The 143,734-nt window shown below is 51.1% G+C and overlaps 2 protein-coding genes and 1 non-coding gene across 3 annotated transcripts in view; 2 read left to right on the forward strand and 1 right to left on the reverse strand.

Moving 5' to 3' along the window:
- Positions 1-558: 558 nt before the first annotated feature.
- GALNT9 (polypeptide N-acetylgalactosaminyltransferase 9) lies at positions 559-120,292 on the reverse strand. Its single transcript, XM_043902160.1, has 11 exons — positions 119,577-120,292; positions 86,900-87,080; positions 68,340-68,506; positions 65,935-66,109; positions 61,294-61,491; positions 47,596-47,713; positions 12,320-12,505; positions 10,266-10,403; positions 8,679-8,774; positions 2,605-2,772; positions 559-1,455 (listed from the first exon to the last, which is right to left on the reverse strand). The coding sequence occupies exons 1-11, from the start codon at positions 119,815-119,817 to the stop codon at positions 1,309-1,311; spliced, it is 1,815 nt and encodes a 604-aa protein (XP_043758095.1). The 5' UTR covers positions 119,818-120,292; the 3' UTR covers positions 559-1,308.
- TRNAE-CUC lies at positions 26,303-26,374 on the forward strand. The gene has a single exon. It is a non-coding gene; the product is annotated as a tRNA-Glu (tRNA).
- A 23,079-nt stretch (positions 120,293-143,371) lies between the features above and the next one.
- Positions 143,372-143,734, forward strand: part of LOC122694024 (60S acidic ribosomal protein P0-like) — a 1,131-nt gene continuing 768 nt past the window's right edge. The window contains exon 1 of the mRNA XM_043902161.1: positions 143,372-143,734. This exon is cut by the window's right edge and continues 768 nt beyond it. Coding sequence (XP_043758096.1) covers positions 143,451-143,734 — 284 coding nt within the window. The 5' untranslated portion in view covers positions 143,372-143,450.

A 143,734-nucleotide genomic window follows, 5' to 3' on the forward strand; every position in this document is an offset into this window, starting at 1 on the left:
AGAAGCCAGCACACCACAACTAGAGAGTAACCCTTGCTTGCTGCAACTAGAGAAAAGCCCATGTAGCAATGAAGACCCAGCATGGCCAAAAATAAATGAGTAAATAAAAACAAAAGAAAATGGGGAGAAACTAGGAAGTTACTGATGGTGCCCACAACTTCCATCCCCAGGAGACCCTCTGTGTGGGAGGAGACAGTTGGTTGGCTTTCAGCAGCTTGGCATCTCATCTGCTGTTCATTTCCACGGCTGGGTGAGCCAAGCCTGCCCTGGGGCCCCTCACCAATGCATAGCTGAAGACTTTCATCATTGGGAAGGAGGGAGCAGCTAGGATTGGACTGTTGCTTGGCACTGGGCCTGATGGGGGAAAGAAACAGCCAGAACTTTTTGTCCAGCTTCCCTCCCAGTGTCCTGCAGTTCTAAATGCAATCGTGAAGCATCCTCTTGCCCAAGAGAGCCTCTTGGAGGCCCTAGGAGAGCCCTGGTGGGGGGTGTGCTGCTTCTCAGCTCCAGCCTTGGAATGTGAAAGCCATGGACAATACATGAACAGAGGGGTGTGGCCATGTACCAATAAAACTTTATTTATAAAAATAGGCAAGGGGCCTTGGGTTATCGTTTGCTGACCCCTGCCTTAGACTAACACGAGAAGGCGCCTGGCCCTGGGTTAGCAGCTAGAACAGGGGTCCCTCCCCGGACTGCCAACAAGCTCCTGTGGACGAGACGTCAGGTCTGTATGTTTAATCACTCTTTCCTGGACCAAAGCAGTCACAGCCGCCTCCTCACCCGGCGCTGCCCTTGGGGTTGTCTTTGATGTCACCGCAGCTGCTGCTGTCCCGCTCCCCTCACCAGCCAGGGTTTAGGTGGAGATACTCACAGGGGCAGCCCCACCCAGGGCTGGAGACATCGGGAGCTCAGAGTTCACAGGGGGCTATTTCTGCCTGGGGGATGGACAGGGGCTCAGCACATGCAGAAGTGGCTGCGGGTGGCTGGACAGGAATACCGTAGAAAAGGCACGTGATTTGGAGCTGGAGTTGGCTGTCAGCTGATGCGCTCAGGCAGAGCCGCCAGCTGAGGGGGGTCCGCGCTCCTGGAGGAGAGGCTGGTCCCGGCATCAGCCTCCAGAGCATAGGGAGGTCCCTGGGTCCCAGGTGACAGGGCCCGCCAGCAGCCATGGAGAAGTCAGTACCCAAGGTGGTGCAGGCCCGAGCAAGGCCCTCTGGGTTCGAGTGGTGGATTGAGTGGGGGGGCCCCACACCTGCCCCAGGTCCTTGGAGTCTTCACTGGGGTGAGGAGGCAGGGTGAGGCTGGGGGTCAGTGCCGCCCTGGCTTGATCCAGTTTCTGATGGTCCATTTCTGTCCTGAGCACCTCTGCACCACCAGGCGGAGCCCGAAGTTGGCATCCTTGGACATCTCCACCTCCAGGCACCGGCCCGTGTCTCTGCTCACAATGGGGCCGCCCTGCGAGGGAGAGAGACCCAGCGAGCCCATGGGTCCCATCCCAAGAGCTTCCCAGGAGTGGGGTGATGCCAAGGCCACCTGAGGGTCTGGGTCCTGCCTCTCCCCAGCCCTCTGTCTCCCATCCCTCTGTCCCCACTGACCATCTGCTCTCCAACACTGCCTCCCAACAGCCACCTCCCTTCTCCTGGGGTCCCAGGAATGACCAAGACAATGGACTACAGGGGCCTTGAGATGGGCATTCCCCCCAATATGCCTCCCTGACCCCTGGCAGGTCCGATCTGCCCATTGGTCACCTCTGCAGGCCCTCTGATCCTTTGAACATCAAGGGCTCTGGCCCAAACCTGAGGATCCCAGGCTCATATCCTGTTCTCTTTCCTCCAGACAGGTCCTTCCCATGCACTCTGGACCTCACTGTCCTGGCCCCAAACCCAGCCTCCTGGGGACTCTGATCTCGTTGACTCTACGTGACAAGGTGACAGCTCGTTCCTGCTGTACCTGGGAGCCCCCAGACAGCACTGTGCACACATCTGTCCCAGGGTCTCCTGCTTGGGAGGAGTTGGGTCAATCTCAACAAATCTCTGGGGCTTCCCAGGTAGCAGTAGTGGTAACAAACCCGCCTGCCAATGCAAGAGATGTAAGAGAAGCAGAAGCAGGTTGGATCCCTGGGTTGGGAAGATCCCCTGGAGGAGGGCAAGGCAACCCACTCCAGTATTCTTGCCTGAAGAATCCCATGGACAGGGGAGCCTGGCAGGCTACATAGACCATGGGGTCACAAAGAGTTGATAGCACTGAAGCAACTTAGCATGCATGTCCACAACAAATCTCTGGGCAAATCCAGCGTGGTCCCACTCAATCAGCAGCAGGGGCAGTCAGACCCCACCCCTTCTGTCTAAACCCTTCCCCCACCCCCAGGAGGCTGGAGGAGTCGGCAGTGTGGGGCAGCGAGGCCCTGAGGAGGCAGCCAGGGCGCTGGGACCAGCCCAGCCCTTCCTTGACCTTGACTGCGAGCAGATCCCCTAACGTCTGTGGAGGCGGTTCATGTGGGAACAGCTGATCCAGCGCCCCTGGGCCTTGAAGTTCGGCCCCCGCTGCCCTCAGCTTCCCCCACGGGCTGGCCCAGAGACCCCGGGGTCCCAGCAGCCCTCTGACCTGGGTGAAGTCCCACAGCCGCTGCGCGGGCCGGGCCACATCCTCGCACTTCTTCAGGGCGGGCGTGCGGCCCCTGCCGTCATCCACCAGGCACTTGGAGTCAGGCAGGAAGGCGGTGGAGCCCAGGGGGCCCAGCTGCAGCAGGCCCTCGGCGCTGTACCGCACCAGCTGAGGAGAGACCATTAGAGCGGGGTGCGTGGGCACAGGGTGACCGTGCGCAGCGCTGGGCCTGAGGCCCTGAAGGGGGTGGGCGGGGCGGGGCGTTGTGGGCGGGGCCAGCCCAGTCACCAGGGCCAACCTTCCTGGGGAAGGACTGGCCCTCCAAGGAGATCGCTTAGCCCTGGCATGCAGAGGAGGCTGTATCTGGTGGACCCAAGCCCCCAGCCCTATTCCTTCTGCAAATCTCCCCAGGAGGACCGCCTCCGACCCCTTCCCCTGAGCTCCGCGCAGACCCCACCCTCCGGGGAACCGGAGCCTCAGCCACCCGTCTCCCTCTGAACCAGAAGCAGCCCCAAGTTTACGATCCCAGGTTACGTTATTTGCCAAATACCAGGTAAGCAACATCTGTGCTCTAATGAGGAAACCAGTGCTCCAGATTCCTCTGCGCCTGGGCTGTGTGGCTTTGGACAAGTCACGTCACCTCTCTGTGCCTCGGTTTCCTGATTTGTGAGCAGATAATGCCAGTGCCTGCCTGGCGGGGCTGCCGTGAGGACCCTAGGGCACCGCACGCAGAGCTCGCTGAGCACACAGGGGTCACTGTGCTTCTCGCCTTTCTCCTGTTTGCTTTCGGATAAGAGCGCGCGCGCACATACACACACAAACACACTGCTGTGTTTTCCAGTACAATCTGATAGAACACCACCTTCCCTGCACCTTCACTTGGCCCTGCGACGCTGACACCCCCGTCAAGCGTGGGGCCCACATTTTCTACCGAGTACTCCTGCGGGGGATGGAGGGGGGCGTGTGAACATCGCAGAAATCCTGCCACCGACTCTGGGGCAAGGTGTCAAGACTCAGGACACCTCCCGCATCTCCTTGTACCCTGCTGATGGGATGGCTGCTCTGCAGTGAGGAGCCTGGGGCAGCCTGGCCGGGTGGGGGTGGAGGCTACGTGGGGAGGGCCAGAGACCCCAGAGCAGCCAGCTGACGGCAGCTCAGAGGGTACCCCGCCAGCCTGCCGGGTGGCCTGGGTGATGCTGTGCAGATGACGGGCCCTGCTGCAGATTTATGAGCAAAGTGGTCCTTTCAGGTCATTTTGCCTGGGGACAGGTGATCACGGATATGCTCATGCCCCTTCTCTGTTAACTTTCTGACTCTGAGGAGGGTTGAATCTGGGACCTGCAGCCCGTGAACTCCTGCAGCATGAGCTCCAGGTGGGCTGCCTGTGGCTTCAGCCTTGCAGGTAAGGACTCAGTGGAGCCGGGCATGGTCAGTGCGCAGGAGGGCCAGCAGGGTGGGTGAAGCACAGGGATGGTGGCCCATCCCTGTGCCCATGGAGGACTGGACAGCCGGAGGGTCTAGTCAGAAGGCTGCACTGCACCAAGGAGGAGTCTCCGCTCCTGTGCCTCTGGCCAGCGGCTCCCCGGCCTGCCTCAGACACCCAGCCGGGGTGGGGGTGGGGCAAACCAGGCTGAGAAGGGCATGGGCTACTGTAGGCCATCGCTGCTGGCTTGTGGGGAAGCCACATACTTTTTAGAGATGCATCCTCAGGAAGCATCGACTCTGGGATATCACCCTCAGATTCCTTGGGCTCTCCAGAGCTGGTGGGTCACAATGTCCCAGTGGAAGGGATGGGGGAGAGGACTTCAATAATCCAGGCTTGCGTGTGAATGGGCCAGTCATTGAGCACTGGCAGGGAGTGGGTTAAGTGATGTTTATCAAACTGCCAGTCAGGCAAGAATTAGGCACCTACTGTGTGCTCAATATGGTGCTGGGTATAATGTGACTGAAGTTGCCGGACAGGAGTCCAAAAGCTCAGAGTCCAGTCCAGGACAACGAAAGTGTCACAGGCACTTGTCTTGGTCCACAGAGGGTGGAAGGCAACTTACAAAAACAAACAACAACAAAAAACAAACCCTGCAATGTAATAAAACAAAGTACTGAAGAAATAAAGTCAAAGGGAAAATGGGGAGCAGAAAAATATGTTATTCCAGGAAGCAGCATAGTAAACAGACTGTGTGAAAATGGGCAGGTAATTAGCTGCTAAACGAGGAGACTCAGAAGAGAAGAGGGGCTTCCCAGGTAGCTCAGTGCATGAGACACAGGAGACGTGGATTTGATTCCTGGGTCAGGAAGATCCCCTAGAGGAGGAACTAGCAGCCCACTCCAGTATTCTGGCCTGGAAAATCTCATGGACAGAGGAGCCTGGTGGGCTACAGTCCATAGGACTGCAAAGAATCAGACAAAACTGAGTGACTGAGCATGCACCTGATGTTTGCAGAGGTGAAAGGATTCAATGTCTGCAATGTGCTTTAAAATGACTCAGAAAAAAGTAGATGATGCAAACACAGCCCAATCTGAACACCGTCGCATCGGACCAGGGGTGGAAAACCGTGTCTGTGAAGGGCAGGGAAAAAGCAAGCGTGCTCTGTGGACACTGTCACATGTCCTTTCTCTTCTTTTCCCTCCATAAACCTTTAAAAAGCTAAAAACCATTCTTTGACTGGCAGGCTGCTGTTTGCTGATCCCATGAGTGTGTGGTTGGTCATCTTAAGACTTTTCTACTTTTCTGGATGTTTGAAAATTATCAGAATAAAACCTGACAAGTTAAAGGAAAGTCCTCTAAACAACCCCGAGGCTATCTATCGAGTCCAGCCCGGGAGGGGTCCCGTGCCTATGTGGAGGTGGACGCACTTGCCCTGTGTCCTTCTCAGGCACATTGGTCAAACCAGCACGGTGGACAGAAGACAGAGGGCTGGGCCCTACCATGAAGGGTCCATGCATTCATCTGTGTCCACTAGCTGAAGACTGTTGACTAACCATCTACAGGTGTGAAGATTTGGGTCCAAGACTGGATTTCTTTATGGCCATTGTTAGAGGCTGTATATTGTCATCCTGCTTATTTAACTTATAGGCAGAGTACATCATGCAAAATGCTGGGCTGGGTGAAGCACAAGCTGGAATCAAGGTTTCCAGGAGAAATACCAACAACCTCAGATATGCAGATGACACCACCTTTATGGCAGAAAACAAAAAGGAACTAAAGAGCCTCTTGATGGAAGTGAAAGAGGAGAATGAAAAAGCTGGCTTAAACTCAACATTCAAAAAACGAAGATCATGGCATTCAGTCCCATCACTTCACAGCAAATAGATGGGGAAAGAATGGAAACAGTGACAGACTGTTTTTTTTCTTGGGTTCCAAAATCACTTCAGATGGTGACTGCAGCCATGAAATTAAAGGACACTTGCTCCGTGGAAGAAAAGCTATGACAAACCCAGATAGCATATTGAAAAGCAGAGACAGGGACTTCCCTGATGGTCCAGTGGCTAAGACTCTGAGCTCCCAATGCAGGGGGCCTGGGTTCGATCCCTGGTCAGGGAACTAGATCCCACATGTCTCATCTAAGACCTGATGCAGCCAAATAAATACATATTAGAAACAAAAAGAAAATTAGAGACCCTACTTTGCTGACAAAGGTCCATCTAGTCAAAGCTATGGTTTTTCCAGTAGTCATGTATGGATGTGAGAGTTGGACCATAAGAAAGACTGAGTGCTGAAGGATTGATGCTTTTGAACTGTGGTGTTGGAGAAGACTCTTGATAGTCCTTTGGACTACAAGGAGATTAAACCAATCCTAAAGGAGATCAATCCTGAATATTCATTAGAAGGACTGATGCTGAAGCTGAAGCTCCAATACTTTGGCCACCTGATGCAAAGAGCTGGCTCATTAGAAAAGATCCTGATGCTGGGAAACATTGAAGGCAGGAAGAGAAGGGGACGACAAAGGACAAGATGGTTGGATGGTATCATCAACTCACTGGACATGAGTTTGAGCAAGCTGTGGGAAATGGTGAAGGACAGGGATGCCTGGCATGCTGCAATCCATGGGGTCGAAGAGTTGCACACGACTGAGTGACTGAACAATTGTCATAGTCTGAACTGTGCCCACCCCCCCTGCAAAGTCATGTTGAAGTCCTAACCCCCCAGTACCTGTGGATATGACCTCATTTGGAAACATGGTCATTACCGAAGCACTCTAGGGAAGATGAGGTCACACTGGGCTTGTTGTTGTGGGTTAGTTGCTAGGTGTTGTCAGACTCTTTTCACCCCCGTGTATTTTATCCCATCAGGCTCCTCTGTCCATGGGATTTCCCAGACAAGAATACTGGACTGGGTTGCCATTTCCTTCTCCAGGGGATCTTCCTGACCCAGGGATCGAACCTGGGTCTGCTGCATTGGCAGGTGGATTCTTTACCACTGAGCCACCTGGGAAGCCCCATACTGGGTTAAGGTGGCTCTAATCCAACATGACTGGTGTCCTGATAAGGAGAGAAGACAGAGACATGGGAGAAAGGAAGGGGAAGATGAAGATACAGGCCATATAACCCATGTGCCGATGAAGGCAGAGACTGGAGGGAAGTGGCCACAAGAAAAGAACTCCAAGGGCCACCAGAGGCAGAAGGGAATGTCCCTAGAGCCTCAGGAGGGAGCACAATACTGCTCATACCGGAATTTCAGATTTCTGGTCTTCAGAGCTGAGAGAATAATGAACATTTGTCATTTAAGCAAGTGCCCAGTTGGCTGTACTTCATCGCGGTGGCCCCAGGACACTAACACAGCTGGGGACTAGGGTTTGGGGGCATAGCTTGTCCCCCTTAATATTTCAACAGCCTCCATGGAGACCAAACAGACTGAAGTTGTTTGCAAAGAAGAAATCACTGTGGGTGTGTCTGGCTTGGCTATGGACACAGGTCCATCAGATGTTTCCGTGGGGCTCGGCCACGTGGGCTGGCCTCCCCTGTCCACCTGCCTCCACCTTCACTGTTTCCAGCAGCAGCGAGGCCCCTTCTGCTGGCTGCCCCAGGGTCCCTGTGTGGAGAGGGCTTCCCCAGGGAATTGAGCGGGGTCGCTGGAACACCCACACCTCACCCAGCCACGCGAGTCCCTGCCCCAAACACCTCGAGGCCAGCCCTGCACTGCTTCTCTCCACAGCAGGGCTCAGTGGGAAATGACCACGTCTGCCTGTCACCTTGTGTTGCTTCCCCTCGAGGGAGCAGACAAACAGAGCCTGTCCAAAGACACCCTACAAAACATGGCCCCTCACTTAGGATCTATGCCGGCCAAAGGACTCCCCTCCCATGTCTGATGGGCCCAGCAAAGTGGATTTCTTCCTGGAGGCCTCATTAGCATCTTGATGTCATCAGGGGTCCTGGGAGGAGGTGGCAGGGTGGGAGGGAGAAGGTGTGCTCTGTCATTATAGGCTCAGGGGTCCCTCCCATCCACAACGCACCCCTGGGCAGCTGTGTGGACATGTCAGCATCCATGGATGTCCTAGAGCACAGATTCAGAGAGCTTGGAGGGGCCAAGTGTCATTTTGGGGGTTAATTTTAAAGAAGACACAACACCCATTGAGAAAAAGCATTTCTCCTACAAGCTGTCCTATACCCCTGAATCCACTGATTCCACCAGCCTGGAGTCTGCATACCTGCACCCACCAACTTCACTGGCCTGGGTTCTGGACACTGGCATGGATGTTTTTAAAGCCCTCCAGGTGACTCTGAGCTGCAGCATGGTTTGGCAGGTGTTCAGCGATAAGAACTGGTGGTTGATGTGATACTGCCTGGGTTTTGTCTACCCTGTGGCCACCCTCATCTTCCACTTCAGTCCACACAGCAGCCTGAGAAGTAGGTACCATGATCATCCCATCTGATGGATGGGGATACTGAGGCACAGATGTTAGGTGATTTGCCCAAGGTCCGTTTGGCACCAAAGCTCTTGCTCTTAATTTATCTGGGGCCTGAACTCAGCCACTGTGGCGTCAGGACGCCCCAGCCAGCCTGACCCCGCTCCCTGGGTGCCACCTCTGGCTGTGGTCTGGGCTGTGGTCCCTGAGAGACATCACCATCCTCCCTACCTGGGAGGACATCCCGTGGCAGGGATACAGGATGGCGCGGTCATCGTCCTCTGCTCCTTGGTCTAAGCAGTAGCCGCTGGCTTTGCTGTTTCTCACCTACGAACAGAAGCCAAAGGAGAAGCCCCATCACAAGGACCCCTAAGGCCAAAGCAAGCTAGAAGGGCTTTACTCACCTGTACCTTGCCCAGGGCCAGCGGTCTCAGGAAGGGGTAGTCCTCCCAGGATGAGAGGGGAAAGGAAGGGGAGGGGGAGGGGAGGATGGCGCTCTGGCCAGTGGGCTGGCTGAGGAAGACTAGCTGGCTCCTGTGAATGGCCTCCCCGAGTTCAGGCCTTTGGCTGTATGACTGCAGCTCCTCCTGTTAATAGCGGTGGGGTTGGGTGGGGGTTGTTGCTATTCCCATGGTCCCCTTCTGGGCCTGCCTAGAGGCTTGTGTGGCTGATAGATGCAAGAGATACCTGTGTGCAGCTCTGAGCCTCGGGATTCCTGCAGCTCCCACTCTGCCCAACCCTGACTCCACCCTGACAGCAAGCCGGGCCCTGCTGGGGTGACAGACAGGGGAGAGGAGGCCTGTCCCCCAGCACAGACCAGAGCAAGGACACAGTGCTCTTCCTGGCTTTAAGGAGAGGTGGGTATGGCCATGCGTGTGGGGGCTGGGGCAGACAGGAGGGTCTTCCCACAGCTGGTGCCTCTCCTGGTGTGTCTCTGAGTCCTTCCATCATGCTCTCAACATGCAGGCACTGGTGGCACACGAGCAAGGTGGTGCATGTGACCACCTCCACCTACAGGCCTTTGCACGTGTGTGCTCATGTTCACATGTTATTTTGTCTCAGCAACAAGCATTTGTAATGCGCCGGGCATTCGATGGATGGGGTCAGTGTACAGAGGGGAAAATGTATGGGGTAGCTTTTTGTGTGCATGTATGTGAGCAAAACTGTGTGCAAATGTGTACTTTTGTGTCTGTGTACACTTACACATGTGTGCTTGCTTAGTCGCTCAGTCATGTCCGACTCTTTGCGACCCCATGGACTATAGTCCACCAGGCTCCTCTGTCCATGGGGGTTCTCCAGGCAAGAATACTGGAGTGGGTTGCCAAATCTTCCTCCAGGGGATCTTCCCAACCCAGGGATCGAACCCAGATCTCCCACATTGTGGACAGATTCTTTACCATCTGAGTCACCAGGGAAGCCCAGGAATATTGGTATGGGTAGCCTATCTCTTCTCCAGGGAATTTTCCCAACCCAGGAATCACACTAGGGTCTCCTGCATTGCAGGTGAATTCTTTACCAGCTGAGCTACCAGGGAAGCCTGCAGACTCACACATGTATATGCATTTGCATGGATCCACGCATGTGCATGTGGGCACGTATAAACACATGTATGCGGCACATGTACACACACACACGTGTCTCCAAATCTACTTTGTGATCCGCGGTGGCAGGCATGCATGTGTGTCCAAGCAGCTCTTACACTGGCGTGTGAGTGTGCCTGTGCGCTCTGCCGGCTGCTGTCCATGGACGTTCACACAGGGACAGGCCAGGGAGCTGGGAGGCGGGGTGCGGGGTGCCAGCCATCCGTGGAGGCGGTACCTCTCCGTACGTGAGGGTGTCGTTGTATGTCCTCATCTCCGGGTACACGTTGTCCAGGTACCACTTGAAGCTGCGGCACTTCAGCCTCTGGCGCAGGGCCAGCCGCTCGGACACGTCCCCGAAGTCCACGCCCGGGTTCTACGAGACCGGAAGTGAGGCAGGGCAGACGCTGGGGTGTACGGAGCCCCGACAACCCAGGCCACTACCCAGGGTGGGGGAGCTGAGGGACCCACAGGCACCCCTCCAGGAGTGTCCCTGCCCTCAGGCTTCCTTGTCTGGGACCCTCCTGTCCTCCCAGGACCCTGCAAGGTCCAGGGCAGCAGGGCTGATGGCAAAGGCCTGGTGTCTCTGGCCTGTTTGCAGAAGGTCCCGCTGGAGACCAGCCTGGCCTTCAGTCGGCCACTGGCGGCGTGTGTGGGCCTGGCTTGCTTGTCATGCCCTGCACACTCACCTGGGAGGTAACTTAGAACATCCTGAGTACTCCTGTTTACTGGGGCTGGGCCAGGAGGTCTGTGTTACAGGATGATTTATGGGGGTTACTGTGGGCATTAGCTTGACCTCTGCAGGGACCTGAGACCAAGTCTGGGCACACGGAGATCAGCCACGTGCACATGAGCCCCATAAACTCCAGACACTGAGACTCAGGTGACCTTCCCTGGTTGGTGACACCCTACATGCCCTGCTGCTGGGAGAATTCAGCACTGTCTGTTCTTTCATCATAACAAACCCCAATCCCCAAGTGACAGCTCTCCTGAGTTCTGAGTCCTTGTAGCCAAACACTGAAGCTCAGGGTGGTCCCGGAGGCCCTGGCGTTCAGTGAAAGGTGGAGGATGTGGATGGGTCGGAGGAAGCCCCCTCCCTAAGCCCAGGTCCCAGAGGCGTTGATGCCAGCTAAGGACTGCCCTCAGGCATGGAGAGAAGGGCACACTCTGGCTGGACTTGGGTGCGAGCGGCCCTGGGAGATATCACCAGATGCTGGGCTATGATCTGACTCAATTCAGAAGATTCCAGTGAAGCTGTTTAAAATACCAGGACATTTTGCACATAATGAAGATAATTGTTGCTTCTTAACTTTTTTGTTATACATACGAAGCTCTATCTTTTGACAGCTAAAAATCCACACATACACATGTGAGCCTATATGTGTGTGTGGATCCTAAAAGAAGATCCAGCTCTTTCTGTGGGTGGATGTGAAAAAAAAAAAAAAACTGTTCCCAGGACAAGTCTACCCCCAGAGACTCAAATCCTCCTGTGTCCAAGGAAGCAGCTGTGTGTGAAGCCTGGGTCTGCAGTTGGACTGCAGAATCAGTTGGGGGCTTGGGGGACAAGGAGAGCCTGTCCTCAGCACACACACGCCCATGTATATACATGCATGCACATGATGCACACACACATGTATGCCCAAGCCCCCTTCTCAGGCTGCCCTGCCCCCCAGGCACTGGTTAGGACCCTCTGGCTCACACCCAGTTCCTGCTTCTGGCCAGCAGCAGCATGCAGACCCCTGGCGTGGGCCTCCTGCCTCCACTCCCCGCAGGGTGGGTAGATCCGGCTGCAGACACCACACATGAGACAAGCCGCCATCCCCAGGCCCTGAGACCCTCGTGACAGGGTCCTGTGGAGGACCGAGTTACATGCCTACTCTGCTACTCATCAGCTGGGCACACTCTTGTGTGCAAGGCATGGGGTCATCATATCACTGTGGACTCCTGCAGAACTGACATGAGAGGCTTCCGCAGGGCGAGGGGGATGCTTGTGTGTCCCAGGAGGGGCTGTGGTCACCCTGGGGGAGCTCTCTCCTCAGTGCCACCTCTGCAGCCTCTCAGGGGCTCGTAACTTCTAGTGAAGGAGCTCTTGTGGTGGTGGAGGGGTCTGCCAACGAGTGTCACAGCTGTTGGAAACAGGCTCTCCTTGCTGAAGGAAATGATGTTTCTGAGATGGAGCTGTCCAGGAGGCCCCACACTGCGTGGATGGGCTGCGCCCTTGGATGACTCTGAGGCTGTCCCCATGTGTTGCCCCCATCCCCGGCCCCTCCCCGCCCAGCTTGGCCAGCTTACGGTCATGGGGATATTCCAGGCCATGTACACGTGGGACTTGAAGCCATCCATCCACACCTCGGCCGCTCGCAGGGCATTGCGCTTGGCGTAGTAGTCGATGTCATTGTTGTAGGGCTTCTTGGTGCGCTCGATGTGGGCCACACGGGAGCAGGGCAGCACCTCCATGCTGCCGCCGCACTGCCACACCTGCGGGGCACCCGAGGGCCCTGGGTAGTGGCCCCGCCCCTCCCGACAGCCACCGGGGGCCGAGGCCACCAGCCCTCCCTCCCTGCCTCCCCTGCCCACGGTCCCCAGGACAGGTCTTCCCTCCCAAGCGTGAGGAGGCCTGGCCACCTGGGCTATTCCAGGGGAAGAGGCCAACCAGAAGCTAAGGCCTTGGGCTAAGTTCACCAAAGCCTGGGCGCAGGCCTCTCCTTCTGGATTTCCCACCAAATCTCATTTCTTTTGCACATTCCTTGATCTAAACAATGGAAGGATTTTTCCTGACACCCTGACACTTCATTATTATCCCTATCCTGTGGCCCCCGCCCCCACTCAGCATTTGCTCCGGGCCCGGAGTCTGGCCCGAGAGGCTTACCTCCCACCAGCAGCTGCCTCCACCACCTCTGAGCTGGAACAACCAACCTACAGTCTAATTTTAAAAGAGCAGCTTCCTGTGCAAACGCCACCCAAACCACTCCAGATAACTTCAATCCAAGGGTGCACTTGCTACGCAAACATGGCTTCAAGCACCCCAGACACAATCTCAGTCTAAAGAAAAGTCTAAGGAAACAACTGCTTCCTCTGCAAATAGGGTTCCCTAAAGTCCCTCACTGATGCAACCTGCATCATGATCTCCTTTTATGCCTGCTTACTTCTTGCACTGCTTCACCTCAACAAAACTCAGCCTTACTAGACATGGGCTGTATTAGTCTATTCCATTCTATCCCATCCTGCCTGTGATGGTTAATTTTTTTTGGAATTTTTTATTTTGTATTGGGGTACAGATGATTAACAATGTTGTGATAGTTTCCGGTGAACCGCAAAGGGACTCAGCCATATATATATACAGTACTGGGGCTTCCCAGGGGGCCCTAATGGTAAAGAACCCACATGCCAATGTAGGAGAGGTAAGGGACATGGGTTCGACCCCAGCCCAGGGATCCATTTCCGATACAGGGATCCATTCTCCCCCAAACCCCGCTCCCGTGTGATGGTTAACTTTATGTGCTGTGGGGTGCCCGGATATTTGGTTCAACATTACTTTGGGTGTGTCCAGGAGCATGTCTCCAGGTGAGATGAACACTTAGGTGGGTGGGCTGAGTAAAGCAGATTGCCCTCCTCAGTGTGGGTGGGTCCCAACCAATCAGTTGAAGGCCTGAGTGTACAAAAAGGCTGAGAGAGGCACAATTATTTTTCTCTGCCTAACGGTCATCAAGCTGGGATGCTGGTCTTCTCCTGCCTTCAGCCTTGAGTTGGAAACATACCCTTGGCTCTCCTGGGCCTCCAGCTTGCCAGCTCTGGGTCTTGTGCCTCTCAGCCTCCATCACTGTGTGGGCCAAGTCCTTGTCTCTGGAGAACCCAGACTATTATCCTACCATATCACATCCCACCCCATCCCACTGAAAAATGCTAGTACCATCCACTAGGTTGATGTCACCATGAACAAATCAGTCTGAACAACTTGGCCCAAGCTCTCTTCAATCAGATTGTTACCCCTAGGCCTCTTCTAATTTAGACATTTTGGAGGTGCCAGGCACGTGCTCAGCACCTTACTCACTTCATCTCACTCACCCCCACCATTACCCAGGAAGGACGGGTACCATGGGCAACATTCTCCCCACTGTACAGAAGAAGATACTGAGGGTCAGAGAGGTTAAGCCAGTCACACAAGATCACGGGATATGACCAGGCCTGATTGATCCAGAACCTCTTAATGTCTATGTTGTGCTGCCCACACCTCCCACACACAGACACTGTCTCCTGGAAACTGTCATCTTTTATAGTTGAAATGTAACATCAACTCACAAACATTTGTCCAGTCAGCCAAAGACCTAAGAGTTGTTGTTTCTGATCACAGTGAAGATGGGTTTTAATTCACTTCCTGTTGCCCAGTTATTAGACATTTAAATCTTCCTCCTTCCTTTTTCAATAGTTCCTTCACTATTCAAAACAATGCTGCAATCTACATTAAAATTGCTTTCTTGGGACAAACCTTCACCATAACTTGGCAGGCATGGGTGCTTTAAGCTAAAGTCTTGATGACAAGTACAATAGGGTGTCTCTCAGCCTTGAGCATGGATTTCACTCTGTGGGTTCCTCTGGCCTCTTGTTTGGCCTTCTTCAGCCTAGAAATTCTTCCTTATGCCCAGTTTAAGTGGCACCAGCTTCCTCAAAGCCTATTTCTCCCTCACAGCGACTGTGAAGAGTGGCTGTGACGCATCGGGGCTCCAGCCTAAGCATCCAGAGCCCACCTCAGGGGCCCCTATGGAGAGGCATGGAAAGTTGACCCTGACACCAGTTAGAGGCCGCCCATGTTTCCTGGGACCACCATAAACAAGGACCACAGACCAGGTTTAAACAACAGACACTTACTCCCCCACAGCTCCAGGGGCCCTGCTCCCTCGGGGGCTCCAGTGGAGGACCCCACCTGCCTCTATCAGCTTCTGGTGGCCCCGTGCCTTCCACCACACGGCCTCCTTCTCTGTGGGTCTGTGTCTTGCCTTCTCCTCTCCTCTTTCTGGTAAGGACACCAGCTGTCAAATTTACAGTGGTTTGGTTTAGTTGCTAAGTCGTGTCCAACTCTTGCAACCCCATGGACTGTAGCTCACCATGCTGCTCTGTCCATGGGATTTCCCAGGCAAGAATACTGGAGTGGGTTGTCATTTCCTTTTCCAGGGGATCTTCCCAACCCAGGGATCAAACCTGGGTCACCTGCACTGCAGACAGATTCTTTACCAACTGAGCCACTGGGAAAGCCCTGTTGTGCTGTATGGTGCTAAGTCACTTCAGTCATGTCCAACTCTGAGATCCTATGGACTGTAGCCCAACAGGCTCCAGGAAGCCCTCTACACCCTAAATCCAGGAGGATCCTGTCTCAAGACCCCTCACAGATTCTTGGAGGATGTATCATTGGGGTTGCCACTCACCTACCATAGTTGCCAAGCTCCCATTTCAGCAAAGAAGACAGCCTAGCCCTATTCCTCCTGTGTTCCCACTCTGCCTCCAGACAGAGGAAGAAGGCAGGAAAATCTCAGTGGACAGTCGATGGCCCCTTCTCACATCACCCACAGCCAGGATAACAAATCATGTCTGAGCAAGTCAGACATCCTGGGTCAGGGAGGCTGCCTGCTCCTCGTGGCTCACTGAGCCTGTGCCCAGCACCAGCTCCCCTGGCCCAGCTCACAGCTGCTTGGGACCGCCGCTCTGCACCCTGCAGAGGGCAGAGGGCAGAGGGCAGCATCTGCCTCCCTTGCTGGGTGGTGAGAACCCTGTGTGCTCTGTGTCAGAGATGCTGGCTGAGGTTTATGCCTGCATTGTCTTGCTTCCACATCACTGGAGGAGGGACTGCTGCCCATCCTGGCCTGACCCTGGGGAGCTGCAGGGGGCAGGTGGGGGGCACTGTGGAAGCTTTGAAAGGCCAGGCCCGTGTGCCACTCCCACCCCTTCGGCTCACTGTGCTATGCTTAGTCAATCAGTCATGTCCGACTCTTTGGGACCCTATGGACTGTAGCCTGCCAGGCTCCTCTGTCCATGGGGATTCTCCAGGCAAGAACACTGGAGTGGGTTGCCATGCCCTCCTCCAGGGGATCTTCCCAACCCAGAGATTGAACCCAGGTCTCCTGCATTACAGGCAGATTCTTTATTGTCTGAGCCATCAGGGAAGCCCAAGAATCTTGGAGTGGGTAGCCTATCCCTTCTCCAGGAAAACTTCAGGACCTAGGAATTGAACCGGGGTCTCCTGCATTGCAGCTGGATTCTTTACCAGCTGAGCTACCCGGGAAGCCCGGCCGTGACTTTGATTCACACATCTCTATCAAATTCCAGCAAGAGGCCCAGCTGCCCGCCAGCCTGGGAATGCAGGTAGACACTTGGTGAGCCAGGAACCTTCCCGGAGGCCAAACATGGAAACAAACAAAAGAAGCTCTGCAGACCTGCAGGGCAAGCATCTGTCCATCTTCTGTGGCCACCTTCACCGGATGTTTTCTGAGGGGCCTCCCTGCTGTCCATCATCCCTGCCCAGTCTCCACCTCAGGCTAGAGGTTCTTCAAAACCCATGTCCAGCCATCCAGTCCTCTGACCCTCCCAGGACTCACCACCCCTCACCCCTGCTCTCCCTCTGCTCATCTCAGACCCCGCCCCACAATCTGCCACGGCCTCTGCACTGGCTGCTGCCTCCATCAGGAACGCCCTCCCCCCTCCCCGGATCTCGGCCTGCCTGGCTGCCTCTCCAGCCTCAACTCCTCAGATGTCACCTCCTCCGCAATTCCCCCCTGAGCACCCCATTTAAAGCTGCAGCCTCTCTGGCCTCATTCCCCTGACCAGCTTTATTTACCTCTGTGACTTCTGTCCCCTTCTCACATGGGACACCATTGGCCTGCTGATTTCATTTTGTCTGTCTGCCCACTACAACATAAGCCTCGTCAGTGGGGTTTTCCATTGCTGTGTTCCCAGCTGATAAAGCTGGACCAGGAGAGAACAGTGAGGTGAAGAGAAACCGCAACAATGCCACGTGGGATGGGTGGGGGATTAACCTGTCTTCAGTGCAGATGAAAATGAGAACTGAGGCTCAGAGGTGTTAAGAAGTACATCCAGCGTCACATAGCTAGTTCGTGGTAGGGCAGGGACTCAGAACTGTTGCACGAAGCCCCTGAAGTTGCTCTTCACCCGGGGCTGTGGACAGCGTCACGGGGCTGATCCACACGATCTAAGTGTTCTGGTCACACCCACTCTGTGTCACAACCGTTAATTATTAATATCTCAACCAAGGTGGTTAACTGCCACCCAAACAGAATAGCAGACATGAGGCAGAGGGCCAGGGGCCAGACCTGCAAGCAGCAGCTTGAGGGGAGGCTCAGGGCACCTGCCCACCCCACCCGAGGGACCCCCCTGCCTGCAGGGACCCCTGTCCCTCAGTCAGCAGGTCTCCTCAGCTCCTGGAGCCTCAGGGCTGGAATTCCAGAGCTGCAGCTTTCACACATAAGCCCTTCTCCTTAAAAAGTCTGGAAATAATGGTCTGCCAGCAGGGATGCCAATGAAAGCTTATTTATCCTCCAGCCCCAGCACAAGCCTGACCTGTGCCCCAGTAGAAGCCAAGGGGCTGGGATGGTGCCCTGGTGACTGGGCTGAGTGTGGCCTGGGGACGGCAGGGTGGGTGACAGCGTCTGGTGCCTTCCCTCTAAGGGTGCTCATCATGAATCAAGTTGCCATTTCTCGTGGTTTCTTGTCCATCTTCCTCCTGCACCACAATGATCACAACAACATTCTTGGAGAGACCTGCTATCAAAAAGCCAGTGCTTCCCGCAGTTGAGTGGAAAAGGAAAACAGTGCCGGCCGCTTGGCCTTGGCGTTCATCCATGTGGCGGTGGGAGGCTATGGGTCTATACATCATTTTTATGGAGACGTTTCTCTGGACTCTGAGTTCATTTCCTTAACCGCACAGCCTCCCTGCAGCCAAGAGCGTGGCACGCGGCCCCTTGCCAGCCCCCTTCTCTGTGAGCCAGTCTGTCTTCAGGGCGCTGAGCCTGGGCTGGGGAACACGGATGGGGTTGGGGGCCTGCAAGTGCTGCCAAAACAGGGGCACCCCAATCTGCTCCATAGTAGGAGCTCCTGGGGGAGCTAAAAGTCCTGTGGTCTGGGCTTCACCCCTGGCGACCACATCAGAACTGATGATCAGATGGTCGACTCCCTGGGGACTGGAGTCTGCACTCAGGCAGAAGGCCGTGCTGTCTCTGGGCCTCCTGGGAGGTGGAGGGAGCGAGCCCCGCGATTCTGTTTGGATAAAGCTGAACACAGGTGTCCCTGCTGTTGCAACCAGGGTTTCCAACTGGGACCCCCCAAGAGAGGCGATGAAGTGACAAGGCCTGCAGGTTCAGCCCTGCAGTGAGACCTGCTCACACACCCAACTCATAGTTACCGCTGGGATAGCTCGCCCTGTGGACATGCAGTGTTCTGTGGAGCTACCCCCGCCCCATGGCAGGGACACTCAGGAGGGTCGCCTGGGGGCCTGCTGGGGCCTCTGCTCTCTCCTGGCAGCAGTGGAGTCCGAGGGTCCAGTGTCCCGGCCACTGGAACAGAAGGCAGGTCTGTGCTGACACATCAGGCCCAGAGCAGAGACCCAGCAAGTCTCAGGTCCTTCAGAGCTGGCGGCCCAGTCAACAGGCTCAGCTGATTTTCACAGACGCAGCCCCGGTCGCCTCCCAGGATGGAGGAGGAGGCAAGGTCCAGACGCCTGCTCCCCTCTGACTCAGGGTTGATCCCCAAGGCCTCAGGGGCCCCAGGGTGGAAGCTGGAGAGAGGCCAAGGGTACTGCAGCTCCTCACTCCTGGGAGTGGTCTGGGAGCCGGTCAGCAGTGCGGACAGTCAGGCCCAGCTGGCCCTCCCTGATCAGAACTGAAGTGCCTTTGGGAGACCTGGCGGGAGGTGCCACTGTAATGGCCAAGCTCCTTTTTATGCATCCAATCTCCCCACAGGTGGTCAATGACTGTCCAAACAGATGCTGGCCATAAAACACCAGTCTGGGAACACAGGCACAGTCTGAGCCATGAGTGCCTCCCCAAATGTCTGTCCATGCTTCTTGCACTTTCAGAGGACCTGGGGACACCACCCCCTTCAGTATTATTCAAAAAGATTACCCCAAAGGGCATTGGAAAAGAGGGCGTTGACGCCTATGCCCAAATGCACGTCCATGACCTGTAACAGCTGGCTCACTCGGAGATGGCTGGTGTGGCTGCATGGACTCGAGAGGCCAGAGGGGAGCTCTGCAGAAGGTCAGGGCTGAAGAGGGGAGAGGAGGGCTGGCCTGTGTATTAACTGTCTTTTTATTTTAAATTTTAATTTTTATTGGAGTGTAGTTTACCTCCAGTGCTGTGTTAGTTTCCAGTGTATAGCACATGGATCCATTTATACATATACATGTATCGATTCTTTGTCCCTTCTCTTTACTCTGATGCTTTGACATCTGGGGCCTTGCCAACTTGGAAGGACTGCTTCTCCCAGGTTCCCAATTCCAGGGGGCTGTAAACCGTTCACGTGAGCGCCCCATCATGTGCAAACCAACCAGCCAGAGCTCCACTCCAACCCCCTCTTTGGGCTCTCTTGCCCAGGGTGATGCCAGTCCCAGGCCCCAGAGCCCTGGAGTGATGCCACCAGCCACTGCTGGGCTCCCCCACCACCCCCAGCCTTCCCTGGGAACCCCAGTAAAGGCTCTGACGCCGGTGTACCCCACCCTCTGCCTCCTGACCTCCCCGTGGCCCCTCCTCCTGGGAGCTGGCAGTAAACCCCTCCTGTCAGTGGCCATCATCTCCAGACCCGCTGGCCTCTCCATAAGTGAATAATGAAACAGCTGGCCAGGGATGGCAGCCACCTAGGGGCTGGGACAGCAGGTGACAAGGGGTCTTAGACCCCAATTCCCTCTTAGATTTCATCTTGCAGAGCAGGGTACACCTCACTCCATGCAGGCCCATTCCTATTATTATCCTATGACTGCGTTGGAGGAGGATTTTAGCTGCTGGGCAAACTTGGAATATCCTGCTTTGAGAGTTCAGAAGCTGCCAACTTTCACGTGAGGGCCTCTGAGAGCTTTCTGCTGGTCCCAGCGTCCTCATGACCTCTCTCTGGTCCAGTCTGTTTGAAGCCCACTTGGAGGAAACTATACAGAAACGCTGGCTCATGGAGGTGCAGACCCCAGACACAGTGGCCCCTCCCCAGCCACTTGGACAGAAGTCATCAGTTTCACCAGTGACCTGCTCAGGACCCTCGTCTTTCTCAAATGATCTGCAGGTGACACTTGGGAGGCTTTCGGTGACACAAACAGTGCTTCGCATCCCAAGCTGCAGCTGTATCACCCTCCTGCAGGCGGCATCAATTATGAAATTATGTGCCTGGAGATGACTTCTAGCTGGCATCTGAGCCACGGCCTACCCCAGGACTCTGCTCTGAGTCCAGGTGGGAAGGGTTTTCTGAGTGTGGCCCTACCCTCCTGGTGATGCTGTTTCACAAGTTCATCCACCAGAGACATCCTCCCCCGTTTCCCAGGGAGCTCAGGTCCTCTGGGGTCTCTGAGGGGTCACACAGAGGGTGACACAGCCCAGTTCACCCCGATGGCCCCAGCTGGCCATTTAGTCTCTGAGGCCCAAGACCCGAGGATGATGAGAATGACCCTTTTCAGTATCAGGATTGACTGATCACTTTAATCAGCAACTGGATTTCACTGGATCCGGGCAAGAGTGCACATCTGGTTGCTGTCTGTGTGCACAGAAGTTTGGGGTTTTTTTGGGGGGGGTGTGACAGAATGTGGTCCACTGGAGAAGGGAATGGCAAACCACTTCAGTATTCTTGCCTTGAGAACCCCATGAACAGTATGAAAAGGCGAAAAGATAGGACACTGAAAGATGAACTCCCTAGGTTAGTAGGTGCCCAATATGCTACTGGAGATCAGTGGAGAAATAACTCCAGAAAGAATGAAGGGATAGAGCCAAAGCAAAAACAACACCCAGTTGTGAATATGACTGGTGATAAAAGCAGGGTTCAATGCTATAAAGAGCAATATTGCATAGGAACCTGGAATGTTAGGTCCATGAATCAAGGCAAATTGGAAGTGGTCAAACAGGAGATGGTAAGAGTGAACATCGACATTCTAGGAATCAGTGAACTAAGATGGACTGGAATGGGTGAATTTAACTCAGATGACCATTTTATCTACTACTATGGGCAGGAATCCCTTAGAAGAAATGGAGTAGCCATCATAGTCAACAAAAGAGTCCAAAATGCAATACTTGGATACAATCTCAAAAGTGACAGAATGATCTCTGTTCATTTCCAAGGCAAACCATTCAATATCACGGTAATCCAAGTCTATGCCCTGACCAGTAACACTGAAGAAGCTGAAGTTGAATGGTTCTATGAAGACCTGCAAGACCTTCTAGAACTAACACCCAAAAAAGATGTCCTTTTCATTATCGGGGACTGGAATGCAAAAGTAGGAAGTCAAGAAACACCTGGAGTAACCGGCAAATTTGGCCTTGGAGTACAGAACAAAGCAGGGCAAAGGCTAATAGAGTTCTGCCAAGAGAATGCATTGGTCATAGCAAACACCCTTTTCCAACAACACAAGAGAAGGCTCTACACATGGATATCACCCGATGATCGATGCCAAAATCAGACTGATTATATTCTTTGCAGCCAAAGATGGAGAAGCTCTATACAGTCAGTAAAAACAAGACGAGGAGTTGACTGTGGCTCATATCATGAACTCCTTATTGCCAAATACAGACTGAAATTTAAGAAAGTGGAGAAAACCACTAGACCATTCAGGTATGACCTAAATCAAATCCCTTATGACTATACAGTGGAAGTGAGAAATAGATTTAAGGGACTATATCTGATAGACAGAGTGCCTGATGAACTATGGATGGAGGTTCATGACATTGTACAGGAGACAGGAATCAAGACGATCCCCAAGAAAAAGAAATTCAAAATGGCAAAATGGCTGTCTGAGGAGGCCTTACAAATAGCTGTGAAAAGAAGGGAAGTGAAAAGCAAAGGAGCAAAGGAAAGATATACCCATTTGAATGCAGAGTTCCAAAGAATAGCAAGGAGAGATAAGAAAGCCTTCCTCAGTGATCAATGCAAAGAAATAGAGGAAAACAACAGAATGGGAAAGACTAGAGATCTCTTCAAGAAAATTAGAAATACCAAGGGAACATTTCATGCAAAGATGGGCTCAATAAAGCACAGAAATGGTATGACCCTAACAGAAGCAGAAGATATTAAGAAGAGGTGGCAAGAATACAAAAAAGAACTGTACAAAAAAGATCTCATGACCCAGATAATCACGAAGGTGTGATCACTCACCTAGAGCCAGACATCCTGGAATGTGAAGTCAAGTGGGCCTTAGGAAGCATCACTATGGACAAAGCTAGTGGAGGTGATGGAATTCCAGTTGAGCTATTTCAAATCCTGAAAGATGATGCTGTGAAAGTGCTGCACTCAATATGCTAGAAAATTTGGAAAACTCAGCAGTGGCCACAGGACTGGAAAAGGTCAGTTTTCATTCCAATCCCAAAGAAAGGCAATGACAAAGAATGCTCTAACTACCGCACAACTGCACTCATCTCACACACTAGTAAAGTAGTGCTTAAAATTCTCCAAGCCAGGCTTAAGCAATACGTGAACTGTGAACTTCCAGATGTTCAAGCTGGTTTTAGAAAAGGCAGAGGAATCAGAGGTCAAATTGCCAACATCCACTGGATCATCGAAAAAGCAAGAGAGTTCCAGAAAAACATCTATTTCTGCTTTATTGACTATGCCAAAGCCTTTGACTGTGTGGATCACAATAAACTGTGAAAAATTCTGAAAGAGATGGGCATACCAGACCACCTGACCTGCCTCTTGAGAAACCTGTATGCAGGTCAGGAAGCAACAGTTAGAACTGGACATGGAACAACAGACTGGTTCCAAATAGGAAAAGGAGTATGTCAAGGCTGTATATTGTCACCCTGTTTATTTAACGTATATGCAGAGTACATCATGAGAAACGCTGGGTTGGAGGAAGCAAAGCTGGAATCAAGATTGCTGGGAGAAATATCAATAACCTCAGATATGCAGATGACACCACCCTTATGGCAGAAAGTGAAGCGCCTCCTGATGAAAGTGAAAGAGGAGAGTGAAAAAGTTGGCTTAAAGCTCAACATTCAGAAAACTAAGATCATGGCATCTGGTCCCACCACTTCATGGGAAATAGATGGGGAAACAGTGGAAACAGTGGCTGACTTTATTTTTCTGGGCTCCAAAATCACTGCAGATGGTGATTCAGCCATGAAATTAAAAGACGCTTACTCCTTGGAAGGAAAGTTATGACCAACCTAGACGGCATATTAAAAAGCAGAGACATTACTTCGCCAACAAAGGTCCATCTAGTCAAGGCTATGGTTTTTCCAGTAGTCATGTATGGATGTGAGAGTTGGACTATAAAGAAAGCTGAGCACCGAAGAATTGATGCTTTTGAAGTGTGGTGTTGGAGAAGACTCTTGAGAGTCCCTTGGACTGCAAGGAGATCCAACCAGTCCATCCTAAAGGAGATCAGTCCTGGGTGTTCATTGGAAGGACTGATGCTGAAGCTGAAACTCCAATACTTTGGCCACCTGATGCGAAGAGCTGACTCATTGGAAAAGACCCTGATGCTGGGAAAGATTGAGGGCAGGAGGAGAAGGGGAGGACAGAGGATGAGATGGTTGGATGGCAGCACCGACTCAATGGACATGGGTTTGAGTGGACTCCGGGAGTTGGTGATGGACAGGGAGGCCTGGCGTGCTGCGGTTCACGGGGTCGCAAAGAGCGACTGAGCGACTGAACTGAACTGAACTGGGGTAGGGCGCGCTTCTTCAAGCAGCCACTCGGACCGAACGAGGGGCACCTCCCTGCGACTCCGCGCCCTCCCGGTGTCTGTGGATGGAGAGGGAGAGCGGGTGTGGAAGGTGGCGTTGGAGGACTCAGGGTTCAGACTGAAGCCGGGGAGCACGCAGCCGCCTCGCCCCAGCGCCCCATCCCGGGAGCCGAGGGGCGGTGGTGGGGGAAACCACACCCAACAGGGCTGGGCGGTGCCAGGCTCCGGGGAAGGGAGGCGGGGCTATGCGGCCCTGCAGCCGGCAGAGGAGAGGGGGAGGGAGGAAAGGAAGGGGGGAGGATAGAGGAGATTGGGGAGGGGGGATAGAGGAGACGGGGGAAGGGAGGGGGGAGGAAGAGAGAAAGGGGAGGGGATAAGGAGGGGGGAGGTTACGGGGAGAGGAGGAAAGAGACGGGAGAGAAACAAAAGGGAGCGGGACCATCCGGCTGGAGTGCTCTGCTGCTGCTGCTGCTGCTAAGTCGCTTCAGCCGCGCTCGGCCGGGTGGGAAAGAAGGGGCAGCCGCTGAGTGAAGGCTGGAGGAGCAAATGAGAAGCCCCTGGAGGCCCACCTCCGCGCATCTCTTCCGAGGTGGCAGCTGTGCCGGAGCGGGGGCGGGGCCGGCGTTTCCAGGCTCCTCCCGGGAGGGCTTGTCCGCGTGGCCTGTTTATTGCTTGGATCCACACCAGAGGCACCGCAGCAGGGTGACAGGCAGGGTGGGGCAGCCAGAGGTGGGGTGTGGGAGCCCGCCTGGCGTCTTGTCACCGTCCCACCCTGCGGCCCTGAGCGGCATGTTCTCTGGCAGAGCGAGGCTCCTGGCAGATGTCGGTGGGTCCCCAGGCCTGTAGCACGGGCTCCTGGCTTCCCTCCGATGTGTCCCGGGCCGTCACTGGCCATCTCCCTCCTGAGAGCCATGCGCCCTTGTCATCACTCTGGGAAGCGGCTCCACAGTCTGTGGGGGAAATGCTTTCCTTTTGGACCTAAGAGCAGGGAACTCATTGGCAGGGCCGGAGAGAGCCCGAGGGGTGGAAACTGAAGCTTTACTGAGTGTTGTTCTGAGGTTAAAGCTGGCTTTGTCCAGGCCAGCTATGAGGAGCGTCTTCCTGGGTTTCTCAGCTTGTCTTCCTCAGAGTAGCCTGCGCTTATACATGGTGAGGAAAACTTGGGCCTAATTTAGTTTATTTTTGATTCCAAGGTTTACATATGATGAACTGTGTATGTTTCCTTCTGGATGTTGGAATCCACTAAGCATGATAATAGTTGATTTTCACCATGAAAATACTGCGGATGGGACTTTGCCTGGCAAGCTATGGTCAACATCTACTCACATTAGCTTCTTTCTCTCTCTCTCTTTTTTTGCCTTTGTAAAATCCATGGATCCAAAACCAATCAAACTGTCCATCCATCCACCCATTTACTCATTAATAAACCCATTCATCTACCCATCCACCACTTATTGAACGCCTAGCCACCATCCACTCATCTATGCATCCATCTAGCCATCCGTCGAACCATCCATCCATCCATCTGTCTATCCATCCACTCACCCACTCATCCATCCATCCATATATTCATTCATGCATTCATCTGTATTCGTTCTTAAATCAACATGACTCTAGGCACTGTGCAAAGGTGTATTAAGAACAAATTGAGAGGCAAAGCAAGTTCAGTGTTCCTAGCCCAGACCTCTAGGGAAAAGTTTGGCTATAACATAGGCTGAGGCTAAAAGGAACCTAGATATCCTGCCTCACACTGTCTCACCTGGTACACACCCAAAAGGTACCAGCCATCGTCTTCCTTTTGGCAGTACAGAATTCCTCCCTTTAACAAAAAAAACTGGGCTTCAGATCCACTCTGGAAAAAAACGTGTGCATGATTTTTTTCAGAGATTTCACATCTGAACCTAATTTTTTAAAATGATTTACAATCTGTTCAACTGCCCGCTGCCCCGCCTCCACGCACACTCTGCCCAGGCCCAATTATTTCAGGAAATAATTCCTAGAGTGCAGCCAAGGAAATGCCTCCCTCTTGTCACACAAACTACTCACGCTGCAGGACCGATTCATCTCCAGGGGCAGAATTTGACTGGATTTAGCTTTGGAAAAGCAAGTTGCAGCTCCCTGGACTCAGTTGGGCTCAATTCGTAAATTTTTGACAAGAAAACATCTCTTCCTGGACTATCTCAGGCCGTATATATACACACACAAATATGCTATAAAAAACAGCTGTTTCAGTGTTCTGTTCTTATGCCAGATGCACATAAACTTTTGAGCTGAGTTTTCATTCCAAATTCCTCCCACTTGTTTCACTGAACACTTTGAACATCTCAAACAAAAGAAAAGAAAAAACTAGTTTCTTTCCTTCTAAACAAGTGGTTTTCAAAGTGTGATCCTGGAGGAATTCCCTGGTGGTCCAGTGGTTATGACTTAGCATTCTCACTGCCAGGGCCCAGGTTCAATCCCTGGTTGGGGAAGGCAGCCAAAAAAAAAAAGTGTGGTCCTTGAACCACAAGCATCAGCATCACCCCGCACTCCTTAGAAATGCAGATTCTCAGGTTGGACTTAAGACCTGCTGAATCAGAAGCTCTGCGAGTGGGGCTTCCCTGGTGGCACAGTGGTAAAGAATTCACCTGCCAATGCAGGGACATGGGTTTGATCCCTTATCTGGGAAGATCCCATAAGCCTTGGAGCAACTAAGCCCATGCACTACAACTATTGAGCCTGTGCTCTAGAGCCTGTGAGCCACAACTACTGAGCCCATGTGCTGCAACTACTGAAAACCCACAAGTCCTAAAGCCTGTGCTCTGCAACAAGAGAAGCCACCACAATGAGAAGCCTGCATACCACAACTAGAGAGGAGTCCCTGCTTGCTGAAACTAGAGAAAGTCCAGTGCAGCAATGAAGATCAACACAGTCAATAAATAAATAAAATTATTTTAAAAAGGAGAAACTCTGCAAGTGTTTTAACAAGCCCTTTGGGGAGTTCAGAGGTTTGCTGGAGTTTGAGAAAAGATGTGCTAAATGCTGAGTCTTCTCACCCCTCCCTTATCCCTTCTCATTAGTACTCCGAGCACTTGGCACAATCGTCTATTTCAGTAGCTCTGTCTCTTGAACACTAACTGAAGGTGGGACCACATCTTCTTGACTTTTCTCTCCTCAAACATAAGTGAGGCTGTACTTTTTAGGTCATGATTCCCAAGCCCACTGTAGCTGGAAGAAATGACAAAGGAGATATTTAGTTAATATGGGGCTTCCCAGGTGGCTTGGTAGTAAAGAATCTGCCTGTAATGCAGGAGACACAGGTTTGATACCTGGGTTGGGAAGATCCCCTGGAGAAAGAAATGGCAACCCACTCCAGTATTCTTCCCTAGGAAATCCCGTGGACAGAGGCGCCTGGCAGGGGTCCTAGACCATGGGGTTGCAAAAGAGTCAAACATGACTTAGCGACTAAACAACAGAAAGTTAGTATCATGAATATGGAAATCTTTCCTACCTGCCCCCCCCAAAACATATAAGAATGATAGGCAAAATGATTTTAAAAGTTAAAAGTACATATTAGAAAACAAGATGAAATTCCCCTTAGCTCAGAAAAAGCAAAAACATGATGGTGTAGTGAGGCTGAAGCTCTAAGGCACAGTCATCTAAGCCTTATGAGGAGACAGGGGCTGAATGAGTAGCCAGGATCCTTGCAGGAAACCAGGGCTGAGACTAGGCTCCCTGATTATGAGTAGAAGCTCAAATCAGCTCTGATTGCTCCCTGGTTTTCAGCCATAAACAATCAACTGAGAGAGGAAGCAAAGGTGTACATAACACCTGGAATCAGGCTGGTTCTCTGAATAAGAAATGAAACAGGAGACCTCAGGGTGAAAACTAGAGTTCAATAAAAAGAAAAAAGAAAAGCTAAGCCACTAAATTCTGATCTGGGGAGTGCTTGGACAAGATAACCTGAAACTTCCAAGAACGAGTGAGTGTGATGTGAAAATACAACTCCCGTGAAAGATGAGCTGTCAAAAAATTTCAAGGCACACAAGGAAATCCAACTCTAAGAGAGTCATCAACAAATCCAAAGATGGGCAAATTTAAACCGAAGGAAAGAGAGAGAAAAGAGTGACTAAAAAGATCTTAAGTAGACTATTAAGATTTTCAGAGATGAAGGAATGAGGGGAAAGCATTCATCAATAAAGAACAAGAGATTAGGAATCAAAACAGGCAGTTATACAAAGGGAGAAGGCCAAATCAACAAAATTAGAAATGAAAATGGAGAGATCACAACAAACAACACTGAAATACAAAGGATCATAAGAGACTACTACCAGCAGCTCTATGCCAATAAAATGGACAACTTAGAAGAAATGGACAAATTCTTAGAAAAGTATAACTTTCCAAAACTGAACCAGGAAGAAATAGAAGATCTTAACAGACCCATCACAAGCACATAAATCGAAACTGTAATCAGAAATCTTCCAGCAAACAAAAGCCCAGGACCAGATGGCTTCACAGCTGAATTCTACCAAAACTTTAGAGAAGAGCTAACACCTATCTTACTCAAACTCTTCCAGAAAATTGCAGAAGGCAAACTTCCAAACTCATTCTATGAGGCCACCATCACCCTAAACCAAAACCAGACAAAGATGCCACGAAAAAGAAAACTACAGGCCAATATCACTGATGAACATAGATGCAAAAATCCTTAACAAAATTCTAGCAAACAGAATCCAACAACATATTAAAAAGATCATACATCATGACCAAGTGGGCTTTATCCCAGGAATGCAAGGATTCTTTAATATCCACAAATCAATGTAATACACCACATTAACAAATTGAAAGATAAAAACCATATGATTATCTCAATAGATGCAGAAAAAGCCTTTGACAAAATTCAACATCCATTTATGATAAAAACTCTCCAGAAAGCAGGAATAGAAGGAACATACCTCAACATAATAAAAGCTATATATTACAAACCCACAGCAAACATTATCCTCAATGGTGAAAAATTGAAAGCATTTCCCTTAAAGTCAGGAACAAGAAAAGGGTGCCCACTCTCACCACTACTATTTAACATAGTTTTGGAAATGTTGGCCACAGCAATCAGAGCAGAAAAAGAAATAAAAGGAATCCAGATAGGAAAAGAAGAAGTAAAACTCTCACTGTTTGCAGAAGACATGATCCTCTACATAGAAAACCCTAAAGACTCTACCAGAAAATTACTAAAGCTAATCAATGAATACAGTAATGTTGCAGGATATAAAATTAACACACAGAAATCCCTTGCACTCCTATTCACTAACAATGAGAAAACAGAAAGAGAAATTAAGGAAACAATACCATTCACCATTGCAACAAAAAGAATAAAATACTTAGGAGCATATCTACCTAAAGAAACAAAAGACCTATACATAGAAAACTATAAAACACTGATGAAAGAAATCAAAGAGGATACAAATAGATGGAGAAGTATACTGTGTTCATGGATTGGAAGAATCAATATTGTGAAAATGACTATACTACCCAAAGCAATCTATAGATTCAATGCAATCCCTATCAAGCTACCAATGGTATTTTTCACAAAAACAGAACAAACAATTTCACAATTTGTATGGAAATACAAAAAATCTCAAATAACCAAAGCAATCTTGAGAAAGAAGAATGGAACTGGAGGAATCAACCTGCCTGACTTCAGGCTCTACTACAAAGCCACAGTCATCAAGACAGTATGGTACTGGCACAAAGACAGAAATATAGATCAATGGAACAGAATAGAAAGCCCAGAGATAAATCCACGTACCTATGGACAACTTATCTTCGACAAAAGAGGCAAGGATATACAATGGAAAAATGACAACCTCTTTAACAAGTGGTGCTGGGAAAACCGGTCAACCACTTATAAAAGAATGAAACTAGAACACTTTCTAACATCATACACAAAATGGATTAAAGATCTTAATTTAAGACCAGAAACTATAAAACTCCTAGAGGAGAACATAGACAAAACACTCTCCGACATAAATCACAGCAGGATCCTCTATGACCCACCTCCCAGAATATTGGAAATAAAAGCAAAAATAAACAAATGGGACCTAATGAAACTTAAAAGCTTTTGCACAACAAAGGAAACTATAAGTAAGGTGAAAAGACAGCCCTCAGATTGGGAGAAAATAATAGCAAATGAAGCAACAGACAAAGGATTAATCTCAAAAATACACAAGCAACTCCTGCAGCTCAATTCCAGAAAAATAAATGACCCAATCAAAAAATGGGCCAAAGAACTAAACAGACATTTCTCCAAAGAAGACATGTAGATGGCTAACATACACATGAAAAGATGCTCACCACCACTCATTATCAGAGAAATGCAAATCAAAATCACAATGAGGTACCATTACACGCCAGTCAGGATGGCTGCTATCCAAAAGTCTACAAGCAATAAATGCCAGAGAGGGTGTGGAGAAAAGGGAACCCTCTTACACTGTTAGTAGGAATGAAACTAGTACAGCCACTATGGAGAACAGTGTGGAGATTCCTTAAAAAACTGGAAATAGAACTGCCATATGACCCAGAAATCCCACTCCTGGGCATACACACCGAGGAAACCAGATCTGAAAGAGACACGTACACCCCAATGTTCATCGCAGCACTGTTTATAATAGCCAGGACATGGAAGCAACCTAGATGCCCATCAGCAGATGAATGGATAAGGAAGCTATGGTACATATACACCATGGAATATTACTCAGCCATTAAAAAGAATTCCTTTGAATCAGTTCTAATGAGATGGATGAAACTGGAGCCCATTATACAGAGTGAAGTAAGCCAGAAAGATAAAGCCCAATACAGTATACTAATGCATATATATGGAATTTTAAAAGATGGTAATGATAACCCTATATGCAGGACAGAAAAAGAGACACAGATGTATAGAACAGACTTTTGGACTCTGTGGGAGAAGGCGAGGGTGGGATGTTCTGAGAGAATAGCATTGAAACAAGTATACTATCAAGGGTGAAACAGATCACCAGCCCAGGTTGGATGCATGAGACAAGTGCTCAGAGCTGGTGCACTGGGAAGACCCAGAGGGATGGGATGGGGAGAGAGGCGGGAGGAGGAATCAGGATGGGGAACACATGTAAATCCATGGCTGATTCATGTCAATGTATGGCAAAAACCACTACAATATTGTAAAGTAATTAGCCTCCAACTAATAAAAATAAAGTTAAAAAAAAAAAAAAAACAGAAACAGGCTGTTATAGAAAAGAACAACCAGATATGAAAAGCACTAATGGAAGATGTCATAAAGCATATTAATTGAAATAAAAATCCAAAGCTAAAGAGGTGGCTTAAATAGTCACCTGGACATGGCTAAAGGTAGAATTTATTTATTGGAATATGGAGCTGAGGAAATTACCCAGAACACAAGGCAGGATGAGGAGGATATAGCAAAGTGGTTGAGATCTGAGGAGATCTGGAGGGTTGATGAGCAGCCCCACCAGGTATCCAACAGGACTTCCAGATCAGGTGAGGCCACATAAAAGAACCCAAGCACTTTCTAGATCTGTAAGCTAAGCCTCAGGTTGATCACCTAAACCAGGACTCAAGAAGAATACAAGGCAAAGGGTCACAGAACACAAGGGATTCAGGGCCCAGGACTATCTTCCCATCCATTCCTGTGTGATACTAAACTCAACTGATGTACAGGTGGACCAGAGTTTGATAAAATGTTTCTAAAGTTCATACAAAAGAGGAAAAACAAGAGAGCAGCCAGAAAGATTCTAAAATAAAAATGAGGTTACATGGACTTCCCTGGTGGTACAGTGGATAAGCTGACCCACTGGAAAAGACCCTGATGTTGGGAAAGATTGAAGGCAGAAGGAGAAGAGGGTGACAGAGGATGCGATGGTTGGATGGCATCAATGGATTCAATAGACCTGAACTTGGACAAACTCCAGGAGATGGTGAAGGATAGGGAGGCCTGGTGTGCTGCAGTCCATGGGGATCTCAGAGTCAGATATGACTTGGTAACTGAACACACACACAGTGGATAAGAATCCATCTGACAATGCAGGGAACATGGGTTCGATCCCTGGTCTGGAAAGATCCCACATGCCTCAGAACAACTTAGCTCACGTGCCACAACTACTGTGCCTGCGATCTATAGCCTGCGAGCCACAACTGTTGAGCCCACATGCTACAACTACCGAAGCCCAGACACCCTAAAGCCTGTGCTCCACAACAAGAGAGTAGCCCCTGCTCTCTGCAACTAGAGAAAGCCTGCGTGCAGCTATGAAAACCCAGCACAACCAAAAATAATAATAAAATAAATAAAAATAATGAGGATGCATTCAACTGCTAGACATCAGCATATTTTATAAAGCAGCAGGCTAAGAATAGAAAGTTTAAAATAGATATAAACACTTCTAGAAGCACTTAGAATATATAAAGAGCACCTTTCCCATCAGTGGGAAGGGGTGGACTATTTAATGGATAATATGAAAAGAGTTAGTCTACCATTTAAAAACGATATAAAGGCAGATCACAACCTTACTTATATAATGAACATATTCCAAATGGATTAAAGCTTTTAATGTAAAAAAGGAACTATAAAGTGTCAGAAGGAGATGTGGTTAAATAGTCTTTCAAATAGGCCTTTCTAAGAAGGAGAGCAAATTCATGTCATTAAAAAAAGTAGATATTTACATTCAAAAATTATCTATATAAAAAGTCAACATCATAAAATTAAGAACAAGGAAAGCATTTGTCTCACACAATAAAGCATCAATATCCCTACTGTATAAAGTGCTCTTAAAATCTACCACAAGATGCCACAAGAAAATATTAGCAAAGAAAGAAAAACATATGGTCAACAAATGTCCAAAAATGTTTAAGCTCATTAGTAATTGAAGAAATGCAAGTTAACCAACAAAACATTCCCTGTGTGTCTTTCATATGTGAAAAAAGGACGATTATATTTAATGAGAGAAGAGGGCAGTAGAGGATGAAACAGTGAGACAGCATCACCACCTCAGTGGACAGAAATTTGAGCAAACTCCGGGAGACAGTGAAGGACAGAGAAGCCTGGCGTGCTGCAGTCTATTGGGTCACAAAGAGTCAGACATGACTTAGCGACTGAACAACAACAAGTATTTAATCGAGGCTCCAGTATCCTTGCCTGGAGAATCAGGTGGACAGAGGAGCCTCAGGAACTTATGGACTTACTATGGTCCACAGAGTCACAAAGAGTCGGCCATGACTGAAGTGACTTAGCACACACACACATGTGTGTTATATGCCCAGGAAACTATCTCATCATGTACCATTTGAGAACACACACATACCACCTCTGGAGGAGGAAATGGTAGCCAAATCCAGTGTTGTTGCCTGGAAAATTCTTTGACAGAGGAGCCTGGTGTGCTGTGGTCCATGGGGTGGCAAAGAGTCAGACGGGACTGAGCGCTCACACACATGCTCACACCACCTACACACCACAAATCACACACATACATCCCACACACACAACCCACATACACAGACACACACCACTCAGCCCTACACATCACAGACATGTAGATATACAGACACATGCCTCACACCACACATCACACACACCCCACACAGACATAGACCCCCATACACCACACATAGACATGTATACACACATGCATAGAGGAGGATTTGGCAAATGGTATCAAAGACCATAAAAACATGTGTTTCAGGTGACCTAGCAATTCTACTTCTAGAAATTTTATCCCGAGGAGATACTGAGAGCTGAAGAAAGATCCAGACAAGAGAACACGATTTCAGGGCTGCGTGGGCTGTAGGGGCTGCCCGGTCATGGAGCCCCACTATCAAGTAACTGCTACAGCAGGTGAACAAAGGACATGCATGGCATCAGGCTTTCAAGAAATGTACACAAAGAAAACAAGCAAGCATGTGCACATCATGTGTACGTGTACCTGTGCACAAGGGGAGACCGTTTAGACACACACAAGGGACCTCTAGGAAGATGTCCACTCCAGCAAAGGCAGAGACAGAATCCTGGATGACGTAATTTTGTTCCCATTAGCTGACCTTGAGTTTTTCTAATGAAAGTCGCTCTCATACAGGGAAGAAAATAGTATTGCAGAAATGCTTGCGCAAACAATGAGCACTATCCCATGCCGGTTACCTTTCATTTAATCCCCAGATGGCCCCAGGAGTCACGTTCTGTGTGCCCCTGGGGGACGAATGTGGGAACCGAGGTTCAGAGGTGGCCCAGGTGCCTAACAGGCAGAGATTGCCTCCAAATGCAAGCCTCAAGGGCCCTTTTGAAGACCCCATGTCGTCCAGGGTTTTCTCCCAGGACATTCAGTGGGTCGAGACTTTCCCTCCCCTGCTTGCATTCATCCTCACCTAGCAGGCAGATAGACCCACTCGTGACTAGAATAAGCCCTTCCTGAAGCAGAACTGCAATGGGCCTTCACAGTCTGTTCACCGCCCTCACTGAGGAAGATCAGGGACCAGCCCCCCACCACCCCCGCCTCGGTGTCTTCCTCCACCAGTAACCAGGCCACTTCCCTGCTCTGGGTCCACTCCTGGAGAACAGGTAAACCACCCCCGGCCCCAGATGGTGTAGCGCTAAGGCAGCCCCTCAAAGGGTTGGAGTTGAAGGTGCAGCAATTACCCTCAGTGCCTCAAGGTTTGCCTGTAACACTGTGGGGGAGGCAGTGACTGGGAACATTTTAAAATAAAGACACAAACGATTTCCAATTTCTGCGCTGCAGAGCTTTCCTGAGCAGGCGCTCCCCGTTTGATTCTGTCCTGACCTTTATTAAACCTAATGGACGCAACGGATTCATTTCCACCTAATTGGCTCTAGGACTTTCCTCATTAGGGGCTGAGCAGTTGGCAGTTTTACAATCACAGAAATGTAAATTGGCCCCGAGACCACAGAATTACTCCTCTAATTGGACTGAATCGATCAGAAGGGCTGTGTGGCCACCTGTGTTAATGGCGGATCAGAAAGTGTGGCTGCCAGGCCTGTCTGAGTGGGAGCCAGGGGTCCTGGGAAGGCCGGAGGAGTACACGGCCCGGGGCCACTCAGGGTGTCAGCCGGGGGGGGGCACACTCCTGCCGCAGGGCCTTTGCACTTGAGGTTTTCTCCTCCTCCGGGGAACACTTCCCTATCGTTGCATAACTTCTTCCCCTCCTCCTTCACATCTGCTAAGATGTCACCATCTCAGTACCCCCTTCCCCGATCATCCCATTTAAAATGACAGCCTCCATGATCCCAGGTATCATTACACTGGGAATGAAGCGACTGGACGCGTGTGCCCTGCTGAATCCCCAGCACCTAGGACGGTGGTCGACACTCTATTCCTCAACAGGAGATTGTTCAGCCAATGAACACCTCGCCTCCCTTTGATGCCCCGGAACCCAGCACTTAGAACGGATGATTCATCTTTTATTCTGTAAGTAAACCAAACACTGAAGGCCGGTCGCATGCAGCAGTGAATGGGACCCAACCCAGCGAACATCGACTTACATCCCAACCAGTGAGGGAGGGGAGGAGAGCCGCAGTAAAACGTAAGCTAATAAACGAGATGAGACAGTGATGGATAGATCCACGTAGCGCCAAAGAGTGAAAAGACAAGGATTAGCTTTGGGGGGCGAAGTGGGGCGGGGCGGGGCAATCAGGCGGGGTGGGGCTCTTTGCGCTGAGTAAGGGAAGGCTCCGGCTCGAACCAGGGAAGGTGGAGGCCCGAAGGTGGTGCGGATAGTAAGAGGGTGGGCACTGGGACACAGGGAGCGGGATGGGGAGCGTCACACACCGTGGGAGGAAGTTTGGGATCCTCAGGGTGATGATGAAAGAGCGCCCTCTCTTGGCTTCTGTGTAGCGTGAACAAGAAGGGTGCAGACTGGGGAGGAGCCCAACTCCAGGTGGGCTTGATACCGACCTAGGTCCTCGGACTCTTTAATCATCAGACATTGATAAGAGGCCAGATGAGAAATTCAGGCAAGGCTTTGTTAGGACTCGCGCTGAGGCACCAGGGAGTGAGAACCAATGATCCGTGCCCTTGCTGCTCCTATAGATAGGGTGAGGGTGGGGGTGGATTGGTGGGTGGGGCTGGAGGGATGGCTTAGGTGGTCTGCCCACCCCCAAGGTGATGCTATGTGCAGGGATCGTGGGCAGGACACTGCTTTTGCTGCCTCAGAAATGGCAGTTGGTTTGTGGCCTTTTTGTATCTTACTGTTCATAATTTGACCCGAACTAAGCATGAGAGTTGGACTGTGAAGAAGGCTGAACGCCGAAAAATTGATGCTTTTGAACTACGGTGTTGGAGAAGACTCTTGAGAGTCCCTTGGACTGCAAGGGGATCCAACCAGTCCATCCTAAAGGAGATCAGTCCTGGGTGTTCATTGGAAGGACTGATGTTGAAGCTGAAACTCCCAATACTTTGGCCATCTGATGCGAAGAGTTAACTCGTTGGAAAAGACCCTGATGCTGGGAGGGATTGGGGGCAGGAGGAGAAGGGGTCGACAGAGGATGAGATGGCTGGATGGCATCACCGACTGGATGGGCATGGGTTTGGGTAGACTCTGGGAGTTGGTGATAGACAGGGAGGCCTGGTGTGCTGTGATTCATGGGGTCACAAAGAGTCGGACGCGACTGAGCGACTGAACTGAACTGAACTGAAGCATGGGTGCAGTTATTTTTAGTTCCTTATAGTTTCTTTGTATGCTATGGTTCAGGTGCAGCATCTCAGGCCCCAGGCTTTCTCAAAATCACACTTTTGGATGAGTGGATTGAAGCAGAGGGAGGAAAGTGCCCAAGGTCACACCTAGGGAAGGTGGTGGGGGGGTGTGTGTGTGTGTGAAAAGCCTCAACCTGTTGAACAAGCAAAGAGGAGACCATGACATTGGGAGTTAAAGAAGAGTGCAAAATCCCTGGACTCTCTTACTGTCCTGAGTCCCTCTTCTGAGCCTCGGATCTGGTCTGGCTTGTGTGTGCTTCCACCACTCCTGTCTGCCTTTTCTGTTGGTACATGGATGCTGGGGCCTGGGGCCACCACGTGTGAGGAAGTCCAGCTATGGCAAGGCCACAGGGAGGCACTGTCGCCTACGGCCCCAGCTGAACTCTAAGACGGGCAGCATCTACCTCAGATGCCGTGTCCTGCTGGGCTTTTGGATGAATGCAGCCTGGCCACCTTCTGACAGCACACAGGTGAGAAATCATAAGCTGAGCCCTTCCCAAACTCCTGACCCACCAAACTGTGAGCAAAATAAGAGGGTAATTTTAAGCCTCTGAAAGCTGAGCACCAAACAATTGATGCCTTTGAACTGTGGTGTTGGAGAAGACCCTTGAGAGTCCCTTGGACTGCAAGGAGATCCAACCAGTCCATCCTAAAGGAGATCAGTCCTGGGTGTTCACTGGAAGGACTGATATTGAAGCTGAAACTCCAATACTTTGGCCATCTGATGTGAAGAGCTGACTTATTTGAAAAGACCCTGATGCTGGGAAAGATTGAGGGCAGGAGGAGAAGGGGACGACAGAGGATGAGATGGTTGGATAGCATCACCAACTCAATGGACGTGAGTTTGGGTGGACTCCAGGAGTTGGTAATGGACAGGGAGGCCTGGCATGCTGCGGTTCATGGGGTCGCAGAGTCGGACACAACTGAGCAACTGAACTGAACTGAAATTGTGGACTGTTTGTTACACAGCAAGAGTAACTGACACATAGACTAGCTGTAGCTGGGGGCACATGTCTGTGTGTCCTATGTTCATTTCAAAAGGTCGACAGGCATAGAAAGAGCTTCGTTAGTGTGTGCCTGCCTATCCTTGTTTTCTCCTGGGGGAGCCCTGCTAGCTCATCCAACTGTTCACACCCTTCACCCCAGGGCCTTGCCACACAGCTGAACACCCACGGTGCTAGATGGGACGCATTACAGCCCAGGAGGTTGCAAGCAAATGCCTCTTTGACCCACAGCCTCTAAATATCGGCTCAATGGGTAACATATGGGGCCAGCTGGGTTCCCTCGTTTGGAGGTCAAGTTCAGCCTCCCTGGGCTCTGATGGTCTGATGTCAGCGGGATCTCACAGATGAATTAGCCAAGACCAGGGTGGAGGCATCAAGGTGGGCCCTGGGTGAGGGGAGGAGCTGGTGTCCAGTGGGAGGGGCCCTGGATCCACTCAAATGGGAGATGGAATCTAGAATTCATCTGAGACTTTTCCACTTGAAATAATCAAGTTAAAAGAGAGAGGGGGCACTTTAGGGTGGCAGATAATTTATGTATCAATGTGGGAGAGGGTGGTCCAGTGCTTACTTTTGACAAAGCCCCTGAGCTGCAGACCTGAGCTGGCGGGGGTGGCGGAGGGGAGAGAAAATACAGGAACCAGCCGCTTTCCCTGACCTGACTCCCATGCTGGCATCCCTCAGGGTGGATTCTCGGTCCAGCCTCCTTCCTGAGCTTCGGGCCCACCTTCCATTCACTTCCTGCCCCTCTTCATGCCTTCTACCGAGGCCCCCATCTTCCAGGGACGTGGCTTTTCTGGGAGGTGGATGCCCAGGGCTGGGAGGCACCCTCCACCAGAACAGAAACTGCTCTAGTCATTTCAAACACGGGGTGCAAGACTGGAGGGGTCACCGATGAGCCAGGCTGTGAGGAAGACAATGCTCAGGAGGCAGCCAGCCACCAGCAAGAATCGAGGTGTATGGGGGATGGCATGCACAGGGCACAGGCCTCTCCCCAGAAGCCTCTGGAAGCACCGAGGGCCTATCGGGGCAGGAACTGGAGCCCCAAGTAAGGGGGAGGCATGCGCAGCCCGGCCCTACCAGAGCCTCTCCGGGAGCTGGGCGTGCAGCCTACAGGGGACCCAGCGGGCACAGCCTCCAGACTGGGGACTAAGAGGACAGAGGGGCCCACCTCGCCCCCTAGTGGCGGTGTGTGGAACTGCTCTAGTGCTTCGGGTCAGCGATGGCCATGGGGACACATTGCTGTGTGATGTTCAACAGCGGCTCCACGGAGAATGGCACTCAGGGAAGGTCACTTGAAATGAGTCTTATCTCTGCCCTAAACGGGGCGGGGGGGCACGCCTGTTCATTCTGACCCCCCCCCCCCAAGGCCTGGGCTTGCCCTTTACTCCTCTGCAGCCTGCTGTGGTCCATGGGCTGCTGGGTTTGTAGGGAGACCCCACCCTAAAACTCAGGACTGGGCAGGAGCCCCCCAGGCCAGTGACAGACAGTAGAACTGCTGCCCTCAGGCCCACGGGTATCCTGCCGCTGTCTGTTAACAGCACAGGGCAGCCTGCAAACCACAGGGTGGGCATCGCTCAGGCCTCTCGCTGGCCCTCCCCACCCCCAGGCCCCGCCTGCTGTGAGGACAGCCTGCTCCTCCTGGACCGGGGTGAGTCACTGTCCTGGGGTCCTTGATCCCAGCCACCAGCCTCGCCCCTGGAGGTCCTGCCTCTCTTTCATGTCGCTGCCTGATTTTTTCTTTCTTCTTCTTGCTATTTATAATTTACTTTATCTTGCTGGGATTTTTCTGTTTCCTGGCAAGCTACCTTAAATCTGGTCAATAATAAAACTTTATAAAAATAGAACTACCATATGATCTAGCAATCCCACTCCTGGGCATATATCTGGACAAAACTATAATTCAAAAAGATACATGCATCCCTGTGTTCATAGCAGCACTATTCATAATAGCCAAGACATGGAAACAACCGAAATATCCGTTGACAGATGAATGGATAAAGAAGATGTGGCATATATATACAATGGAATATTACTCAGCCATAAAAAGAATGAAGTAATGCCATTTGTAACAACATGGATGGAACTGAAGGTTATTATACTAAATGAAGTAAATCAGAAAAAGATAAATACCATATAACAGCACTTATATGTGGAACCTGGCATCCCAGGTGGCTCAATGGTAAAGAATTTGCCTGCCTATGCAGGAGATTCAAGAGACTCCGGTTCGATCCCTGGGTTGGGAAGCTCCCTTGGCAAAGGAAGTGGCAACCCACTCCTGTATTCTTGCCTGGAGAATCCCGTGGACAGAGAAGCCTGGTGGGCTACAGTCCATGGGGTTGCAAAGAATCAGACACGACTGAGCACAAACACACATATGTGGAATCTAAAATACAATAAAATGAACATATCTACAAAGCAGAAACAGACTCATAGACATAGAGAACAGGCTTGTGGTTGCCAACGGGGGTGGAGGGAGGAAGAAGGATGGGTTGGGAGTTTGGGATTAGCAGAAGCAAACTATTAAATACAGAGTGGATAAATAAAAATGTTCTATTGTAGAGCACAAAGAACTATATTCAATGTCTTGGGATAAAGCATAATGGAAAAAATATAAAAAAGAATATATCTAACTAAAAAATATTAAAAAATATATATGCATACATGCACACATCTGGACACTTAATATACACAAGTATGTGTGATTTACGTAAAGTAATATTTTATGGTAGCTCAGCTGGGAAAGAATCCACCTGCAATGCAGGAGACCCCGGTTCAATTCCTGGGTCAGGAAGATCCCCTGAAGAAGGGATAGGCCACCCACTCCAGTATTCATGGGTTTCCCTAGTGGCTCAGATGGTAAAAAATCTGCCTGCAATGCAGGAGACCTGGGTTCGATCCCAGGGAAGATCCCCTGAAGAAGGGAATGGCAAGCCACTCCAATATTCTTGTCTGGAGAATCCCATGGACAGAGGAGCTTGGCAGGCTACAGTCCACGGGGTTGCAAAGAGTCAGACACAACTGAAGCGACTTAGTACGCACTCATGAGTCACCAAGGAAGCCCAGGAGGAGGGTACAGACAGATTTTAATCAGAGGGTCTTAAATTTCTTGTGGGCTTTCCTGGTGGCTCAGATGGTAAAGAAATCTGCCTGCAACACAGGAGACCTGGGTTTGATCCCCGGGTTGGGAAGATCCCCTGGAGGAGGGCTTGGCAACCCACTACAGTATTCTTGCCTGGAGAATCCCCATGGATAGAGGAGCCCGGTGGGCTACAGTCCATGGGGTCGCAAAGAGTCAGACACGACTGAGTGACTAAGCACAGAAGAAGCACAGCATACCATGTTACTTTACATAAATGGTAGAAGAATCCACCTGCCAGTGGTAAGAATCTGCCTGCTAATGCAGGAGATGCAGGTTCGGTCCCTGGGTGGGGAAGATCCCCTGGAGAAGGAAATGGCAATCCACTCCAGTATTCTTGCCTGGGAAATCCCATGGACAGAGGAGCCTGGAGGGCTACAGTCCATGGGGTTGCAAAAGAGTTGGTCACAACTTAGCAACTAAACAACAACAAAAACAAATATTGTATATGTATGTCTAGCTCTGTCAGCTAGGTTTGTATCTGCATACCAGGTTATCTATATTTGTATTCAGATCTATATCTGAATGGGATGGAATAACTACACCCATATCTAGAGCTACATCCTTATTTACATGCGAGTCCACACTCACCTCCACACCAAATCCATACCTACACCTACACTTGCCTCAACTCAGTTAGTGAACTGGCCCCTGGTGTCCCACCCGCAGCGCCAACCCCAGCACCTCCCCCACAGTGAGGAGGACCTGCCCAGGGCAGAGCCCAGAGCCCCGTTTACAAAGTGGAGACCCAGGTCAGGGGCACTGGGGACCTACCTGTGGTCAAAGCACCAGAGACAGACAAAGCCTGGTGCTGCTCCCCTTTTGCTGGATTCCCCTTCTTCAATATCTCCGAAGCTTCCTACCTTCCTGCAAAGATAACCCCTGGCCTCCCCATCCCTTGTCACTGTAACCACCTGCTAGGAGCCACCCACTTGAACATCGTCCTGGCCCTCCCCTGCTGTCTAATGGCCAAACCTGCAGTGGTCACTGTGTGTTCACGAAGCATGGTGGGTGCAGGGGAGTGTCCACACCTGGACCCCCCTCCTGCCTCACCAGCCAGGACCGGGGGACTCCCCCGCTCTGCCCTCCCCCTGAGCCTGTCAGCACCCGGTGTGCCCCACACAGCCTCAGCTGTCCCCCAGGAGTGCTGGACAGCTACCCCACTTCCAGGAGCCCCCCTACTGTGGGAGGCACACTATCCGTGGTGTGCATGGGCACTGCTGGTGTTATGTGCGGGTCATTCCACTGCCTGTCCCCTCTGTCTCCCCAGCCCTGTGCCCTCTCTTCCCAGCAGGGTGTCTGGTGCCCACGGTTAGGTACCCCGGCCTCCAGCTCCTGCCTCTCCTCAGGAGATGTCCCTCCACCTCCCTGTGGAAGCTCACCTCCTTTCCCGTTCTCTAGGAGGATATTCCCACCAGTCTTCCTGGTGCTCCATGCACCACCAGACATGGAGACGTGCCCGTTTCTCCATCGCCCTCTCCCAGGTGCCTACCTGGCAGCACCCAGGGCAGTACCTTCCCCACCCCCCTTGTCCAGTTCTCATTTGGAAAGTTCAGGGGTCTTAGATAGACCCCACCCCTACCTTACCCACTACACGGCCTGCTTCTTAGATTCAGGTGATGGCGTCCAGCCTGACTTCTCTCCCTGCGGTTGCAGGATACAGTTGTCGCCCTCATCCGGCCCCCAGACACCTGGTGCCTGCTCGCCTGGACCAGATCCACCCTGTTTCTCCCTCCCCTGTCGGCTCGCCCAGGCTGGCTTCTGCCTGACCCTGCACTGCCCCTGACTTGAGCCACTGCAAAGCCCCCCTGTGGTCCCTGCCCTCAAATTCCTCCTCCTGCCTCTCATGGCCCACAATCCCTGGATGGTCCCACCTGACTTGGCAGGCAAGCCAATCCCAACTGCCCTTCCAGGTGGGTCCCTTCCTGCCCTCAGCTGCCAGCTGAGTTTGGTTTCAAGGAGCCAGGAAGTGAAAGGTCGTGGGGGTGCTTCTCCTCTGCCCAGCCCCGCATGCATGCCTTGCGTCTCCAGTGGTGGTTCATCCTTGTTGGGAGGGGATCCCTCTGCCCAGGTGCCTGTCCACTGAGCATCATGTTCCCCCCACCCAGTTTGAGTGTCAAGGGCAGCAGCCAGGCTCCCGCATCCCCCAGGACCACTGTAGCTTCCTCGGGACTCTGACCTTGCTCCCTGAGCTAACATCATCTAACTCCAGGACGGATTAGAATCCAACGTAGAGAAGGAGGAATAGACCAAATACAGAGAACTGTCGCTACCTGTCAGGTTCAAGAATCATTTGAAAAGGTTTGATCTTTAATGCTGAAAAGTCAGCATATTGAAGACTACCAGATTAACCCTGTGATTCCATTTTAACATGTATAATTGAGGGTTGATTCTAAATTTGTGGTTTAAAATTGGACCTTGTCAGAGAATTTAAAACATTTGCAAACAATCCTGAAAGGCTTCAGAGAATTTGAGATGTGGTATAAGTTTGATATACCAGACACAGGAGAATTTTGTAAGCACTTAGGGGAGCTTCTGCAGTGACATCAGGCCTTCAAAGTGCTTAAAGAGAAAAGAAAATATGCCACATTTGTAAGTGTCATTTTAAAAGGTTCAAGGGAATTTAACTAGGCAGAAATGGAACTGATCATTGCTTAATAGTGTTTAATCTATTCAATCTGAGTTAATCAAACATTAATCAAAGAAAAGGGGAAGCTGAGTGATCTTTTTTTATATTTATAACCATAATAATATGATCTCTAGGTTTCACTTTAAAACCTTAAAACAGACAGGTTTGGAAAAGTGTAACTTCAATAAACTCTTTACAAATTTTAAAACATAAGTCTTAAATAATCTTTTCTGTAAATAAAGTCTCCACAGACAAATAAACACCTAAATGAAACTCCAGAAACAAAACATAAAAGCCCAAGGACCCCAAATCAATCAGATCAGCCCCACCTCAGCACAGCCTGGCCACAGGAGACCCCAAGTCCTGGCCCCTGGCCCCTTCCCCTCTGTCCATATTTATGAAGTAAGCTCAGTAATGCTCCAGGCCCTGTGCAAAGCAAGCAGCATGCGAGCCTGGCTGGTTCACGGCCCCCAGAATGGCAGCTGGGGGGGTGGGCAGCTGGTTTTCAAAGTGGGTTCCAGTGGAGTCAGTGGCCCCTGGGAATTTGTTGGAAATGAAGATTCCTGGGCTCCACCCTGGCATACTGAATCCACATGTCTGGGATGGGGCTCAGTGATCTATTTGGAAGGAGCCTCTAGGGGATTCTGATGCTGCTGGCGTCTGAGAACCAGGCTGAGGGACCTGCTCCATCCTCGTGGTGGGTCTCCCAGCCCCTCCGCTCTGCCTGCAAACCTGCTCTGCTTGGCACTCTGAGTGGTGGAGCGGCTGTCAGCATCCTGGGGCCTCGGTGAGACCGGCTGGGACCTGGGACCCTTTGCTGCAGTGCTTGTGCCTGGACAAAGGTCTGCTCAGGCAACAAAACACAAAGAAACTCTAAGGGACTAAAAATAACTGTGAGTATGCCCAGTTGGGGCAAATTCTGGACAAAAGATACAAAAAGACTAAAACCCAACTGCCACTTCTGAAGAGCCAGGAGCAAAAGCAGGGTACTGTGCTTGGCCCCCCTGCACACAGCATCACCTACGGGGTGGACAGACCACCTAAGCCACCCCTCCATCCTGAACCTTTGGACACACCCCTACCCTCACCGCATATAGGGAGCCAGCTCAGCTCACTCCACCTCGGGGAGCAGGCTAGGGAAACCGTTGCTGTTTTCACTGCCTTCTGTAGCCACAGAAGCCCCAACAAAGCTTTGCCTAAATTTTTTGTTTAGCCACTGATTAATTTTTATTGATTAGGGAGGCAGAGAACCCTGGTCAGATCATCAGGATGCAGCATCACAGCTAATGATGAATCTTATCCCAAATTATGTCCTAAAAATTGGAAGTCAGTGCCCATGCTGGCTTCCTCTTATTTAAATCAGAAACAGCTCTGAACCTCAGGCTTGGTTGCTGGTGGGTGAGAGACTCATGGCCGGCCCATCCACTGCTGCAGTTGGTCAGTTCACTAGCTGTCCCCAAATCCTGAGTCTTGGCCTCTTTGAAGAGGGGCAGGAGGGCACTGGAGTGAGGTCAGAGGTGGCAGTGTGGGTTTACATGCCTGTCAGGCTCTGGCTCTCCTGCCCCTGGCAGCCTTGCTCCCACACAGCCGGAGCCCGTGGGCCAACTGTCACTTACAGGCCGTGGGAGCCCTGCTTCACAGTTTGGATCCATGACCAAGCTCATTCAGCTTCCCCTAAGAGAGGGCATCACCAACTGGGGTCATCCATAGCTCTCCAAGTTACTCTGCCCTTGGATGGGGCAACCCTGATAATTAAGAATAGTTGGAGGATTCTTGGGCAAGTGTGACCAGAGGGGACTTCCCTGGTGGTCCAGTGGTTAAGACTCCATGCTTCCACTGAAGGGGGCATGGGTTTGATCCCTGATCAGGGAACTAAAATCCCACATACCTTGGAGCAGCTAAGTCTGTGTACCACAACTAGAGAGCCCGTATGCCGCCAACGACTGAGCCTACGTGCTACAACTACTGAAACCCATGAGCCCTAGAGCCAGTGCTCCACACCAAGAGTAGCCACTGCAATAAGAAGCCTGCATACTGCAACTAGAGAGTAGCCCCCACTCACTGCAACTACAGATAGCCCACTCACAGCAACAAAGACCAAGCACAGCCGAAAATAAATAAAAAAATTTAAAAAGAAGTTGTTGGCATCTTGCCCACTATTCTGTCCTCGTTGACCAGTCACTGCATCAGGAGCAGGGAGCTCCTGGTATCTCCCAGATACCAGGAGCTGGGAGAGGCAGGAGGGATCCTCCCCAGCAACCCCCAGCCATGCTGGGTCTTCGGACTGGTCTGTGGGTTTAAGCCTCCCAGTGATGGTGCTCTGTCAAGGCTAATAGATCCTGTGTCAAAAATGTTTTGATTTGGGAGCTCCAGTGTTGCCACTGGGTAGAGACAGCTAACCACTGGTTAGGTAGCCTTGAGCTAGTGTGAGCCTGCTTTCCAGCCCTGGCTACACCTGGCTAAGTTGCTTCCCCATCCTGGGCCTCTGTGCCCTCTGGGTGGAGCAGGGTCACTGGACTGCAGTTGCAACAGGAAAGGAAGGAGTATTAGCAGGAGTGAGGCAAGGACGTGGTGACCCATGATCAGGGGCTGAGGGTTCAAACCCACAGTCTCCTGGAAGCAGGGCCCTGTGGCAGCCCAGGTCCACAGTCTTTGAAAGCCCCGCCCGTCCCTCTTCGGATGGGCTGTGTCGTGTACTGCCAATCATGCTGTGACCATCCCACTGAGCTGAGAATGGAGCCCAGAGTACCAGCCTTCGACTGGGCATTGGCTCAGAACCCAATCCCATTTTATCCTAGGAGCACACTGAACCAAGGAGGTGAAAGACCTGCACGCTGAAAACTGCAAGACAGCAATGAAAGAAATTGAAGAAGACACTAATAAATGGAAAAGTATTCTTGCTCATGGATGGGAAAAGTGTTACTAAAATAACCATACTACTATCTATCTATAGATTCAGTGCATCCCTATCAAAATGCCAATGATATTTTCCCTCAGAAATAGAACAAACAAATAATTCCTATAATTTCTGTAGAATCACAAAAGACTCCAAAACAATCTTGAGAAAGAAGAACAAAGCTGGAGGCATCACATGCCTTGATTTCAAACTATATTACAAGGCTACGATAATCAAAATATACGGCATTGGCATAAAAACAGACACATGGATCAATGGGACAGAAGAGAGAGCCCAGAAATAAACCCAGGCACACATTGCCAGTAAATTTATGACCAAGGAGCCAAGAACATATAACAGGGAAAAGACAGTCTCCTCAATAAATTGTGCTGGGCAGTCCAGGGAAGACTGGGCAGCTATACACAAAACAGTAAGCTGGACCACTATCTTACCTGTGCACAAAAGTTAACTCAAAATGAACTAAAGATTTGAGCATAAGACCTGGGACCATAACATTCCTAGAAGGCACAGAAGTAGAGGACCGTCTTGTGGACACAGCAGGGGAAGGAGGGAGTGGGACGAATGGGGAGAGTAGCCTTGATACATACTACCATGTGTGACATAGATAGCCAGTGAGAAGTTACTGTATAGTGCAAGGAGCTCAGCTCAGTGCTCTGTGATGACCTAGGGGGTGAATTGGCAGGGAGGGAGGTCCAAGAGGGAGGAGATATATGGCGGATTCGCACTGTTGTATGGCAGAAACCAACACAACATTCTAAAGCAATTATCCTCCAATGAAAAGACAAAAATAAAGTGAACTCAAAAAGAAAATAATTAGAAGAAAACATCTTGTCTGGAGCCTTCTCAACACACTGGCCCCCAGGAGAAGCCATGGGGGCTTCCGTGGCCCACAATGCCCATGTGCACTCTGCCTTTCACCTCCACCAAGACAAGCCCACGATCTTCCCGGGTCTCCTCGCCACTGATGCACAAACTCCCCATGCGCAGGACCAGCTCTTAGTTTCCAAGCTCCCCACAAGCCCCGACTTCAGTGTAAAGCAACAGAATGAATGGCTTGAGAAATAAAGTAAGATCTGAAATACAGTCTCTTATTAGCACATTCATAATGCTTCCCAGTCCCCTTGCCACCGAGGTTTCTTACATTGACCTAAGTTTGGGGGCTTTACCTCCTCCTGACCCGTAACAAGCAGCTCACAGACCAGCCAGGCACAACTTTCGACAGGTCTGCTCAGCAAACCATCCCGTGAGTGGCCCCGGCGGCTGCGCAGAGACACTTACCCTCATGCCTAGCTCTATGTTCTCCCCGCCGTACACCTCCATGCCCGGGTCCAGCAGACCAATGTCCCCGAAGTACTCCCGGTCCACAACGAAGGAGCAGCCGATCATGGCCGGGGTCCTGGGGAGGAACAGACAGGGAGTGAGCGGGTCATCAGTGTGTGGCCCGGACCCCGGCAGCCTGGGAGGGCCTGCCACCCTCTTTCCAAGTCCTCACACATCATCCCTGAGCTCCTTCTCTTCCCCTGGTCACTGTGCCCAGGGCTTGCCTCAGGCTTGTCTTCGCACCCATCAGAGATGACCAGCATTCAATTCAGGCAACTTAGTGTAGATTTTAAAAATTTAAAAATCTGATTACCCAGTGAGTTATTTAGTTGCCCTGATCATAAATTCCCAAGCTTCAGTCACTTACCTACCTCCTTCATTATTTTATCTGTGTACCAGGAATCAGGGCCACAATTGGCAGTCACACAGGTTGTGCACTGCTCAACTCTATGAAATCCCCTCAATATCAGGCTCCCTCTGGATGACAGACCTTGAAGCTGTACAGTGTACAACCTCTGCAGTACAGACTTCCAGCTGTACTATATTCCTGTAATAATTCTATTTACATCTACACATTTTAAAAATGTCAGTAAATCTTGCCTTGCCCCAAGCAATTGTATCAGTAAAATCATGTGTCAACGAGCTAGTTATATTTTCTTCTAAGATGTATTAGCAATATATCAGTGTTAAGACCTCCACTGGACATATGGAGCAGTGGTGATCAAAGCAGGTTGTGATGAGACAGAGTGGCAGAGAAAAGTGGGCGGTGTCACTGTGAATGGACCTGCACACTTGCTGACTCATTCATTCATTCCTGATACATTCACATCATAAACGCAGGGTATACCGAGAACCTGTTAGTTGGAGAAGAAAAAGAAAACATGAAGGAAAAATATCTTTCCAGCAATAGGCTCAATCTCTGTTTTGTAAGAAAGCAGGACCTTCCAAGCTTTTTTTGTTTTTTTAATTTATTTACTTTTATTTTTGTCTGTACTGCATCTTCATTGCTGCACAGGCTTTTTCTCTAGTTGCAGAGAGCGGGGGCCACTCTCTAGTTGCAGCGTGTGGGCTTCTCACTGGGACGGCTTCCCTTGTTGCCGAACACAGGCTGTAGGATGCGCACACTTCAGTAGTTGCGGCTCCCGGCCCAGGCTCAGTAGCTGTGCAGGCTTAGTTGCTCCGAGGAATGTGGGATTTTCCCGGATCAGGGATTGAACCCACGTCTCCTGCATTTACAGGCAGATTTGTTACCACTGAGTCACCAGGGAAATCCCCTTCCAAGCTTTGGATGGAAGAATTTGCTTCAAAACAAAGACAACCACCTTGTCGGCTAAGGGCTCAGTTTCTTCCAAGCTCTTAGAGGACTGGCAAAGTCTCCCCATTGTCCCCGAAGGCCCCCCAAGACCCCCGAAAGACTGCGGACTGAGGCTGCCCTCTCCTCTGCTTCCATTGTGCTCACCCACTGCTCTCACAGGTATGAAATCTCTCTTAGTGAAAACAACACAAAAAGTTGTTCTTAATCACAGCTTAAAAGAAGCATTTCTGCTCCCAGTGACTGGGACATCAGAAGCAAGTGCCCGTGAGTTGTCCAAGAATAACAGAGGCATTAAAAGGCAATTATCCTTTTATTTGTGTAAAGATCCAATTTGTTCTGTCATGACATTTGGGCCTCAAATCTAACAGTAACGAAATTTTAATGTCACCTGTGACGTGTAGCAAGCATTTAACTGATTAAGTTATAGTTCACCAACGACGACAGCTATTTCTCTCATTTTCTTAACGACAACACAAAAATCTCAGGGTGATCTCTGATGAATGGAACTGCCAAGTCCCTGCCAAGTCTATTACAGCTGTAACGATTTTTTTATTATTGCTCCGAGTTCCAAAATAAACTTAACCTCACAAGGCGACGGTAGCAGAGTCAGCTGGCTCTGAATTTATTTGCATGAGAACTTCTTGCTGTGATTACAGAAAACAGTAAAGGCCAAGGGTTCTCAGGTTAGGCGGAGGAGGAGCCTTGTCGCCCTGGGGCGCTGGGCGACAGCTCAGCCCAGCATCTGGGCTGATGTGCTGCATGCCCGGATACAGCCTCTCTACGAGGGTGTTCCTCTGGGCTCCTGCCTTGCAGAGGCCACAGACATGCAGACACATAGGTGCACAGACACACACACCACACACACATGCGTGGACACGCATACATGCACAACAGACACAGGCACACATGGATACATGGACACATGGAGACACACATGCAACACACATACCCCATGGGGACAGACACACACACACAATAAATAGATGTACAGATACACAGACACACATAATACACACACATAGTCCCACAGATGTACTCACAAACACATACACACCCAAACGCACACAGATACATGCAGACACACATAACATGCACGCACACACTACACAGAGAAACACACATGTGCACACACATAAACACAGATACACACCTGCAGCAAACACACAGAGATACATACAGCACATGCACACACAGAGATAGACACAGACACATATCTAGGCATTCACACATAGACACACATCCCCAGGTCCATGAAGCCTCAGAGTTCTAGATGAATAGGAGCTGATAAAATGAAGGTCACAAACGGGCTCTTCTGCTTTTGGGAGAGTAACAAGGGATAAGAGAGGCACCTGCTCTCGATGTCTTAAGGAAGACCACAGGCTCACAGGCAGGGCACTGCCAGGTGACCACAGGGGAAGACAGCCGACTGGGTGTAGGGGCCACATGCACTGGTGACAGGTGGTGGAGAGACTGGTGTGGATTGGCTCAGCCTTCCTGGAGGAGTCTGAAGCTATGACTAGAGAGCCAGCAATACTTGTGCAGTGATGCAATGCTGACCCAGCTCCCTGCACACCAGCTGTGTGACCTCGGGCAAGCTGCTCAGCTTCTCTGTGCTCTGCGTCCCCACCAGTAACACGAGAGGCAGAATTGTGCCTCCTCCGAAGGCGGCTGTGCAGATGAAAACTGTATGGAGGAGGGTCTGGAGCCTGGGGACCATTTACTGTTGCTATTTTATCCCCTAACTCCATGGCTGGCATTTATCCCAGGAGGCTGATCCCAAAGCTATTTGCACAAAGCGGTGCACTGCAGCGTGATTTACAGTGGCAAAAGGGAAATCAACGTAGAGTCCATCAGTGTGGATGGTCGAATGAGTTTCGAGCCGTTCTTTCAATGGATTGTTACCTACCCAGCAGGCGAGGTGCTTATCAAGACCACCCAGCGCCATAAGAAGTGATACTTGGGAGAGGGTAAGCAACAAGTCAGCAAGGAAAATGTCACCAACCTACCACTGTGACCAGAGAAGCAATTATGGGTGACTGTGCCTGTATGCACAGGCTTCCCCTGTGGCTCAGTGGTAAAGAATCCGTCTGCCACGCAGGAGGCGCAGGAGATGCAGTTTCAATCCCTGGGTTGGGAAGATCCCCTGAGTAGGAAACGGCAACCCACTCCAGTATTCTTGCCTGGAGACTCCCATGGACAGAGGAGCCTGGTGGGCTACAGTCCATGGGGTCACAAAGAGCCAGACATGCCTGAAGCGACTGAGCATGCATGCATGCACGCACACCTATAATGCATGCATGGATCTATGTGTGGTCTTGTGTGTGTGTGTCTGTGTGTGTGGATCTATGTGTGGTCTTATGTGTGTGTGTCTGTGTGTGGATCTATGTGTGGCCTTATGTGTGTGTGTGTGTGTGCAGGTCTATGTGTGGTCTTGTGTGTGTGTCTGTGTGTCTGTGTGTGGATCTATGTGTGGTCTTGTGCATGTGTGTGTCTCTGTGTGTGGATCTATGTGTGTTTTTTTGTGTGTCTGAGCATGTACACGTGTCTGTGCTTGCATTTGTATCTTCATACATCTCTGTGCATGAGTGTGCATCTGTGTGTGAGTACAGGTGTGACTCAGACCCTCATTTCATGTTCCTCTGCTTGTGGAGGGGGGCAGGTGCTGGGTGTGGGCCCCTCCGCTGACCCCAAAACATCCCCTCTTTTCCTCTGGGTTCATCTGGCCCCACGGGAAGCTGGCTTACACCCACGGTCCCTCTGTGTCCACCAGACACACTGGCGTGAATCTGGACTGCCCTGGGGATAGGGGTGCAAACCCACACGTGGGCCCTGTGGCCCCGAGAAGATGCAAGCCAGGTGAGCTGAGGGGCTGCAGCTGCTCTCCTGGAGGCGGGGGGCCCACATAGTGCAGCCAGTGCCCCATACCTGCGCTCTGCTAGCAGCTCAGAGCCACACGGAGACAAACACGCCACTGGTCATGGGTCCCATTTTGACCTCATTCAGAATTCAGGAAACAGCTCCATTTCAATGATACAGTTTACGTAGGCAGCCACCTTCAGCACACAGGACCCCTGGGGTCACGAGGGCCTGCCAGCCCCTCACTGCCCTCTCTTTCTCCATGTGTCAAGGCTGAGATACTTTTCCGCAGAAATCCAGGCCTTCTTTTGACCCTTTTCTTCCTTGAGCTTCCAGGATAATGACTGGCAGGGAAATTTCCTTAGGTAAATCTTCACACACCAGCCTTTCCCAGGCCAACTTCCTCAGAGCAGGTGTGGAAGCTGTGTCCTTCAGGAGAAGGGCATCGGCCCCTCTCCCAGGTCCAAGGGAGACCAGAAACCCCAGAGCAGTTCTCAGGAAAGACCCTTTCAGGCCCACAGACTGGCCCCAAGGATGCAGCTTCCCAGCCTGGGGTCAGGCAGGTCTCATGACGCGGTAAGGGGTAACATCACAAGTTTTGCCAGGAGCCTTTGCTGCAGGCGCTGGGGTACCAGGGCTTCTTCTCATGGGTCTGCCGCTGAGGGGATGTTGTGAGAAGACCCTTCCCTGAGAAGGTGGAGAGCATCCTCTGGATAATGACCTTGGAAGCAAAGACCTCAAGGCTGCCCTTGGATTCGTGTCGCTCCAGATCCTCCGGCCTGAAGGGCGTGTGAAGCAGGCTGTTGGGAGCAGTGGGGACTGCGGCACTGTCCCCCTCCCCCCGAGAGCTCAGTAACAACTCAGCTCCAGTGGATATCACCAGCTAGGAAAGGGGACCTGGGTTTTTCCAGAATCTTCTACCTTTCAGAGAATAGATATTGATTTCGTCTGAAATCTCTTAAGTATAAACATTGGTTCGAAGTTTGAGACATATATGACAAGTCAGGTGACATACTGCGACTCAGGCAACTTCCCCAGAACTTGAAGGACAAGGTCACGCCACTCTAGGCTCCCTGAGCACGGTGTACACTAAGAGCAGGAGATTCAGAATGCCTTGCTCTCCCCCCGAGAAGAATCGCTGGGCATCTGGGAGCTGTCCGAGGCATCACAAGGAGGGCAGTGAGTCCCAGCGTAGAGCCTGCTGAGGGCCCGACGAGGTCTGGGGAGAGGCTGGTTGGCTTGTTCTCCAATTTGCAGGAAGCCTTGGCTGGCTGTGGTTAAAGCGATCACACGGGCCAGCTGGCCATCAGCCCCGAAGGTGGCCTTGAAAGGCCCCTGTCAGGGCTCTGCTTCCCCAAAGGGCTGCCCTCATGCCCATGGAGGATACAACTTGGGGACTGGCTGTGACAATAGCACCATATGGACCTGGGGAATGTTTGTGACTGTCACACGCATTATTGGATGTGAAGGGCCCTCAGGGTCTCATCTCAACATGGCTGTGTGTCGGCTCCGTCCCCGTGGGGTCACCCTGCTGGGAGATGCCCAGCCTTGGAGCAAGGCTCTTCAGAGGGCCCTCTTCAGGACACCAGCCATTTTTGGTTACCCAGCATGTTCATTTCTTGCAGCTGTGAAACACGTACCACATGAACTGGAGGTTCAGACAAGAGATATTTGTCCTCTGCTAGCTCTGAAGGCCAGAAGTCTGAGGTCAAGGTGTGGGCAGGGCCATGCTCCCTCTGAAGCTCCAGAGGAGGACCCTCCCTGCCTCTTCCAACTCCTGGTGGCCCCAGGTGTCCTTGGCTTGTGGCTGCACCCCTCCCATCTCTGACTGTGGAGTGGCATGGTCTTTCCTCTTCTGTGTGTCTCTTACAAGGACACTTTCAGCAGCATTCAGGACCCAGTTGGGTCATCCACAGTTATCTCCCTGTCACAACATTCTAATTACATCTGCAAAGACCCTTTTCCCAATGAGGTCGAATTCATGGGTTCTGGGGGGTCAGGACATAGACATGGCTGTCTGCTGCGCCCAGCCCTCCATCTCGGCCTTCTTGTAAACACTGTAGTATCTCCTCGGGAGACCACCTCTCTCCTTTCATGTACTCCCTGTGGGATGGTGAGTCTCTATAATTTCCTCTTGGTGAAGGTCACCGGGTCCTTGGAGGGCCCTTCTCATCCACTTCCAGGAAAGATACAGGCAGGAGTTTGTGACCCTGGAGACTGTCCTGGGGGCTGACTGAGGTGGAGGGGACACCCCCTTCCCAGTGTGGAGGGAGACGTCTGGCATTTCCGCTGGCTCCTTCTCTAACTAGGTGCCTATGTCTCCCCAAAGCTGCCTTGATTCATGTTGGCTGGCGCTCTTCTCTTGTTACTGGAATCCCCCAGACCTCAGCTCAGAGATGCTAATTTAATGGAATGGTAAGCAGCTTGGGCATTAGAATTACCTTTTTGTATGTCTTAAAATTCATTTTAAAAGTCAGTTCAACAGAGTTAAAGTCACATGAAAACAGGACACATCCGTTGAAAGTGTGTGGTTCGAGTGGCCTGATTGATGGATACACTGGGTAACCCTGACCCAGTCCAGGCAGAGAACGTGCCAATCCCAGGGCTCCTGGGCCCTCCAGGAGCTCTCCCTGCCCCTGCCCGCTCCACCAGGTGTCTGCGTCCTCTGGACTTCTCTGGACCTCAATCATACAGTGTGTGCTCTTCCGGGTCTGACGTTTTGGCCACACTTTGAGTTTCATCCTCATTGTCACGGGAATCACCATATGTCCCTTTGTAGTTCTGAGAAGCATCCCGTTATGTGGCTAGATCACGCTTCGTTTATCTATTCACGTCTTGATAGACATTTGGGTTCAATTCGGGACTATTGTGAATAAAGCGGCTGCTATGAACATTCGCATCTTTGTGTAGACATATGTTTTCATTTCTTTTGGGCAAATACCTGGGGTGGAACGGCTGGTCATGTAGGAAGTGTTTTTACCTCTAGGAGAAACTGCCAGGCTTCCAAAGTGGCCTTGCTAATGTCTGCTCCCACTGGCCACGCTGAGAGCTGCGACTGCTCCGTGTCACCGTCGGTCTATCTGGCCTTCACTGCGTCTTACTTCCCTAGTGGCTCTGCAGTGGGCGGCTTTCCATGGGTGTGTTAGTGTTCTGTCTACCTCTTTGTGTGTAGTATTTGTTCAAGGTCTTTGCCCATTTTTTTTCATTTGGGGTTTTGGCATCAGGGTTTTCCAATTCTTTCCAGGTGGTATTAATCAGGAGCAAAGTTTAAGACAACTTGCAGTGTGGCCAGAGCATTCTTTCTTCAGCTTGAGCATCCCGGCTGCTCTGAGACTTAATTTCTTGCTGGACTGCTCTTTGCTAATGGAGGGTAGGTGCCCAGAAGCCCCTCTAAGACCCTCCTAGGGGAATAAACAACTTGCAAAGGTGCCATGATGGACAGTTCTGGTCACTCATGGGCAGAGTGGCCTGTTTTAGCAGGGACGCACCAGCTTGTAGAGATGAGGCAGGAGGCGTCCCTGCCTGAGGCCTTGAAATCCCAAACCTCTGTGGGGAGAACTGGCCAAGGCTCCAGGGGATCAACAGACCCTGGAGATGAACATTCACTCCAAGAAAAATGCCTCCAGCCTGTTGGGCTTCCAGGAGAAAGTGGCAGTCCCAGTTGATTTTGAAGCATAGATTTCCCAGGGGTTCAACAGACCACAGAAAAGAGGAGAGGGGCTGAAAACTGCAGAAGGTCAGTGATGGAAACGAACAAAGCAAGCCGGGTACGAGGAGAACGAGGGTGCAAATCTGAAGGCAGAGCAACACAGAGACGTCAGGCAGTGGTGGGGACCGCAGCCAACTGGAGCCCTCAGGCCTGTTTACACAGGGGGTCACTTCTCAGCTCCAGCGACTGGCTGCCCTGTGAGAACGTGCACCTTCTCATTTTAATAAAGGTGCATCTTTAACATGGGGAAAACTCTCCATTTTCAGGTATGGGAACCAATTCAAAATGAAATAAGTGCTTTGGAGGACGTTCTCTCTAGCACACCCACCATCCTGGGTCTCCTGGTTTCTTTGTCCTCTGCTTCTTTATGACTCTCGTGGTGTTGCCTCTGTCTGTCTGTTTGTCTCTCCCTCATTCTGTCTGGGTCTCTGTCTCCTTCCCAATCCCTCTTTGCATCCCTATTCCTTTCTGCTCCCTGACACCTTCCTCATTTTCTTTCCACCCTCCCCCAACTCTCTGTCTTCCTCTGCTCATCCTGAAGTAGTCAACAGATGGGCTCCAGGTTAGACATTTACAACGGGCTTCCAATTTGCATTTCTGGGGGCAGGAAGAAGGGGGGCTTCAGGCTGGATTCCTGAGACAAAAGATAGGTGGGCTCCAGATCAGGCATTTACAATCAGCCTCCTGTTTGCCCTCTGAGATGGAAGTAACAGCAGCAACAGGGTAAATAGCCATTGTATGTCTCTTGTAAACACCCAAAGTAATAGTCATGGCAAGGACAAAGAGGGGCAAACCCTGTTTGAGTAAAAGATTAAGGGATCTCTGCTTCCCCCTTTTTGGGACAAAGGAGACACTACATATGCCCCCAAAAGGGTCCTTTATGGGAGTGAAAGTCAAGGGATAACGCCAGGCCATAATGAGCCTTGCTCTTCCCAGAAGCCTTTACTTTCAGATCCATCTTGGCTGAGAGGTGTGTGCGCACCCAGGGGAGGGTCCCAGGGTAGGTCAGGTGTGGAAAAAGGAACCAGACAATTAGCCTGAAGGAAGACAAAGACCCAGAAGAACTGACCTATATAAATGACTTAACCACCTCTTTACTGTGCTGCTCACCACTAGGAAGGGCCCGCCCTTTCTCTCCGTCGTTTGTCTCTGCCTTGCTTCTGTCTTAACTAAGCAAACATTTTCTCTATGTGCTATCTCACCTGTTGTTGTGCTGTGTCTGTAATAATAAACTTTGTACCTGCATTTACAGTTTCTGCCTCCATGATAAATGCATTTTTCACTGGGGGCAAAGATCCAGAGAAAAATAGCCTCTAGCCCTTGCTGGTCTGGTGGCTAGAATTCTTGCTTCTCATCCAGGCTTCCCAGGTTCAGTTCCTGGGTAGGGAATGAAGATCTTGCTTCACACCACTGCTCACTGCTGCTTCCCTGAGATTCATCTCTCTTGTTCCCCTCTCTTTCCTTGGTATCTCCCTTTTTCTGCTCTCCCAAGTCTGTGTGCTTTTTCTCTGTCTCTTCTACTGGCTCTTTCTCTTTTGATGTTCACTCCGTCTGTTTGTCTCCCTCGTCCCTCCTTCTCTCTCCTTCGTCTAACCTGGTTATCAGTCAGTTCAGTCGCTCAGTCATGTCTGACTCTTTGTGACCCCATGGACAGCAGCACGCCAGGCTTCCCTGTCCATCACTAACTCCCAGAGCTTACTCAAACTCATGTCCATAGAGTCAGTGATGCCATCCAACCATCTCATCCTGTCACCCCCTTCTCCTCCTGCCTTCAATCTCTCCCAGCATCAGGGTCTTTTCCAATTAGTCAGTTCTTTGCATCAGGTGGCCAAAGTATTAGAGCTTCAGCTTCAGCATCAGTCCTTCCAATGAATATTCAGAACTGATTTCCTTTAGGATTGACTGGTTTGATTTCCTTGCAGTCCAAGGAACTCTCAAGAGTCTCCTCCAACACCACAGCTCAGAAGCATCAATTCTTCGGTGCTCAGCTTTTTTTATAGTCCAACTCTCACATCCATACATGACTACTGGAAAAACCATAGCTTTGACTAGACGGACCTTTGTTGGCAAAGCAATCTGTCTGCTATTCAGTATGTTGTCTCTGCTATTCAATTTGTCATGGCTTTTCTTCCAAGGAGAAAGCGTCTTTTAATTTCATGGTTGCAGTCACCATCTGCAGTGATTTTCGAGCCCCCCAAAAATAAAGTCTCTCACTGTTTCCATTGTTTCCCTACCTATATGCCATGAAGTGATGGGACCAGATGCCATAATCTTAGTTTTCTGAATGTTGAGCTTTAAGTCAACTTTTTCACTCTCCTTTTTCACTTTCATCAAGAGGCTCTTTAGTGCTTCTTCACTTTCTGCCATAAGGGTAGTGTCATCTGCTTATCTGAGGTTATTTATATTTCTCCTGGCAATCTTGATTCCAACTTGTGCTTAATCCAACCCAGCATTTTGCATGATTCACTCTGCATATAAGTTAAATAACTAGGGTGACAATATACAACCTTGATGTACTCCGACGTTCCGATGTTCTTGATGTTCTTGATGAACTTGATGTTCCAATTTGAAACCAGTCTGTTGTTTCATGTCCAGTTCTAACTGTTGCTTCTTGACCTGCATACAGATTTCTCAGGAGGCAGGTCAGGTGGTCTGGTATTCCTGTCTCTTGAAGATTTTTCCACAGTTTGTTGTGATCCACACAAAGGCTTTGGCATAGTCAATAAAACAGAAATAGATGTTTCTCTGCAACTCTCTTATTTTCTTGATGATTCAATGGATGTTGGCAATTTGATCTCTGCCTTTTCTAAATCCACCTCTGCCTTTTCTAAATCCAGCTGGAACATCTGGAAGTTCATGGTTCATGTACTGCTGAAACCTGGCTTGGAGAATTTTGAGCATTACTTTGCTAACAAGTGAGATGAGTGCAATTGTGCGGTAGTTTGAACATTCTTTGGCATTGCCTTTCTTTGGGATTGGAATGAAAACTGACCTTTTTCAGCCTTGTAGCCACTGCTGAGTTTTCCAAATTTGCTGGCATATTGAGTGCAGCACTTTCATAGCATCATCTTTCAGAATTTGAAATAGCTCAACTGGAATTCTATCACCTCCACCAGCCTTGTTTGTAGTGATGCTTCCTAAGGCCCACTTGACTTTGCATTCCAGGATGTTTGGCTCTAGGTGAGTAATCACACCATCATGGTTATTTGGGTCATGAAGATCTTTTTTGTACAGTTCTTTTTTGTATTCTTGCCACCTCTTCTTAATATCTTCTGAGTCTGTTAGGTCCATACCATTTCCGTCCTTTATTATGCCCATCTTTGCATGAAATGTTCCTTTGGTATCTCTAGTTTTCTTGAAGAGAGCTCTAGTCTTTCCCATTCTATTGTCTCCCTCTACTTCTTTGCATTGATCACTGAGGAAGGCTTTCTTATCTCTCCTTGCTATTCTTTGGAACTCTGCATTCAAATGGGTATATCTTTCCTTTTCTCCTTTACCTTTCGCTTCTCTTCTTTTCACAGCTATTTGTAAGGCCTCATCAGACAACCATTTTGCCTTTTTGCATTTCTTTTTCTTGTGGATGATCTTGATCACTGCCTCCTGTACAATGTCACGAACCTCTATCCATAGTTCTTCAGGCACTCTGTCTATCAAATCTAATCCCTTGAATCTATTTGTCACTTCCACTGTATATTGTTAGGGATTTGATTTAGGTCATACCTGAACGGTCTAGTGGTTTTCCCTACTTTCTTCAATTTAAGTCTGAATTTGGAAATAAGGAGTTCATGATCTGAGCCACAGTCAGCTCCCGGTCTTGTTTTTGCTGACTGTATAGAGCTTCTCCATCTTTGGCGGCAAAGAATATAATAAATCTAATTTCAATATTGACCATCTAGTGATGTCCATGTGTAGAGTCATCTCTTGTGTTGCTGAAAGAGGGTGTTTTCTGTGACCAGTGCGTTCTCTTGACAAAATTCTATCAGCCTTTGCCCTGCTTCATTTTGTACTCCAAGGTCAAATTTGCCTGTTACTCCAGGTGTCTCTTGAATTCCTACTTTTGCATTCCAATCCCCTATCAGGAAAAGGACATCTTTTTTGGATGTTATTTCTAGAAGGTCCTGTAGGTCTTCATAGAACCATTCAACTTCAGCTTCTTCAGGATTAGTGGTTGGGGCATAGACTTGGATTACTGTTATATTGAATGGTTTGCCTCAGAAGTGAACAGAGATCATTCTGTCATTTTTGAGATTTCACCCAAGTACTGAATTTTGGACTTTTGTTGACTATGATGGCTACTCCATTTCTTCTAAGGGATTCTTGCCCACAGTAGTAGGTAAAACAGTCATCTGAGTTAAATTCGCCCATTCAAGTCCATTTTAGTTCACTGATTCCTAAAATGTCGATGTTTACTCTTGCCATCTCCTGTTTGACCACTTCCAATTTACCTGATTCATGGACCTAACATTCCGGGTTCCTAAGTGGATCACATTTTGTCAGAACTCTCCACCATAACCTGTCCATCTTGGGTGGCCCTACACGGCATGGCTCATAGTTTCATTGATTTAGACAAAGCTGTGGTCCATGTGATCAGTTTGATTAGTTTTCTGTGACTGTGGTTTTCATTCTCTCTGTCCTCTGAGGGATAAGGATAAGAGGCTTATGGAAGCTTCCTGATGGGAGAGACTGACTGTGGGGGAAACTGGGTCTTGTTCTGATGGGCAGGGCCATGCTCAGTATATCTTTAATCCAATTTTCTGTTGATGGGCAGGGTTGTGTTCCCTTTCTGTTGTTTGACCTGAGACCAAATTATGGTGGAGGTAGTGGCAACCTCCTTCAAAAGGTCCCGTGCATGCACTGCCGCATTCAGTGCCCCTGACCCTGCAGCAGGCCACCGTTGACCCACACCTCTGCCGGAGACTCCTGGACACTCACAAGCAAGTCTGGGTCAGTCTCTTGTGGGGACATTGCTCCTTTCTCCTGGGTCTTGGTACACACAAGGTTTTGTTTGTGCCCTCCAAGAGTCTGTTTCCCTAGTTCTGTGTAAGTTCTGACGGCTCTATGGTGGGGTTAATGGCGACTTCCTCCAAGAGGGCTTATGCCACACCAAATCTGCTGCACCTAGAGCCTCTACCCCTGTGGCAGGCCACTGCTGACCCATACCTCTGCAGGAGACACTCAAACACTCAAAGTCAGGTCTGGCTCAGTCTCTGTGGGGTCTCCTGGTACACACAAGGTTTTTTTTTTTGAGCTCTTCAAGCATATCTGGTGGGTATGGGGTTTGATTCTAAGTGTGACTTCGCCCCTCCTACCATCTTGCTGGGACTTCTCCTTTGCCCTTGGATGTAGGGTATCTTTTTTTTGGTAGGATCCAACATTCTCCTGTCGATGGTTGTTCAGCAGCAAGTTGTAATTTTGGAGTTCTCGCAGGAGAAGATGAGCACATGTCTTTGTACTCTGCCATCTTGATCCCTGGTTATCACTCAGGCCACAATCTGGAGCCACCTCCCGTTTCCCCATCACATTGCCATGTCCCTCTGCACACCCAGGGAAACCCTGTACTGCCTGCATCCTGCTGTTTCTACTCTCCCACCTGGTGCCAGGCCTTGGCTTTCTGCAGAGGAATGCCACCTGTCCCTCCAGTCCCCAAGGCCCCTGCGGCAGCCCTGCCCCACCTCACTGCCCTGTCTCTTTTCAGGGCAGGCCCCACTCCAGTGGCCCCGCCCACCTGACTCCTCCAGTGCAGGCCCCGCCCCAGTGGCCCTGGTGGCCGGCTCACCTGATGGGCGCCGCCTCGTCGCCGCGGTCCAGCCAGTCCTGGGGCGGGACGATGTACATGCACCAGAGGCCCCAGTTGTAGCCGTGGGCCGCGCTGGCATACTGCTGCACCTCGAACGTGTCATACTTGATGTTGTCAATGGCTGGCAAGACGATCCGCCGGCGGTCCTCCCGGATCCGCGTAAGGGCGGGCTCGGCCCTGCAAGGAGATGCAGGCCCGTGAGGAAAGGCACGGATGCCAGGGACCTACCTACCCCCTAGGTAGGGAGCCGGGACCCAGACGACCACACTCGCATCTAATGTTGGGCTAGACCGCCCCTGCGGAGGGTAGATCCAAGCGCTGCACCTCTGGAAGCCCTGGAAGTCTTCTGGGCTGCCCACCCACCTGCCCAAGGCAGCCCGTGGCTAACCACCGATTGTCACTAGGGATATAAACACCATCCAGGCCCAATCTCTGACATCTCTGCTGGGCTCTCCTGGCTTCAGAGCGCCCAGTGAGTCAGCTCAGTCTGTCAGCTGGTCTGCCTCACAGCCTGGCTTTTCTCCCCAGTGAATCCTGCTTCCTGGCCCGCCTCCCCTCCAGGGCTGGAAGGTACATTCATTTACAAGCAGGAATCGAGGCATGAATGTGCCACACCCTCTTGTAACACACTGGAGCAGGAACTAGAAAGGAAAAAATAAAATCCGTGCCTCAGGGAGCGTAGGATATACTGAAGGGACAGAAAGGCTAACAAGTGCTGTTGTGCAGTGCACAACCTACGCAACAGTATGTGGTGGTCCTGACTGAGTGGGTATGGGGGGACAGACAAAAATGTGTAAGTAAAGGATATATTAGGAGGTGATATGTATTGTGACAGAAAAAGAGAGCCAAATAAGGGTGATTTGGAATTGCAGTTTTAAATAGGGTGTTCAGGGTAAGTTGCACTGGGTGATGAGCAGAGGTGGTATAAGATGTAGCAGCTGGTTGTCAGGGGAGGCAGGTAGGGCGCTGAACACAGAAGGAGCAGCCAGCACTGAGCCCCTGGGATGTGCTGGTGCGATTGGGAAGCAGGCCAGGAGGCTGGAGTGGAGAGATGGTGGCCGTGCAGGTGATGAAGGTGGAGAGGAGAGAGACCAGAGGACAAAGGCCGTGGGTTATAAATTTTTAATGCAGGAGTCCCCGGGGGCAAGCAGGTACAGTTTCACTCTGGAGATGACCTTGTCTCTTGCAAGGATGAGATGCTGCCCGAGGGGGTGGAGTTCAACATGGTCATGAGCAGCCTGCTGACTGGGGGACCGGAGAGATGAATGGGGAACAGGAGCCGAGCTCAGTTAGGGACAGCGGGGGCTGGGGTCAGGGTTGGAGCTCTCTGACCCTGCCTGGCCAGATTCACCCTGTAGCCAGCCTTCCTTCCTGTCCTTCCATGCGAGAGCTTGGTATTTACCTGCCTTTCAGCTTCACGGGGAGGATTAATTAATTACTGTTAGCAAAGTGCTTCAGAGATGAAAAGTTCTCTGCAAATGCCACATGTGCTAATAAGGCAGAATCTTTATGGAGGCAGTTCTGGGAGGGGAGGGCTATTTGCAGATGGATAACTGGGTTTTCAGTAGTAAAAATTAAAGTTATAGTAGTTTCAAATGGCATTTTGATGTGATAGACTTGTGACTCTCCCAAACGTCCTCCAAATGCTCCAGGGAGTTTAACATACATGAGAGGGACGGAAAGGCCTTCAAGTACTGCTGTGCCATTCACAACCTACACAACAGTATGCAGTGACCCTGGTGGAGGGCAGACCATACCATGTCATTGCTGATAGTAGGTGACAGATGTCATGGGAAAAGAAGAGTCGCTTCATGAGGGTGGCAGAGGAGAGGGAAATGGGGGCCAGCAGGGGAAGTCAGAAGTCACATCTCAGTCAGGCACACGCTGGGTCAGAGCCAGCCCTGAGAACACACTGGTGGTCCTGGGCTGGCTGAGATATACCAGCGGGAGTGCAGGAGTGTGGAAGGAAAGGGCTCCATTCACCTGCCTACCAGGCGCCAAAGCCCTGGTCCAACCAAAACAGCAGTTAGGAAAACCGGGAACTTTGAGAGGTCCCGAAGGCCAGACCCTCAGGGGCCCCAGCTGGGGACACCTGGCCAAGCACTGTGGGACTTGATCAGCACGCCCACCACGAATCCCCTCCCTATAACCCTCTCATCTCCCTCGAGGGAATATCTCAGTGAACCTCTTAGTTTAGGCTTCAGAGAGTTTAAAGATGTGACTTGGGAGATTTGATATAAATAAGAGTGAGTTTTAGTTTCTCTCAAAATGGAGCAAGCTGGCTACACGGGGCTGACTTTTCCCTGCTGCTCGGCTGGTAGGGGCTGCAGGCTGCCCCTGGGTGAGGGGCTCATGCTCCCTGCCCACTGTGGACCCCTTGCATACCCTACTGCTAGGGTTTAACTTAAGGATCTTCAGGTGAGATCACACTGGGTGACCTCTGTGTGTGTGTGTGTGTGTGTGTGTGTGTGTGTGTGTGTGTTATGGCTCAGGTGTGTCCAATTCTTTGTGACCCCATGGACTGTAGCCCACCAGGCTTCTCTGTCCATGAGATTCTCCGGGCAAGAATGCTGGAGTGGGTTGCTGTTTCCTTTTCCAGGAGATCCTGACCCAGGGATCGAACCCAGGTCTCTTGCATTGCAGGCAGATTCTTTACCATCTGAGCCACCAGGGAAGCCTGGGTGGGCCCTAAATCCACAGACAAGGGTCCTTAGAAGAGAGAAGGGGAGAGGCACAGTCACACAGAGGGGAGAAGCCATGTGAAGATGGACACAAAGATTGGAGGGACGCGGTCACAAGCCCAGGGACTCCTGGAGACCCCGGAGCTGGAAGAGGGGTGAATGGTGTCCTCCCACAAAGATTGGTCCACTTGGAACCCGGGATGTGACCTTACTGGGAAACAGAGTCTTTGCAGAGGTAATTCAGTTAAAAAACCCAAGATGAGATCACCCTGGATTGGGTGAGCCCTGAATCCAAGATGTGTCCTTCTAAGAGAAAGGAGAGGGAGACATGAGGCCAGGACACAGAGGAGAAACCACGTGATGACAGAGGCAGAGATGGAGGGATGCTGCCACAGCCCTGGACATCTGGAGCCGTCAGAGCTGGAAGAGGTGGGAGGCTCCTCCCCGAGGGCTTCCTGGGGAGCCCAGCCCTGCCTGCACCTTGATTTTGACTTCTGGCCTCAGAGTTGTAAGAGAATGAATTTCTCTCGTTTGGAGCCACCAGCTTTTGGTCATTGTTATGGCAGCCCCAGGACACTCCTGCACTGGGTGACCCTCCCTCCACCTGCTCATGTCCCAGCCCCTCCAACACAGGTGGTCCCCTGGGGTCTCAGTCTTCAGTCCCAGCTGGGCACTTGTCTGACACCTGTGTGCTAGAGCCGGCACTGCTGGGGACTGGGGCGGTTCACAAGCATCTCACATGTAACCTTGGCAACAATCCAGCTCTCTAACATCACCCGTCAGCGCGTGAAGAAACCAAGGCTTGCCCAGGGCTCAAACACTCGCATCATGTCGGTGGCTCAACCGTCCTGTCCCGATCCTTCCCGCGGGATCGCCAAACTCTGCCCTCCCCACCCAGCTGCCGTTTATTCCTCTCGGGTTCTCTGCAGGGCCTGGCGGGAGTGAGGGCTCAGGGGGCGACTCCCAGAGGCAGTCACCAGAGAGGAAATTAGGAAACATACCAAGAGCCCAGAGGGCGCTTTCCAGAAAACTCTGAAGCACATCCTTCTGTTCTAGCAACATATCCTCAGGCACCTGCTGTGAGAGCATCAGCTCACCGCCTGCCTAGGGACATCAGGGCCTGGATAGAGGCGCCAGGGCCACCTGCAGCTCTGAAGTCCCTTGTGGATAATTTGCTGGACAAATGACTCAGTTCTTAAGGCATCACTGGCCACCTTTGGGCACAGCCTCATGAACATCCCCAGGCGAGAGAGCAAAGGTCCGGGGCCCCACCCTGAGACCCTGTATCCCACAGACCTGTACTTCCTGCCAGCTCTCAGGGGTGTCAGATGCTGCTGGTCTGGGGTTCACACTGAGCACAAGGCCCTGCAGGGTCCCTGCCCCCTGGGGCACCTCTAGATCATCCTGCACACGTGCTTGGGTGTTTCCACGGCGTCCCGGCCACTTCCCTGTATCCTGGCCACATCCCCCTCCAGGTTTCTCATTAGAAGCCCACCTCGCCCCTGAATGGATGTGTGGGAGAAAATGGGCAGATGCTGTGTCCTAAGACTTTCTCATAAAGATGAGAAATTGCTTCCAACTAGACTTGGGTTTCTATTAACCGAGACCAGATAGACCACATTTCACATACACAAGACCCAACTTTGTGTGTCTCTCCCTGACCTAAGGTCACATAAACATCCTCATTTGAGCTGTCACCTGCTGGAATGACTGGACAATTCAAATTCCTGTGGGCACAAGGTGGGGAGACAGATCAGTCCTCATACACAGGCATCACAAACAGGGTTCTCGGTTCTAGGAACTGCACATGGAGTGACCACGTGGCTGGACTCAGCTGCATTCCACCCCCACCCCCACCCCCACCCCCACCCGGCTCCTACAGGCCCAGACAAACCCCATCCAGGGCACAGCTCCACTTGGCCCCAGGCCTCACCCTTACCAGCCTGTGCTGAACTCCACATGGGCATCGAAGAAGCCGACGACAGGGGCTGTGGCGACCTTCCAACCCTGCAGCCGTGCCCGGATCAGGCCTTCCCGCCTGCTGTTGCGGACGATCTTCACCAGGCCTGGGTATCTCTTGCTGACATATTGGTCCAGGTTGAGCTTGAGTTCCACTGCGGGGACACAGAAAAGTTTCAGGCATGACCCTGTGGGAGGGCCCGAGGCCACTGAGACCCACGGTCAATGTGTGCTCCAGACCCATACTTCATAAACTTTCAGAGGACACACCACAGCTGGACATGCTCAAGGTACTGGGGGGACTTCGGAGAGATAAGACCCCCACCTCGTGGAGCTGTGTTCCAGTGGGAGAGACCATGAGCAATCAAGCCAGACTGATTCAGACAGAAACACATGTTATGAGAATAAGGGGAAACGGGGCTGAATTACTCAACTGTAGGAATGCAGTCGACAGGCAGATGGATGGATAAACAAAGTGTGGTGCATCCACACAGTGGAATACGGTCCGGCTTTAGAAAGGAAATTCTGACACACGTTACAAGGTAGATAAACTTGAGAACATGATGCTCAGTGAAATAATCCAGTTCCCAAGGGGCAAGTGCTGTGCGATTCCACTTATATGAGGTCCCTGGAGCAGACATGTCCACAGGGACAGAAGGCAGGATGGAAGAGACATGGGGAGTTAGTGTTTAATGGGGACAGAGTTTCATTTGGGGAAGATGAAAAGGTTCTGGTGGTGATGGCTGTACAATGCTGTGAACATCCTTGATACCCCTGAACTCTACAATTATTTTGCAAATGTTTAATTTTACGTTGTGAGAATTTCAACTCAATAAATCTTTGAAAAAACAGATAAGGGCCCAGGAGTCTTTGTGAAGAAGCTCCCGAGGGCTAAGGGCACAAGCAACAAAATAGGTCACAATCATAGCAAACATTAGCCAAAATGAAAAAGTAAAAGGGGAAAGGGAGTGGGTGTCTGAGTGGGGCGGGGGCTTCTCCGGGTCAGCAGGGCAGGGACAGGGGTGGCCTGTGAAGGTGACACGTGGGCTGTGACAGGATGGGGAGCCGGCGGGGAGGAGAGGAGGACGTTACAGGCATGGGAAAAGAGCAGTGTGGGGACACCCTTGGCTGCTCTCAGGGGTTGGGGGTGGTGGGGAGGAGGTGCAGAGAGGAGCAGAGGGCTTGGGAGTGGGCTCAGGGCTGAGCAGGAGGAGCTGAGAGGGCTTGAACCGGATCCTTGCTCCTGGGCCTTTGTCAATACTCTCACGCTCTGGCTATGGGGACTTCTTGCAGAAGACCTCCACCACCCGGAGGCCTTCCCCCCACATGCCCATCATCAGGCTCCAGTGGATACTCCCAGGAGGGCAGCCTGGCCCCACGGGGGCTCCAGCTGCATAGCCAGTGGGTCCCGGAGCCGTGTCCCCGTGCTCCGTCCTGCCCTCTCCAGGCCTCATTCTCGCTCCCTTGACAGTGTTGAGCGGGGCTCTCCTGGCGTAGACACAGATCACAGGTGAGGTTGGAGCTCCTTTAGGCCAGGAGGGCTCTGGGAGGCCTCTCCCTGCGCTCCTCCACCCTCCCCCTGACTCCCGACATAAGAAGGAGAGACTGCAATGACGGAGAGACCCAGCAGTCACAGCTCCACGCCAGGACCTCAGTGTGGGAGCCGCCCGTAGTTGGGTCCATGCTCCTCTCTGCTTCTGCAGAGGAACGGATGAGGACAGGCCAGGAACCTCCAGACCCTTGTTGGGGGCTTGGAGCCCCATGTGCCTGGTGGGTGTGGATAAATGCCTGGGCTGGATGGAGGCTGAGGTGGGGCCATGATAAGAGATCCCTGGGGACCACGCTCCAGCTGTGAGCACCAGCGCCTTCCCCATCAGCAAGCCCCCAACTGGAGTTTTGTTCATGAACAAGAAGTGAAGGTGTGATTAGCATAGGGAGACTCAACACACGGGGGGCCTTTCTGGATGATGGCTGTAGGGGTTGAATAGCCAACCCCCCAAACTCAGGCCCACCCAGAACCTCAGAATGTGACCTCAATTGGAAATAGGGGTTTTGTGGATGTAAACAGTTAGAGTCTTGAGATGAAAACCTTCTGGGTTAGGATGGGCCCTAAATTCAAGGACAAAGGTCCTTAAAAAAAGAGGAGAGGCCTCAAACACACCAGAAGAGGCCTTGTGAAGATGGAGGCAGAGACGGGAGGGGTGTGGCCACAAGCCCAGGACACCAAGGATGCCAGCAGCCAGCAGAATCTGGGAGAGGCAGGAGGGACCCTCTCCTAGAGCCTCTGGAGGAAACGTGGCCCTGCCCATACCCTGAATTCAGGATTCTGGGCTCCAGAGCTCCAACATGCTTCCCTCCCTGGGGTGCTGAGCTGGCCCCACTCACCATTATCACTGTTGTCGTCCACCAGGATCACCTCCTTGAGGAGCTGGGAGGGTGTGTGGTTGACCACACTGTGGACAGAGCGCAGGATGACCGAGAGGGCTTCATTAACAAAGATGAACACCACAGAGATCTGGGGCAGGTCGTCCGAGTAGGTCATCTGTCTGCACCTGCAGGAGAGATGGCATGAGGGGCAGAGGTCAGTGTCAGGACAGGACGGGGAGGTGGGAGCCTGGAGCCCCCCTAGGAGGCCCACTGGGACCACTTCTAAATCCTGCTACCAATGGAAGAGCAATAGGGATGCCACGGTTAGAAAAGGAATGAGCACAGTGAGAGAAACAGGGTGATGATGTTCATCTCAGAAACCCTGACTTCCACACTCTGACCCTGGACTCTGCTGTCTCCTTGCGGAAAGACAGGGAAATTGCACCTGTAAGGGATTAACGTCCCACTGAGATCACATGGAACATTTTTTTGATGCCCTTGGGAGGCATGAAAGAGAAGTGAAGGGGAGGTGATCATCTCATGGTGCAGTCCAGTGGAGGGTTCAGGAGAGCCCCAGCCTGGAGCCCACATCAGCCCCTCCCCCATGACCAGCTCTATCTGTGCCCCAGGTGGTCATGGTGTTGGCAGCTGCTAGCCAGAGGGCATCTACTGGGAAGGTCCTATGCTCAACAGACACTGTCCTCTGAAGTGGGGTCTGAGTAAACAGTGATGACAAGTAGGAAAGTGTCAGATGAGGGCTGTTGAACTAGGAGAGGTGTCTGTATGGGACAGCCTGGTCATGGCCTCCACCTATCCTCAGCATCAAGATAAAATAGAATGATCAACTATCTTCTCCAAAGGTCTTATCTTGGAAGTAGGGATATGGGAGGGGAAATGAAGGGAGCAGGAAAAGCAAAATATTCCATAATTAAGCGTGGGGTGAGGCTGATGAGTGCCTGGTAATAATACAGTGGAATAAATTCACAAGGGGACACAGGAAATTATCAAAAATACAGAAGTGGGGGGAAAAGAAACAGAAATTGAAGTAGATAATGAAGTAAGACAGAAGGAATTCAAGTATGCTGGCTGCTACAATAAATGTAAATAAACTAATTCTCTCTTTAAAATAGCAGAGGCTGTTCAATGAAGTTAGATACATACACACTCATGCACACACATGCACACATTCACTCACATATTCATTTACACACAGCTCCGCTGTGTATGATTTATAATAAACACAATTTAAAAAGAGTGGTTTTTTTAAAAAGATTGGAAATATAAACAAGTGAGAAAGAGATGCCAGACGAATACTGCCTCCCTAAGCCAGACATTTGGCACAGATATCACATAGGATGGAGAAGGCTGTTTAAGAAGGAGACAGAATAATTATAAACCGTTATCCCAAAATGAACTGGCAGCTGGGTATAAAAGGAAAAATTACTGGAAAAGTAAAAGGAGAGTTTGATGAAACCATAAGTGTGCATCACCGTCAGACTGGGCAGACTGAAAAAGTAAGACTGTGGAGGAATTTACATAAGGAAGCCCCTAATTCCTTCAGGGAAATTTTTTTTTTCCTTAGGCTCATAGGACATTTACAGAAAGTGGTCATGTATTTGCAAAACAGAGAACTTTAGATTTTTATGAAGCAGGAATTTCACACGCTGGGCTGGGTCTGTGGGCCTGTGACCTGAGCAGTCCCATGGGGCCCACACTGGGAGTGACCAACTCCCATCACAGCCTGGTCCGCATTCATCCATGAGCTTCTTAGTCTCATCAGCTAACCGGTCATTAGGTTAGGGGTCACACTGCTCCAGTATGACCTCATCTTAACTAATTACACCTTCAATAGCCCCATTTCCTAATCAGAAACATTCTGAGGTCCTGGCAGGTAGATATGGACATCTTTTGGGGGACACACTTAGCCCATGATTAGTCATGCCTATCCCACAACTGGAGAAAGAGCTTTATTTAAAGATGGTGGTGTGGGGGGTATTTCCCTGGTGGTCCAGTGGCTAAGACTCTACACTCCCAATACAGGGCTCCTGGGTTTGATCCCTGGTTAAGGCACTAGATCCTACCTGCTGCAACTAAGACCATGTGCAGTCAACAAACAAACAAAAATAAAACGAATACAAATAAAAATGGAGAGTCATTGTAGTTGTTGGGGGCTAAGGGTGAGGACGAGGTAGAGCTGTTTGAGAAAGATGACCAATACAGGGCATAACCAACCACGATGATAACCGATAACTGTAATAATCAGTCATGAGAATAACTGATCATGATGATAAATAGTAATGAGGATAACTGACACTAATGACAACCAATTGTGATAATAACTTATATTAGTGGATAATCAGTCATGATGACAACCAGTCAGGATGATAGCAACAGCTGAGGGTCCCCAGCGCACGGCACTTGCTCTGTGCATCTCAGCCCTGCAGCTCCCTCAGCAGCCCCAACAGAAAAGTGAGGATCCTGGAGGTTAACTCCCCGCTCCTGTAGTGAGTGCTGCCCTCAGAGGTGGTGCTGGCTGCCCCCAGAGAGTGGGGAGCGAGCCTTGAGGGCAGCCCTCCCTCCCTGCCTGCTCCAGCTGGGGTTGGAGCGCCCTCCTGACTCTGACTAAGGAGAGCCCTGCGTCACTGCCGCGCTGGTACGGGCTGCGGGGCTGCAGGGAGAGTTCATCACTCAGGAAAATGCCTTCTGACAAGAAGACTTCACTCCATTTTTCTGTAGAGGAAGACAGTTGGAATGTATGGATTTCATGAACTTGCAAAATGTGTAAAACAGGAAAAAAAAAAAGACATCTTGAGAAAGGAAATTTATCTTGAGAGTGACTGCGGCTGCAGTTGCAGACAGGAAGGACGGGTTTGGAGGAGGGGTTCTTGGGGGCCTGTGGGGTAGAGGCTGCAGCACCCCCCACTGCCTCCCCATCCCAAAGGCCTGGGCGCTGTCAGTCCTGCGCCTTCTTCCCAGCCCACCGTCCTCAGGCGCCCTCACGTGGCTTCTTTAGGGTCTCTCGCCCCCCATTGCAGGCCCCCCAAGAGCAGGCTCCTTCACTGCTGTACCCCAAGACCCCAGAGCTGGTCACACAGTAGGGCTTATGAGCATTTGTTGACAAGGAGAAGAAAGAACAAGTAAATGGGTCATGCATGGCCAAGTCCTGACACTCATGGGCTCCCCTGCCCCCATCTCAATGCACAACGACCTCAGCGCAGCAGGAGCCTCCACTGTGTTCAGGGTGTGGAGGAAGCTGGCAGAGTCTGGGGGGCGTGGGAGCTCTCGTCCCCCTTCTTCTCCCTTCATGACCAGGTTAGGAGGCTGGGGAGCTCTCCGGCTTGGCCACTGGGCCACAAACTTCTGTTTTAAAAGAGATTTCAACCAGCACGAGCCACCTGGCGCTGCCTGTGGAGAAGCCACCAGCGTCTGCAGCTGTCTCCTGGAGACACACCTCACATGAGACTCCTTCCGGGGGCTGGAGGCCATACTGGCCAGAAGGGACGAAGTGCCCGCCACCACGGCTTCCACTTGTGAGGGCACGGGGGTGAGGGGGGCAAGCACGGAGACAAAGGTTTTGGCTGCAGAGAATAGAGGTGACGGGGTGAAGAGTGGTCACAGGGAGGTGTCTTTGGACGAGGCAGTGGAGGAGGTGTGGGGGTCCCAGAACAGTCAGTCCGTTTAGGCCCTGGAAACGTACATCCAGATATTTATAGTCCTAGGTCCAGAGGCTGGAAGTCCAAGGCCGAGGTGTCCCAGGGCTGGTTCTCTCTGAGGTCTCGCTCCTTGACATGTATACAGCCATCTCCTCCCTGCGTCCCCACAGAGTTGCACCTGTATGTCTGTGTCCAGATCTCCTCTCATAAGGACACCAGTCCTGTGGGATTAGCCCCACTTTGCAGCCTCACTTTACTTCAGTCACCCATTTATAGGCCCCGTCTCCACATACAGTCACATCCTGAGGTTCCTGGGGTTAGGACTTTAACATATGGATTTGGGGGGGACACACAACTCAGTCCACAGCAAAACCCAAAAGATAAGTAGGACCCAGCCAGGCAAGGACCGGGCAGTTCCATGGGCTGGGAGTGTGTAGGGCATGTTTCCCATTGGGCGATGAGCTGTCTCACTTTATTGTTTGTCTACACTTAACAAATCACACCCGTTGCAAACATTTGCAGCTTACAAATTGTTGTTTAAGTTAGAAATCGTGCAGTAGAGGTGGCTCATTTTTCTGCAGCACAAATTTGCATAAAAATAATCTGTTTTCCTTAGTATATAATCCCCTTCTCAGTTGGAAAATAAAATTGTTTGTGTTAAATATTGAGCAGAGGGTGTTCCCTGGTGGTTCGGTGGTTAGGACTCTTCGTTTGTACTGCTGAGGGCCCAAATTCAACACCTGATCGGGGAACCAAGATTCCACAAGCTTTGCAGAAAAATAAAAAATCAAAAAAATAAATATTGAGCAGATAGAAGGGTTTGTTTATCACACACAAGTAGGTAAGATGTCAATGGGGCAGTAAGAAAACCATGCTAATACCCCACTGGAGATCAGGAATGTTACCATCCAAAGTGTAGCCTCCTTCTCTATGCTTTTCTTTATAGCCTCTGATCCCAGGTACCCAGCCCGTAGCGCACATGAATTTGACCTTGGGCCGAGCTCCTCTGGTCCTGGCTTTGTACCAGCACAAGCTCCACTGGCCTCCTGGCCAGCCTGTCCCACGATGCGCCTGCTTCTCCTCCCAGCAGTGGCCCTGTGTTTCCTCATCTCTTTCTGTGCCTGAATCAGCTCTCAGTTTCAGGGCTCAGCGGCCTCCCTGCCCTGCAGTGGAGCCAGGGAGGGGCTGGATGTGATGGTGGAAACAAAACTGACCACGCGGCAGTCCTGGAATAAGTCTAAGTAGAACCGGAGGGCTCTTCTCTGTAATTAAAAGCCCTATTTCTGTCAGACAGAAAATAAACCAAGTTTGACGGAGTTTGGAAAGAATCAGAGTTCAGCAAGAGGGCAGCTCTGAAAGCTTGTAATCACAGTGACCCAGAATGGGCCCAGGAGTGGGGCAGATGCAGGGGACAGAGGGGGGCACATGGGCAAAGAGGGAGAAGGACCTCCATCATCCCCACTCGGGGCCTCCAGGGGGGAGGGAGACGCAGGGCACACCCACACGCTCTTGGCTTACTGTAAAACTGAGGGAAGACCGGGTGATACACTATAATGATTTCAACTTGACATTGAATGTTACATCAACATAACATTTTTATGTTCAAACCGGCAGTGGGGTGTCCCCACCCTTCCGTAGACAGTCACAGGTCAGGAGAGAAAGAGATCCTGTCTCCCTGACCCCCTCCCTCCTGCTACTACCCTCCCTTCGCAATGAACCCGTCCCTTTCCAGCCCCACCTGCTCTGGCAAAGCCTTGGCCTTGACTTTGGTCTCCCCTACCTCCCCCCTCACCACCCACTAAGAAAGGCATGATCTCTAGGATGTGAGCTGGGCCCCCTCTGACCTGACCTCTGTATTTTTCCTCTTGCTCACCTGATGGCCCCTTGTGGCCCCAAGTGCTTCCAGGAACATGAGAGTCTGCGCCTGCCTCAGGGCCTTTGCACGCCCTCCCTGCCTGGCACATATCTCCTCTATGTGGCCACATCACTGACTGCTCCTCTGCTCTGCCTCCCAGGCTGGGAGCCCCAGGCAGGGCTTCCTATTTGTCTGGTCACTGCCTCACCAGCACCTAGGACTGCAGACGCTCCAAAGGCTTCAACACATATCGTCATAGCTTCTGGTGGACTCAAAGGTGGGGTGTGAGATGCACATTTAAAGCTATGACACATGTGGATAAGCCTCTGGATAATTCTGCACGGAGGAAACATTAGAAGTCTAAACGTGAGTGAGGCTCAAGCTGAATTTGAGGATACATGTGCACGTACACCCCACATGAGCACACACATGCCCACACTCACACATGCCACACACATCCATGAGCCCCTGACAGAGGAATTGTGTACCCCCATCAGGGGCATTCGCCTAATTTGGGGGACTCTTCAGTCCCTGCTGAGCTATGTGTAATCCATCCAGACCAGGTTTTCCCAGTCTCAGCCCTCTGGACTTTTAGGGCGGGATAATTCGGTAATTCTCTGTTGTGGGGGCTGTCCTGTGCACGATAGTGTTTAGCAGCATCGCTGGCCCCCACCCAGGTAGAGACAATCCAGAGTGCCTCCAGGTGTCTCTAAATGTGCCCTGAGGTGACATTACCCAGTGAGGAGCCCTGGTCCAGGATCTGAGGTCTGACCCTGGAGGGCTTGAATTTGGCAACCATTCTAGCATCATCAGGCTCTCGCCACCCATCCCAGTGCGCCTGGTGATTGACACTTGTTGGAGTGCAACCCTCTCGAGGTCCCTTCCTCCCCCTGAAAATTGAACGCCAGCCAGAGTCCTGTCCATCCTGTCTCAGGCTGAGGACATTTGCTGTGGTCCAGCTCAGCCCCTTCCTCTTCCCCAGTAACACATGAAGTCCACTTCCCATCATCACATTCTAAGTCCCAGCCCCTGGATGCAGTGAGGGATGTGACTAGGTCTGAACCAGGCAGTTCCCCAATAAGCTCAGGAATAGATGCACAGGGTCACAGAAAGTTTGTCTGAGGCCTTGGGGAGATAAGATGTGAGGCTGGAGCAGCTGCATTCATTTTGTTTCCAGTGGTCAGGATGAGGCCATGAGGCAAGAGCAGAGCAGAGAGACGGTGAGATGCCAGGTCCAGATGACATCAGCTGAACCTCAAATCCAACTTGACATGAGGCCAGTGCTTCCTTCAGACTTTGTAGTTGCAGGAATCATATATCCCCTCCCTGTCTCTCCCTTTTTCTCTCTTTTTCCAGACTAAGACAGTTTGAGATGGATTTTCTGTCACTTGTGATGGAAGGAGCCCTGATCCAGCACAGGTCCTAAAATGTGCGTGATGCAGGGACGCACTTGCCTGAAATCAAGGATGCCCATCAGGAGGGGTCTGCCTGGCTGCAGCATCCTGGAGTCCCTGACCATGCAGAGAGGGGAAAACAGGGGAGCTGGTGGGTTCAGTGCTCACATTCCATCTCAAGATGTCCCTGTCCAGGTGAGCTAGGGGCTTTTATCATATTGTTGGTGGAGATGACACCAGCTGCTTCATCCTAACCCTGTCCTTGTCTGGGACACAGACAGTCCCAGCTTGGAATCTTAGTTGACTCAAGAGGAGGGGAGAGCCAACTGCCAACCCCCTCAGTTAAATTCTCGGCAAACTCCTGTCTCCAAGACTCGGGTGTCCCCATCATCCTGTGAGGCAGAGACTGAACAAACCAAACTCTGCAGGGGCCCTGAGAAGGAGCAGGAAAGCATCCTTGCCTTTATTGGTTCACAGGTGAGACCCACAACAACCTAGGACGCATGAGGGGAAGCCTGCTGGGGGCCCAGGGAAAGCTTCCTCTGTTCTTAAAGAGCGACAGGATGTAGGAACGTATTTATTCTAGCCCTTTGGAAATTTGACCTATGAAGTTGTGATGCTGAGAGCTGCAGCAGCCATGTTGTGACCATGAGGAGCATAAGCCCAATGCATGAGTGTGACAGAGCAGAAAGCTGGAAAGAGTACAGGTTCCTGGTGATGTCACTGAGTCACCAATGCACAGCTCTGTGCCCCCTCAAGCCTGTGGACTTCTTGCTATCTGAGATTAGGAATTCCATTATAGTTGCAGCCACTCCTGAGTTGCTGGGTTTTTCACCTGAAAGCATTCTTTCTGACATGGAACATCCATTCTTTTTAGGGGGAATCCCACTTCTACCTTGAAATGTCATCTAGCCCCTGTACCCCCAAATGTCACCCCATGACAGTCTGAGATGGGTGTTCTGGCAGCTTATGCTTTCCAAAGGTGCTGCAACATCAGCTCCCAACCCTCCTGGCACTTTGCCTCCCTCCCCTCGAACCTCAGGGGCTCAGCAGCCTCTCGCCAACGGAACACAGGGAAGGGATGCCACGTGGCTTCTGAGCTGAGCCATGAAGAGCAACAAGGTTCCATGTGCTGGGACTCTGTTCTGCAGCCAAGTAGTACCACAGAGGGAACCGGGCTCTGCCCTGACTGCCAGGCTGTGAGGAGGTGCAGGCCATGAAAAGGGGCCATGTGTGGGTGCTCGGTGGACTATACATCTGCTGGCAGGCGTGTATATGATGGCACCCCCAGGTGATTCCAGCCCCCGTCGTTGAGCTCCCCCGCCAACATCACTCCTTCCCAGAGCAGTCCCAGAAGGCACCGCTCAGCGGGTCAATTTCCCCTGCACCCGGTCTGACCCCTTGCCTCTGAGTCCATTAAAATGTGGTTTAACACAGCTGACTGAGTAGCAGCTGTAACCGCGACAGGTATGCTCCCCAAAGCCTGGGAGTTCCATCCTTCTCTTGGACACATGGCGTCCTGCACAGTGCTAGGCATACAGTGGAAGCTTCCCGCAGGCTGGCGGGCTTCACACGCGCCCCCATGCCCCGCCAGATCACAGCTACAGGAGGGGCTGGGCTGTGGGCACCCCCCAAGAGGCTCTGACTCAGCCTTTGCGTGCCCCACCTGGAGCCAGAGAAGTCAGACATCCTCAACCACCAAGCCGTTTGGCAGAGGATTTATAGACCCAGAGAGCAGCAGGCGGTTACGAGCTCTCGAAGCCACTTCCGAGGTCGTGGCTGGAATGCGCAGCAGGCGGTGTCCCGGCTGGCCTCACGGGAAGCGGGGCCATGGCAGAGACACTAATGGAAATTTATGGGGACGCCCTTTGTGCCGCTGGAGAGATAAACGCAGGATGGAGAGGGGATGAAGTGGCCGCGGCCTCCCAGGAGGACAGCAAGCCTCGCCTGGTGACAACAGGACACACATCCATCTCCGGGCGGAGGAGACAGGTCTGAGCTGAGCGCAGGCCGGGGAAGCTGAGACTGATGTTTCAGGGAACAGCTGCCAGGAGGTAGCTCTAGGAAGCCTGTCACCAAGGCAGCGGCATCTGTCTGCTGGGCCAACACTCTCCTGCCCTCTCGGGGACATCAAGGTGAGCCTGGAATCCCCAACTAGCTCGGGCCACAACAACGCCCAAGACAGGATTCTGATGGGCATAGAGGCAGAGCAGCCCCCACAGAAAACCAGCACAGATTAGGCTGCTTGGGAAGGTAGGAACTGGAGTCAGCGGGACGAGAAGCACCAGAGCCTCCTGCTTGGGGGTCCTGTCTTTCCAAGACTGAGTCCATCCTTCTGTCCAAGGAGTTGGCTGCAAGACCTCTCAGAAACAATATGTATGTGCACAAACACACACTTGTGTGCGTACACTGCACAGGTGTATAAGCACACATGCACACAAGTAATAGTGAAGTGAAAGTCGCTCAGTCGTGTCCAACTCTTTGTGACCCCCATGTCCATGGAATTCTCCAGGCCAGAATACTGGAGTGGGTAGCGGTTCCCTTCTCCAGGGAATCTTCCCAACCTAGGGATTGAACCCAGGTCTCCCACATTGCAGGCAGATTCTTTATTAGCTGAGCCACCAGGGAAGCCCAAGAATACTGGAGTGAGTAGCCTATCCATTTTTCAGCGGATCTTCCCAACCCAGGAATCAAACCGGGGTCTCCTGCATGGCAGGCGGATTCTTTACCAGCTGAGCTACCAGGGAAGCCCACACACAGAGTCAGACACAACTGAGTAACTTTCGCTTTCACTTGCATACAAGTAAAACACTATGCAAATACACATACAACATAGATGTACACACATGTATTACACATGCCCGTGCGTGCATTCTCCTGCGTGTACACATAGGGCACCTTGCACACGGCCACACACCGTGGAGATGTTAATGGCTCACACTTTATTTACTTTTAATGATTTTTGGCTGTACTGGGTCTTTGTTGTTGATGGAGGGCTTTCTCTAGCTGTGGCAAGCGGGGGTTAATCTCTAGTTGCGGTGCCCAGGCTTCCCATGGTTGTGGCCTCTCTTGGCTCTCGGCTTTAAAGCACCAGCTCAGTAGCTGTGGCATAAGGACTTAGTTGCTCTGAGGCATGTGGGATCGTCCCGGACCAGGGATCAAACCCATGTCCCCTGCATTAGTAGGCAGATTTGAGGGAAGCCAAATGGCTCACATTTATTGAAGGCACCTATGCATGGAGCTAAGGGCAGCCCCCACTTGCCCACAGCAAGCAGGTTCAGGCTGACTTGCATGTACCCTCGGAGAGACACATGGGCTGTGATGCATGAGAATCTTGACACCACATATTTGAGGAGATCTGAGCACACACACCACCATCAGAGCTCAGAGCAAAAGCCAGTCAGAAACAGAACATTGGGCCATGCACAGAAAGACCCCTCCCAAATCTCCTTCGTAAGGGGCCCAGTGGGATAGTCACACCTGGGATTGTAGGATGAAGGGCATGGTCGCTATCCAGGTGCCCTGAGGCCTGCCCACACCCAGGAAAGTGAGTGGACTGCCCACACCCAGGAAAGTGAGTGCCCAGGCTGCAAATCCCTGGGTGCAATGCTACAGAGGAGCCCTGGGCCTCCTAGCATGCCTGTACATGGACAGCAAGGTCCATCAGGGCCCAAGTGCACGATCTTCAGGGCCTATGACCTCCAGGCCCTCCAGGCCCTCCCTCAGACAGTCTCTGGGGATGCTGGGCCAGAGGCTGATGACCCTTCACATGCAGGAGTCCAGCTCAGCACCGATGTCTTCATTCTGTTGCTCCAGCAGCCCCAGCAGGGCCTCTGAGGATGCTCGGTGAGCCCATGGGGAGGACAGTGGAAGGGAAGGGAGAAACAGGACCCCAGGTGTTTGTTCATCCACTCCCACATTGGGCCCTGCTCCCCCATCCAGCACATTCCCAACTGAGATGGAGCCATGGGGCAGGCGGCCCCTGCTTCTCCGTCTCCTGAAGCTAATGAAGCCTTGGACCTGCTGCCAGAGGACCAGATGGCTCCAAGGAAGAGCCCAGTCTGCAGGAGAGCAAGCAGGTGGGGATCTGTTCCCAGTAGTGACCATCCCATGCTAAGAAGCAGGCTCACCTGACGGGTCTCTGCCCTCCCAAGACAACTCCTTCCCTGAGCACAGAGGAGGCTCCGGGGGCTCTGGGAGCTGGTGGGAGGGGAAGAGGGTCAGCTAGCTGCGGCCATTCCACCCGAGGAGGAAAGAAACCGGCATGTTTCCATGACAACCCCACACTTTCCATCCCATCCCATCAGTCTGGGACACGCCCCCACTCGCAGACCCTCAGCCCGCCAGCAGCAGTGTCGGAGCCACTGCGTGGAGTCGGATCGGCATGCGGGGCCTGCCTCCAGTGCCTCGCAGTCACCATCCACTAAATCTGCACTTATTACACTTGACAGCCAAGTCGTGCACAGCGGAGACGATTAACAGGCACTAAGTCTTCGCCAGCACCTAACGGGGGGCAGGATGGGGTCTCAGATGAGCCCATTCATTTTTATGATGCTGTTTAATTTGGGTTTGCCAGTCTTCCTTCCATTATCCGAGGCCCAGTCTTAATAATCAAGATCTATGCTATGTGCTTTGTGGCATAATTAAAGCTGCTGCTTAATTAGAAAACCTATCTACCTCCAGACAAAGGGAAATCGATAGTGTACCTAATGGAGAAGGGTAGAGAGAACTTTGGTTTGAGAGTGGAAAGGGTTGCCAGCTGGGATTAGCACACGAACACACGTGTGTGCAGGCCCAGTGCACACATGCACATGCTTCTACCTTCATGTGTGATTCTGAGGACTACACCTGCCAGAACCAGTCAGTAGGGCAGTTTCTGATTGGATGGATGGGCTCCAGGAGCTAAAGGTTGCTCGGGAAACCAAACTCTGAAAGTTTCCAACGGGCATAGACTGAGCTTGCATTTGTTCATTTAATCCTCCATGGATGTTTGCTGAGGGCCTCGAAAGCATCAGACATGGCCATGACATGTCAGATGCCACTGTCAGCCTCGCAAGCCCCGTGTCAGCCTGCCGCAGGGCCAGGCTCAGATCTCCTCCCTCGGGCGCCAGGCATCCTTAGCGCATCACATCATCCTCTGACTCCCTGTCATGGCCCCTAGAAGCCTCGGCTGGCGATATCAGGTCAGGTACTGCGGGCTGGGCTGTTGGATGGCGTCTGGGGCAGCCACACTGGTTGGTGTGTCTCAGAGGCTGGCTCTCAGAGCCTGGCCAAATGGATACTCTGACAGAACACGCTGGGGTTTCCTTACAACATGGCCGCTCGTGGGCCAGGGGACATGCCTGGCTGGGTGGGGATCCCCAAAGCCCTACTGCCTCCCCTTTGTCCTCCTCAGTGGGATGACCAGCCATATAAGCCCACTGATTGCAAGTGGGGGGACACTCTCTCCACCTCCTGATGGGGGCGGGGCGGGGCTCCAGAGGAGGGTTTTGAATCCACCTTTGAAAAATGTGATCTGTCAACAGGGTGATGTGAGGAAGGTAAGATGGGGAAAACTCACCAGGCACAGGCTGCTTCCTGATGGTGTAAATAGTTATGTGGGGCCACAGCCAACCCCGTTCACTTACATATCAACTATGGCTGCTCTCAACCCTGCCCAAAAGCCTGAAACGTTTACTCTCTGCCTCATGAAATTACGAGAAATACATACTGGTCTCTGCCCCCATTTCCTGACACAGGGCAACACCCTTGGAACCTCCAGGGTGATGGGCGAAGTCAGAGTGCCTACACTGAGCTCCTGAGTGCCTTGAAAGCTCCTGGGTTTAGGGAAGAAGTTTTGTTCTAATGAGGTGATTCTGGCTGAGTCCTGCTTGGGGCCTGGTCACCAGAAGGACCAAACCATGATTAGAAGTTAGAACACTCACCCCCATCTCCACCCTCCAGGGAGGAAGGGGCTGAAAGTGAAGCTAAAAATGGACCGTGCCTATATGAAGAAGCATTTATAAAAGTCTCTAAAGTAGGTGATTCAGAGTTTCTGGGTTCCCAAATAACCTGTGCCAAGAGGTTGCATGCTAAGTTGCTTCAGTTGTGTCTGACTATTTGTAACCCCATGGACTGTAGCCTGCCAGACTTCTCTGTCCATGGGCTTCTCCAGGCAAGAATACTGTAGTGGGTTGTCATGCCCTCTTCCAGGGAATCTTCCAGACCCAAGGATCAAACCTGAGTCTCCTACATCTACCTGCATTGGCAGGCGGGTTCTTTATGACAAGTTCCTGGGAAGCCAGGAGGGTGGGTACTCCTTGGAGAATCTCCTGTGCTTGGGACCCTCCCAGATGTCCCTGGGCACTCCCCAACTGGCTGTCCCTCTGTGACCTTTATCATATCTTTATTACATAAAAAGCCAGTAAACACAGGTGTTTCCCTGAGTTCTGTGAGCAGTTCTAGCAAGTGTCTGACGCCAAGGAGGGGTCAGAAGTGCCAGGGGCAGCCTAGATTTGAGATTGACATCTGAGTTTCACCGGTGGGGTCTAATGCTGACTCCAAGCAGATGGTGTCAGAACAGAGTCAAACTATAGGACAAGCAGCTGGTGTCAGAGAATCGGTCAGTGTGGGGAAAACTTACACATCTGATACCAGAACTGTTGTCAGTGTGGTATCATTGTGAGAGTAAACAGTGAGGGGTTTATTTTTAACACGTGGCCTTTTTCAGAAAAGATTTTCTGACACTCCCCCACCCCACTGCAGAACATAAGGCACAAGGATACTGCATTTTATTGAGCACTTATTGCTGTCCTCTCTGATGCCTCAACACCCCTTGTGGGTTTCCTAGATTCTGCCTACATCCCACCTGAGGATGCCATCAGTTTCCTTCCAGGATCCTGACTGATCCTGGGGCCGACCTGAAGGCAAGCAGAGCTGATGGCTAACAGCAGCATCCCCTAGATCAAGCCACACCTGAAAGCCTACCGTTCAGTGCTTGAGCCAATAAATTCCTTTTTTTTTCCCCTTAAGTCATTTTAAATTGGGTTTTAAGTCTTACCAACTCAGCAAACTGGGGCTCATGTTTTATGCAATGCTCTCACGATGCCTTGAATAATCCCCTAGATGCAGTCTATTGAACATAGAAGGAAGCTCTGGGCTGAGTGACTGGAAGCAATAAGCTCCAGAGAGGCCCAGGGTAGAGTGTATGGGGCAGGAGGGGTGAGGGGGAAGGGTATGGGGGAGGGACATGAAGGAGGGGCATGAGGAGGCCTCTTTTTATTTCTAGTTCCCCAGCCACACTGCCCAGGGGGATAGGGGCGCCTGGTGCCAAAGACTTCTCATTTCTTTTCTGGGAAAAGAATTGGTATATAAACAAACAGATAACTAAATAAAATCCACATTCTCTAATTCAGGGAGGCAGAGAGCTCTGCCCCTGCAGATCAGAGTTTCTGTAAATCAGGCTTCTATCAATTAAGGTGGATTGTAAATGTCAGCTCTTTCAAAGTTCGCCCTGATGTCTTCTTTTGTAACGTGAGAATGACAACTGGGATTGATCGCTCTGTCAGTTTTTATTTTGGCAGACTGAGGTTCCTCACAGGTGGCCCGCCTGCTCTGTGAGGGGAGGGCGGGTCTGAATCCTCAAAGGGAAAGTCAGAATTGCTCCTGCTGCTCGCGCAAATCCCAGGCCCAGCAAGACCCGGGAGGTGCTTCCGAGGACAGGAGGGTGCGCAGTGACGCACCACACACATCAGGGGGAGCACTTTCCGCTTAAAAAGCAGAAAGGCCAATGCAAATGTGCTTAAGCAAAAAATTTAAATATACACGTGTAGGTGTAAAGAATCCATCTGCCAAGCAGGAGATGTGGATTCGATCTCTGAGCCAGGAAGACCACCCTCGAGAGGGAAATGGCAACCCACTCCAGTATTCTTGCCTGGGAAATCCCAGGGACCGAGGAGCCTGGGGTTGCAAAGACTTGGGCATGACTTAGTAACTGAAATAACAATGAATGTGTGCATATTTGAATTTACTGCAGAGTCTAGAGGATTTTTTTTTTTTTTTTTTTGTAATTTATTGCAAGTGGATTCAGGGACAGCTGGATCCAGGTGCTCACAGTATGACGCTAGAACCCAGTTCCTCCCCACCTCCCAGCTCTGCCATGCCCTGCACTGGATTTTTTTCTTGGGTTTCGCAGGTGAGCCCTGGGAGGTCAAGCTCTTCCTTCCTGTTGATAATATGGTGTAGCTCCCCAGGCTCCAAAACTTGCAGTTTTACTTTGTGGGGGAAAGCTTGACTTTTCCCTCATGGCCGAGACGCACTCTCAACCAGTCTAGACCGTCTGATCTTCCTGATCCAATCACTGTGGCCGGTTGACCAGAAGCTCTGATTGGCTTAGCCCTGGGTCATGTGACCAACTCCAGCAGGAGTGGGACGTTTCCATTGGTCCCCACATTGAACCGGGAGCTACTACCCAAAGAAAGAGAAGTGGATTTGGAGGAGGCAAAGGACAAGTCTGTTACAGGCAGATTCTCATCTGTTCTATAACTGCCCCTGCTCTGGTGTTTGGAGAGGTGGCAAGACCACTGGGAGACCCCTGCCCTTGGCCCAGGGCTAGGGGGCCTGGAACGCCAGAGGTCCAGTCACCCTGAGCCCTGAGGGCTGGGACCCCTTGGAAAGCAGGCCCTGGGGGAATCGGGGATCACAGAGGCTTCAGTACCACCGTCACTTCTTTGTGACTGGACACAAGCCCGATGCCTATTGGCATCATGGAAGGCAGCATGGAAGGGTTCTAGAAGGTTCCACAGAACCACAGGAAGGATGTGGTAACTGGGAAACAGGGTAAGAAAGGGCTTTCTTCAGTCATGACAACGAATGCTATGATTTAAAGTAAGAGATGCAGCAGGAGAAGGAACACTCTCCTACTGTCTCTGACCCACGTCCAGTGGCTGAAAGTCCCCTAGAGTCACAGGGACGGGGTCCTATGACCCGATATGCCATGTGACGCAGGGAGGTGGAGCATGGCGCCACCTCTGAGCCAAGTCAGCTGAGGTGTCCCCACTAGGACCACGTGCACGGGGAGAGGTCACAGGAGGGAGCCTGGCTTGTCCACGCCCTGTACCTCCTGGGAGGTGACCTCTGAGCCCTTGGAACATCCTGATTGATGAGAGGCCTGGAGCCTCGCAGGGTAATCTTTGCTGCAAGCAAGTTCCTGTGGGCCCTCAGCTTGACCTTGGCAGGAGCTTGGAGACTGAGGTCAGCCAGTAAAAACCCAGACACCAGGGCTCAAGGGCGCCCCTGGTGGCAATACGTCGCCGTGCGCTAACACCTCACTGCGGGGAGAATCTGGCACTGTCCCCGCGAGCCCCGCGGCTCTGAGGGGCATCTGGGACTCCTTCCTGTTGTCCTTCGGTGACAACAAGCTGCACCACATGTGTAACAGCTCTGCGGAGCCCTGCGAGTCCTTTAGTGAGTTATTGAAGCTGGCCTTGGGGGTCCTCCGAATGGCACCATGGCTGCCCAGGGGTTCAGAGCCAAGAATGGTGCTAAATTCCAGCAGCTGTGCTGACTCTGCTGACTGAATAACTGGGGTCATTCTCCAAAAGTCAGGACACAATTGAAGGGCGGGGAGGGGGTGGCTTTCAGAAATCGACGCACACTGGAACACATGCGCACTCACACACGTTCTTGCGCGTGCACATGCGCGCGCTCACACACCCTCAGAGCGCAGACTGGCGCTTCCCAAACCTGACTCGTTCAGGTCCATGCCTGTCTGCTGTCAATCTCGGCACCCCCTGCCTTATTACTTACTTAGGATGTTTCTCCAAATTGGTCTTTTTACACCTAAATGCACTTTTTATTCAAAAGAGGACCTTTATGTCATCCCTGCAAATGGAAAGAGGCACTACTTGTGCTATTTCAGTGGTAACCATGAAAATAAATGTGATGAAAATAAAATAGCACCGCCACCTGCAGCACGTGGTGGAGCAGGTGGCAGCCGCCCGCTCTAGGCTCTCTGACTGTAACGGGGACAGAAGGGTAATTTCTTAGGGATGGAGTCACAAGGGCGCCTAACCTCCCACCCTGTGGCTCCAAGCTGTCCAGGGAACACACCAGCACATCTAAGGGACAGGGTGGGGCGAGTACATGGACTCAGAATGGGGCAGACGGGCTGGTTACCACGTCCTAGGCCCCAGCACTCCTTGTTGCAGCTGTGTGCTCACACCAGCCCTGCTCCACGCACCCCAGAAACTGGTCTCTGGGCATCTCACCTCACTGCCCCTACAGCAAGCCCTCAAGTTTGGATGAATGAGGAGTCTGTGAAAACTGCTCCCCCGTCCTCCCTGGGCTGGGGTAACCCCGAGGCCAACTCCATAGCTGCCTCCATCCCCAGTGGATCTGCCACCGTCCACCTGAACCCACAACAATGATGCACTCTCTCAGGGTCCAGCCCTTCTGTGTCAGCCTTCCCATTCCCTCCCAGGGCTTCTGGGTGTGGTTTTGTGCTCAGTTGCTAAGTCATCAGACTCTGCAAACCGGTGGAATGTTGCCTGCTAGGCTCCTCTGTCCATGGGATTTCCCAGGCAAGAATACTGGAGTGGATTGTCATTTCCTTCTCCAGGGGATCTTCCTGACCCAGAGCTAAAACTCATGTCTCCTGCATTTCCGTCATTGGCAGGCAGACTCTTTACCACTGAGCCATCTGGAAAGAGCTTCTGGGACCACTTTACAAACCAGTGTCCTGTCTCAGAGGCCACAGCAGGAAGAGGGGTAAACCAAGACAGGAGCTAAAAGTAGACACACTCCCACCCCCCATCCGCCTTTCCTGAAAGACTGCTTCAGAGGCCAAGGCACTGCCTGTCACCAACTCAGGACCCAGAGTATCAACTATGACTACACGGCTGCTCAGCCCAGCCTAGGCCTAAACTCTGTGCTCTGCTGGAAAGGTGTGGCTGAAAGTGTTTTGCTTGTTCTAGGTTCCCAGCTGTGGCTGAAGCCACAGCAAGGAGCCTGGCCAAACTCTTCATTCATGCCCAGTGCGCAGGCACTATGCTTGGCTGATTTATTAAAGCAATGAGGTCCACTCAGTATGGCATTTTGTTCCAATCCCGCCTCTGCCAAAGGACCTAGTGAGCTTCAGTACAGGATGCGGGGGTCTGAGACCAGGAATCAGTCAAGGGGCCGGAAGGCAAGGCCACAGTCATCCGTTGGTCTGACTTTTCTGACTCAACTGCTGTGACTTTAGGGATCAGTGGGCCTGGGGTTTAGAGGCAACTGACAGTCATGGGAATATCTTTTAGACACAGGCAAGGCTCATTTCAGGCAGACTCTCCACCCACCATCACAGTTCCTGGACCAAAAGCAGGGAGGACAAATACACTTGGCAGAGTCTGATGCTTCAAGCTTGTGTCACTTGTCACTTGTGTCATCTAAAGTGGTGGCCCCTGGAGCATCAGCTGGTGAGGCCCAGCTCCCTGGGCAGGTCCAGACTCAGTCCCGTGGTGGGCACCTGCAGAGGACACCCCGGGCACAGGGGGCAGGACGCCGAGGGGCAGAGAACCCGGAGAAGGCAGATGGGGAGGGCCCTGCCGACCTGGGTGCCCTTCCCTCCGCTCTGCCCTGTGAGTGTCTGGGTGCCAGGAGCCTGGGCCTGCAGGGGTGCTGCCTGGAGGTGCCTGTGGGAGGGGGGCACCTACTCACTTTTTGGGCCTGTAGTCCGGGATGGTACGGTCCAGGGAGATGCGGTCGCTGAGCTGTGCGTTGTACCCGTATTCCTCGAACTTGCCTTCCGTCTCCTGGCTGTCATCCCGCAGGGTGGCTGCCATGCCGCCCTGGCCCAGGCCTCCTGGCCCCTCCACCAGACCAATGGGCTTGGCAAGACCTGGTGGGAGAAAAGAGGGGGTCAGGCAGGTCCCAGGCCCTACCGTGGTGTCCCTCCCCTCCCCTCCTCCCAGCCTCGCCCTGACAGCCCCTTTCTTTCAGATGCAAACACAGCCAATTCCTCACATATTGCAGAATTCCAACTATAGGACATTGCAGGAACGCAAAGCTATGGGAACAGTATAAGGACCAGTGCCAAGGTTTCAGGGTAGGAATGAACAGACAGAGCACAGAGAATTTTTAGGGCAGTGAAACTTTCTATGATGATGGATACATGTTAACATACATTTGTTCAAACCCAGAGCAAGTGGGACACCAAGAGTGAAACCTCATGTAAATTATGGACTTTGAGCAATTAGGATGAGTCAATGTAGCTTCATTAATTGTAACAAATGTACCACATTAATGCAAGGTGTGAATAACAGGGTAAATGGAGTCAGGGGAGGGGCTACACGGGAGCTCTCTGTACTCTCTACTCAGTGTTTCTGCAAACCCAAAACTGTTCGAAGAAGCAGACTCTATTGGTTTTTTTTAAAATGTCAAATAAAAATAAGTGAACTTTAAAAATGTAAAGCAGCTGCTCCCAATTCTTAATACTGTTGATCTTCGTACTTCCAACTAATTGTACATCCACACAATGCAACGCTACTTTGGGATGGAAAGGAAGGAACTACCAAATATGCAACAACCTGGATGAGTGTCAAAAGTATCGTTGAGCAAGAAGCCTCCCAAGGCACAGAGGAAAAGGTAAATACAATTCTATTTACCATCAACTACAGATTGGCACTTGCCATGGGCACTTGTCATCTACCTCTACAAGGATTAAGTCATGTGCTGCTGTAGCTGCTGACCTTCCACACCCCCTGAAGGAGTTCAGAGTGGAGAGCAGAAACAAGGCACTCTTTTGAGTCCTGCCCCAAGACCATATAAGCAAAGCCCAGAAACAAGGTCCTCTCTGGAACTGCCTGAACCCTCTTTGTAATTTGCCCCAAACCCCTCTGATCACCACCAGCAGACTTCCTGATTCCAAATTAGGCAAAAGTGCCCATCCTGTTACCCAACCTACAGCACCCTAGCCAATCACCTGATGCCAACCTTCCAGCAGGCATTTTCTTTGTCTTGAGGCTATAAAAATTGGCTATTAACTCATGAAAGCTGTCGACTCTCCCAGATCTGTCAGGAGGTTGGCCCACTACACTCACAGTGCCCACATTATCTCTGCTCTTTATTCTTAATAAACTCACTCCCTTCTGAAATGCTCTGTGTCTGGAATTTCTTTTCCAATCTGTGTTTAAACCACCTCAACACTCTGGGCTCTGGGAAAACCGGCAGGACAGGTCTTCAGACAGTTAGATATTCTCAGGAGCTGATCTCTTATATCTCCTCATATCCAGAAAAGCACTAGAATCCTTCATGGTGGCGACTGTTTCTTGGAACTAGCAGAAACTTCATGAGATAAGCAGAAACTTCCTACAAAATAAATAAGTGCTTGATTGCCTGTACTCCCCCTTCACCAAAATCACATATATACTGTCTTCCCCGACTACCTCCTTGGAGCAGTTTCTCAGAAGTATCTGAGGTGCTCTATCTGGGTCGCAGTCCTCATTCTGCCTCAGATAAAAACCTGACTTGCAATTCTCGTGCTGTGCATTTTTTTAAAGTTGACATTACAAAAGTTCAAAAACAGATGAAGCTTCTCTATGGTGACACCAGGAGACCTCTGGGATAAGGGTGGCACTTGCTGAAAAGGAACCCTCCTGGGGTGACCAGGGCAGGGATTGGGAGAGGGCTGACCTCCGTCTTCCACATGCCCGAGGGTCTCCTCTGCTTACCAGAGCCAAGGACCTGTGAGTGCCTGAGAAGGACAAGCCAGGGGAGTGGTCTTCTGGAATGTTCCATTTGGTCTCTTGTGCCAGGAGAGGAGTCATCATCCCAGGGGGAATCAGGGACCAGAGCAGTGCCCACCAGGCAAGGACCACATACCTTGCTCTCTCTGGGATGGACGACTATGGGGCATCTTGGCTTTGAGAGTAAGGTCCAGGGAGCAGAAGCTTAGGACAGAAAGAGTTGAAGTGAACTCCCATCCTGGAAATGCATTTATTAGCTTTCACAGAGAAGTTTCTGGTCTTAGTTCAGGCCACTAGAAGTACAAGCTCTGAGAAATATCTAACACTGATGTCATATGCTGCTCCACACTGAATATCAGGCTATTCCCTTGTGATACCCACTCCCTCCTCAAGGTTTTAAATTAATTAAGCGAGAAGTCCACTTGGCTGGGGGGTCTAATGCATGGTGCCTATGCAAGTAAACCCAAACCTAAGCCTGTGAATGCGTCAAGGTTAGGGGCTTTAAGCTCCACCAATCAACAACCTCCTTTGTTTCACACTTTTTCTCTATACTTTCTCCAGCTCCTGGGGGTGGGGCACTCTACCACTTCCTGTTGGAGGTTGCCCCATTCCAGTCAATCCAGTGGCATTCAGGATCTTAGTTCCCCAACCAGGGACCAAACTGGCACCCTTTGCAATGGAAGCATGGAGCCCTAACCACTGGACCAACAGGGAATTCCCAGCCCAAATATAATCTTAAGATTTGTAATCTGCTTCAGTTTATCTTTTAACACTTCCCAGCGAAGGCAGGAGTGTGGGGGGCTGTCTTCCCTCCTCCATACACCCAAGGGGCTCCTGTGCTCACCAGAGCCATGGCCACAGGCTCCAGGGACCTCCCATGATATAGAATATTCCATTTTAAATGACAAATGTAGCATTGGTATCTATGTTGAACTGAAGGATACTCATTGGATGTAAAACTGAAAAATCACATGACGCAAATCACTTCCAGTTATTTTAATACTGCAAAATATATATAATCATGCTGTTTTTAAATGTCTGTACTGTACTTGCAATTTTCTTTGAAAGATCTGTAAATAGATGTCTCCCATGGGCACATGTACTTTCAGACCTAAAGAGAAAGTCTCACGGCTCATGGGTGCCAGAGATTGTGTGTAGGGGGGCCAGGGTGGGGCCTGGCACCGCTGACCCTGATCCGCTGTAGTCAGGCCCTGACAGCGGCAACCAGACTCCTTCACACCAGTTTCCACTTACAAAAGCAGAAAGCTCACACTGAAAAATTCAAACCATCCAGAAAGTTATAAAACAAGGACTTAACGTTTCCTGTGCTGTCTCCCTCTCTTCAAAGGAAATAATTTTCTTCTGATTTTAGGCTTTCTCATTTTGTCCACTGCAGACACACATAATAATTTTATGGGTCTAGTGCTTGCTTTGTCAGCCTGAGACAATTTCCCTTGACTTTCTGGCATGAAAGATGAGGATTTAGTCCTACCGCCTACAACCCTGTCCCCCTTCCTCCCTCCCTTGATTTTTCTTAGCTATGTTATTATTTTTAGTTATTCTCACAGTTACTTTTGTGACCTTAAAAGGAACACTTAAGGATCTATTTCAGGAAATATCAACTTCAGCTGCTGTCTATGGACTCCCTACCAGGTTAGATGAGAAATTAGCATACTCCAAGGGTTGCTATTCAATGGTATGAAGTTTCGGTATATGTATTTGTTTCAGGGATCTATATATACATGTATACACACACACACACACATATATCTGAACAAACTTGGAGGTCTACTGAAGAGCACTGTACCTAGTTAGCAATACTGCATTGTGCACTTAAAAATGTGTTAGTGATTCACTTGGCTGTACCCCTGAAACCAACACAGCTTTGTATTCAACCACACTCCACTTAACAAAAATTGTTTTTCATGTGTTAAGAAGGCAGATCTCATGTTCAATGTTCTGGCCACAGTAAAAATAAAAACATTAAATGTTGAATTGCAAAAAACAGAAAAGACCTTAACAGACTTCTCTCTGCATCTTCCATTTAGCTTTGCCATCACTTTTATGGTGTCAAAGATCATTTGAGGGCTTCCCTGGTGGCCCCAGTGGCTAAGACTCCGCACTTCCAATGCTGGGGGCCTGGGTTTGGTCCCTGGTCAGGGAACTAGATCCCCCATGCAGCAACCAAGACCCAGTGCAGCCAAATAAATAAATATATTTTTTTAAAAAGACCATTTGTAACATCTACATTTTGCTCTGTAACTACGATCAAGCTTTCCGCAGATTGGTCCATGTGTTGATTCTAAAATGAGAGAGGAGGCCACATTTGCCACATGGTGATGATGTAAATACTATTCTCTGTGGAGCCAGGCAATGTGGGTCCATGAGGACCAAAGTGAAATTCTATCACTAACTGCACCCGTGCACCTAGTGGCTAGTGAAGAATTATCAAATGTCAAGATGATATTGATAGCTTTTTCTGACATTCTGTTAATTTCCCCCAAGTATGCATATTTTGGTTTGCATCTTTTTTTTTTTTTTTTTTTTGGTTTGCATCTTGACTTCCTTTTTAAAAGAATATTTGTTTATTTGGCTGTGTCAATGTCTTTGTTGTGGCACATGGGATCTTTCATTTCATCTAGAGGGCTTCTCTCTAGTCATGGTGCAGGGGCTTAGTTGCCACAAGGCACTTGGGATGTTAGTTCCCCGCCCAGAGATTGAACCCACGTCACCGGCATTGGAAGCTGGAGTCTTAACCGCTGGTCCTCCAGGGAAGTCCCTGCATCTTGGCTTTCTGTACAGCATTATAGGGTGAAAGTAGAAGGAAATGGCAACCCGTTCCAATATTCTTGGGCTTCCCTGGTGGCTCAGTTGGTAGAGAATCTGCCTGCTATGCAAAACACCCAAGTTTGATCTCTGGGTTGGGAAGATCCCCTGGAGAAGGGAATGGCAACCCACTCCAGTAACTTCCCTGGAGAATCCCACGGACAGAGGAGCCTAGTGAGCTACAGTCTGTGGGGTTGCAAAGAGTCGGACACGACTGAGCAACTAACATACACTTGTCCAATATTCTTGCTTAGGAAATCCCATAGACAGAAGAGGCTGGTGGGCTACAGTTCATGGGACTGCAAAAGAGTCGGACATGGTTTAGTGACTAAACAACAACAAACCTAAGGACGATAACAGTAACAGTCAGGTAGCATGTATCTTTTAGATACGAGCACATCCATTTCCCACAACACCCCTGTGAGGTAGGGTTATAATTCGCCCCATTTTGCAGATAAGTTAACTGAGGCACAGAGAGGTCAAGTGACCCGCTCAAGGTCACACAGTTTGCAAGCACCAGAACCCCCATCCGCAGGCAGGCAATGTGGCACCATAGGAAGGTGTTTGCTGCCATGTGCTGCTGCCTCTCAAGAGCTTCTGAACCCCTGCCTATGGGATGGGGTCCAGGTTCCTCTCACAGATTCTCCTCACAGCAGGGCTGGGACTAGACCAAAGTGCCTGGGGTGCAGGATTCAAGGAAATCCCCGCTGTGAGGGTCCCCCTTCTCAGAAAACCCTCCACGTCTTTACTCCCTGAATCAGCCATCTGCCAGGTGCCCACATCCACAAATGACCACAAAAGCACCATGCATGTTGATCTGGGGGTAAATAAAGTTTACTGAGCAAGTGGGTTCACAAATGCAGAATCTGTGAATATCAGGGCAGGGCTGCCCTTTGATATTGTCAGCTACAAGTTGGCACTTGCCATGGGCACTTGCCAGCTACCTCTACAAGGATTAAGTCATGTGCTGCTGCAGCTGCTGACCTTCAACACCCCTGAAAGGAGTTCAGGGTGGAGAGCAGAGATGAGGCACTCTGTGCTTGAGTGAGGGGAGAACGGGGAGGACAGGTCTTCAGATACTTAGATATTCTCAGAAGCTGATTTTATGAGCCAAATTCTTGTATCTCCTCATATCTAGAAAAGCATTCATGGTGACTGTTTCTCATGACCAGTAGAAGCTTCATGAGACCAGCAGAAACTTTCTGGAAAAATATGTGCTTGATAGAATGTATTCCCCCTTCACCAAAATCATATATATATTTCAGTTTCAATTCAGTCGCTCGGTTGTGTCCGATTCTTTGTGACCCCATGAACCACAGCACACAGGTCTCCCTGTCCATCACCAACCCCTGGAGTTTACCCAAACTCTTGTCCATTGAGTCGGTGATGCCATCCAACCATCTCATCCTCTGTCGTCCCCTTCTCCTCCTACCTTCAATCTTTCCCAGCATCAGGGTCTTTTCAAATGAGTCAGCTCTTTGCATCAGGTGGCCAAAGTATTGGAGTTTCAGCTTCAGCATCAGTCCCTCCAATGAACACCCTGGACTGATCTCCCTTAGGATGGACTGGTTGGATCTCCTTGCAGACCAAGGAACTCTCAAGAGTCTTCTCCAACACCACAGTTCAAATGCATCATTCTTCAGTGCTCAGCTTTCTTTATAGTCCAACTCTCACATCCATACATGACCACTGGAAAAACCATAGCCTTGACTAGACAAACCTTTGTTGACAAAGTAATGTCTCTGCTTTTTAATATGCTATCTAGGTTGCTCATAACTTTCCTTCCAAGGAGTAAGCGTCTTTTAATTTCATGGCTGCAGTCACCATCTGCAGTGGTTTTGGAGCCCCAAAAAATAAAGTCAGCCACTGTTTCCACTGTTTCCCCATCTATTTCCCATGAAGTGATGGGACTGGATGCCATGATCTTAGTTTTCTGAATGTTAAGCTTTAAGCCAACTTTTTCACTCTCCTCTTTCACTTTCATCAAGAGGCTCTTTAGTTCTTCATGTTCTGCCATACGGGTGGTATTATCTGCATATCTGAGGTTATTGACATTTCTCCTGGCAATCTTGATTCCAGCTTGTGCTTCTTCCAGCCCAGCGTTTCTCATGATGTACTCTGCATATAAGTTAAATAAGCAGGGTAACAATATATAGCCTTGACGTATTCCTTTTCCTATTTGGAACCAGTGTGTTGTTCCATGTCTAGTTCTAACTGTTGCTTCCTGACCTGCATACAGGTTTGTCAAAAGGCAGGTCAGGTGGTCTGGTATTCCCATGTCTTTCAGAATTTTCTGCAGTTTATTGGATCCACACAGTCAAAGGCTTTGGCATAGTCAATAAAGCAGAAATAGATGTTTTTCTGGAACTCTCTTGCTTTTTCGATGATCCAGTGGATGTTGGCAACTTGATCTCTGATTCCTCTGCCTTTTCTAATATATACTGTCTTTATATATAAAGACAGTCTTTCTCCCCTACCTTTGGAACAGTTTTCTCACAGCTATCAGAGGTGCTGTCTCCCAGGCTGCAGTCCTCATTTTGTCCCCAAATAAAACTTAATTCGCAACTCTCATGTTGTGCACTTTTTTCTAGTTGACAATATTTTAGCCTCCACTGTGGGCATGCTGATCGGACCAGCTGGACATGGTCACGGTTGGAACCAGAGCCCCAGGAGCCTTGCTTGCGTTCTTCTTTGCTCCTCTCCCAACAGCCACGGAGCCTGGAGGGGACATGAGCTGGTAGAGTGAATGGAGAAGGAATGAATGAGCCCGGCAGATAGGGTGGGCAGCAAACCAGCAAGCCAGCTCCGTGTGTGCACACCCCTGAGACTGAGCCCTGGGGGAGGGAGGAACAGTTGCCCTTAGAATAGTGGTTATCAATCTAGAGCAGCGCCCCCTGGAGGACACAGGCTGCAGGGATCTACCCAAAGTATCTGACTCTGCAGATCCAGGTGGGCCAGAGAGCTGGCATCTCTGAGAAGCCCCCAGGGGATGCTGATGCTGCTGGCTGGGGACCCCACATGGAGGACCTCTGCCGCGCGTGGAACAGGGGCTCATGGCCTTTCACCTTTTCAAGGGTACATGATGCATTGCTGACGGAAACAATGTACAGACACTGCTTCTGGGCTCTAGAGGGGCTGAGAGCCAGGGCAGGGTCCTCGGTGGGTAACTTCTGGGCTTTGTCCTGGGCCCTCTTGGCCCTGCTGATGGCTGGCCCAGGGGGAGCCTTCAGGGGCTCTGAGAAGCTGGCCCTCCAGAGCACCCCTGAACCCCCTCAGGGAGGCAGGCCCCGCCAGCCTCTGGTCTCTGATAGTCCTCATCACAGTTCTCTGGAGCAGGAGACATCTGTCACAGCTCCCCTGATTGAAAACCCACGGATCCGATTTCACTTTGAAGGAAAGTCACGCACATCGGTGCTTCCCTGCAGGGTTCCCGGAGCTCTCATCTCCCCTTTTTTCTCACATCCCAGCGTTGACTCACATCTTTTCTCACAAAGAATTCCTTCTAAAGAGGCAGGATTGATTGATCCCCCCAGGAAATGAGGGCAAACGGAGAGAGAGGGAAATTGTAATGATTAAAGATGGCTCGGCCGTTACTGCGGGATCTGAGGCCCACATTTCCCTGAACCTATGGTCAGGTAGGGCCTGCCAAGGCCTTCTGGAGTCACACTGCACTGCGTTTCCCCCCTCACATCTGTCAACTCCCAGTTCCACCAGGTAACCAGCACAGGGGGTAGGGGTGGGGGTGGGGGACAGCCAGGTGCCCTCCTTCCCACCCTGCCTCTGGGGGTCCTATTCCAGTTAGTTGTCCTTGGTTCAAAGGCTCCTGAAAAAGCAAAAGACCAGATTCTGCAGACAGCTGTGGGTTGAACCGTGCCCACCCCCGCCCCCACCCTCAAAGATACGCTAAGGTCCTGACCCTGCAGACCCATAGGTACGACCTTATTTGGATAGAGGGTGTTTTGCAGATGTAGTTACGATGAGGTCATCCTGAATGGGGGCCCAATGACTAGGACCCTTATACAAGATGGAATTTTGGACACACACAGAGACAATGGCCACGTGACAGCAGAAGTGGTGACAGCAGTGATGTGGCCACGAGCCCAGGACACCTGGGACCACCAGGAGCTGAAAGAGGCAGGAAGGATCTGTTAGGGGAAATACTGACTGAAACTGCCCATGCTGGCCAGGTATCACAGTAACCATTTGTGTGAGTTATTTTATGACAGGAGGTCCTGGTATGGAGCATGGAACTAATAAGCCTCCACCAACCAGAGCTGACTCATTGGAAAAGACTCTGATGCAGGGAAAGATTGAAGGCAGGAGGAGAAGGAGATGACAGAGGATGAGATGATTGGATGGCATCACCGACTCGATGGACATGAGTTCGAGCAAGCTCTGGGAAATGGTGAAGGACAGGGAAGCCTGGCATGCTGCAGTCCATGGGATCGCAAAGAGTCGGACACAAGTGAGAGACTGAAGTGAACTGAACTGAACTGTACTGAATCAGAAGAGTTCAGGAAAGGTCAAAAGGGGACACCACGTGTCCTACCACCTCCCAGGAGCCTTCTTACTGACATCTATCTTGGCTGAGTGACATGTGCACCACCAGGAAAGATCCTAAGTCAGAATAATTGGCCAAAGACAACCTGAAAACTAATCCCATCACCACAAAACCCGAGACTGGGAGCCATGTGGCAGAGCAGTCCTCTTGGGTTCCTTGACCCTCCTGCTCTCTGCCCCGGCGCCCCTTCCCAATAAAGTCTTTTGCTTTGCCAGCACATGTGTCTCCTTGGACAATTCATATCCGAGTGTTAGACAAGAGCCCACTCTCAGGCCATGGACAGGGTCCCCCTTTCTGCAACAGATCTGTCCCTGGAGGCTCAGAGGGGTCTCGGCCCTGCTGACACCTTGGTTTCAGATATCTGACCTCCTGGACCGTGAGAGGGCAAAGTCGGTTGCTTCAGCCATCAGGTTTGTGGTACTTTGTCAGAGTGACACTAGGAAACCTACACACAGATGCAACCTCACCCCACTCGCTGGGACATGGATCCCAAGAACTGGGCGTGTGGGGGTGGAGCAACAGTCACATCCCACAGGCGCTCAGCCTGTTGTCTGGATGATCTGAGCCAATGATGCAGGTGCAGATTCAGAGGCGCTGGGCTTCCTTAACAAGAGCGGAGGGGTGGTTTTTCCTGTTTGAAATCCTCCACTTCCTCCTCCAGGGGAGGGTGACCCAAGCTTCTCATTTCATCCTTGAATAGATGTGATTTTGAGAACAGTGGGAAATTTGCATTCATTAGCTCAGCCTTTGAAACTTCTGTCGGACAACTTCTCAGACAATCCGACAAAGGAGACAAACAAAAGCCACCATCCTGTCCACATTTCTGGGAGGTCGCTGTGGTGGCCGGGCCTTGACAGGTGTGGCCCACATCTGTCTCCTTTACCCGCCACGGGTCCTTCTGTGCCGAGTGCTTTCATTCTGCCCAGTTCATAGAGCGCCCCAAGTCTCTCCCTGGCCACCTGGCCTCTTAGCCACATGCTCTAAACTTCTGGGTATCTCAAAGAAGCATCTTAGAAAGGACTCATAAAGATCATCCACTTTTCATTTTGACACCAGGGACATTTTAACTACAATTATTACTATTCCAAAATCACTGCGGATGGTGACTGAAGCCATGAAAATAAAAGACACTTTCTCCTTGGACGAAAAGCTCTGACAAACCTAGACAATGTATTAAAAAGTAGAGACGTTACTTTGCCGACAAAGGTCCATATAGTCAAAGCTGTGGTTTTTCCAGTAGTCATGTATAGATGTGAGAGTTGGACCATAAAGAAGGCTGAGCGCCAAAGAATTGATGCTTTTGAACTGTAGTGTTAGAGAAAACTCTTGAGAGTCCCTTGGACTGCAAGGAGATCAAACTGGTCAATCCTAAAGGAAATTAACCCTGAACATTCATTGGAAGGACTGATGTTGAAACTGAAGCTCCAGTACTTTGGCCATCTGATGCAAAGAGCTGACTCACTAGAAAAGACCCTGATCCTGGGGACGATTGAAGGCACGAGGAGAAGGAAGCGACAGAGGACGCGATGGGTGGATGGCATCACCTACTCAATGGACACGAAATTGAGTAAACTCAGGGAGATGGTGAAGGACAGGGAAGCCTGGTGTGCTGCAGGCCATGGGGTCTCAAAGAGTCAGACCCAACTGAACGAAGGAACAACTATCACTACTGTCTCAAGAAAGAAGGGGCTACACTACACCCTGGGCAGGAAGAATTCACCCTCATGACAGTATACTAGTGGAGGGCCTCTGGCTGTCCCATGGCCCAGGCTGGTGGACAGCATGGGGGTGAACACCAGGCCCTTACTACAGATGACTGACACAAGGCTTCAAGGGCACCTGCTGGTCCATGGTGCTCCTGGCTGCGTAATTCCACTCCAGGAGGGTAAAGGGCTCCCTCCATGGGGTGGATGCCAGCTCTTTTCCCTCTCAGTTGGGGTTAGAGGTAAGGATGGTGGTGGGAACACTCACAGTTAGCATAGCTTGAGGACCAACTAAGGGACGGTGGATAACCAGTGTGGACATGTCTCAGCATCTAGATTGAATACAAGTCTGGTCAGGGGATCTGCAGAAGCTCTCTGCACGCCCAGTAGGGCATCACATCTCAGAAAATGAGCTGCCAGCCGGCCATCAGGAAGCTTCTCCAGCTCAGCGGGAATGCCAGGATGAACAAGGCTTCCCGGGCACCCACTGGCTCCCAGCTTCTGCACGACCCCTGCAGAGGGGCCAGGGGAGCACAGGGGTCAGGGGAGCACAAGGGGCAAAGCTGCATCCCGCTTTTGCTGCCACTTCAAGTTACTGTCAGGACTTCCCTGTTGGTCCACTGGTTAAGAATTGGTCTGCTAATGCAGGGGACGTGAGTTGGATCCCTGGTCCAGGAGCTAAGATCCCACAAGGCAACTTAGTTGCCTTCGAGCAACAAAGCCCACATGCCGCAATTACTGAAGTCTGAGAACTCTGGAGCACTTGTGCTACAACTGAAGAGTCTGTGCACCACCGTGAAAGGTCTCATATTAACGCAACTAAGACCCCATGAATGAATAAATATGAAAAAGAATAAAGTTACTGTCAGTGTCTCCCACACTGTTATATGTGAGTCGATAATAATTATAATTAATAACCATCTTTTAAACCACCATGATAGCCAAACATTTACTTAACAGTTCCTCTATGCTTATACATATACTTATTTTACATATTTAGGATCATGTTCTTATTTCAGAAATTGAACCACTGGGTCAAGGATAAAATATTTTTTGGATCTTGGTGCCAAATTACTTTCCAGAAGGGTTAGATTTGCTTTATACTGTGGCCAGCAATGTCTGTTTTTACTTTTCTCATTAGAAGGTGCATTTCTTCTGATTGAAAAGGTCATAAAGACTTATTGTGGAAAATTCTGAAAACATATACACACAGAATCACCCAGGATGTCACTCTACCGGGAAAACCAGTATCAGTATTTTAGTGCCCTATATTATTTTTATAAGTTTATGTATAATAATTTCAAACAAGTTTAATAAATACATGTGATGTATATATAAGTCCATGTTCTGTTCTTATCACTACATCTTAAGCATTTTCTTATGTCACTAAAAATTCTACCTAAGTGTAACTTTATATGGCTGCAAACATAAAAATCTCATCTTGTGGTTGTACCATTTATTTCTTTATCCGTTCATCAAAAATATATGATGTGTCTCAAATGTCAAGAGCCGTGCCGGGTGCTGGCCATCTTTGTCTACACAAAGGGAGGTGGCCCACTCAGTTGTGCCCTAACCCAGGTGGGTAACCTGCTCAGGTGTGCTCCAGCTCAGCCCAGATAGACAGGAGCTGGACTCACCAAGGCAAAACAGGTGCCTGAGGCCCCAGCACAGAGGCCTGGTGGGTGGGCAACTCTCCTAGGAGCCCAGATGACTGGGAGCCCAGGTGCAGGGAACAGAGGTGGGCCCCGGGCTGAAGGAAGCAAGTCGTCAAGGTTGGGCTCTGAGGGGGCAGGCACAACTCGCGGGCCCTTTTCAAATCCAAAGTCCCACCGCGCCCCTGCAGATGGAGTGTGCATCCAGAACTCTCTCTGCGCTGATGCTCTTGTCCAAGGCCTGAGGTGACACTTCTGGCAAAATGCATTTGGTTTCTGAGGCAGAGATTGGACTTTCCAGAGGAAAAGTGGCTTCCGTTTGAGGACTGGGGTGACCAGAGGGCCCTCCCCTCTTTAAATTCATCATCACGGCTGTAATTGGCAGAGATCGCCCACGGATGTGAAAGGCTGCTGAAGGCCCACAGCAATTCTACTTTTATGGAATAATCATTGGAAGTTCCTTTCCCGTGACCTGAGGGAATGCACTTTTCTAATTAGAAGAGATAATTTGGAAGACACCACGGGGAGGAGGAGACGGCTCTATCAGAGCATGGGTGTGAGATGCTATTCATGCAGTGTGGGGGGAGGGGGTACTGACTTGGGTCTGGAGGCAGGATAGTGCGGGTGGGGGTGGGAAGGGGGGAGCGGCTGGGAGGAGTTTGGATCCCGTTTCCCAGACGCTTTCTCTTGTGCCCTGAGAATAGTGACAATGGCTGTTAGTGATAAACAGGACTGTCACTTGGCATGAGTCAGGGGGCGAAAGGGAGTGGTGGGGATGGGGTGAATGGGTGCATACGCCCCACGTGCAGCAGCCACTGTTCCAGATCTAATGGGTCCAAAAACACTAGATCTTTTAGACTTCCGAGAGAAGGCAGCAGTACATATTCGTATCTCTAAATATCAGCAACTCATTCATATTTTGGAAAAAATCACATTAAGTTAACAAATAGGGTCTATGTCTGTTAGTTAGCTGGGACAGGTGTGGTGGGCTGAGTAAAGTCTCCCAAATGGTATCAGGTTCTAATCCCCAGAATGTGTGAATGCATTGCCTTATATGGGACTCTGCAGGTGGGATTAAGGTATGACCCTTGAGATGAGAGATAGATGGGTTACCCAGGAGGGCCCCAAATGCCATCACAAGTGTCCTTGAATGGAGAGGGTGGGGGGAATCTGACACAGAGAGGAGGCCTGTGGCATGGAGCCGTAGCCATCAGCAAAGGCACAAAGGAAGGGACATCGGGGCCCCCAAGAAGCTGGGAGAGGCAGGAAGTATCCCACTGGAGCCTTCAGAGAGTGTGGCCCTGCCCACTCCCCGATTTTAGCCCAGGGAAACCCGTCTTAGGCTCCCAATCTCTGTAACTGTGAGAGAAAAAAATCTGTATGGTTTTAAGCAACCCCCAGCCCATGAGTTGTCACAGCAGCAGTGGAAAAATGCATATGACAGAAGAAGCTGCTGTAACAGCTAAAGGCGTTCATATCCTGGGTGGCCCCTTCCTTGCTCCTCTGCCCCAGGCCTGACATCCTGACATCCTCAGGATGGGGCAAGGGACCAAGCAGAGAGCTAGGTGGAGACCTGCCTGCCAAAGTGCAGTCTCATGGGGGTGGGGAGGGCCCCAGAACTGGGATCTTGGGATGGTCAGCTCTCACCAGTCCTTCCCAGGAGCCCTGGGCTGGACAGTCCAACAGCTTTTGTCTACAGTCAGCCCATGTGAACCACAGCCCCCTAGGTGGGGCACAGACCATCAGATGTAGAAGTTCGGGGAGTTGGGGGGGAAGGCATCTGCTGAAAAGCCACAGGAGCCAGGTGGAGGCAGGGCCAGGCCTGGAGTCCAGCTGTCCCGGGTATCCTGACCCTGGAGTCCAGAAGGATGCTCCAGCCACTGGGCACCTCAGAACTCAGGGTAGCCAGGTAGAATGCAGGAGCCTGGGTTCTGGGGTGCCCAGAGGCTGAATGCACCTCAGGAAACTCGGGCACTAACCCTCAGCAGATGGCCCAGAGCCGGCAGGGAAGCAGCCAACAGGAAGAACCAGGGGGCCCGGCATGGGGATCAAGTCCCAGAGGCACGCCAAGTCCCCACATGGTGTTCATAGAAATCAGCGCAAGCAGGTCTTGCGGGAAGCCTGACTCCCGCTCCTTTGGAAGGATCCGGCAGGATAGCTGCATAGGTCTGCTTCTTCACAGGCTGCAGCCGAGGGCCCCACCTGGACATAGGCAGGGCCGCGGCCCCACCCTCGCTGAGGGTTCTGCTCAGTGCCCTGGAGGGTCAAGAGCTTGTGGCCTCAGTTTAGGTGGATGGATATGGGTGGTGGGTTGAATGGTGGCCCCAAAGCCCTATCCAGAGGGAACCTGTGACCGTGGCCTAATACAGAAACAGGGTTTTTGCGGATGAAACTAAGGTAAGAACTTTCGGTGAGGTCATCTGGATGAGGTGGGTCCTAAATCCAACGAAGAGCGTCCTTACAGTTCAGAGAGACACTTACAGAGGGAGAAGCCACATGAGGAGGGAGACAGAGATCTGAGTGAAGTGCCCACAAGCCAAGGATCACCAGGGAGCCAGGACTGCCAGGAGCCGAGAGAAGCTGGAGAGAGGCCTGGAACAGATTCTGCCTCAGGGCCTCCAGGAGGATTCAACCTGCCAACACTTTGATTTCAGACTTCTGGCCTCTAGGACAGGGAAAGGATAAATTCTGGATGTTTACAGCTACCCTGTTTGTGGTCATTTGTTAAGTAGCAGCCCCAGGAAACTCAAACAAGAGGGAAGGGGGAGGGGGAGGAGGGGGGAATTGTAAGAAAAAGGCCAGCGGCAGACCCCATGGTTGCTCGGCTAGCATCTACTCTCTCCGTCCTTTTTGTTAGTAGAACCACAATTTGTTTTGGATAGGAAAAAAAATGCTAAAGCGCTCGCCTCCCTGGGCTGACCTTGCAGCTAGAAGTGGCATGTGCCCAAGATCTGGTCAATAAGATTTAAATGGAATTTTCAGGGTGGAATTTCTGGGAAACGTGTCTAAAAGGCACAGACTCAGCTAGTATATGTGGGGTTTGCTTTTGTTTTTTGCCTTTTATCTGCGTTCTTTCCCCCTTTCTCCTACCTGGAATGAGGACTCAATGCCTGGGGTCCAAGCAGCCATTGTGTGACCATGAGGTGGACTGTCACACAAGAGGAAGGTGGGGGCTGGAACTTAAATGGGATTGGGCTCTTGAGGATGTCTACCATCCTCTGGATTTCATGTTCCATAAGAAAAACAAAGCATAGTGCAGTTACGTCATATCAATCAGGGTTTTGTCAGAACTCTGAATTCTTCTCCCAGAGAAGTAAGGGAGTCCATGTTAGGAATAAGAGGACACCACAACAAGAAAGACCAGGCCACCTTCCCCAGTGGACTCCCACCCAAGAAGGACTTGGCTGCCCATCCCGGGCCAAGAGCCTGCCACATACGCAGACGAAGCCACCAGCTCCAGAGGAGCGCCTCCAAACTTTCTCTCCCCCAGCAAAGTCATTTCACACTTGGCCAACCCACTCCTTCCAGCACAGAAACCTGGGCTATGTGGGTGGCTGTGATTTTTCAACTTGGAAGGAAGCGTGGCTTTCAAGCTTCCAGCTTGTCTTTGAGTCACTGATTTCCATCTGTCACGGCGACTTAAGCCAATATTCTGAGAGAGGAAGCCGCCCAAATGAAGAGGCTGCTGGTCACAAGATAATCTGAGAGGAAGAGGTAGGATGGAGACACCTTCAGGAAGCCAGATGCTGTCCTCACCAGAAGGTCGGGCAGGACATCTCTGGGGACACACAGCAGCTGGCAGCCCAGATAAGGGGACTCCATCAGTAGGGGACCCATAGAGATAGGCCAGGCCAGTCAGGCCAACTTGCCCCCTAAAACCACCTAAGAATATTAGATTTAAAACAAAGTAGCAACATCAATTGTGAAAAAGCCGTAAGTATCTGACAAGATGGGAAGAAATTACTAGGACAAACCTGAAGAACAGAAGGGATCTGAGAGGTGACTGAGTCCAGGACTTGCTTTTTTCCCTGAGGATGCTCTGAACACTGGGAACTTAGGGACGCAGAGGGGAGGAAGTCAGAGGGCCAGATGGACCCCTGTGTGGAGCACATAGCCTCTGGGAGGCCTGGGGACCCACAGGCCTTGAACAGGTGTGGGAGGGAGGGGCTCTACTTCAGTAGAGCTTCCTCCTCGCAGCCCCCCACCCCCAATGAACCTGGAGGAGGAGATGCAAAGCTTGCCCTTCCAGGCCTCCAATGAGACCATAAATCCATGTTTTCTGAAGGTGATCAGCACACAGCAAACATACCGGGACGCTCGAGGAGAGCAGACAGACTCCAGATGGGTGGTGCTGGGTGGTGGGTCCTTACACTCCCCTGGGATCAAAGAGGTATCAGGGGATTTCTCTGGTGGTCCAGCGGTTAAGAATCAGCCTTCCTCTGCAGGGGACGCAGATTAAATCCCTGGCTGGGGAACTAAGATCCCCCATGCTGTGGAGTGACTAAACCCACACATAACAGCTAGAGAAGCCCACACGTTGCAAAGACCCAGTGCAGCCAGAACAAAACAAAGATGCCATCAGTCTCCTCTCCTAGCATCACCCAGAAAGTGGGACTCCACGGTTTGCAGTGGGGAAACACACCTACCCCCCAAGACCCACTCATCACCCACCAGGCTCCTGATGGTCCTCCACGTGCCCATGACCTTGACCAGTGACTTCACGGAGCATGGGTTTGGGGGTTGAGGGGTGGCAACGATGGCAAGCCAAACATCCCACTGCCCCAGCTTCCCTCTCTCTTCCCTGGTGAGAATTTAGGCCGATTTTACGTGCTTGGCTATTAATTTTAATGATTACAAAGCGGAGATAAAAGCAAGAGCCCCTGGTTTGCCTTTGAAGATAACGTCCCTCCCAGCTTCCGTTTTATCCACTCTCTCCAAACACAACGGGTAATTTCATTACAGACAGGTCTTTTAAGATTCCCTGGGGACCCAAACCAATAACATATTGTCAATAGCGGGAAGACTGACTGCCCTTCTGAAACTATGAAGTCATGAAGATTTCGCAGGACACAGCAGTACCTGTAAAATATATTCTCACTGAGACTAATATAGTATTTGATAAATCTTCACACATAGTACTTGTGTTCAACTAATATGAATATTTATGGGACCAAAGCAAGGGAGATAAGGAATGACTGGAAATATCTGGCAAAATGGATTTCCTGGTTCTTTCACTTTGTTAAGCATGTGGGGCCATGGAACGTCCCTCTGTTAGCTCTGTGCAGGAATATGTCCCCTAATTTGGGTCTGGTTGCTACTGGGGAGCAGGAATGGGGGATGTTTGGGTGTCCTGTCACTTCAAGGTGACCTGGCTCTGAGTATAAGCTTCCCGAGACCGTCAGGGTGGCCAGGGCCTGATGCCCCCATGCCCATGGCATCAGACTCCAGTCCTGATGGCAGAGTCTCCCAGGAAATGCTTGTCCCTTGAGCCAGCCCAGCTCTGGGGGTCACAGGTAGAAGGAAACCTCGGAGCCCACACTCGGGTCTTTAGGGAGCCGAGACCCTGGGTGGCCCAGAGAGTGAGGCTGACTCAGTGCCCCCAGCCCCACTGGGGACCAGGTCCTGGCCCCGCCCTGGTCTGCCTGCTGCCCTCCAGGGCTGCCTGCCAGGCTCAGGCCGGAGCCCCAGGACCTTGTGCATAGCAGGTGCTTACGAACGAATGAAGGAATGAATGCATGAATGAATGGGCCACCACAGGCCCCCAAGGGAAGAAAACAGAATGGGAACCAGGAGTACTGGCCCTGAGCTCTGTCCTGGAGACAGTGACCTTCCAGACAAAGAATGATGGATAAGCATGGAGCTTATGTTGACCTCAAAAGGCAGAGTGCCCCCCCGCAGTGTGGCCCCCCAACTCAGTCAGCTTAAACTGCATAACCATCGACAGGGAGCCAAACAGCAGACATTTCTTTCTCATGGCTCTGGAGGTGAGAAGTCCAGATCAAGGCAGTAGTTTGGTTCCTGATGAGAACTCTCTCCTTGGCTTGCAGACGGTGGCCTTCCTGCTGCGTCCTCAGGGTCCTTCCTTGGTGTGTGCATGCACAGAGCATGAGATTCCCATCCTCCTCTTCTTAGGAGGCAAGTGATCCCACCACGGGGGCTGCCCTCATGACCTCATCTAACCCTAATCACATCCCAGAGGCCCCACTGGGGTTAGGGTACCAACATAGGAATTTGGGGGACACAGACATTCAGTCCATTGCATTTCACCCCAGTTCTGCAAATTCACATCCTTCTCTCATGGAAAATACACTCACTCCATCCCAACAGCCAACAAGATGTGAAAGTCATAGGTCCACTGTCAAGTGGGTTTATGAAGATCCACCTGTCCATCATCCAGCATCCATCCACCTCCCCACTCATCCACTCATCCATTCAAGCATCCTTCCTTCCTCCCTCCCTCCACCCATCCATAAATTCACCCACCCATCTGGGGAACAAATATTTATTGAGAAAATGTTATGTATCAGGCATCATGCTACCCCATCTATTCAAACTCTGCCCCATTTCAATTCTTTTCCTTCCATTGTCTTTGCTGACATTTCTGAAGAGTTCCTATGTATCAGGCACTTTCACATGCATCGCCTTGTCTAATCTCCTCAAAATCCTATCATGGAAGGGTGATCATGTTTCCCATTTCACAGATGGGAAAAGCACAGCTCAACAAGGAGAACTGGCCTGACATGGTTATCCAGTTGGGGTTTGGACCCAGGTCCATCCAACTCCAGTGTGCAGCTCCAAACTCCTCTTCATCCATGAAGCCCTCCTGACCTTCAACACAACCCATCAACACAGTGCTCCCTTTTGTTGCTGATACTCAATGCCTTAGAGGCCAGAGAATGCCAGTTGGCTACCTCTTTCCTACCTCATTGTAAATGCTCAGAGGAAGGCACCCAACCTCCAAGCTTTGGGCACCCCCTCCTATGCTCTGCACAACAGATCATGTTCTGTGAATAAAGCGTTAATTGGATTAAGCCATCTCCCTGATCCCACCTCTTCAACTTCCCGTGGACATCATGGGGCCTTGTGTTTTTCTGCAGGGGTGGGGCTGTATAAGAAAGAGAACCACAGGGCTGGTGGTGGGCAAGGGGAGGTCAGAGAAACTGTGGACAAGCAGAAACCAGGGCTGGTGCTGAGCCAGAACCACATGTCAGGCATTACCCCCACAAGCTAACCTGCTTCCTCCACTTACTTCTCACAATAAAACCAAGAGATAATTACTACTTCATCCCATTTTACAGGTGAGGAAACTGAGGAGCAAGGCTGTGAAGGAAGCTGCACAAGGCTGCAAGGAGCAGGGCTGCTCACCTGGGTGTTTTGACTCCGCAAGTCACATTGTGGCTGCAAGGCTCTGCCCCCATCAAGGAAGATATAAGCTTATTTGCTTCCCTGTGTCCACTGCAAAGTGCTCAAGCACACAGAATATTAACACATTTTCCACAATATGCTCAAATAGTGTGAAAATAGTCCCAGGCACTTTCTGTTATTGTCTTTCTCTGGAATAAAATTGAAGCTTGCTGGGTTTCAGATGAGGGCTGCACATAGAACCGATTTGACTTAACTATTCTATTAAAAGTAAAAGTAGTCCTTTTTGCTTGAGCAGGAGGTATTAGTCCTCACCACTGAGCTCGCTAAGTTGATGTCTTCCCAGCTCATCTTTGGGGAGACGGTGCAGGGCAGGGACCTTGGCATCAATGTGCCTGGGTCCCAGTCCCACTGCTGCTAGTAGGGGCTGACCTTGGTTGGCCATGGTCTCATCAGCGAATTGAAGACAGAGAGATATTGTCTCCTGCACAGGCTGCTCTGAGTACCAAGCATGGTCACAGACCTCAAACCCATAGCATGGTGCGTCCACCTTGGTTATTGTTACCACCAGGTGAGTGCAAAGCATCTCAGAACGATGCCAACCGATGGCTAGGACTCAACACTGGAGCTGTGGGCAATCTCTGTCCTGGGGTCTCCCCCAGAAATGTGAAGCCTGGGAAGGGGGTTTCAGGGTGTGGGAGGAGAACATCCCTTCACCCGAGAACGCTCTCCAAGAGGTGGCAACATCTTCAGGGTGGAGGCGAAGGATGGTGGGGGTGACAGTGCCAGAGAGGAAGGGGTGTCCAAGATGAGAATCCCGGAGGAGGTACAGCTGGCCGGGCAGCCCCCCACCAGTGCCCACTCACCCTTGGAGCCAGATGGATCTTTCCCAAACTTGCCCCCTGCTCCCCAGAAAAGGCCTGGGGATGAACCACCCTTGAGGGGAACAAGGGGGGAGGAGATCAGCTCCCCTCTTGGCTGGGAGGTGACAAGGCCCCTCTCTGCCCAGGCCCTTGCAGCCCCCAGGCCTTTAGCGGCCTCTCCCAGGCTCCTACCTGCCCTGTGAGGGGTTCCCAACCCCACCGACTCAGTGTTCCTATTCACAACACACATCTGTAGTGGCCCCTATTCTGAAATAGGATGTAGATAATACATAACCAGACATATACTTTCTTTTTAAAAACCCATTTACTAGTACATGTGTGCTAAGTCACTCCAGTCGTGTCCGACTCTGCAACCCTATGGACCATAGTCTGCCAGGCTCTTTTGTCCATGGGATTCTCCAGGCAAGAATACTGGAGTGGGTTGCCCTGCCCTTCTCCAGGGGATCTTCCCAACCCAGGGATCGAAACCTCAACTGATAATTTGCTGCCTCTCTGAGAAAAGGAAAAAAAGAGAACACCCCAGCTTCCACCCCACCCTGCTAGCTCACCTACTGCCCCTCTACCTCAGAAGCAGGAGCAGAAGGGGCTGTCCGAGGTGCTGGCCAGGCCCCAGCTCCTGAACTGGGGTGCCACCCTCTCACGGGCTCCAGGATGGGCTCCAGGACCCCATCCTTCCCTCTCACCTAATTCTTATCTTAGAAATAACACCCTCTGTCAGCCCCATCTCCCTCTCCAGGACCAACCCTCATCTCATCCTCCTTCACAGGACTGGTTCTCAGTTGGGGGAGGAGATGCCCCCCGGGGAAATTTGACAGTACTTCTCCATGTCTCACATTGCATGGGAGTCCCACCACCAACAGTCATCCAGCCCCAACATCCACAGTGTTTTGCAGAAGGGCCCCATGTCTGCCACTTCCAACTTCACCCCCAACCTGCATCTAAGCTGACTTTGTCCAGGTCACCCCCACCCTTGGAGCAGCAGTCAGCCCTCAGGGCTTGTGGAGTGTGACCCATCAAAGCACTCAGCAGTGCTGGTCCCTTTGACACCCGGGATCAGATGCTGGCCTGTCCGCCTCTCTTCTGGCTACTCCTCATCTCCTGGGAGTATCCCAGCTCAGCCAACCTATCTCTTCCCCTGCACTCACTCCCTGGTCTGGGGAGTCCATGCACAGCAACAAAAAGATCCTGCATGCCACATCTAAGATCCCATGCAGTCAAATAAATAAATACTTTTTAAAAAAAAAAAAAGTTGTATGTTGAAGACCTAACTTCAATGTGACTGTACCTGGAGAGGGACTTAGGGGAGTAATTAAGATTAAATGAGGTCACTGGGGGACCCCAAACCAATAGGACTGTGGCCTTACAGAGGGAGAGACACCAGAAATGCTCGTGCACACAGGAGAAGCCATCCGCAAGCCAGGAGGGAGGCCTCATCAGAAACCAGCCATACCAGCACCTCGATCTTGGTTTTCCAGCCTTCAGAATTGTGAGACAACAAGTTTCTGTGGTTTAAGCCCTCCGGGTGTGGTACTTTGTTACAGCAGCCGGAGCAGACTCATACAGCTCCCACTGTGAGTTACTCCCTTCCTGAGGCCTTCTCTGGACACCTCATGGAGATGCCAGTGTCTCTCCCCTGACACTTTATCCTCCTGCCTTATTTTGCCCCCTAGCATGTCTCCATGTTCAGTAGTCTGTTCAGTTTGCTCACTGCAATTGGCAGAATCACGGACCCCAAAGGTGTTCACATCCCAGCCCCCAGAACCTGGGAATATGTTAGGTTACATGGCAGAGAGAATTAAATGTGTTCATCAGCTGAGTGAACTGGATTATCCAGTGGGCCTCTGTGATCATAAGGACCCTTAAAGGTGGAAGAGGGAGGTGAAGAGGAGAGTGGGGGTTGGGATGTGACTTTGGGAGAATGGCACAAAGGGCGAAACGCCACTGGATTCAGAGATGGAGGCCGGATGCGGGTGCAGGATATGGGTGCTGAACCCCCAGGAAAGGCAAGAACACAGTCAAGAAAAGGCTTCTCTCAGAGCCTCCACAGGGCACCCTCCCCAGGAGACCCATGTCAGCCTTTGACCTGCAGGAGCCTGAGAAGAAGGCATTCAGCACACACCTCTAAACACGTTATGTTCTCAGACCAGGACGTCTGCAAGAACCAGCGCTCCTACAAATCCCATGATCTTCCTGTAAATAGTACAACTACACTGCACTCCAGTATCAAAAGCATTAACTCGTTACATATAAATGTCTAAAATATATAACTATTTTGGTAACTTCCTGTTGAAATTTCTTCCATTTTTTAAGAAATACACTTAGAAGCTCATGAACCAGCTGTGGCCTGAGCCTCTCAACCTCCAGGAGGTCCCGTCTGGCAAGTCAGTCCATACACAAGTGGGACCATCAGGACCTCCCCTCGTCCCAGCCATTATTCCCCCCGTACCAGCCCTGTGTCTGGCTCTGGGCACACGCTGCCCCTCTAGCCTTGAAATCAAGCCTCACTTTTAATCAGGGTGGAAAACTCAGGGAGGAGGAAGGGGTTTACTTTGGGCCAGCCAGGAGGCTACTGGAGTGGCTACCAGGGCCGGGACCCAACACAGGCCGGGCACCTGTAGATCTTACTTCTCTGGCACACTGCCAGGCCTGGGGTGGCATATTAAGAGCCATTGTACTTGGGCTCATTTACTTAAAAATAAAACCCAGCAGCTGAGGTTTCTGAGCAGGGCGCCCCTCTGCAGGACCAGAGGGTCTCTGCCTTGAGCCAGGCCAGACATGTATGGCAGGATTGCCTGCCAAGGTGGATCACCCCTGTGAAGCAAGGAAGGGTGGGGGGTGCTGGGGAGTGGCCTGGGGGTGTGGTCACTGCTGCTGCCTCCTTCTCAGGACCCAGGAGTCAGGGCCACATCTGCACAAGTGGGTTATTTTATTTTTATTTATGTTTTATCAGACTAGGAGCTTCGGAAAGCCTTGGCAAGAGCACAGATCCAGAGTCTAGCATCTCCCTTCATCAGTTCTGAGGCCATCAATCCACAACCCCAGGGGAGGCCACTTTCCAAGACCAGGTGCTATAGCCTGGAGTCTCAAGGATCATCCATGACAGCAATCCCACACTGGTTTTTCCTCCAACCTTCCTGCAGTATCCATGTCTCTGTAGACCACTCAATTCATGTTGCTTAATAGCTTCCTTTAAACTGATGCACTTTTGAATTAAGTGAATTTGCTTCTTAAATAAGTGATGTATTGATACGCAAGATAGGAGATCTCTATCCTTTGCCCAAAATGTTAATCAATAGAAAATGAAACAGCATTGGGCTATTAAAGTCTAGCTGGATACACAGCCAGCCAAGGATACTGAGCCTGAGGGTGAGTCTAAAGGTAGATAGGCAAGTTCAGAGCATGCAAGAGGCATGTTGCCATTGAATTGAGACTGTCTTGGTACAGTCAGCAAGGTCAACAGAGGATGGATGGGGGACGGCCCTCAGGATGGCACTCTTCCTGTGCCCAGCAGGATCCTGAGCTTTCGGCAGTGTGGGCTTAGCATCACACTGGACACAGGGATGACCCCTTTCATTCAAGCCAACTCTTTTTGCCTCTACAAGGTTCTGCTGAGGTTGGTGTTTCCATCATCCCCACTTTACAGATGACGAGACTGAGACTAGAGGGGGTGACTGACTTTCCTGAGAAGTGGAGCCAGGTATGAACCCAGCCAGCCAACCCCCATGTTCTAGACAGAAGGCAGGGATCTCCACGGGAGTTTTCCTAACCCCAGGGGACACTCAACAATGCCTGGACATTTCTTGTGCCGCAGCTGCAGGTGGGAGTGGAGAGGACTACTTGTATCTAGTGGGTGGAGGCCAGAGATGCTGCTCAACAGTTTACCAGCACCCTATCACCATGTGCAAAGATTACCTGGCCCAGATATCAACAGCAATATGTTGAGAAGCCCTGACTGGGGACCCCAAGGCAGGTCACAGGCTGAGCAGGCATAGCATCAAGACTGTCCCAACCCTCGGGTGGCTGGAGAGATCATGTGCTGTCACCCCCTGTGGGTCTCATTTCGGTCCCAGAGATCTGAGTGAGATCATAAATGTGCTTTAAAAATCCAACCAGCTAGATGGAGGCACAGACGTCTGTGGTCGCAGATGAAGTCCAAGCATTCCTGGCACACAGGACATTTATAATGTATGAGCATACCTTCCTAAGAGCACGGTCCCATGTCCTCCCTGATGGTCACACACCACTCTCCTCCTTCATGGCATTCTCCACTCACCTAGGTTGGGAAGATCCCCTGGAGGAGGGCATGGCAACCCACTCCAGTATCCTTGCCTGGAGAATCCCCATGGACAGAGGAGACTGGCGGGCTACAGTCCAAGGGGTCACAGAGAGTCAGACTGAGCGACTAAGCACAGAACCAATCACGTGGGGCTGGCCCCTGCCCAGATGCCCTTCCCCGATCCCCTCACAGCTCACTCACATCTGAGTTCAATCATCATAGAGGAGCTCCCCACCTACCCTCGGTGTCAGGGTCCCAGCACACATGGCCACTGTGGTCCTCTGGTGGTCAGAACTCAGGGCATCATGGTTACACTCCCTCTGGAGGCCCCAGGAAAGGGTCCTTCCTGCCTATTCCAGCCTCTGGAGTTGCTGGCATCCTCAGAGTCCTTGGCTTATAGACACATCACCCCAGTCTCTACCTCTGCCTTCTATGTTTTACATCTGTGTCCCTCTTCCTCTCAGAAGGACATTATTGTTCTTCTAAATCACTGGACCAGGGCCCACCCTACTCCAGTACAAGCTCATCTACATATATCTGCAAACAGGGTTACATTCTGAGATTCCTGGAGGACATGAATCTGGGGAAATGCTATTCAAGCCACACCCCGTCTAAAGTGGGACCTCGTCCCACCCACCCACTCTCCGTCACTCTTCCTCTTGGTGGCCTTTCTTTCTGTCTGGAGTTGCCCTGTTCACACCACTCGTTGCTCACCTGCCTCCCTCCTAGGACGTCAGCCCTGAGAGGCAGGGACCTGCATCTCCTTTGCTCCCGCACCCTGACTCAGCATCAGGAACACGAGGAGTGAATGATAAGGATAAGGAGATACTGCCTTCATTCCAGAGAACAAGAGAGCTTCAGCCTGCAGCGCAGTTTCCAAGGACCCATCTCACCATGAATCGGCCTCTCCCCATCCCTCCTATGACAGCTGGCTATCCTCCCTTCGAGAGTACCTGTGCTTTATGAGCGCAGAATAGAAAAGCTGACCAAAGAGCAGAAAAGCTGTTCCAAGAGCTGGATCCCAGGCGGGAATGTCCCCAGTGGGACATGGGATATGGAAGTGATTAGAGACTTATTTTTGTCGAGTTACCAGTCAACGAAGGATAAACTGTCCTTTCAGAAAATAGTGCCGCACCTCTGAAATATGCAAATTGCTGAGCTGAATTGTAAATGCAATCACTCAGCCCCAGCAGGCTCCCAAGGTGGGGGCCACGGTCGGCCTGAGTTATTCCTAGAAGCGGGGGCCCCTGCTGGATCTACAGAGTCTTTGGATAGAGCCAGCCCTTCCAGAATGAGGTCTGCTCCTCCCAAGGGAATTGCATGAGGGGTGTTTATCTCAGGGTGAAGCACTCCTGCCTTTCATCGCCCCAGATGCCAAAGCCCAGGACTGCACAGCGCTAACCTCGGTGACCGGAAGTGGCTTCGGGTGTTCTGACATGGGTGGTTGGTGGTTGGATGGGGTCACAGCTAGACCAGCAGGCAGAGGAGCACTGGCAAAGAAGGGGGAAAAAAGCAAAACCAACATGCTGTTAATCTTCTCAGGGTGAGTGAAATGTAATTGCAGGCAGCTCCCATGTAGGAGAACGGGAAAAGCCATTCATGTCAAAAGCTCCCCCCGCTGCCCGTGGTTGTGTAAAAGCCTGAGCTCTGGTTGGGAGCACCAACTATTTTTTCACTTTCTGTAGTAAATCAACAACAGTGGGGGATGTGAGACAGATGCAGGGGGAGAGGCCAGCCAATTAATGACCTCGGGCTGGGGCGGGGGTGGGGGCAGAAATGGCCAACCAATTAATTGCTGCCATTCTGAAGCAAGACCTGCCAGGACCCGTGATTAAATCCTGAACGAACGGCAACTATTTCTCTGGCCACGGTGGCTTTGACTGCTGGGATCAGCAATGCAGGACGTTTTAACTCATAAAGCAGATTCAAGGAAGATGGAGGAGATTGATGAACTCGAGCTGGAAGGGCCCGGGAACCAGCGGGGAGCTACTTCTAGAATTAAAATTCACAATGACTAGGGAAATCTTTCTGATGAAACACACATGCCCTGCAAGTGGAATATCTTAGGCATCTTCAAAATGGAGCTGCTCGTGAATAAGAAGGGCTTGAAAACCCCTCTTGAGAAGTCAGCACCTTGACTGGGCCAGGCATACCATAGAGGTGAGGAGTGGTCCAGAGGGGCAACCAGCCCCTCAGTGTCCCCAGGAACCTTCCAGGCCCCTCTCAGACACCCATGCCCGCCCCTCCTCCACCAAGCTCTCCTGCAGGCTCCACCGACCTGCGGCATTCATCCTTTGGTCACTTGAAGGGCACTGATCGGGCATCCACCCCATGCCAGGGTTTGAGGCACTTGCTGTCCTCATGTGGCTTGTGCTCTCATGTGATATTTGAATTCCCACACCAGGTGGGGACTGTTTGGACACCTCCCCAAATTCAGCTTCCCAGCTGTGACACCTGCCCACCGCCAAAGCAAGCACCACAGTGCAGAAAAGACAGCTCCACACAGAGGGGTTTGTTCCCCCTGCAGCCCGAGGGGCCAAGGCAAACACAGGGTGACCACCTGGCGTTCTCTCCATCCTCCTCCTTCTCGCCCCTCCCCAGGCACCTCCTGGTCTCAACTCCAAAATTCTTCGATTACTAAAACTCAGGGTGGGGACTTCCCTGTCAGTTCAGTAGTGAAGACTTTGCCTTCCAATGCAGAGGGTGTGGGTTCAATCCCTGGCCAGGGAGCTGAGATCCAATGGAGGAGAACAGAAAAAGAGATTCAAGTCAAACACCCCCCTCCACTCCTCATGGCCAAAAAAGCAGAAGGTAAAACAGAAGCAATATTGTAACAAATTCAATAAAGACTTAAAAAAAAAACCAAAAACCACTCATGGTGCTCAGACTATTATTAGGATTTCAGCTTCCTGATCTGGGCTCCCTGCAGTGGATACAGCCTCAGGGACAAGTGCCCCTTAGCAACCTGACAGCCACTTCACCACTCTTCCCACCCAATTCATCCCCCGATCACATCCCGTTAAGCAATACTCTGCTACAGACCTGGGCTTCCCAAAGTGTACAGTCAAAATCCTGGGAGGGGGACATGATTGTTGGCAGAAAACGAACACAGCCTTAAATAACATTGACTCACACTGTAAGACTTATCCCCTCTTAAAGGCTGTCTCAATCCCCTGATTTCTTCAAGGAGAAAGTCTTGGTTTCATGCCAATATATCCCCCACACTTGAGAATCTCCCTTTTAACAAAGAGAGGGCAGGTTTCTGGCTCAAAGCCTCTGCTGACAGCCCTATCACACTGGAATTAAAGAGCATGATTTTGTTTTCATTACATTCATTCACCTAGTCCCCTCCTGCTTACGGGTACGGTGGTGATTTGCAAATGTCTTTTAAAATAAATTTATTCTAAACAAAAACAATCAATCGTTTAGAGAAAGATCCACTCACTCTCTCATCCAACAAATATTTCTGGAGCATGAACTGTGTGCAAGGTACCACCCAAGACCCTTGGTATTAGAACTGTGAATAAAACAGACAAAAATCCCCACCCTCAGATGAACAATGGAACAGGTGTGATGCACAATTATGGCAAAACCCGGTACCAGTCTTATGTGAATTTCTTCAGTTTGAGAGAGCAGGGCCAGCAAGTACCTCTCCCCAGCGGAGGGGAAGTGGTGCTGGCAGAGCTGGTGGGAGGCAGTCCACACCCAAGAGGTACAAGGCCATCACCCGATAGACCACAACTGGACCTTCTGTTCTTTTAACTTGAACTTTTGATAAGTGCAGAAGTGTAGATCATTCTAAAGCAAGCATGCTTCTAGCAGCTTCCACAACTAACTTCCTAAACAACCTTGAGTAAGCCCTGCTGTCTCACTGGCCCTCAGCTTTTCCATCTGTACAATGGACACATGGCTTTGACCTCTGATTGTGACAGACTTGGGCTGGTTAGAGGGTCAAGTTAGGGGGAATTAACACACATGTGTCTGAATTTTAAAAAGCAGCCAACCAACCCAAATGGAAACCTCCCCCTCCCATCCCCAGTTCGAATTCAGCCTCTGCTCCTAAGGGATCATAGAAGGCAGAAGGGTTTGAACATATGACCAACTGAATGGGATTCCCTCTCCCTCCTCACTGAGCTTAAAGTGAAATTGAAAGTTGGTTGCTCAGTCCTGTCTGACTCTTTGCCACCCCATGGACTGTAGCCCACCAGGCTCCACTGTCCATAGAATTCTCCAGGCAAGTATACTGGAGTGGGTAGCCATTCCTTTTTCCAAGGATCTTCTCAACCCAGGGACTGAATCCAGGCCTTCTGTATTGCAAGCAGACTCTTTGCTGCCTGGGCCACCAGGGAAGCCCACTGAGCTTAGAGGCTCTCCAATTCCACCTTCATAAGACTCTCTGTGCCAGTTGCAGGCATGAAACCAGGGATGCTGTACTTGATATCCAGTTTAAGATATTTGGAAGGATGATTTTTGCCTATAAACATTTTTTCTTGCCTTGAACACTAAACTTAGAAGCAAACTCTCATGTACATACAGCATATGACTACACTGCATTTCCTTAAAGAAAATCTGACCCCCACCCCCAGCCAGGTCCTGTGAATTTGAATCTACACACACCATTAATAAGTCTTTGCTGAGTCAACAAGACATTTCAAGTAAAGGGCACTGGACCAGCTAAAGAGAGGCTGTGTGGGGTGTTGAGGAGGATGCTCTGCTTCTAGGCCCTGCTCCCCAGGGACAATCTTTCCTCCCCACCAGCTCCTTCAAGCCAGGAGAAGTGTTTCTAGGAAGCAGTCAAGGCAAAGGAATAAATCAATAAATCAATATAAGCATTAAATCAATTTTGTTGGGGTTTCTCCCTCTCCTTTCTAAACTCAGCTGAATTAGTATTGAATAGAAGCTCCTAGGAATCCATATCCTATTTCTTGGATCTAAAACACAACAGACACTAATGTAAAGGGCTGTGGCTTGCTTGCCTCCTCTGGGAAGCACTGTCCTTGATGTTCTTCAAAATCCTTTAACAGAGGAATCTGTGCCAGTTTGAAGGGTGAGCACTGGCCTCAAAGGGCTTCTTGTGAACAAAGGTCAACCCCATTCCTACACTGTCCTCTCCTTAGGGACCGACCTGGGCTGAGTGCTAGATTGGGGCTCTCTTGTCATATCCAGAAACAAATAGTGAATGACCCCTGGGTAAGACGCTATGCTGGGCACATGGTCTGAGATGGGGATGCAAGATAAAGAGTGGGAGTGGCGGGAGAGACAGAACAGAGATTGGAGAGAGACAGAACAGTTGGGGTAAGGGAGGGTAAAGATAGAAGAGAGCAAAATTGATAGGAGGAAGAGATTTGGTAAAGGGATGAGGGAAAAAATATTTTTAAAAGGAAAAAGGGGTGGGAAGAGGAGTAGGAAGAGAGAAGGGGGGAGGGAGGAGAAAGAAGCCAGGAGAAGGGAAGGGGAGAGGCTGGGGTGGGCCTGGGAATGACACTCCACTTTCCCAAAACACTTCATCATCTCCCATCAGGGTCGAGAAAGTCGGTCAAAGGTACTGGCTTTTTCTGCCTCCAAGAATCCCGGCTCCTTCTCACCTTGATGTGCGGGAGCGGGGAGAACGGCTCTCAGCGCTGAGCTGGCCGTCAGGATGTTACACAACCCAACGTGCTGCCAATGTTTTTATATAATCCTCTACTTCTCCCCATAAAACAGACCATAACACCCTGGCAAACACACTTCAATAAAGCTGTGTGCTATTACCGGGGCACACCGCCTTCCTGGAGATGAATCACCACCGGAATGGTCAAGTGACAACTGAACTAAACTTTTCTCCCTTCATGGTTTCAGCTGAATAGGGAAGATCAGAAAAGCTGAGCAGCCCACCAGAACTACCTCCAGACAAAAACCCAGGAGTTTAGGGGTGGCGAGAAGGCAATTGGGAAGTCAGAGGATGTGCTAGAGGGCGGGCATGGCTGCAGACAGCTCCCGTATCCCGGGCATCACCAAGCCTCGGGTTCAGAGCCACTGCTCCAAGGCCGGCTGGGCATCCAGAAGGAAATCCCAAGAGGACCTTCACATCGGACTGAGTGACGTGTGGAACAGGCCCCGTCTATGCAAGCTGGCTCCCAGACAGCTCCTGCTGGAGCCTGTTACTGACGCTTCCTAAAGAGCATTGCCAGGGGCTGCTGGTGCAGAAACCAGAATAGCACAGGACAGAAGGGGAAAGCCTACTAATGAGGTAAACATAAACTTTCCTCTTTCCTCCTTGCACACTGGCACAGAGTAAGCCCAGGGAGCAGCAGTTGCTTTTCTCTGCTCTGCTGCAACCCAATGTGGAAAAGTACCCCTCCTCCCCCACCACCTGGCTCCACATTGGCCCTGACCCTCCTTGACTCCCACACTGACCCTCAGGGTGACTCACATCCGCTTGGGATGAAACAAGGAACCCACTTCCAGGAGCCATTTCCTGTAGAAGCTTCCAAGGACTGCAGGTTCCCAGGCACCACGGCCCAGGGCCCATTTAGGTAATTAATATCTGCCAAGCCCCTGCCAGGACCTAGACTCTATTGGTCCATGAGTCACAGGTTCACAGCCTCATACTCAGCCCACAGTATTTGGTTGATTGAGTCCTGAGCATCCCCAGGATAGGGAACTGAACAGCTCCAGTGGTTGGGGCATAACTCTTTGCAGCCCCCGTGGATTGTAGCCCACCAGGCTCCTCTGTCCATGGAATTCTCTTGGCAAGAATACTGGAGTGGGTTGCCATTCCCTTCTCCAGGGGATCTTCCCAACCCAGGCATTGAACCCAGGTCTCCTACATTGCAGGCAGATTCTTTACTGTCTGAGCTACCAGGAAAGCCCACTTTTCTCCATCAACATCTAAAGAACACCTCTGATGGGCAGCATGGCCATCCTGCCTCTCTCCACTTCTTCCTTAGGAGAGAGGAGTGAGTCTGGGCTCAGTCCTGATGGCCCCACAGCTCCTGAAGCAGCACGGCAGACTCCCTTGCTTTTGGAACTGAGCACTGCCTGCTCTTAACACGGGTCCTACAATCTCTAGAAGTTCTCTCAGTTCCTCGGGGAACAAGGTGGAGTCCCTTCATGCGTACTGGTGGGTTGGGGTACTCAAGTGTCCTCTGGGCACGTAAGTGTCTGTGTAGTCACTCAGGCCAGCACCCTCAGCTACACAGAGCCTGTATTCCCATCTGCCTTCTACCTGACTCACTCCCCAAGTAACAGGAAATCGATCCTAGCCCTGGTTGGCCACCAGATCCCTGGGGTCCTCACAGGTTGTAGCGCCAGGGACACAGTTAAGCGTCCCAACCCGGGAACAATTTTTCCGCAACCCACTCTGCCCAGCCTCTTTGTCCTGAGAGGGGCGCTGGCTCAGCTCACCATTCAGCTGGTTGTAGACTACCTCCTCCAGGTGGTCGAGGCGCTGCAGGATGGCTTCGCGCTCCGCCAGGGCGCCCACCTTGGCGTGCCGGCTGCGCACCCGGCGGTCGGCGCTGCGAACGATCTGCACCAGCCCCTCTGAGCGGTCCTGCAGGCGGCAGTACACGGAGAAGAGGATGATGCCCACGAACACCAGGATGTTGACCGTCAGCAAAGTTTTGATCTTCCTGGCCACCGCCATGAACGCGGTTGGAAGCTGGGGGCTGCCTCACCCGCGGGGCATCCCCGTGGGCCCGGTGGCCACAGGAGCCTCCGCCTGGCCCGCTGCTTCGGGGACCATGAGCCAGCCCAGCTCACCGCGGGCTGCGGGCTGGGGGTGCTGAAGGAGCGGGGCTGCGGGCCGGGAGCCGCTGGCAGGGGCTGCAGGCGGATGCTGCGGGAGGGCTGCGCGCTCTGCCGCCCGTGCCCGGGAGCTGTCCCTTCAGCACCACCCGCGCCCTCTCAGCGCGCCCCTCTGCCTCCCGGGTTCCCCACGCGCAGGGGCTGCCCGGGGCCGTGGGCGCAGGGCGCACTCGGCATCCTCCTCAGAGGGGCGCGGCCCCCTCTCAGGGGCGGCGGGGAGGGCCTCGGGGCCCGGAGAAGAGAGGGAGGCGCGGGCCGGCAGGCGCTCGGCTGGTGTGCGGCTCCTGCCCGCCCCGCAGCCACGGCGCCGGTGCGGAGTGACGCGGCCGCCCAGCTCATCAGCATGCACGCGGGGCCCCGTGCCCGCCCCCGCAGGCCCGCCCCTTCGGGACCGCCCCCTCGGGGACCACCCCCACCCCACCCCACCCCACCCGGTGGGGTGCAAGGTCTGGCGCGCGCTCTGGGCGCCCGAACAGGGTGGGGCGGGGCGGGGCCTCGCGTTCCGGGGACCCAGACCAAGGGCGTCCCGGCGGGTGCGGCGGGGCGGAGCGCGCGAACAATCTCTCCACACGCCCCCTCCCCAAACTTGACCTCCGGAAGCAGGATCTTGGGGAGTGAGTGTCTGGTCAAAGCGGTGTAGTCTGCGTCGATGAGCAGGGGTAGGTGGGCGGGAAGGGTCTTTGTGAGAAGGAGGGGGGACAGTAGGGTCAAAGCCTCCTTGGTGGTTTGTCTCTCCCTTCCCTCATTCAAACTGAATCAACTCCCGGCCTCCCTCCCCTTCCCTCTCTGCAGGGCAGAGGGCTGGGAAGAGCTGAGTCCAAGGACTGGTGCACTGGGCTTGAGAGTCCGTGGTACCCAGGGACACCCAGGCAGAACCGCAAAACCCACCGGGGGGACGGGGGACGCGCAGGCTCTTGGGCGTCGGGTGCTGCAGGACGCGGTCCTCAGACCTCAGGGAAGAGCAAACCTGGCTGACCCCGTCTCCACGTCAATCTCTAATACAGCCTCAAACCCGTGTTTTATAGGTGAGACAGCCGGGGTTCAAGAGAGTAAAGACCCAGCTTTGGACCCTGAGCACCGAGAAGGCAGGAGGCTCTATCTACTTCACATTTTCTTCCCAGTGCTTGATGCTTGGTGCTCAATAAATATTTGTTCAGTGAATAAATGCAGGAACATTCATTAAGAGCTGATTTGTGTTGGTCGCTCACTACAAAGAGATGAATAAGGACCTTTGGGCTTCAGGGAGCTCTTGGTGTGCGTGCATGTGTGTGCATGTGCACATGTGTGTATACATGTATGTATGTGTGTCTCTGTGCACTTGAGTGTGTGCTCCTGTGTGTGTCCATAGATGTACACTTATGTGTTCATTAGTGCATTTGTGTGCATCCATATGTGTACATGTGTGTATTTGTCTATGTGTGCATTTATGTGTGTGTCTGTGTACGCATTTGTGTGTATGTCCATGGGCATGTGTCTCTGTGTGTGTCCGTGTGTGTGTGTCCATGTATGAGTGTATAGGGGGACTTCAGGGGTCTTCCGGCTCTTAGTTCAGTGTTCTTTCTGCAAACATGCATTTCTAGACTTCAGTCATACCGGTCTACCAGCTTGGAGGTTTTGTGCCTCTGGGTAGATTCTCTTGAGAGCTGAAAGATTCCTTGCTCCTCTCCCTCATCAAAACCCTCTTTTCTTTCTCAGGACATCCGTCCAAGAAATTCAGAGGACCATCACCAGGAAGGACATAGCCACTGGGACTTGAGGCCAGCTGTCCACAGGGTGCTCTCCAGATAAATCACTTCCTTTGAGAGGAAGCTGGATTCTGTTTTCATCATCATTCCAGGAGAGTCTCACAATGCAGCAAGTTAGATAAACACTGGTCTGTTTTTGATAAATAGCCATTCCCCTGTCTCTCCTTAAGAAATATTGCGTTTTTCCTGTTTATAAAATGCCAAGTTCTAGGATGCTTCCCCATTTTACAAGGATACTTTTGGAATAATAATACAAACAGATAACATTTCTGCAGTGGTAAGATTTTGTCAGGCCCTGTTCTAGGTCCTTTATGGCCATTAACTGATTAAGACCAATAGCATTACAGTACAAGCTGGCATGATCTAATTAAACTATGAGGAAACTGAGGCATTGAGAGGGCAAATGCCTTGCTCAAGGTCACATCAAGGGCAAAGCACGGATCCGGGCTTCAAGGCCAGACATTTGGACTCCAGAATCAAATTTATAACCACTGTCACTCAAGAAAAAAAAAAATCAAGCACTTTTCATTGCATGTCTATTGAATGCAATGTTAAAGTGGTTTTGCTGGAGGAATTTTGTCCATGTAATTACATTCTGCTGCATTCTAAGGTTTAGTAGGATATGATGCATCCAATATGCATTAATATTTGGTGACATTTCATTTGAAATATAACCACACTGACTTGGGAAAGTTGGGGGGGCTGCTTTGCAGGGAGGGGAATGCATCTAGTAGGCTAGCAAGCTGGTATTCACTTGATTTTGTAAAATATACTGAATATATTTTAACTAAGAGCTGTGCTACCAATAATGTGGATCTGAGGCAGGACCATGGAAGGAGAAGCACCCCACCCCCTTTCCACCACCACTGTCTTCCCTCAGACAAAGCTCTGACCTCCTGGGGTTCCCTCAGATGCCAGCCCTTCAGAAGCTGCAAGGCCTGAGTGCTGGTTTGCTGGCCTGGGAAAACCCTCACTGGTATTCAGATACCACGTTGGAAGGTATGCGTGGGACTAAGGGAGTCTTGTGGTCGCAACGTTGAGGAGTGTGGACGTCGTGCTGGTGCAGACCACGAGAGGGTGGAAACATGGAAACCCCCAGAGGGGTGTGGTGGGTCTTCTAATGTCCTTGAAGTCACCCTCCATTGCAAGGTCCACCTTGAGATGACACTAGGCTCTGAACAGAATTCACTGTGAGTTGGGTCTTGCCCCTTCGTGGACCACTAACTGAAAGTCGATACTCACTGATGATTCTTTCCTGGCTCATGGAGAGGACAGGTCCTATTCAGGATTCAGCCTGAGTATATGGCATGCTGTGTTTTATTATCTAAAGGTATCAGTCAGGAGAGGCTGGGTGATGTAGAAACAAATGCCCAAATCTCAACAGCTCATACAATGGAGGGCTATTTCTCAAACTTACTCTACATTAATGGGTATCAACAGGGGAGTTCTTCTAATCACTCACTTCAGGACCCAGTCTTCAGAGAGCAGCTGCCTTGAGTGTTGGCCACGGCTGTACGGAGGGGAGAAGATGGCTCAGGAGGGCCTCACGAGGTCATTAAACACCCAGTCTAAAAGTGACGCCTGCTATTTCCACTCAAAATGTATCATCCAGAAAGCATCATGTGGACCACCCAGCACCAACAGCTGGGATAGAAGTGAAATTCTACTGTGCACTTGGAAGAGGGCAGTCTGGAAATATTTGGGTGAAGGGCGCTCACGATCCACAGAGCAACCTTCCAGAAAATCAGGATTTTATTCCAAACTGCCCCTCAGCCACACTCCCAATCACCAGGCTCCCCAGGGTAGCAATGCCTGACTGTTGTCAAATTAAAGTTTAAAGCAACCATTTTATAGAAGAGAAGATGAAGGTGAAAAAAAAAATATGTGGTGAATTTTGGTTAAGACCAGATTCATGGATGAGGTTGGATCTCAGGCGTCTGCTCCTGAGCCAAGATCCTCTGAGAATTGAAATTTGAGCTTCTGAATCATCGTGGCTCCTCCCAGTGGAGATTCTCAGCTGGCAGTGGCCTGAGGTGGGGGCAGAGGTTGTGCGGGCTAAATTCTCCCTGAGTGATTGACCTCCAAACTCTGAGCTGCAGAAACACCCTGACAGCTCCAGTTCATGCCCAGAGATGAAGTGGGGAGCTAATGACACCCCAGGATTCCAACTCCAGTCCTGCCTTCCCGACTGAGACTTGACTAGATTTGACTCTAGGAAGCTTAAAAGAGTCAGCAGAGGGCTTCCCCAGGGGCTCAGTGGTAAAGAATCCACCTGCTAATGCAAGAGACATGGATTCGGTCCCTGATCCAAGAAGATCCCACGTGCCATGGGCAGCTAAGCCTGCGCACCACAACTGCTGAGCCCATGCTCTGGAGCCTGGGAGCCACTACTGAGCTCATGTGCGGCAACTACTGAAGCCTGTGTGCCCCAGAGCCCATGCTCTGCAAAGAGAGAAGCCACCACACTGAGAAGCCAGCGCACTGCCACTAGAGAGTAACCAGGCAGCAACAAAGACCCAGCACAGCTATAAATAAATAAAATTATTTTTTTAAATGGTCTGCATCAAAAAATCTTAAAAAAAAAAAATCAACAGAGATGTTGGCAGTCTGTTCATTAGCACAGATCCCGTCTTGGATGCCCTCCCCATGACAGCTGGTAGGCCCACAGCCCATTAGCTACACAGATGGACACATCAGTCCTCGGGCAGGTAATACAGGCTCCCAGTGGGCAGGAGAGGCAGGGAGATTTGAGATCTGCAGGCCAGGCCACCACCTGCCTTCTCCAGGCAGAATGGCCATGTTTCACTGGGTTAAGAGAAGAAAGAAGCACAGGATGACAGGAAGGTTCATGTAAGGGAAAGGGAGGGAGGTCAGAGGGATGTGTCAGAGAGATGGAGAGGAAGAGAAAGAGGGGGAAGGAGGTGGAGAAAGATTTTGCTGGGAGATGGGGAACAAGGAAGCGTTAATCCAAATGAAAGATGTTGGGTACTGTTTTCTGCTACCTTTTCTCCCCAAGACATTCTCAAAGAGTGATAGAATTTGTGAGTGTCCTCACAGCTGAATCACCTCTATCTCTTGGGTCCCGAAGCTGACCCAGCTTCACAACTGCTCTGGCACAATAGCATTGTCTGTTTCCCAACAGTAATTGTCAGCAGGTTCAAATGTCTATTCCTCACTGGTCTCACACAGAATAAAAACCTCATCTGGGAGACGTTCAGTATCTGACTCTCAATATATTTACCAAACACGTAAAGAGTGTTTGACCACATGCCAGATGCTGGTCCAAGTACTGTACAAAAGGCACTCACTTAACTCTCATAGCAACCCTCAAAGGAAGGTGCCATTATGCCCATTTTGTAGATGTGGAAATAGAGGCACAGAGAGGTTTCATAACTGCCTAAAGTCACATAGATATTAGAGATGGAGGTGGGATTCAAGCCAGGCCATCTGGTTTCAACTTTTAAACTCTATGCTCAGGTGCCTCTTCTGCCTGTAAAGTACCCTAAAATATATTCTTTCTTTTGCCATATTGAAGGTTGATCTCTCCTGTTTCCTACTGGCCCATGATGCTAACTTCATGATGTCCCTTCGTCACAGAGGCTTGGGCTGTTGAATCATTACTCCATCAGGGTATTCAAAGCACCACCAAACATCAACTTAAATCAACAGCATTCAGTCTCTCAGCAGGTGTGTCTACAACCAAGGCAGGACTCTCAGGACAGGCTCATCTCTGAGACCCCTACTGGGGATCAAGCAGTGGAATGGGATCATCTGAAGGTTCACTTGCTCAGGTGTCTGTAGTTGTGGCCAGTGGTTGGCTGGATCTGGGCTGGACTGCCTGAGCGCCCATGCTGGCCCCTCCTCTCACACTGGCCCCTCTGTCTGGCCTGGGCTTCCTCACAACACTGACCAATACTTTTAAGACACCGTCTTTTGTGAACTAGCCTCAGAAGTCACGTTGTGTTGCCTCTGCCACCCAGGTTCAAGGGGGGACACAGACAATATTTCTTTGTAGACATCTGGAGGGGGCCTCTCCCTAACCAGTCTGATGAAATGTCTCTTGCTGCACACCTCCCCGCTGTTGGGAGGATGTGGCTCAAGGTCAGCTGCTTGGCGGACTGACCTCTGGTGGGGCCAAGAGTCTCATTTGAATGGGAACGATTCTTGATTGCTTTTAGGTTTTAGGAACTATACCACCTGAGTAGGTGAGTCTAACATCATAAACCCTGGGCTGGTGTCTCAGCGGGGCAGATGCTGTCAGTTGCTACCCAACCTCCTTTCCTTCCCTGATGTAAGAGCAACAGCAAATACCTCTTGGCCACAAGCATCTATTTCATATCAAGAAGTAAATCTTGATTACTTGAAACCAACCCTTGATAGGTCTGTGATGGTGCTGTGGTTTGAATGCTTGTGTCTCCCAAAAAGTTCATGTGTTGAAATCCTAACCCATAAAGGTCACAGTGTTATTAGATTTGGCCTTTGGGAGGTGCTTAGGTCATGAGGATGGAGCCCTCATGGTTGAGGTTAGTGCCCTTATTAAAGAGGCCCCAGACAGTTCTCTTGCCCCTTCCACCAGGTGAAGTCAGCAATCTGTGGCCCATGAGAGGGCCCTCACCCAGCCATGCTAGTGCCTCGATCTTAGACCTCCAGTCCCCAGAACTATGAGAAATAAGAGTCTGCTGCTTATAAGCTACTCAGTTGATGATATCTTGTTATAGAAAGAATACACTAAGACAGGTGGTCCTACTAGCCAATTGTGGCCTAGAGTGTAGACAGAAGTCTGCAGGCTGTGGCTTGTAGAAAGTATATCCTTCTCAGTTAAAAGGCACTGATTCTACTGATCTGACCAATATTCCCTTGCCCCTTCTGCTATCCTTCCTGGAGCTCAAATGTGATGCCTGGATGAACGGCAGCCATTTGGTGACCATGAAGTTACAAGCATATGGATGAAGGTCAACACCCATTAAAGAAGGCAGAACAGAAAAAATGAAGGAGGACATTCCCGGACAGCATCACCAAGCAACTCCCCAGACCTGGGCTGCTTGTCTGTGGAATCTTATTATGTGAGACAAATGAACTGCTGTGACTTGAGCCACTATTAGCCAGGCTTTCCGCCCCGCATTCCTAGTTGACATACCTAACAAGCTGCTTCACAGTTTGGGGCCGGCTGAACCACTCAATCATCCACCACAAGCACAGCTTCTGTGGTTGCCTGACTCATTAACCCCCATGAGCATCTATCATCCTCACTGGAGAACAAGGGTGATGCATCTTCCCATTCTTGTGAGCAAGGAGCTTTTAGTGACTGTCACTTGCAAACCCAACACTTCTGACCTGGATCTGCCCTGAACACTCATGGCCTCTGCCCAGAGCTACGTGCAGCCAGCATCTTCACTTTGCCCAGGATACCCAGAGCAGTCCCAGGCCAGAAGCTGCAGGCAGCTTGGTGCCCTTGTGAGAGAGGCAGCAAGGGAGCTCCCCATAAACTTGGTTGGCCTTGCCCTCAGAGCCAGTTGAGTGTCCTGTTGGGTGAGGAGGGGAAACTTCACTTAAGTGGGAACACTGCTTCAGGCTCTGCCAGGGCCCACAAGGCACCACCCCCCTCCTACCTATGCCCACCTTGCCTGGGCCTGGCTCTGCCCACACCTGCTTCTGTCTGCCGGGACCCCCCTGCCCCGTGGTCCGTGCTGACCTGGAGTCTTGGCCCTGCGAAGCAGAGAGACCCCAGGGCCTCCTGCATCCCTGTCCCTCTCTTCTGCCCTCTGCAGCTGAGCTTCTTGGTGCGGCTGCCTTCACTTCCTGCTTGGATGCACATCCTTGGCTCTCCCTTTGGTGGTGCCCCCACGTTTCCACCAGAAGGCCTTTCTTGAAGAGACTCACCAGACTCAGGGATCTGAGGGTCCTCATAGAGGGGACGACCAAGTGCAGGGTTTGCCAGTTTCCACGCTGTCAATTCTCCCATCATGGCTGGTTTCAAGCTGGCCATGTGACGCCACTGCACATATAGCTGGGGAAATGTCCAGCCTGGCTGGTGCGCTGGTCGGAGCCACTCTGGCCCGGCCCATCTCGGCAGCACCGACACCAGGGTGCTTGCCTTTCTCGGCAGCTCTCTTCTCCGGCTGGAGAACCAACCTTCCTTGCATTCCCTCCCGTCCCCCATGGCCCCACCTTCCCCGTCTCCTCTAGGGACTGGTCTCTCTGCTCTGCTCTGCAAGGTTGCACCCGTCTGGCCTTGTTTTCAGATCTTTCTTCAACACCCTCCACCCACCGTATCCACACTCACTTCCATTTCTGTCCGAATGTCCCAAGATGGCATCTTCTTCCCATATTGTGGAGCTTAGGAGAGAGGCCTGCAGATACAAGACCAGAAGAGATGAGACCTCTGCAAGATGGAGATGCCCAGCTTCCTGTGTCCATCTAGGCAAGTGGTCCATCCCAGTTTCCGTCCTCCCTGTGGTTTAGGGGTCCCCACTTTGTCATTCCTTATTCCCACCACACCCTGCTTTCCTTCCCAACCAGACCACACAGCACAGGTCTCCATCACCTTTTCAAGTCGGTTCCCTTGACCCCAGTCCCTCCTGCCATCCATCAGCAGTAGTGGCATGAAAATTCCCTCTAAAGCACAGTTCCATCCAGGGTGCCTCTCTTCCTCACACGCCTCCATGGCTCCCTAGTGCCTCCAGGATGCAGTCTGCCCCAAGCCCCAGGCCTTCTGCACACTTGCCCTCCTCTACGTTCCCAGCATCCTCTTGCTTCTCCCCATCACCGCCTTCAATAAAAAGGAAACTGGCACCGTTTCCTCAACACCCTGCCCTGTGCCCCCATACTCCAGCTCATCTGTCCTTTCCCAGGAACTCCTGGGAACCAGGCTGGCAAGGGTGTTGTCACTCTCAATTTGCAAACAAGGAAACTGAAGCTCAGAGACATGAAATGACCAGCCAGGCCACACGATGGGGGAGCCACACAGCCCAGATTGGCATGAGGACAGTTATACCCCCAGTTATATGTGTACCAACATCTGCACCCCTACCAGCAGGCTCTGCCTCTTTGGAAGCAAACTTGAATCTCAAGACATCTTGAGTGAGGGGTTTTGGTTATGCAGGCCCAGGGTTGCCACCTCCCTCTTACCTGGAGGGCACATTTCGAGGTGCTGCTCTTCTACCAGGACAGGATAAAGGAGGTGGGGGCTCCAGCCGGTCCCTCCAGCCCAGGGAGGACCACGACAAAGGGTCTTTGTCCTGGGTTCCTGCTGCTGTCATGCTGGGAAGAGCTGTGACCTGGGTCTGCACATCATCAAAGAGAACCAGACATCTTTGCATTAGGAACATGAAATTACCGTCGTCCCCAGAGGGAGATCTTTGATTTCCCTCCTGCTATAGGTAGAATTAGCTCAAAGCTTACAGAGAACATTTCAGCTGGAAAAGGCTGTTACTGGATGCTGTTCTTTGTGTCAGAGGAAGAAATATTCATCAAACGGTTTTCATTCTCATCGACTTTCAGGCCTGGAGTAGACCTGTAAGCTGGCCAGCCCACCCTTACTGGGTTCTTCGAAAGGTTCTAATAACCCAGGCTGACTTGAAAATACACTTCTTGGTTTGCAGGGACCCACGGCTCCCAATGGCTTCACTACCCAGCCTTCGTGAGGTCCTGTCCAAGCAGAGGGAGGCGAAAAGCCTTTGTGGGGGGCCACCCCAATGCAAACCAGTGGGTCACTGATGGCCTCAGTATGTTACCCATGCAGTTGCCAAGGCCGGCCGTCATGGGCCGAGGCTCCCAGAGCAGCACGGGGCTCAGGTGGGTGAGTGACAGTGGCCTCACACCACCCACAGCCCTGAGAGGCTGGGATTGTTCAGCCTGGACATTCATGGCCTGAAAGCTGGAGAGCACACAGTGGCACGGGAGTGAGGAGCAGGCCTGCGGGAAAGGGCCCCTCTCCTGGGGGCATGCCCTGCAGCTCCAACATCAGGGCAGAGTTGAAGGACACAGAAACAGAACACTCACACAATAAGCTAAGGTTTTTTCCCAGCTTGCGTGCTGTGCATGCTCAGTCGCTTCAGTAATGTCTGACTCTTTGCAACCCCTGTGGACTGAAGCCCGCCAGGCTCCTCTGTCCATGGGATTTCCCAGGCAAGAATACTGGAGTGGAGGAGGGTTGCCATGCACTCCTCCAGGGGATCTTCCCAACCCAGGGACTGAACCCATGTCTCTTGTACCTCCTGCATTGGCAGGTGGATTCTTCACCACTGAGCCTCTGGGGAAGCTCCTTTTGCAGCTTATTGGGGTATAATTGACAAATAAAAATTGTAGACACTTAGGGTATGCAGTATGGTAATTTGATATGCATAAGCACTATGAACCAATCCCCACAATTAAGCTAATTAGCATATCCATCACCCCACGTAGGTATCATTCTGCACGTGCCATGAGAATAATTAATATTTACTTTGAGCAAATTTCAAGTACATAATGCTGCTGCTACTGCTGCTAAGTCATGTCAGTCGTGTCCAACTCTGTGCGACCCCATAGACGGCAGCCCACAAGGCTCCTGTCCCTGGGATTCTCCAGGCAAGAACACTGGAGTGGGTTGCCATTTCCTTCTCCAGTGCATGAAAGTGAAGAGTGAAAGTGAAGTCACTCAGTCGTGTCCAACTCTTAGCGACCCCATGGACTGTAGCCTACCAGGCTCCTCCATCCATGGGATTTCCCAGGCAAGAGTACTGGAGTGGGGTGCCATTGCCTTCTCCCAAGTACACAATACAGTATTGTTAACCGTAGTCCCCATGCTGTACATCAGATCCCATCTTGCAGCTGAAACTGTGACCAGCATCTCCCCATTTCCCCCACCTAAGCCCCTGACAACAACCGTCCAGCTCTTGGCTTGCATGTTTTCAGCTTTTTACAGATTCCACCTGTAAGCAAGATCTTACAGTGTTTGTCCTTTTGGATCTGGCTTAGCTACTGAAGTCTGTCCATGTTGTTGACAGGATGAGATAGTTGGATGGCATCACCAACTCGATGGACATGAATTTGAGCAAGATCCGGGAGTTGGGGATGGACAGGGAATCCTGGCGTGCTGAAGTCCATGGGGTCGCAAAGTGTCAGACATGACTGAACTGAACTGAACTGATGTTGTAAATGGCAGGATTTCCTTTTTTAAGGCTGAATCATATTCCTTTGTACTTGCACGCACACGCACCCATGCTACACATTTTCTTAACACAGTCTTCTTTTTAAACTACGTGTGAAAACAGAAACTATCTTAAAAGGCCCCCTGGATGCTCAGCAAGGCAGCTTTGATGGGGGCAACTGGAGATTGATTGGAGAGTGATTTCTGGAGACTCATTGATTTCACTACTCACCTATCACCCCTTCTCCTGGAAATGGTGTCTGTTTGAGAGGATCTCCCCTCATTCAGCCTCATCCAGGGACTTGCATGACTGCATAATGCAAGAAGTCTTGGGTCAACCCTTGCACCAGGCAGGTATCAGGTGGGTGGATCAGATGGTACGTTGTGCTGGCAACTATGGTCAATTCACAGATGGACACTGGCTGAGCTGTCAGATCTGGTCAGAGCTGACCCGAGACTTCTGCTTGAGTGACCAGGAAAGACAGATCTGGGGGGCTGTGAGCTGTGACCCTGGAGCAAACTGTGCCATTGCAGGGAAATAACCTAAAGGACAAGGCAGCCAAGCTCCAGGGAAACCAGAACCTTGGGTTGGGAAGAGCTAAGACCCTGAGGCAGTGATTGAGCACCTGGATCAATCTATACCTGAAGCCAGTTGAGACTAAGAACAGTTCAGTGCCAAGATGACAGGTAGAGCAAATCTACTGGAAGAAGTACCTGCAGAGGGAGGGAGGGAGAAAGCCAAAGTGGGCAGGGATGCCTTCAGACCAGGCTGGCACCTGCGAGACAATGGAGGAAGGAGCCCCAGGGTCGAGGAGCCCTGTCTGTGGTGTAGCTGGAAAGTCTCAGCCAAGCCGACTGTGTCCTTGAGTCAGCATTGCCCTATATCCTACAGGAAGGTCTGCACCCATCCTAGAGTGCACAAAGGAAGAAGGACAAATGGCCAACACATTTATGGGGATACAGTCAGCCTCGCTGGCAAAGAAATCCAAAATAAAATATCCATAAAATATCTCTGCAACCACTAATCTGACTGGGGCTAAAAGAACAGCATTAGGTGGTAGGGAGGGTGCGGGGTGGGAACTGCGTCTCCCCTGCAGGCAGAGTAAGTGGGCACTTTCTGGGGGTGACTTAGCAACGCCGACCCAGGTCCCTGCAATTACATCTCATCTTTGACAGCAAAACTATGCCTAGCAATTTGTCCTTCCAAAACATGAACAGAGACAGGTAGGCAAGGAGATTGTAGTGTTGTTTCAGGATGGGGTGGGGACCCCTTTTTTATCAGATATGTGTATATGTGTTTGAGTGGGCGGTGTCTGTATGTGGGGGGCATATTGCGGGTGGAGGTGTGTTGTATGTGCTTGCACACTCATGTGCTGTGTGTGACTGTGTACACGCATTCCTGTGTGCCTTCCTCTCATGGTGAGGATCTGACTGATTCAGCAGGAGTGGGCAGCACTGCCAGGTGGGCAGGGGAAATGCTGGTTTGCACAGCTCACCAAGTCTGCTTTGCAGAAAGGAAGGCCAGAGTCATAAAGGCCGTGAAGCCCCAGCACACCGTCTCGGGATGAAAGCCTGATGTTTGGGTGGATCTGGGTTCTTCTGAGCACAAAGGATGGGCGCCATGCCTGGGCTGTGTGGAAGTGACCGCATCGAAAGCCTCCCATGCCCTGAGTAGGTATAGCTGGAGAGCAGGAGCCGGGGTCCGACCTTGACAGCCTGAAGAGTCGTCAGGCCGTGGAGACGTGAAGCCTGGTCTGAAGGTGGACTCACCTCTCAGGCAGCCTGTGTTCAGGCGCATCGCTCACATCTCCGTAATCCTGGGCTCAGGCTGCCCAGCGCCGCTCAAGGGCCCCTTGACCCGAGCATCTGCCCACCCCACTCTCCCTGTGCTGCCATCCTGCAGTCTACATCTATCCCAGGGTGGCTGTGACCATCCCCCGCACAGGCCATCTGGGTGCAGAAGCCCTAGCCCTGCCTGAGGAGCCATGGGGGCCCCCAGCACCAGCAGAGGGGGCTCAGACCCTTCCCTGAACCTGACACAGACTCCCCATCCCCCCACCCCCACCACTGCTGGCCCTCAGAAGCTGGAGACCCAGCCTCACTCGTACAGAACATCGGATCCCGCGTGGAGGGAAGAGCCTGCGACTGCACAGCAGAGGGGATCTGAGTAGACGGCGGGAGCCCCCAGCTCCCTGGAGGAAGAGGCAGAACAGGGGGCCCTGACAGGTGAAGAAGGTAAGGGTCATCCCAAGAGGGCTCAGTGAGGACGGGCTCTATCTGGGGTCAGGGAACCTTCTGGTACCCGCAAGAAAGGGGTAGGGGGTGTACGGGATGAGGCCGGGAAGCCGGATGTGTGTGGCCCATGGCAGGGCTTGAATGTGTCCCGGATGGGAGGGCCACGTTCTAATCGTGGAGGGCATCCTCACACTGTATTAGAAAAGGTCAGGCTTTCTGCGGTGCGGCAGGTGGTCCAGGGGGCGGGGAGCAGAGTGGGAGCTCATCAAAGGAGGAGAAACCTGGGCGTTTTCTGTGTGGCTGGGGAGTGTTCCACAGAGAGGTTGGACTTGCAGGAGAGCTAAGAGAGCTAAGGAGGTGCTGCCAGAGGGTGCGGCTTCCGAAGCCAGGAGGAGGCTCCCTGGCGGGGGACACTGGGGGGCTCCCCAATAGAGAAAGGAGGCAAGGGCAGGGTTGGGGTTTGGTGGCAGGAACTGCAGGGGGTTGTGCTTCAGGCTTCTCCCTGGAAGAGGTGCACACTGATGTCCAGGAAGAAGGGGCAGAGGGGGGCTTTGTTGTTCTCCTGGGGATTCGGGTGACCCCGAGCCTAGACCAGGAGTAGGGGTGGGGGGCAGACATGGCTTCTCCTCTGAAGCCTCTGCACTGCCTTCCAGGGGCCTCACCGAAGCAGGAGAACGGGGTGGGGGGCAGCCTGAGGCCCAGTGGCCTCTGACTGCCGTGGGTTGAATGGCAGCCCCCAAAAAACATGTCCATGTGCCAACCCCGGGGACCTGTGGTGACAACTTTTGGAGACGGGGTCTTTGCAGATGGAATTGGAGTGAGGATCTTTTTTTTTTTTTTTTTTAGTTCTACCAGTTTATTGCTCCCAACCCGTCTCCCTCCACCCTCGTGCACGCATGCTCAGTCATGTAACCCCATGGACTGCAGCCCGCCGGGCTCCTCTGTCCATGGACTTTTCCAGGCAAGAATACTGGAGTGGGTTGCCATTTCCTTCTCCATGGAGTGAGGATCTTGAGATGAATCATCTTGGCTTAGGGTGAGCTTTGCAGCTGCGGCAGCTCCCTAAGAAAGGAGAGAAAGTGAGCAGGGGCCCACAGGAGGGAGGCCAGGAGAGTCCAGAACAGAGACTGGAGTGTGTGGTGCACAGACCCGGGACCACCTCCACTCCAGAAACACTCAGAGCCCCGGGAGGAACCAGCCTTCTGACACCCAGGTCTCGGGCTTCTGGCTTTGAAGATGAGAGAATAAACCCCGGTGGTTTTCAGCCCTCAGGAAACATGTATGCAGACTTTAAAACAAGCTTCAAATATAAACAGTAACAACTGACATCAGAATAAATGAAGGAAGTCTTGTTTTCCTGTATAGGCTATGGTGGTCCCTGCCATCATGAGATTAGACAGGGAATGTCTTCAGGGGTGGGAGGAGGGGAGTGACTATTTCATTTTATTTATTTATTTATTTTTTTGGTTGTGCTGGGTCTTCCTTGCTGCATGAGGGCTTTCTCTACTTGCAGCAAGCAGGAGCTGCTCTCTAGTTATGCTGTGCGGGCTTCTTATTGCAGTGGCTTCTCTAGTTGCAGAGCACAGGCTCTAGGCACTCGGGCTTTAGTAGCTGTGGCACAGGGGCTTAATTGCTCCAGAGCACATCGAATCCTCCCAGAGCAGGGATCGAATTCATATCCCCTGCACTGGCGAGTGGATTCTCATCCACTGTACCACCAGGAAAATCCCTCACTTGATGTTTACATGGTCCTCGCTGGTGCCAGGGATTCACAAATCTCATGGCTGGCCAATTGTGGCCCCAATGTTGTCAGAGCTTCCAAAGTTTTCAAGAAAACCAGAAGTTTCAAATTCTATGTGGAATTTCTCAATGTTTAGTGTCAGCAAGAAGCAGCTTGTGTTTAAATGCTGGGGGCTGACATTGTGTCTGAGACACCCAGGGCAGCTTCTCCAGAGACCCCACGGGGCTCACGCCTGCTCTTCTCCCGGAGCGGCTGCCCAGTAAGTGGGAACACAGTCAGGCCAGGAGCCAATTGCTCAGTTCTCAGGACTCTGGGAGCTGATTGACATCACACTGGGGGGCTTGAAACTGATCATGGCGGGAGTTTTCACACCACAGACACTGGCAGAGGCTACGGATCCAGCTGCCCCAATACCTCAACCCCACAACCCTGGCCCCTTGTTAACCCCTTGCTTCCCACCACACTGGCATTCAGGCCCCAGATGCCCTCCCCACTGTGGCCAGCATGGCCCTTTCTTCCCCACAAACAGGACCCTTTTCCATGTAATGACCACAGGAAGGTAGGCTAATGTCAGAGTCTCCCCACCTCTAATCTGTGGGCCCAGAAACCAGAACCCAGGTCACATGGGCTGACTCACTCTCTGTCTGGGGTGCGGTGGGATGCCTGCACTTTCTGTCTCTCCTGGGGTCACTAAGATGATGAGATGTCCATCTGGAGGTCCTGCCAGCAATTCCAGAAGGGAGCCTGCCTGAGAATATAGTCAGCACCTAGGGCAGCAGAACGGAGGGCTGGAGGGAGGGGGAGGAGGAGGGAAGTAAACACAAACAAACAACACAGAGTGTAGGTAATCCATGCATCATGCCTTCATCCACATGCATGCATTCACTCCCCACAGTTGAAGGATTCTGTACTTGCAAATGTGCCTGCCCAGTAGAATCCATCTATCAATACCATCTATCAATCCACAATCAATACTCATGGTTCTTGCTGGTCACTCAGAACGTGACAGAGCAGGAGAGATGTGACTGGTCCCGACATGCGTGTTCCTGGCAGGGGTGAACCCAGGTGACGCTGCTATTTTGTGTCTTTATGGCCATGTTTTTTCCATTTTTGTGGGTGAGTTCACTGTTTAAAACAGCCCCAAGCACAGAGTCGAAGTGTCATCTGGTGTCTTAAGGATAAAAAGGCTGTGATGTGCCACTGAGAAAATGCACATTAGATGGATTTTGCTCTGGAGTGATTACAGCCTGTGGGCACCAGGCCCATGTTCCCAAATAAACAACACAGATTAAAGTATCTTTAACACCAGTGGTAAAGAAGCTGCCTGCCAATGCAGGAGATGTAAGAGATGCAGATGTAAGAGATCCCTGGGTTGGGAAGATCCCCTGGAGGAGGGCAGGGCAACCCACTCCAGTGTTCTTGCCTGGAGAATCCCATGGACAGAGGAGCCTGGTGGGCTACAGACCATAGTGTTACAAAGAGTCGGACACAACTGAAGCGACTTAGTGCACAAACAGAAACATACATAAGTAGTTATATGTTGATTAGTTGATGAAAATGCTATGACCAGAAGTTCACAGGAACCTAACTCTGTTTTACCCCTAAGAACAATAGTTCAGTATCCACTAATTCAGTATTTGCAGTGACTTTATAGAATATAACTACTGAGTATACTGATAATAGACTACATACACACACACACACACGTGTAAATTGTAACGACATCACTTAAGCCCCTGGATCCAGCTATTCCTGAAGCCCTGGTTCCATCATACAACCCCTGGTTATATAAATCAGTACCTTTCCTGTTTTGATTAAGTTTGTTGGACTGGGTCTGGGGCTTGTTAACAAAATTTTTCTTATACAAACCCAGCTGTATTGTGGTTCCAAGAGGTGATTTCTTAGTTCTAAGAGAGAGTCTCCCTAGGAATCACAAAAGGACCTTTACTTTCCAAGCACTTTGTCCAAGCTGGTGGCAGGAAGGCTCAGCACTGTTGGTGACACTGAGAAGCCATGCAGTGGGAGTCAGGGGAGGAAGTGGGCTCCCCTGCAAGCTCTGCCTTTCCTCTCCCCTCCGGGCAGTCTCCCCAACTCTGTTTTCCCTAAGATAGGCCACAGAACAGAGCCACCAGCTGGAGGATTTACGACAGTCATCTGTCCATGCGTGTGCTCTTGGACACAGTGCCCCAGCCACTGCCTTTCATTTCATTTAGTGTGAAGGAGTGACCTAGTCCCAAGTGCATGAATGCATTGCTCATAAATCAGACATCTCTGAGAGCCTTCCGGGCCGGCTCTGGGAAGATGCTGTCAGTTTCACTGCCCTGCTTCTGGCTTTCTTCTCGCCAACAGGAACAGTCCCAAGAACCGATGGATGGGGAGAACACTTCCAAAGTGCAGAGGTGGGTGTCAGTGCACCCTCTGTGGTGCATAAAGGGAGGAAGAACATTTGAGTGGGCGGCCACATCCCCACAAGCTTTTTGTCTTGTTTGTCTCAGAGTCCTAGCTCCAGGTGCCTTTGATCTGCTGACCACTGGGCACAGTGTTCTTCTGACTCTCCTGTCAGGCCCCAACTCCAGTGTCATCAACCCCAAGCATGCCCTGACCTCCCATCTGAGCCCCCACAGTCTGTCTCTCTCACTGTCCTTCACTGTTCTTGTCACAGAGAAGAAGGATCTCAGGGGTCCTGGGTGTGTGTCTGGGCTTTGCCTCCAGCTCAGACTCTGGGCTTCCTGAGGGTGGGGACAGTGCCTGGCACTTGTCTCCTGGGACAGAGGAGAGGTGAGCTGCACAGTTCCTCAGAGAAGCCAGTGGACACACACATGCAGGGTAGCCAGTGTAGAACTGACCCCGGACCAGCACCCCTGCTGAGGATCTGAGGGTCTCTAGGGGACCCTAACAAGCTCCTGTCAGAGTAGGGACCTAGTCCTGAGGCAGGGGGCTTACTCATGAGAAGTTGCCCTGCTGGAGTTTCGGGGTGTTTGCAAATACAGATCCAGAAAGGAGGGGAAGGGGCCAGCTTGGGATGCTGCAGAAGGTGAGCTGGCAGTGAGCTTTAATCAAACCCTCAATTACTCACTGAGTTAACAGGGAAGGGGGCGCTGGAGCAGACAGCAGAGAGTGTGGGTGGCTGAATTGTTCCAAGCCTTGAAGGACACCAGGCTTCCCACACTGTCATTGCTCTATGAGTTAATTTTTAGGGCCAATCAATGCTTTCTTGCGCTGGAAAAGAAAACAGTTGTGCAGTTCTTCCCATCGCCCACCCAATGGGATCATATTTGGCCAAAGAGGTACCCAGGAGGGCAGCAGATGGACAAGAGGGCACTCCCAGACCTCACTTGTTCTCTGCCCACAGCAGCAGCTTCAGACATGGCCCCACACAGCTGCACATATGTGTCCCCCACGGGCTCACCCATGATGCTCCAGGCAATGGTCACTGGAACCAGCAATGTGAGCCCCAGGTCTGAGACTTTGCTGAAGGAGATCACAGTGGTGGGGGAGACTGGGGCCACCTGTATACAAAGTTACCTGTTGTCCGAAAGCTGGCCATCCAGTGTTCCCCACTGTGGTCTCTGGATCTCTGAGGGCTCAGCCATCTGCAAGGGTGTCCTGAGAAAGTGGGAAAATAGGAAGACAGAAAAACAGGGGGGGTGCCCCTGGACGCCTTCTGCTGGGTGTGCATCATACAGTGACCGCCAACGCTGTGGTTACAGTGTGCACACAGTACCGTGAGCCTCATCATATGACCCCCCCCACCCGGGTGTCCTGAGGCCATTCAGAAACAGGAATGCCCCCTGCATGTCATTCTACACAAGCCATCTAAAATAACCTGTAACAATCTCATTAGGACAAAAAAAAATCTGTGCTGCTTCAAGGCTTCCAGAGCCAGGAGCGTGGGCTTCTCGATTCTGCGAGCTCCGGCCTGGGGCTTTGCCAGCTTTCACTACTATATAATTTAATCTAATTGATCAATTAAATCCAAATAATTTTTAAACAAGCTGTAATAACAGTTATATAATTTCAGTACTACATATAATTTTCTTAACGACTTTATCAAAGGAAATTGCTCACTGGGACTTGCTCTGCGTGTGGAAACCGTCATCCCCACAACTCGGAGACCCACGCAGCTTTGGGGAACAGCCAGTGCTCAGAGCTTGCTGACGGAATGGCCCACGGCCCCCACACTGGAGGAGGTAGCTTCCTGGATCCAGAGTCTCAGGGCTGGTTCTCTGAGTCTCCCCCAGGGGCTGCTGGCAGTCCTTGGTGTCCTTGGCTTGGCGCCTCACCTCCTCTGCACCTGTCTTCATGTGGCCCTCTCCCTGGTGCATGTCTGTGTCCAAACCTCCCCTTTTTCTTTAGACACCAGTCCCGTGGACTAGGGCCCACCCCGCTCCAGTATGACCTTAACCTGACTAATTACATCGCAAGGACCCTATTTCCTAGTGGGGTCACATTCTGAGCCACTGGGTTTTGGGCTGTCAATGTGTGCACTTTGCGGGGGGATATAGGTATGATGCAGGCTTCCCAGGTGGTTCTAGTGGTAAAGAACCTGCCTGCCAATGTAGGAGACATAAGAGACATGGATTCGATCCCTGGTTGGAAAGATCCCCTGGAGGAGGGCATGGCAACCCACTCCAGTACTCTTGCCTGGAGAATCCCGTGGATAGAGGAGCCTGACAGGCTACAGTCCGTAGGGTCTCACAGAGTCAGACATGACTTAAGGGACTTAGCACTCATAGGTACACACACAGTGTGACCCCCGATAGCCAATGAGGAGCTCATGGACTTGAGCAGAGCACTGCAGCTCTCTTGACTCCCTTTCTGGGACTGAGAAATGGAGCTTGCTTTCTACCTAACAATGTTTTTTTTAAATAGAAAAGAAACAATGCATTTTTATTTATTTACTTGTTTTTGGTCAAGCTAGGTCTTTGTTGCTCTGCACGGGCTTTCTCTAGCTGTGGTGAGTAGGGGCTACTACTGATTGTGGTGCGTGAGCTTCTTATTGCAGTGGCTTCTCTTGTTGCAGAGCACAGACTCTAGGGTTTCAGTAGTTGTTGCCCATGGGCTTAGTTGCTCTGGGGCATGTGGAATCTTCCTGGACTAGGGATCTAACCTGGCAGGCCAATTCTTATCCACTGGACCACCAGGGAAGCCCAGGTTGTGAGATTTGAACACATGTAGGCTTTCCAGCCCAGCCAGCACCTGCAAAGACCCACACTCTCCGCTCGTAGTTGAGGGTCGTGTGGGCCACACTGCAGGCTGCCCTCTGCCTGGAGAATTGCTCCTCCCAGGTCACGGAAGGACACAGCAAGCCAGAAGCGGAAGTCAGGAGTAGCCAAGAGCTCCTGCTATTACCCATGACCATTGGAAGACGGAAACGTTCTGACTGAGGGCTCCATCAGCTCCATCTGGGTCAGCATTGCTATGGAACAGGCTGATGAGGTAGAGAAGATTTTATGCCACAAGTTCATGTGCTTCATGATTGGAGAAGGAAATGGCAACCCACTCCAGTGTTCTTGCCTGGAGAATCCCAGGGACAGAGGAGCCTGGTGGGCTGCCATCTATGGGGTCGCACAGAATCGGACACGACTGAAGCGACTTAGCAGCAGCGGCAGCATGTGCTTCATGATGATGTGAGCAGAGACTGGCCACTGTTTCTCCTTGTCTGTCAGTGCAGTGCCCGCGCTAGGGGTGGACAGGTGAGTCCTCCAGAATGCCCCAGCCAAGGCCTCCCACCTGCTAAGGCTTCTCTGCTCCCACTCTCAGTGTAACTTTTCTTATTCTAGTAGATCCTTCCCCCCCTAATTAAAGTCTGGGGCTGCAAAAAAAAAAAAAAAGAATGAATGAGTGTAAAAGGTAAATAACAGGGCCGGGCCCTTTGGAGGAACCCAGTGTGTTAATAGTAATACATCAGCCATCACTGATTACTAATCCGGATGAAAATGGAGCCCCCAGCTCCCGGCCTGTTTTATCTGCCACCTCCAGATAAACTCCAGCTCATCTGTTGCCATCTCCCTGACCCAGAGTTCCTTTTTTTATTGGCCATGGCCCAGGGAAGGGGCATTCCTCTCAGCCCAGCCCAGCGAAGCTCACCTTTTAGGGCTCTGTGGGTGTGTGCTAAGTCACTCAGTTGTGTCCAACTCTTTGCAGCCCTATGGACTGTAGCCCACCAGGGTCCACTGTCCATGGGATTCACCAGGCAAGAATACTGGAGTGGGTTGCCCTTTCCTCTTCCAGGGAATCTCCCTGACCCAGGGATTGAACCCATATCTCTTGTGTCTCCTACATTGGCAGGCAGATTCTTTACCACTGGGCTACCTGGGAAGCCCCTCTTAGGGCTCTATGTCCTCCTTATTCTCTCAAGGGGCTGAAATGGGGACCGGGTGCTCTCAGAGAGCTCTGTAGTGAAACTCCCAAAATTTCTCCCAAAAACAGCAAGAGAGCTTTCCGTTATTGCTCCATAAGTGTGAGTGTTCCCACAGGCTCCAATTACAGGCTTCTGTGTAACTAAGTTTTTCCAAACACGCTCCATTTCAGTGTGAACACCAGATTCTCCACATAGCATACTGCCCTTTCCCACCGAGCCAGGGAGAAGAGGGTGCCCTGGGGACCCTGGGGTCTGGACCTCCAGACCTTGGAAATGAGGGGGAAATGGACTTGGGGGAACATGGGGTCCCTGGATGCTGGAGCCCTGGAAAGGACCTTGCCCCACCTCCCCGGACTGGGGCAGTAGAGGTTAAGGGTCTTCTTGCCCCCAAAGCCCTGCTGATATTACTCTGCCTCCATCACTACAGCTTCATTTCAAAGAGTGCTTACAAGTGTTCTCAGCAGATCTGTTTTCTCTTGTCCACTAACATTTCTTCAAAAATTTGAATTATTTTGCCAATATTTGCAAATCAGAGTATTTCACATTAATCAGGATTTCTGGTGTCTCTAGAAGTACTGAAAGACATCACCACATAGGGCTCCTATTTCCTCATGGAGAAAGTAGATGGGCCTGAGAAAGGACTGCTCCTTTTAGAAGAATGTGCAAAGTCCAGTTTGCCACAATTCCCATCTGGCCCACTTCAGTCAGTTAGTTTACCTGTGTTTTGTTTTTTTTTGCTTGTTTGTTTGTTGGTTGCAATGGTTCTTCACTGCTTTGTGCGCGCTTTTTCTAGCTGCACAGAGCAGGGGCTAATCTTCACTACGGTGCACGGGCTTCTCATTGTGGTGGCTTGTTCTGCTGTGGAGCATAAGCTCTAGGTTCATGGGCTTCAGTAGTTGCAGTGCACGGGCTTAGTTGCTCTGAGGCATGTGGAATCTTCCCGGAGAAGGGTTTGAACCTCCATGTCCCCTGTATTGACAGGAGGATTCTTATCCACAGCGCCACCAGGGAAGTCTGTTACTTTACCTTTTAAGTTTTGGATCATCTTTATAGAACCTTTACCCCTCTTCAAATCTGTTATACCAAGAGCAAAATTGTTGCCACCACCATCACCATTACCACCATGACCACCACCATCATCATCACCACCATCACCATCATCATCACCACCATGACCATCATCACCACCACCATCACCACCATCATCACCACCATCACCACCATCATCACCACCATCATCACCTCCACCATCACCATCATCAGTATCATCACCATTATCATCACCACCATCACCATCATCATCACCACCATCACCACCATCACCATCGTCATCACCAACATCACCACCACCACCACCATCACCACCACCTTCACCATCATCATCACCACCATCACCATCATCACCACCACCATCACCTCCACCTTCACCATCATCATCACCACCATCACCATCATCACCACCACCATCACCCCCACCTTCACCATCATCATCACCACCATCACCACCACCATCACCACCACCATCACCATCATCACCACCACCATCACCCCCACCTTCACCATAATCACCCCCACCATCACCCCCACCATCACCATCACCATCACCACCATCACCACCACCTTCACCATCATCATCACCAACACCAACACCACCACTACCACCATCACCAACATTGTCATCACCACTATCATTATCACCATCACCATCATCATCATTATCCCATTACACCATTAGCATCACTATCTCCATCACCATCATTATCATCATTACCATCACCGTCATCATCTCCACCTCCTCCACCAATCTACATACACATATGCGTGTGTACACACACAGAGAGAGACTCTCTTTTTCTTTCACCAAATTCATTTCTTTACCTCTGACCTCTTCAGAGCTCTTTCAATGTATCCAAGTGTTACTGGCTTATCCAAGTACTAGTTAGTGCAACTGGGTCAGAGCTGGTGGGGGGTGAGAACAATGGTGGGTGAAGGTGGGGTTGGAATCCTGTGTTAAGAATGCCCATCTTGCACAGCCCTAGGAAAGATGTGTTGGTGAAATTTGCTTACATGGTGCATCTCACTTAGGCTCCAAGTCTAGCTGTGGAAGGATATTCATTGCCATTGTTTTCTGTAATAGCTGTCAGGTACTGACTTGGCATCCAAGATTTCTTCAAGGAACCATCTAGTTTCTCGCCAGGCGTCCTCGTGTGAGTGACATCGTCTTTAAACCCTGCGTGGCAATCCCTGACGCACCGCTGTGATGTCCAGGGAAGACAGGGCGACCTGGAAGTCCAACTACTTCCTTAAGATCATCCAACTTCTGGATGATTATCCAAAATGCTTCATTGTGGGAGCAGACAACGTGGGCTCCAAGCAGATGCAGCAGATCCGCATGTCTCTCCGCGGGAAGGCGGTGGTGCTGATGGGCAAGAACACGATGATGCGCAAGGCCATCCGAGGGCATCTGGAAAACAACCCAGCTCTGGAGAAACTGTTGCCTCACATCCGGGGGAACGTGGGCTTCGTGTTCACCAAGGAGGACCT

This window comes from Cervus elaphus, chromosome 5, assembly GCF_910594005.1.
Source record: "Cervus elaphus chromosome 5, mCerEla1.1, whole genome shotgun sequence".
In the NCBI taxonomy this organism is placed as follows: Eukaryota; Metazoa; Chordata; class Mammalia; order Artiodactyla; family Cervidae; genus Cervus; species Cervus elaphus.

Coding starts and splice junctions, on each gene's coding strand:
- GALNT9 (XM_043902160.1), bottom strand. CDS start 119,817: ATGGCGGTGGCCAGGAAGATCAAAACTTTGCTGACGGTCAACATCCTG. Junction 47,714..61,293: donor GACGAGGCGGCGCCCATCAG/GTGAGCCGGCCA, acceptor GTTCCTCCCCAG/GACCCCGGCCATGATCGGCT. Junction 10,404..12,319: donor CCTGGAATATCCCCATGACC/GTAAGCTGGCCA, acceptor CCGGTCTCGTAG/AACCCGGGCGTGGACTTCGG.